The 143,051-nt window shown below is 47.9% G+C and overlaps 5 protein-coding genes and 1 long non-coding RNA gene across 11 annotated transcripts in view; 4 read left to right on the top strand and 2 right to left on the bottom strand.

Moving 5' to 3' along the window:
- LOC144159364 (uncharacterized) overlaps nucleotides 1–24,384 on the top strand; it is a 149,421-nt gene extending 125,037 nt beyond the window's left edge. For 2 of the 3 annotated variants that reach the window (XR_013320282.1, XR_013320281.1), the window contains exons 2-3: nucleotides 1–393; nucleotides 22,186–24,384. The exon at nucleotides 1–393 is cut by the window's left edge and continues 1,076 nt beyond it. This is a non-coding gene — a long non-coding RNA (uncharacterized LOC144159364). The remainder of the gene's footprint in view (nucleotides 394–22,185) is intronic. The other variant, XR_013320280.1, reaches the window with a different exon arrangement.
- Nucleotides 1–44,557, bottom strand: part of LOC144159361 (adenosylhomocysteinase-like 1) — a 267,623-nt gene extending 223,066 nt beyond the window's left edge. Inside the window, exons 1-2 of one of the 2 annotated variants that reach the window (XM_077690785.1) lie at nucleotides 44,221–44,557; nucleotides 17,476–17,598 (exon numbers count right to left, since the gene is read on the bottom strand). In XM_077690785.1, coding sequence (XP_077546911.1) covers nucleotides 17,476–17,598; nucleotides 44,221–44,349 — 252 coding nt within the window. In that variant the 5' untranslated portion in view covers nucleotides 44,350–44,557. The remainder of the gene's footprint in view (nucleotides 1–17,475; nucleotides 17,599–44,220) is intronic. The other variant, XM_077690788.1, reaches the window with a different exon arrangement.
- A 428-nt stretch (nucleotides 44,558–44,985) lies between these two features.
- On the top strand, nucleotides 44,986–51,796 carry LOC144159360 (uncharacterized). The gene is made up of 2 exons (XM_077690784.1): nucleotides 44,986–47,432; nucleotides 48,031–51,796. The coding sequence occupies exons 1-2, from the start codon at nucleotides 46,379–46,381 to the stop codon at nucleotides 49,437–49,439; spliced, it is 2,463 nt and encodes an 820-aa protein (XP_077546910.1). The 5' UTR covers nucleotides 44,986–46,378; the 3' UTR covers nucleotides 49,440–51,796.
- An 8,658-nt stretch (nucleotides 51,797–60,454) lies between these two features.
- Nucleotides 60,455–110,173, bottom strand: LOC144159357 (protein tudor-like). 2 transcript variants are annotated; one of them, XM_077690779.1, is made up of 11 exons: nucleotides 107,590–110,173; nucleotides 102,469–102,791; nucleotides 97,491–97,760; nucleotides 95,242–95,355; nucleotides 94,615–94,821; nucleotides 92,016–92,204; nucleotides 89,871–90,254; nucleotides 78,964–79,251; nucleotides 74,106–74,234; nucleotides 65,264–65,543; nucleotides 60,455–64,336 (listed from the first exon to the last, which is right to left on the bottom strand). In XM_077690779.1, exons 1-11 carry the CDS (start codon nucleotides 109,826–109,828, stop codon nucleotides 60,954–60,956), a joined length of 7,806 nt encoding a protein of 2,601 aa, XP_077546905.1. In that variant the 5' UTR covers nucleotides 109,829–110,173; the 3' UTR covers nucleotides 60,455–60,953. The 2 variants fall into 2 exon arrangements, with proteins under 2 accessions (XP_077546905.1, XP_077546906.1); XM_077690780.1 differs by having other exon boundaries at nucleotides 102,469–102,788.
- Nucleotides 110,174–110,312: 139 nt separating this feature from the next.
- On the top strand, nucleotides 110,313–111,294 carry Nd-30 (NADH:ubiquinone oxidoreductase core subunit S3). Its single transcript, XM_077690783.1, has one exon. The coding sequence runs from the start codon at nucleotides 110,413–110,415 to the stop codon at nucleotides 111,214–111,216; it is 804 nt and encodes a 267-aa protein (XP_077546909.1). The 5' UTR covers nucleotides 110,313–110,412; the 3' UTR covers nucleotides 111,217–111,294.
- A 762-nt stretch (nucleotides 111,295–112,056) lies between these two features.
- Nucleotides 112,057–141,795, top strand: LOC144159358 (uncharacterized). Of its 2 annotated transcripts, none has more exons than XM_077690781.1 (20): nucleotides 112,057–112,289; nucleotides 112,714–112,873; nucleotides 113,112–113,164; nucleotides 113,249–113,326; nucleotides 113,404–113,498; nucleotides 118,153–118,245; nucleotides 119,464–119,560; nucleotides 121,383–121,450; nucleotides 123,397–123,472; nucleotides 124,868–124,973; nucleotides 127,020–127,122; nucleotides 129,500–129,644; nucleotides 130,552–130,614; nucleotides 132,395–132,577; nucleotides 135,584–135,649; nucleotides 136,062–136,139; nucleotides 137,632–137,706; nucleotides 138,485–138,550; nucleotides 140,198–140,371; nucleotides 141,267–141,795. In XM_077690781.1, exons 2-20 carry the CDS (start codon nucleotides 112,753–112,755, stop codon nucleotides 141,450–141,452), a joined length of 1,926 nt encoding a protein of 641 aa, XP_077546907.1. In that variant the 5' UTR covers nucleotides 112,057–112,289; nucleotides 112,714–112,752; the 3' UTR covers nucleotides 141,453–141,795. The 2 variants fall into 2 exon arrangements, with proteins under 2 accessions (XP_077546907.1, XP_077546908.1); XM_077690782.1 differs by lacking the exon at nucleotides 112,057–112,289 and adding an exon at nucleotides 112,296–112,480.
- The last annotated feature ends 1,256 nt before the right edge of the window (nucleotides 141,796–143,051 follow it).

Raw genomic sequence — 143,051 nt, 5'->3', positions numbered from 1 at the left:
GGAACAAGAATCTTGCTGTCGTATTTTTGCCTTTATGTCGTCCGCTAAAAGACGTGCAACTCGGCAAACCGTTTCGACTACACATTATACGCCATGCACACAGAACGATGGCACAAGTGCGTACGGGTAGCAAGCAGTTCGTCATCTATCGGTTGCAACACACAGCTTTCCGCGCACGAAAAACGCACAGTCAAAAGCCAACAAGCGCAGGACTACCACGCGTCGGTGACCGCGCATCGGAAACACCGTCCCTCCAACCAACGGCAAGCTGTCCTAGTCGGAAAACAACCCGGCAACGACTCATCAGAGCGACGAACCACTCAGCGAGACTTGCTCCGGCCCTCACCTGCTCAACGCGGACACGAAGACGTTTCGGCTACCAACGCCGCTCAGGTACGTACAAGTTGCAAGTTTGCGAAATAGACGCAACGGCTCGCGCACTAATGACGTGGCACACTTCCGCCCATACGTATATGCGCAGAGACGCAGGAGCACTTGTAAGCAGGCGTTGCATGACAGGCGTGGTCGCATTGCGCCTCGTCTTAGCAATTGACGCAACAAGAAGCGCTTCGTCGCAAGGCAGTCGCATTCCGATTTCCAAAGGTCAAGACGACACGCCGCAGCCAGTAAACAAGCACGCTTTGCTTTAGCTCCTCTTTCGCGTCTTGTTTTTTCCTCGAGCGCATGACTAAACTCCGGGAATGCGCGTTCAGTGAGACAAACACGCAACGAGGCCGCAATGGCCCGATGCACTTTTATATCTGTTAATTTATAATAAGATCAGGATATGTTCTGGGCTGTGTTGCGCATGCGTAGTTACATTTTTCTGTCGACTGCGCCCATCATAGAGAGCCCCTAGCACAGCCCACGGATAAAATGGCAGCTTCCAGGACGAAGAAGTTAAAAAGGTCTATAAAAAGCGACTAAAATACGAAGCGCAAAAACTCAGTGGCAAGCCTTCTTCACACCTCGCATATCTCACCAGTTTGCAACGTCGTTTTACAGTAAAAGCTCGTTAATTCGAACTCGAAGGGTACTATAAAATTGTTCGAGTTAAGCAGAGTTCGAATTAGAGGGCGGGCGCTCGGATGAATGGACATGGCGCCACACTGTGCGGAAAGAACACAAAGAAGCCACCTCTGAACTCGTTATCGCGAATTAGGCGCTACTACACGTTTGTGGCAGGTGATTTTGTAAATACTGTTCTGGGAGCTTGAACAGCGAACGAAATTAATTGATACGCCAGTAAAAGGCACCAAAATGCAGCGTAGCGCATGCGCTACGCTGTTTTTTTTTTTTTTTTTTTTTATTTCGTTGTTTTGCATCTCTAGTAAATTTCATTTGGTTTGGATTCGCAACACATTGTAATCACTCTGGGCCGACTTCTTCTGCGACGAACTACGGAAACCAGAGGATCCCAGTTCGAATTAACCGTTCGGGAAACCGGCGTGTTCGAATGATGGGAAGTTTTCTCCCATTGGAATACACAAGGCTGTGCAGGGACGAGGCCGTCAGTTCGACTTAACCGAGTTCGAATTAACGAGCTTTTACTGTATTAACACCGCCGATTTTTTTCGTTTTCCTGCCCCCGAGTGGTTCCCAGATCCGTTTGCTTAAACGTACAACTTGTAGAAGTCGTATTTTTGGCTGCGTTGCAGACTGACCCGTGTGTTTTCTTATTATTAAATGCTTAATTAGGGGGACTCGTGTACCGATAAGCGTCGTGTATCGATAAAAAAGGTTTTACAAATTCATGGAAATGTTCCTAACGGCCTGGTTTGCTTCATTTATAAATCTAGCACTTCTTTACTCAGATAAAAAATAAACAAGGAACACATTTTGGTTCCTACAGTTTTCTAGAGATACCGCTAGCTGTCTAGCCAGCAAGCATTTTTTTTTCTTTCCAGAACAGAAGTGACGTATATCTAAAATAAGCAGGCCGTTGTGAACACTGATATGTATTTGTAAGGCTTTCCGTATTGGTGCACGATGGTTTTTAAGTCCTTGGGTCATGAAGTAAGTCGTCCCCCTTAAGCATTTCTATGTGAACTCAGCAAGAAAACCCGTCTGTCCGGCTTTAATGCATGATTTTCAACACTTCGCCGCATGCAAAAATGCTATTAAAAAGGCGCTAGGGCCTTCGCACTTCCGTACGACTCCTTGCATTGCCTCTAGGAAATGGCTTGTCAGCGATGCATCCGCACAAAATAGTGAAGCCAATTTTAAATGGGCTCGCTGTACAGCATTTCACAGGGATGCGTAGGGTCTAGTGGAGGTAATTGTTACAAGGCTGTAGGGCCTTCTTACTTCGATGGCAAGCTGTTTATATATCACACAAGATTGCGTTTTCACCAATGCGTCCCTGCATGGCAGTGAAACCGACTACAAAGAAGCTCTGTGTACGACGCTTACAGGGATACATGAAGTTTTGTGGATGTAGTTATTGTGAGGCCTCTCTTACTGTCCCTCAAAGAATGTCTTCCAGGCAAAGCATTTCGGTATAGTGGCGAAGTTTACTTTAAAGGGCCTTAGTATGTGGCACTTTATAGGTGCAGATGGGATCTTGTGAAAGTATTTATCAGAAGGCACAAGTGCCTTCCTATTTTTGTAACAGCTTACACATTTGGCGCCCGAAAAGATGCCTTCCCAGGAATGCACAAGCGTAGTAGGGAAGCCGACCTAACAGAACAGCAGCTGTAAAACAGAGCGGCTTCAGCCTTCAACATTTATTCGACTTCCCACTCCAGAGCTTCTGCAACCGTTTTAAAGCGAAGCTTTATACAACGAAGCGAAATGATAATCTGGCGGTCCCGTGTACGCAGAAAACTCGTCGGACGACGACTATGCGCATGCGCAAAAAAAAAAAAAGAGAAAATTCCAGGTTGGAGAGGAGATGTAAGTAAGGGGAGAGATTGGTTGGGTTTATCGCAGCAGAGGGCACGCGCAGCGAGCTAATGCGTGATGCAGGGCTCAAGCGACAACGGTAGGCAGGGGGTGCGGTGGTGCAAGCCGAGCCGCGTCAACGTAGCAATGCAAACACCGGCCGCGCACCACTTCGAAATGGGTGAGCCACACGTCATACGTAAAACACCGGCCACACACACGTTACAGGTTCGCTTGTTAACTATCTGTACGGAGTGCTTATGCGCATTTTAGGGGCGAAGCCCCTTAGGGGCTGGGGCTGTTGGCGTCTCCAGTCGTCGTCGTAATCGCTGTCTCATGTAATCACGGTACTAAAACACCGAGAAACTCGTTTATGCCTCGCGCTAGAACATAACGCGTACTAATGAAACACCGGGACACTCTTTTACGCCTTGTGTTAGAGAGAGGGCTTCGTGCTTCAAATACAAGGGACTTTTACAGCAAAGCTGTATACCTGTACTCCCAACGGTTTCATCTCCGTTGGCAAGAACGACAAGGCGCCATGAATACACTTATAGTACACTGCATGCTTGACCCCTCCCCCAGGCTTCACGTTAGTGTAGATGGCCAGGGATTTTTTTTTATTATTTCTCGGCAATAGAGTTTTAATCTTATGATGCGCAGACGATATAGAAAACACCAAGCGCTCTTAGAAGCTACCTCGCGGACTAACGAAGTGACGTCACACCGGTTTGCAGATTACTTTGTTGCAAATCATATCCCAAGATAGTGAAAGGATTGACTAATTGAAACTTAGTAGTAGGATAGTTTTATCCTGACAGATATACGTAGCGCTGTTATAACACGTTTCACTAGAGTTTCAGGGTGCTAGAACGGCTTCGGAAGCGGCAGCTGCGTGTTATTTGTATTAAAACAGCCACTGGTAATTATCTGTGACAGCAACTGAGATAGATCTCCTCCCGGTATCGCACTCGTCCGAGTAGTCAAACGGTGCACACGTTCAGTGATGTTCCGCACTGGAAAGAAAAATTCCCATTTCTAGGCTCGAAAATTCCCTACTTTGTAGCATTTTTCCCTGCAAGTTTCTCTAGAATTCCCTCCATTCTCGTTCTGCAGCTGATAGATCTTTACGCAGATAACTGTTCGGCTTTGGGGTGTTAGCCAGCGCCACGTATGCCTACTTTACGTAGCCTTCCTCACGCAGACGCCGTTCAGAAACATCAGGAGTTTCGGCGTGAACTAAATTCCGCTACATCTTCCGCTACGCAGCATTTGACTATGCATTTCACGTCTTCCAAGCAGCATGCTTATGTTGTTGGGTAATTGAGGTAATTTTGACTCAGCACCGGAACTGCGGGCGGCATCACTTCTTGACAGCACGCGGACTAATGCGCACCCGAAATGCTTTTTTGTATATTGTGCAGGAATACACGCGAACAGGCTTCAGCCCTCAAGCCACCACCGCTTCACCCTTTACTAGATCTCTCTCATGGAGTATTGTTTCCTATATGCTCCCTTCTGTTTATGAACTGGATTGGAAAAGACCTGGGATGCTTGTGGCTTGCGCGACTACGTACGACTATGGAAATTTGAACATAAATCCGACGAAGCGTAAGATTACTTTTCAAACAACAACAGAGATAAATGACGCGAGGTCGGGTTGACTGACATTATTTTTTTTACTCCAAGACTCCAAATATTCCCTGAATCTATTAAAGATTCCCTTTTTTCCCTTTTGCCCAAAATTACAGCTGAAAATTCCCCGCGCGGGACATCACTGCACACGTTGTCTTAGTGCGGTTGTAGAAGACCGCGAGTTGCAGTCGTTTTCTAGCACCATATTTATTCCGAAGAAATCCACGCGGAGACTGTAAAGGGGAATTCCCAGAACGCTGACAACTCCACTTTGAACTACCTAGTGATACGAAATAAGTTACAACCAACACAGCGATTCAGTCTTCTTAGCGGTCAATTTCGCTGATGTTTTCCTGTATATTTACATTCGATCACACAGCTTTCGCAGACTACCAGCTTTAGCAAGAAAGTTGGCTTTGCCGCAAAGCGTGTTCTGTTTAGGACGACGACGCTCGCAAAATCAGCGAAAACGACGCTAAAAGTTTCGCTGGAACGACAAACTTTTTGTAAATGAATCTGGTCTAAATTTTCTAATTGGGGTTGTGGAGGGTAAAAGAAATAAAAAATTCTGACGACACCTAAGCACTCTAAAAGCGAAAGCATTAACGTCCACTTGAATGCTGCTAAGGATCCCATTGAAGTCCGCAGGCATTCTGCGCCTAGTGATGCATGTTTGGTGGCGTGTTTCAATAAAAACATGAGATAAAAAAGTTCCCTGCTGTAAGATGCAAAGACAACACCTATATGTATTAAAGCGAGAGCGTTGATTGAGCACGATCAAAGCGCGCTATTTTAGTAACACGTTGGGCCATTTAAGACCAATGTGGTCCCGTCATGCGAGGAGCAGCACACGCTATAACGCTTCCGTGTGGGTGGTTTCCCTCTCTCATCACGCGTTTCGCAACGCGCACGCGCCTAGACACGTTGACACGCGGACGCAGGCGCGCGCGTGTGGTGACCGCTCGAAACGTTGGCTTCGCCGCAGAGCGCGCACGTTCTCGCTTCTCCGCACAACGCTTGCGCTCGGTTGGCTTTCCGGCATGACGTTGATGCTACGCGAGAAAGCGTCGCACGGAAGACTTTCAGTGGGGAAACGTGGGAGCAAGTTATTTAGAAGTAGGGCAAAATACCGGCTCAATTCACTTTGTCGCGCGTAATCATCCTCCCCTTCACATTCGCACTTTCACAGTTTCTGGCGACATTCTCGCCTCCTCCACACGGGATCTCGACACATGCACGATTTAGAACCGCTAGTGCGGACTAACAGGGTAAAGCTTAGTGAGCGTCCGAAGTAAATTTTACGAAAATTCCGAGTGGAAAATTTTCTTTTGTGGCCAAACTGGCAGTAATTGTTGGTTGGAGTTCCGCCTCGCACGCCAACTGGAGGTTGGGGTGGCTTTGCGGTCTTCCGGGTAGCCGATCTCCTCATTGCAGACAAATGGGGCCTCGAAGACGAAGTTGAAGTAACGCAAGGAATATTTATGTACACTTATTTACATTTGTACATTACAGTCAAAAGCGGAAAACATTGGGACTGACTTCCTCGGCAAAGCCGATGGTGCACGCACCGCACCGTAAATCAGAACGGCCGGCCGGACTCTCGCGCTCCGTTTTTAGAACACGGAGAGTCCAGCCCACATGCAGAAAACATCCAATCATGACACACCACCAATATGATGGACACGTACACTCGCTCCCTCTATGTGGCAAGAGCGCACAGAAATATACAAGACGAAAATACCCCTCTCCCCCCGTGGGGTACTCTTTGACCTGTCCCCCTCGCATTCCCCACCAGGCCGTCGCCCTCATCGGCTGCGTGTTTCTCGGAAAATGAAGGGTGCGGACAGGCCGGCGGGACGTGGTCCCTTGGCCTCCTGAACGGGTTGCCGCGGGCAGCCGACACCACTGCCTGCGATGAGTCACGCATTCCCACGTGCGAGCGGCTCACGCGTGTCCCTCCCGGTTTCCGTGCGCCGCGAGAAATTCCCGGGGGTCTGGTTGCCGTCCTGCCCGGGTGAACGGCCTTCCCGATTCTGTGCGGAACCGTCGACATCTTTACACGCCCCCCCTAAAATTCTCCAAGGGGTCCCACGACTTCCTTTGAGAATAAACCCAACCAAAGAATCGACGGTTGACCGTACATGCCCTGGGGAGGGATAACGCGTACTGGGGCGCGCTTGCCTAATTACGGCGCGCCGGCGCTGAAAACACTTTGTAGCGAGAACAAAACAAAAACAAATACGCCATGCTACATAGGCGCCTTATTACTGCGTGCAGACGCGCAACAACACTCGTGTAGCGCGAACAAAACGCGCCAAACACGCACTTGAGGGAAACACTGTAACTTCAGTTCTACACATGCATACACCCTACACTGTTGCACTCCTACGCGCACCGTGCACATGTTGAGTCTGCTGCAGTTGCGTCCCATGGAAGTGTCACTGCACTTGTCTTCTAGGAATCGTGTCCTCTCCACCCTTCTCCCCGTCGCGACCACCGCTGTCTGTTTCCCAGTTCTGGTTCGGCAACCTAGACAGTGCGTCGGCGTTACCGTGTGCGTTCCCTTTTCGGTGCTGAACCACCACATTGTATCGCTGCAAAGCGAGCGCCCAGCGCGTTAGCTTTGCTCCCTGTGGCACGTTCAGGGTGAGAAAGGAGAGGGGGTTGTGGTCCGACACCACCGTAACCTGGGCGCCAAACAGCCAGAGGTCGAACTTTCCCAGCCCCCAGATCACCGCGAATGCTTCTCTCTCGATGGTTGACCATCGCGCCTGCGTTGGAGAGAATCTGTGACTCGCGAACGCGATCGGTCGCTCGGAGCCATCCGCAGCACGCTGTGAGAGACAGGCTCCCGCCGCAACCGCTGAGGCGTCCGTGTGCAGCCAAAACGGCTTGTCGATATCTGGCGTACCGAGCGCTGTGGCTTCGCAGAGTGCCGCCTTGAGTCTCTGAAAGGCTCTTTCAGCTTCGGCTGGCCACGGAATTTTGCTAGGAATCTTTTTCCCTGTCAGCTCCGTCAACGGCGCTGCCACCTCCGCGTAGTTAGGCACGTATCCTCGGTAATAACCGCACAGCCCGAGCACACTACGGAGCTCTTTCTTGGTTTCTGGTGCTTTCAGCCCCCTAATTGCGGACAATTTGTCAGGGTCGGGCGCGTGGTTCCCCGAGCCTACTACGTGTCCCAAGTACCGGATGGACCCTCTTGCCACTTGGCACTTCTCGAGCTTTACTTTCAAGTTCGCTCTCTGCAACGTCGCGAAGACGGCATGCAAGTGTCGCACGTGATCGGTCAGCGTTTCGCTGAACACCGCAATGTCGTCAAGGTACGCGCACGCGTAGGCAGAGTGCGGGAGTAGGAGCTCGTTCATGGCTCGTTGAAATGTCTGAGCTGCGTTTTTCAGCCCAAACGGCATCACTCTCCACGCAAACTGCCCCCGGTGGCAGACAAAAGCGGTGAGGAGCTGAGCTGATCGCGCTAGCGGCACCTGCCAATACCCTCTCCTAAGGTCGAGTAGAGTGATGTAATTCGCACTTCCTACGCTCATGACGAGCTCTTGCTGCAATGCCATTGGGTAAGCGTCAGCCACTGTCCCTGCATTGAGCTTCCTGAAGTCTACACACATTCTTATCGACCCGTCCTTTTTGGTGACGCATACAACCGGGTGAGCATGGGGGCTTTCGCAGGGGTATATAAGATCCATATCGAGCAGCTCGTCCACCTGCTTGCCCACTTCGCCTTTCAAGCTTGCGGGTGTTCGGTACGGGTAGCCCGACTTCGGGGTGAAGCCCTCCTCCAGGAGAATCCTGTGCTCCGCTACTTTAGCTACCCCTAGCCTGTCATGGAATAGGCCTCGGTGTTCTCTGAACACTTTGCGAATTAGGCTGCGCTCTTCCGGCTTCAGGTGAGCCGTCATGTCCTCTGGGAGGATCGATACCGCCTCTCGTGTCGGCCTAGGTCTAGGTACATATTCTATTTCCCCGAACGCCCGGTCCTCATCGAAGATCACCCCGACCGTCATTGCTCGCCTCTGATACGACCGCAGCTTGCTGGCGTGAACCAGCTTCCTACCTCCTTCTGGTATCTCCACGTAGTATGAGTGTTCGCGAAACTTTCCGACAACACTTCCCGGCCCCTTCCACTGTGGAAACATCTTTCCTGGGCGCTGATCGTCAAACACCAGTACACTGTCGCCTATCTCAAAGGCTTTGCTCTTCGCCCTTCGGTTGTGCTGGGTCGCGTACGCGTTCTGCTGCTTTGAGCTTATCAACTCTGCTACCTCCGCCGCATGCTCCAAACGCGCCTTCAGCTCTTGCATATACTGTGATGGGGACGGTCCCAGTGTCGCTGGTACACTCATCTGCCCTTCCCAGCCGCGCTTTAACACGGCTAACGGGCCGGTTGGCTCACGCCCATACAACATTTGGAACGGCGCTATTCCTGTCGTGTCGTGCGGCACTTCGCGGTACGCCCATAAAAGGAACGGTACAAATTTGTCCCATTCTCTTCCTTCGTCCTGGATTATATGGTACAGCATGTTTTTGAACGTTCTGTTCCAGCGCTCTACAGCTCCATTGCTCTCGGGGTGACCCGGAGTAGAAAACCTCGGGGAGCAGCCTAACCTCTTCAAAAATTCCTTTGTGAGTTCAGCCGTGAAGTTCGTCCCGCAGTCGGAAGCGACGACCTCGGGTATCCCTGTTCGGCTGAACACCGTCAGGAGGGCGTCACAGGTAGATTTTGCGCTGAGGGAGCGCAAGCACACCACCTCGGGCCAGCGTGTGCACAAGTCGATGATGCACAATGCGTACCGATGCCCCCTCCCTGAGGGTGGATCCAGTGGGCCGATAACGTCGACGTTAACCTGCTCAAACGGATATCGCGGCCTCGCTAAGGGTTCTATCGGCACCCTGTCCGTCTGGCGGCGATCGGACCTCGTCTGACACCCATGGCAGCTGTCGCAATATCTCCGCACATCTCCCTCAATCCCTGGCCAATAAAAGCTGTACTTGATTCGTGCCTTGGTTTTTCTCAACCCAAGGTGGCCTCCCCAGTTTGACTCATGGGCTAACTTAAGGACCTCCTCCCGCCGGGACTCGGGGAGCACCAACTGCATTACTGGTTTCCCCAGCAATTTATCCTTGTGGTAGAGTAGCCGATCTACCTCCGTCATGCCTGCTTTCCCGACCCTGGCGTTTTCCCAGCATTCTCGCAAAGTAACATCACTCCGTTGCTCCTTTTTGAAAACTGCCGTAGCACTGCTTTCCCCTGTTACGCTGCCATCTGTTTTCTCCGTGTCATGCAAATCGCTTTCACTCTCTTTCCCGGTGACGATGTGCACTCCAGCGTGGGGCGTTGCGATCTCTTTGACTGGCTCTACGTCCGGTTCGACCGACGCTTGCTCTGCCTGTTCGACCCCCCTGTAGTCTCTGACCTGGCGGTTATCTGTTGCTCCCACGCCTTTCACGTCCCACTCTTCCCTCAGGGACTCCCAGGCTTCTTCTGACAGCAAGCAGTCTGTCTTCGACACTAGTTTGTCGGTCAGGGCGCATACTACTGGCACCGCCTCTCGTATGTCCGAGAAAATGCCCAAGTCACGGTTTATTATAAGGGGCACGACTGCGAGTTTAGCCTGCACTTTCTCGCCAAAAGCTGACACTAACTCAATGGATCCATACGGTTTAATCAAATCCGGAGGAACCATGCTCTCTCGCACGACCGTTATTTCGGCACCTGTGTCCAAAATTGCGTTAATACGCCTATCCTGACACGCCAGCGTTACCGGTCTTAGTTCGCTTTGTGCGGCGACCCCTTCCTGTGTTGCCACACGTGCGGAGAGGCTGTCCCCTTTGGCGTTGGGTGCCGCTCCCCTCGAGTTGTGTGGGCAGTCGGCCTTCTTGTGTCCCATTGAGCCGCACGAGAAGCACCCTCTATACCATTGCCTTGTGTCTGTCCGCTGCGTGCCTCCCGAATCGCGTGTGAGTCGGTCTGGGTCTCTCTTTCCCTCTCGTGTATGCGAGCTCTCCTCCGTTCTCTGCTCGGGCTTTTTCACCGCGCTGTCTTTGCCCCGCGCCTCCTCGAACGTTTGCAGCAGCGCCGCCAATGTTGGCGTTTTCTTCCACCCCTCACCCTCCTGCAAAGTTACGTATCGGAGAGCCTCTTCAGATAGCGTGTTCTTAAGCTGGTCTGCTACTAGCAACTCAACTAGCCCTTCAAACGTGTTGACACCCCTTTCTTCGACGTAGCAATTAAAATAACTCTGCAGGCGAGTTGCGAACGCCCTCCAGCCTTCACTAGGTAGCTTCTTCGAGGTTAGGAACCTCCTTCGATATTCCCCTGCCGAGAGCTTCAACTCCTCTAGCACCACTTTTTTCAGCACTTCATACTCCCTGTGCTGCGATGGTGTCAAGCGCGTTGAAAGGAACCGCACCTTCTCCGCAATCAGAGGGAATACAATTTGGCCCCAGTGTTCCTTCGGCACAGCGTACGCTTCCAGAGTGTGTTCTACTGCCTCGAACCAGACAGGCACTTCTGCTTCTGCCGGAAACTTCGGTAGCGCTCCTGACAACCATTTTGAGTACCGACACAACTCCGCCCGCGCGTCACTTCTCTCCAACACTGCGGCGTTTTGCGCCGCATTTTCTTCTCTCCTACTCGCTCGTAATTTTTCCAGCTCGAGCTCGAGTTCGAGGGCCCGGCGCCTCTCCTCGGCTGCGTGTTTCTCGGAAAATGAAGGGTGCGGACAGGCCGGCGGGACGTGGTCCCTTGGCCTCCTGAACGGGTTGCCGCGGGCAGCCGACACCACTGCCTGCGATGAGTCACGCATTCCCACGTGCGAGCGGCTCACGCGTGTCCCTCCCGGTTTCCGTGCGCCGCGAGAAATTCCCGGGGGTCTGGTTGCCGTCCTGCCCGGGTGAACGGCCTTCCCGATTCTGTGCGGAACCGTCGACATCTTTACACTGGCGTTATAGGTGTTTGTGACACCTTATGCGGCAGAAAAAAAATGCGCTTCTGAAGCGCGCGCTTCACTATTCGACGCGGTTATTTCTGAATTTTTAGCACGCTAAACCTGATCCGAAATACCTCTAGGACTCTCGAAAGATCGAAAACAATATAAGCGAAGCAGAAGCGCATACTGACTGGACGTCACAGACGAGGGACATTACATTGCCTGACACGGCGCGCGCTTGATTTTCTCAGATAGTGAATACCCTGAAACAACTGAAAGGAGGGAATCTCATAAACGCAACAAAAACAAATCGGGTAAAATTTAGTCTCGCGTTATACCTTGATATGCTCACACGAACGTTTCTTATCAACCGGAACTAGCAGCTACTAAGCCATAATTATCGGGGTGACGGGGTTTGCTTTCTTGTACACCAGCCACAAACACGGAAGGCTCATTCTGTTGGCTGCACGAGAAGAACCGTTTAATACCCCTGCTACACTGGGGTCTAAATGTCATTTGAACCAAATGTCATTTGGCTCAAATTCCAAGTTGTGCTGCTACACTAGGTTTTTAAATGCCATTTGGCTCAAATGACATTTGAGCCAAATGAGCACCGAGAGAGACATCTAAGATTTCAAATGCCATTTCCAGCAGTCTCGGAAGCAGCGTCTTCGATCGGCAATAAAAAATATAATACTTCCGTACGTAAAACAAACAAAATATTGTTGTTTGTGAAACTTTGTTCACTGTTTATTTACTTAAAATACGAAGTCAACATATTTAATTTTCATATTCTCAAAACCAGTGGGTCAGTTGCAAAAAACACAAACAAAAACAACGCAAGACAGCCATATTTAGAGTCAAAACTGGTGTCCCTACTAATTTGATATCATTTTACTGCCTCGGAATGCTCCTAAGTTTGATTGTTGCATTAGTGTACGAAAACGGAATGGGCAACAACAGTGCCACTACAGCACAGCGAACAGTTGTGAAAGCTTTCAAATGCCATCGAAATTGCAGTGTAGCGCGGCGGATTCTGAATGGCATTTGAAGCAACCCATTTGAGTCAAATGACATTTGGTTCAAATGACATTTGGACCCCAGTGTAGCAGGGGTATAAGGGACAGACAACCGATTTTTGCGGAGTGCATATCCTCTAGCTAACATGAACGTCAGCGTTTTATGTACCGGAGCAACAGCAAGGAATTTCTAAATAAACATGCGGAAATAATTATAATTTTGCACTAAAATTTCTGAAGTCTGAAAGGTGGCGACACCTATAGTGTCTAAACGTGACACTACGTACGTGTCTAAACGTACAGTCTTTGTCAAAATTTTGTGGGCCAAGCCGGAAATGCGCAGGCTGCAAAAAATTCAATGTACAAGCTTACGCGCCCCGAGCGAGGCGGAAACCTTTTATGCAGGAAAGCTAGAGAAAACACCTTTCTTTCTTACTGCCTTAAAATATTTCCGTCACATTTAAAGGTAAACCCGATTCTTTGAATTCTTTGTGGTCGAGAAGGCTTAGGATTGGCCCACAAAATTTTGACAAAGGGTGTATACGTGTCCGAACAACGCCGTCGGTTCGAACGCGTGATTCAACAACCGCATGACGGAATAGGAAAGGTTGCACATTATTGTTTTAGCATTGGTCAAGTTTTAAATATTCCTTTTAATCTCACGTGCCGTTAGAAGTGTGTTTCCGCACGGCCAACTGTCATGGTTGCCTGCGTTCCTTTTGGCGGGATATATGGCCGGTAGATCTAAAAATCCAGATTTCAAAACTTCGAGGGTGCTATCGGCATAATTGTTTCGGGTTAAAACGTTCTAAGTGATGCCCTTTCATTTGGAATAAAGAAAGATAGGTTGTCTGCCCCTTTAAGCCGCTAGCACAACTTGGAGAACGACATGGCTGTGACGATCCCGATAAAATTTATTGCGAAGCGGGCTTTTTCCACGCGATTGAAAAATTCCTTGTATTCAACGCAGTAAAAGTAGGCCTTTGCAGCAGCACGCAGCTCATGCCAAGTGGAATGATTTAGTCCAATTGTCGCAGCAATGTAAAGCCCGTAAAGCGGTGTAAAGATGTAAAGCCCGAACAATGAATCATCCAATGACCACCCTACGATCCTTTCGGCCAATGATGCTTAAAAACAGTGCGACTCCGAAGCTAGAAGCCTTCACCGATTAGTGGACGAATGTAGCCACGGAGCATTTGTACGAGGAAATTGCGCAAAGTACAGTAGAGTCACCTCAGCACCACGGAAAGCCATAGAAAAAGGAAATGGAAACGATCGCGTTGGCGCCAAACCAAGTGTTCGACGCGGCCGCAGAACTGCGTAGTTCCGTCCAGTCCAGCGTCTCTAGACTTCCGGACTATTTTTGTAGTATTTTTTTTTCTAGCCAAGACGGCACAGGAAATGAAGCAGAAGTTTATCGACGTTTGCTAAACCTCACTCTCAGAGCAAGGCAACGACGACCGGTTGTTTTGCCGGACATCCCGTCTATGCGTTCTTGTGCGCAACCTGACGCCGCCTAAATAACACCTCCTGATGGGTTCTCCCTTCCTTATGCAATTTCAAGTGGCCACGAAGACAAAATACAGCTTCCTTCATTTAAAAAAAAAACTAGCCTTCGGTAACCCGCTCAGCTCCATTAAAGCCGCCGAACGTAAGAAATTCTGCAAAATTTTCAAATTTCCCGCTGAAGTGACGTATTATGGGCAGGAGTGACGAAATAGAGATGAGCACTAAATACGTGGTTATTATATCTGCATACGTGGTTATTATATCTGCACGTTAGCGCTCCAGTGATACTGTCAAAGGGAGCTATACACACCACTACACTATACCATACACTATACCATGCTATACTACACTATACTGCACTAATACTACACTATACTACACTACATTACACTACACTATACCATACCATACCACACTATACCATACTATACTACATTATACTGCACTAATACTACACTATACTACACTACATTACACTACACTATACCATACCACACTACACTATACCATACTATACTACACTATACTGCACTATACTACACTACATTACGCTACACTAAACTATACCATGCCATACCATACCATACCACACTGCACTATACTGTACTATAATATACAATACTATACTACACTACACTACCCTATCCTATACTACGCTATACTATACGGTGGCTTTGGTGGACAGCCACCGATAGCACCAACAAGATCCTGTGACGTCATAGAGACGTCACCGGAAAGTGGCTGGGGAGTCATCACTGCTCCATCGGTTTTGTTTAACATCTCAATTATTTGTTTGAAGTTTGCGATAAAACTGTTCCAGTACCATCGGGACAAAGCACCCTTTGTAAGGAACCAAATCTGTGTTTTGTTTTCATGGCCCCTTTAAGTAGATGGCTGTCAGGGAACCGCAATTTGTGAAGTCAATAGACAGTCAAAGCAGAGCGGAGAACCGTTCCCAGTACACAGTACTTGGTAGGCGACCGGCCGGCGCTACTGCGCATGCGCAGAGGCGGAAGAACTGGTTGTGGGCGTGCGCAAATATATCGGGTACCCTACAGGGACCAGCTCTGCCATGACTCTCTTTACTGAGCCTCGGCTACACAGACAAGCGTTCCGGAGAATCGGATACCACCGTGCCGAGGATCGCTGGCCGCCTCCATGTGTCGTCAACCGAGAATTCTAAGCCGGAAAAACAAACAGCCAGGGGCATGACACGTACACTGCAGGACAAGTACGTCACTCGGCGGTCAGGTGACGTCACGATGACGCACGGAGGCCAGGGTAACGGAAGACGATTCCGGCGAGCGCTCGCGAACACCGACACCGCGCCAGGTGCGGCGCTTGGCATGCATTGTAACCCTGGCTGCATTTCCTGCCACTGCCTCGCAGCTAGCCCTTTTGAAACTACGCAGGAGTTTTAAAGCGGAAGCTCTCTTAGTGGGACCGGTGGCGTTCTGTAAAAAAACTAATGCATTTCCCCATAGACCGGTTGGTCGACCGGAAAGCTCTGATAAGACCTCTGGACACACGACGCGCTCGTGAAACCCAACTTCCATTGTGTCAAAATGGTCACTTAAAAATCGCGAAAAAGGAACGGTCCCATAAATAATACAACGCACGCATCGATCATGGAGAGGAAGTAGAATAGTATACTCATTTACCGTTTATTTACATTTATTTACGTTTATTCATTTACCGTTCATTTACTCATTTACGTGGTTCATTAGCGACTTCACATGTCTATTGAGATTGACGTCCGGCTAATTGCTCCCAACCAGTCTTAAACAACACTTAACGGTAAAAATACAACAAAAGGCATATTTTTAGATAAATGACATGTTCCCAAACCAGTACCGGCGACACACCTGCGCACCCTCAGTCGCCACTGGCACTGCACGTAGTGCTGTCGAGAGTTCTTACCTTCCGCAGTCAATCTTGTCCAACTGCAACGAGGTAAGCTTGCTTCGGACGAAATGTGACGTTTGACAGCAAAATGCTGCCATCACAACCCGAACACTCAAGGTTGCTTTCTTGAAACCAAAAAGAAAGTGGTTCCTAACAACCACATTAAACCCCTGTTAAAAAGAATTCGCTTTATGTGAAGCGCTTTACGATACCTCCAACAGTGCACTGAGAACAGATCATACCCGCTTTAACGCAGTATCGCTTATAACGAAGCCAGTTCCCTGTCGCAAATACTTCATTATAGCGAGGGTAAAAGGTTTATTTCTGGCAAGTCATTTACACCAGACTCGTGCAGCGTAAGAAAAAATGACAGCATGGCCAATCCCGCCAAACAGTACAGGCAAGGCTGCGTCGCTGGAATCACTAAAAAGAATAAGGTGGCTCTACTTACGAACGAGTGCTCAATGTTATACCAACCTCAGAGTGTTTGTACAGACGCTCTGAACCCGTACGTGAATCACGTGCAAAGTAGCATTCCCATTGCGCGAGTGGACTGGTCCCAGCAACTGTTTTCATAAGTGATCGAATGTTCATCCAACATCGGAAGGCGTGCTGTGCCGATGATGTGCGATCAACAACATGGCGATTCGCGCCCAAGTGCAGGTGCAGACGTTTACGTGTTGACGACAACGTAGACATGAACCACATCCGGGTGTTCTAATGTTTACTGGTCGATGATGCTACTCTTGGTGATCGCTGCGAATTCCTCAAACAATGCAGTGCAGTGCAATGTATCGGTGCGTAATCCGTTTTCATTTGTCCAACAATGCCAGTGGCGCGTTACAGAGAGGGATCTGTCTAACTGTTCGAACAACGCCAGTGCGATGTTCCAAGTGAGTGATCAGTACCATCTGGCCTACCAGTGCCAGTGTGACCCTCCAGAGAGTGATCAATACCGACTGACCGACCACTACCGGTGTTTCAGTGAGTGATCAGTGCCGACTAGCCGAACCGTACCAGTGTGATGATCCAGTGGGTAGGCAATATGGCCGACCAGTGCGAGTGTGACGTTCCAGTTAGTGAGTAATACAAACTGGCCGACCAGTGAGTTCCAGTGAGTGATCCGTCCCAGCTGACCAAACGATGTCAGTGCGGTGTTCAGTGAGTGAGCAATACCGGTTGGATGACCAATATCGGTGTGATGTTCCAGTGAGTGATAAGTTCCAACTAACCTTTCAATATCCGTGCGACATTCCAGCGAGTGAGCAGAACGAACTGGCCGACCAGTACCACTGCGATGTTCCAGCCAGGGACCCGTCTCAACGGGTTGAGTAATGCCAGTGTGATTTACCAATGTGTGATCCTGTCCCACTTTGTCGGAAAACCCCGGTGCGTTGTACGAGCCAGTGACCAGCCGGAACTCCTTCACGGTGCAGTGCGAATGTCCCAGAGGGTGGTCAGTGCTGATCGCGCGAGCAATGCCGTAGTGACTGCGCCCACAAACCGAGCAGCGCGGTGAAGTGAGCGAGCGTGTCGTTTCGTATGCGTTGAAGTGTGCGTCGCAAAGCGCGTATACGTACGCGGTCGTTTCTGGGCGTCCACTCGTCAGCAGATGTGGAAGGCGGGCTAGTGTGTGTGTTTGTGTGGTGTCCACTTAGCCCCGTTGTGGCTTGCCCCTGCGTCAGGCTGTTTTCCTGGTCCTCCTATAGGTAGACAAGGAACAGTATAAATACTTTTGCAAGAGACTGGGTGATATATCAGTCGGTCGGGAAATTATATCAGCAAGGGATGAAACATGTGCCCAAAGCGGTAGATATAGACGTACAAATATTATTTATAAAAAATGCTCCTGCAATATATATATATATATACCAAGAGCGGTGATATATAGGAGGGCGGGAGGGAGATGAAACCACTATGGAGTCGGACCTCGTTATAACGAACACTGATATGGCGAATTATTGGCTATAGCGAACTAAATATGAACTTTAGTTGGTCACCCTTTATTTCAGTGAGACTTGTTCTTTTTCTAACGAAACGCAAAGCGCCGTAGCCTCGCGCGATATCGGCTATAAGGAAGAAATATTTTGTTCACGCGAAGCTTTAAACTGGATAGCTAGTTTAAAAAAATCAAAATATAAAATATAGAAGATAACAGTTTGCAAGAACTACGAAAGTAGAAAAGGCCCTTTCGTGCGTGGACACTGTGAAAGACTTCATCCGGCAGTGCTGGGGACAGCCACCAGGCGAAGGTCACATATCCTTCTTCAAATAAATTAGAATTGCCAGACGTACGTACTTTGTTCTCTTGTAATTTCACCTTGCCATGTTCCTGTCCATTCAGTTTCAAATGCCAAAAGGATGACAGCTAAGGATTACCTAGCAGGTTCGAAGTCTCCAATAATGCGTTTATTATACTATAGGATTTTCGCGCGAGCCCGATTGTCGATTTCTAACAGACGATTTTTACCTCTACTGTTACAACGAATATCGGATATAACGAACTAAATTACTGCCCCAATACTACTTCGTTAAAACGAGGTTCCACTACTGTAGTAAGGAGCACCTTGTTTTTTTTTTTTTTAGTTTAAACAAATGGTTGGAACAAGAGCCAATTTTGACTAATGATAACTTTAACGAAGTCCCGCTTAAAAGCTGCAACACCGAGTTGTGAAAAGCTAATGATTTAATCCGATTATGTTCGGCATTTAAACTAAAGTCATTGTTCATTAGACAATACAACATCGTTGAGCATGCGTAGCAGGTATTGTTATTGCCGAATCTTCCACATTTATTCAAAAATACATGTGCTTAACTTAAGATCTACACTCACCGTATACACTGGATTTCACACTTCTATTTCGAAATAAGCGATTTTTTTCCAGTTGTTTTCAGTGGCCAACAATAAATTCACTTATACCGCGCAGTTTTTTTTTCAGGTAAGCGTGAATATACTGCTCAATCAGGTGACAAAACGGCCGCTTTAAAGCATCAGAATTTAAAATAACCCGTATAAATATGGTGTGATTAACGGCCAAGGAAATGTTCCGAAAAGGTCATTTGCAACACTTAACTCCCAGTGGGAGCAGAAGCTTTAAACCTTCTGCGTGGGACGGTTAGAAGAAGAAAGTCAGGAAAGCTGCAGCAGTAGGAAAATTCCTGATGACAACCTAATAGCAAAGCAGTCAATTTCTACAGTCGACAGTTTACAGATTTAAACCGCCAGAATTCAGATTAAACAGGCTGCGCCATTTAGGCTCGCTGCTTTTCACTTTAATCCTCAAAATTTCCAATTTCTGAAAGCAAGAACGACAAAAACTGCAACGGACTCTTTTTTTTGTATTTAAACTACGCGCGCCTATCAGTGCCGCTCGATGATGGTGGTGATGCCCGTGGCTCCATCTTGCGTGGATGAAAGAAACCAGACGGCAGAATCGCGACCTTGGCATTTGTCAGTTGCCCAGCGATGTGTGTCCTAGAATATCCCGTTAAGCCGAACTTGGCAGAATTCTCGGATAATCCTGAAAAGCGGATTACTTCCTTGGTGAGAAGAAGCCGTTTGGTCGTTCTTTCATGGACGCCGTTGCACAGAAAGATCGCCTCACGCATGCGATTGGCGCGCAGATTCCGGTTCGCTCGAATCGCTCCGATTCCCGGCCAATTTCGTTCAACGGCCGTACATTGTGAAATCGTGAAGTGAGCATACGCAAAATTTTGAAGCACCGGTCGGCCCGATTATGACGACAGTGAACTCTCGCGGTGTGTGTGTGCGTGTGCGTGTGTGTGTGTATCAGGAGTAATACATTTTGCATCAAACAAAACAAACGTTTTCAATGACATACAATATATTAAAGACGATAGTCTTTCTTGGGCTCCTTAAACCCAGAAATTTTGGTCTGTCTGTATGTCTGTATGTCTGTCCGTCTGTCTGTCTGTGACCCAATTCAGCCACCCGGCCAAAGCAAAAGAACGCCTGCGTAATAGTCTTATATTGTCACAGCTAAATCTACCTGTCTATGTCCGGTGTAATGTTCATACTTCTCAACATTGTTAAAGAAGAACAAGACATTACGCAAATATGAGACAACAAATCAATGCAGAAGTGATATTTGCAGCGTTCCTTTATAAAAATTCAAACATGCTTGACTTTTGCGAAGTTAAATACTTCATCAATTGCAGAAAAAGAATTCACTCCGCCGTCGCCTGCTGTCGCCCGCGCCACTATAGCTTCTGGCGCCATTTTAAGAAAGCAACCGGCAACAGCTACGCAAGGTTCCACTATATAGGTTCCACGTTCTGCTTGCAACGCACGTGGAGTAGGGAAACGCGGTTCTATAAACGTTGAAGTAGGGCGCATCGATTAACGCGCGTCTTCGCCGTACGGCAGCGTTCGCATCGACACGCCCGGTTTGGAGCAGTGGAACGCGGGAAATTTAGAATGATTTAAGCAAACATTTGGCGTCTTCACCTTAGGAGGAGCGCGACGCAAGAGGAACAACATGAGAGGTGAGCGGGAAAGCGAAGGGAGGCATTTACTTCGCAAAAGCCGATAAAGACTATCGTCTTTTGACGGCATTTGCAACGAAAGGAGCAGATACGCGGCCAATTTTTCTAAAACTGTTGTATTCTTTATTACTTTTGCTTACTCACCACCGCTTGGATATAGTTCTTCCTCCATGGACATAGCCTCCGAAACAACTAATCGATAGACGAACTTCAAATAAGCCGAATGGATATACAACAACTACTTCGACTTTAACTTAGACGTAATGTTTCAGTACACCGCTGTACCGATGACTATCATCTCCATCATCTATCATCTATCATCTCCAATCGCAGCTTGAAACAGCGAAGAGAGACCGATGCGTTACTGTGCCACGCCGGCAAGATAGCTTGAAACAGCGCATGCGCACAGGGGTCCCGGCGGTATCGTGTATCACGGTTAGTATACTCGGTTACAACTCAAGAACGGCACCACCTCATGTAGTGTATCACTCCGCCAAAGCGCCGGACCCGTGACGTCGGTGCGCGCGCGTTTTGAAAGGGGTTTGTTATGAATGCGTGATATCGTCTGCCTTGTCTCACGCAGTTTGTTTGTCGTCACTGGAGTCGTTTATAAGCATATTAAGTCCAAAAAATCACGGAAACGGCTCACGCCGTGTTCAAAATATTCCCATTTAGCGCCCTACTTGCGCCGCGCGGAGAAACATCCGGCTACGGTGATAAGGCACAGCGGCAACTTCCGGTGCCGTTCTTAAGTTGTCACCGAGTATAGTACCGATTAGTACAGATACATAAAAAACGCTATAAAACTCGGGGAGAACAGCCCACGACGCTATTTCAGATGGCGACTACGGTAAAAAAAGAAAAAAAAATTGGCCGCGTATCTGCTCACTTATTCGCACGAAATGTCGTCGAAAGACGGCAGTCTTCTGCTGTCCTTGCGACGTACACGCTTCCTCTTCTTTTTCCTGCCCTCCTCTCACGCTCTTCCCCTTCCGTCTCGCTCCTCTCACTCACAATAAACACGGTGTAGGTTTACTCGAATTAATTTTCCCGCGCTCGCACAGCTTGCGCGCCATCTATTGGCACATTTCGTTACTGTTAGATTTGGAATGCCGCCTCGAAGAACGACGCCTGCCCACCGCTCCATACGAAACTTCCTCGATACATCTGGCCACCACCATTTCCTTCAGTTTCGTACCCCGTGGATGAATCATATTTTCCCCCAACTCCCATTACCTAATCCCTCTACCCCAGACAAAAAAAAATTGCTAAAACTTAACATGGCGTCTTTGTATCCCTTGTACATAAAATAAATGCGTGTTACCACCACCGAGGTCTAGGTTGGGGCGCGAGACATGCTAGCAGTTTACGTCACAACAGTTTTCAACGCGTTATCTTTTAACATACTAACGCAAAAATCGAGCACACATCACTTTTTTGTTAAAGGAGCACTACTAGCACCGGTTATGAACTATTGTTTTGTCTCAAATATGCCCAATGGTTCCTTTTTGCTCAACAATGTTGACAAGAATGATGGTACCAGATTTGGTAGTTTGGCTTGAGAATTCCATTATATCTTTGTCCGGATGGCTGAATCGATGGACGTACGGACAGACAGACAGAACAGAGGAAAGACTAGTCTTCAAAATGGCGACAATCGACGAGTGAAAGCGCACGCGCATTATGCATATCTGACTGTGCGCCCAAACACTGGCCCTTAAACGCTCACAGCAACGCGAAACTCTTTTACCAATGCGGGCATGTCTCTTTTCCTGTCTTCGCAGGAGTCGCCGCCGGAACCGCCTGACACGTGACCAGGAAAGACCGGAGAGAGAGCGCCGTAATGGGGTGAACTCTGAACTCGGCTACCGAAAGGAGTGTACACGCCTCCAGGAAGCGAGCAGCGGCTGTGACAGCGTCCAGACGTCGACGTCTTCGTCGGCCACGCATCCAGTGCGGGCCGCGTGGTAAAAGACCGAGCGAAACTAGGTTCACAGGCCTTCCTAGTAGCGCAACTTCGATCGCGTAACCCACATTCTATAAATACGTTGAAGCGGTGTGGGGCCTCGAGACCTTGTTACAGGTGACGCGTGATGGACAATCGTGACTGCACTTTTGGAGTAACGACTGGGCAGAGACAGTGATTTAGAGGCGAATCTGGGGCGCCCATTGGATGATTACAAACCACGGTCATTGTTCATGCGTGCGACGATCGGCCTGTATTGCCGGTACAGCATTATCTTCTTAAGCGTGCCCACTTACGAACTGCGTCAATAAACGGTCCCCATAATGGTCTGCACCAAGTTAGGACACTATCTGATTTCATGACTGTGCTCGTTTCAGTCGACGGATATGGCGCTCTTAACCCTGCCCGTACTTCGAGTGTGTCTTGGCACTGCGTCAACCCTTCGAAGAGACCGCTTAACGCGTTCTGGTTCTTGGCATCGATATTGATATTGGAGTCACGTTACGGCTCCTACCCTCAATGTCTACCATGTTTAAGAAGCTGCATGCAGATAACAGATAACAAGAGTAGCAAATTTTATTTATGCCGAGCTTCGTTACCACCACAAAGTTTCTTTGCGCGAACGCCAGACATTTTGGGACGAAAACAAATCCGTAGAAGAGATTCGAAGTCGCTGCCGGATAATGCTGCGAAGAGGAGGTCAAATTTTTTAAAGGCTGCGTTTAATACCACGGCAGCCGTGATAATTACCTCCAGGAAATTGTCACGGCAGTTTCCATAAAAGCTGACTGGCCTAAAATTTGCTGAATAATATTACGTCCCAACGTAACCAAACGTAACATAACCTCACCGAACCTAACGGAACCTAACCGAACGCGTAATAACCTACCCAAATCCAGCCAAACTGCAACAATCCTAATCTAACCCAGCCCAACGACGCAGAACAAAACCTATATTAAACGTAATTCAACCCATTCTAGAAGTCCTGTGCGTCGATCTCTTGATATAGTAAAAACCAGAGTAAAAAAACAGCATTAACAAAACCACGATGACCGAAAAATTCCGAAAGCTAAAAAAAGCAATGTCGGACTCGAACCTGGACCTTCTGGTTTAAAACGAAGTACTATACCACAGCGCTACAGGAGGAGCTGCAAACACCGCTTCTTAGGGAATATTAGAGAGTTTTAGTATAGCGGAAAGCACCACTTTAGCGCGCCCATAGCGTTATTGGGAACGCTAACCGTTGCGTAACGAGGCGCTATCCGTTTGCGACTGCGGCGCACAAACGTTAACGCCACAGGTAAAACGCTATACTAAAACTCTCTATTTATCCCATAGTACCTCCGGGTAGCGTTCTTAGCCAATGAGAGGCGACTGCCGGGAGAAATTTCCGACGGTAATTTTCACGGTTGCCGTAATAATAAACACTGCCTTTTTTTAAATACTCCACTTATTGAAAACGATAGTCTTTCTTGGGCTACTTAAACGCATAAATTTTGGTCTGTCTGTTCGTCTGTCTGTCTGTCTGTCTGTCTGTCTGTGACTCGATTCAGCCACCCGGCCAATGTGAAACAAAAGCTACGCAATAGTCTAATATAGTCACAGCCAAATCTAAACGTCTAAGCCCGGTGTTAATGTTCACGCTTGTCAACATGTTAAACAAGAACAAAACATTACGGAAATATAAGGCAGAAAATCAATACAAAAGTGATGTTTACAGTGTTCCTTTATAAAAATATTCATGGATGCTTAGTTTTTGCGGAATGAAATACTACATCCACTGCATAAAAAAAATATTCACTCCGTCGCCTGCTGTCGCCTGCGCAACTATAGCTTCTGGTGGCATTTTAAGAAATCAAACGGCAACAGTTACAAAAGGTTTCACTAGATAGGTTCCACGTTCTGCTTGGAACGCACGTGGAGCAGGAGAGCGTGGTTTTATTAACGTTGAAGTATGGCGCCTCGATTCACGTTGAAGTATGGCGCCTTGATTAAAGCGCGTCTCCGCCGTACGGCAGCGCTGAAATCAAGGCACCCGACTTGGAGCAGTGGAACGCGGTAAATTTAAATTGACTTGAGCAAACATCTACCGCGTCATCTTGGGAGGAATGAGACGGAAGAAGAACAGCATGAGAGGTGAGCAGGAAAGCGAAGGGAGGCATTTACTCGGCAAATGTCGAGGAAAGGCTATCGTCTTTTGTCGACATTTGCAACGTAAGGAGCAGATACGGGGCCAATTTTTCCACAGGCCACAGCTGCACTTCCAATTTTCATCTCAATACATAACGCGCAATATATAATAAAAACTGACATTGATCTACGACGAAGTTATTGTACCGCGAAGCTGTCAGTTGGGTTAGTGACAACGACAGAGACGAATGGTTTCGAAAATTTATTTTAGTGGAGAGCATTGATCTTTATACATATACTATGCAGCCACAGCCCTTTCAATACGTGAAAAAGTAAATGCCTACCGGCGCCAGCCAAGCGCACTATAGCTCTTATCCAGTTGGCCTCACGCCATATCGTTCCTCATGCGGTTTGGGACTTACAGTAATATGTGATAAGAAGACTCGGAATGTGCTTAAGGTGTTAGAAGCCGCCTTGTCCTCGTTCTTTATCAAAACAAAGTCTCTATTTAGTATCGGCCTGGCTGCAGACGAGATACGAAATTTTTACAGCAACGCTGCACGGCCACCCCACCCTGAACTGAAAGGCCACTGAGAGGGAATCACTTATCGTACTAAATCTGCTGGCAGTGCATGCGAGGACTCCACTTATCACCCAGGGCCTTACGCACCGTGCAAGCGTGTTGAGAGGCCAGAACTAGTGTGTCGCATCACAGGACAAGGCGAGATTGAGTTAATAAAATCAACGTTTGTTTCATAAAAAAAAAAAAGACTGTAGCTTGGACATGCTCCGTGCGAGTACGAGGTGTTAGAGAATGAGTAATTATAAAGGACGCATCGTTGCCTCCTTTCGTTATTTTTAATTTTAGTTTCACGATAATTGCTGGCAACAAAATTATTATTAGCCACTGACGCCTTGTGATCTTCACCACTTATATTTTTTTCGCGGCTTTGGTTAGCACGCCTGTTACACCAGACGCCGTCTTTTTGTTGGATGCGGTGGCTTGAGGAATGGTAAAAGTGGCGCTGATGACTCAGGCGTGGCTTACGTAGATTGAACTAAATGAACACGGGCAGTGACGATCGAGGCACGCAATCTTTCCACAGAAAATTTCGCCCCACACAACCACGATGCGTAAAACGGCACTGCAGCTCGTGCAGCAAATATCAGTGCGACGTGCCTACATTGCTCAGACCCCGAGATCTTTCGTGTCCGTGGGCAGACAACGTATGTAGGACGAGCGCCGAACGAGAACAAGCCATAGTACAGTGGAGAAAAAAAAAAAAAAGAGCACCGAACAGAGGTCACGTGACTTCAGCACCCACCGCTCGTAGTTGGAATCAGGCTTGCAGCATTATACAACAGCCCTACGGTCTGTTTGTTTCTAAATAATCGTAGCAACGCATCCCTCTGTTAACAAGTAACGACCACAAAAAAACGTGATTCCGTCCGAAGCTTTAAGTGCTGCTTCTCATAACTTCTCTTTTAACAGCGGAGCTGTTTAAGGTTGAGTTTGGTCCGGTGGCGTTAGCAAAAAAAAAAACACCATGAAAAAAACTCCTGCGCGAGGCGCCCAGCACGACCTTGGCGCAGCTGCGTAGGGGAAGCCAAGCCTCGCCTTGCTATGACGTCGCTGCGCCGACGCGGCGACTTCGTGACTCACGAGGGGGGACAGCGCCTCGTGACTCCGCTACGAGAGAGAGAGAGAGAGAGAGAGAGAGAGAGAGAGAGAGAGAGAGAGAGAGAGAGAGAGAGAGAGAGAGAGAGAGAGAGAGAGAGAGAGCTTTATTTAACTGAGGGTTAGCGCAGCTTGGTGGCCGAAGACCGTAGAGCTTCGCCGACTGTGGCTGCCCGACCCGTGAGCGACTTCTGGATATCCACGTTCGAGCAATTCGGCGCTGCTCCCCACTGGTCGAGGGAGGTGATGAGAGGGTAAGGGTCAGATTTGCAGGCACATCGTTCACACTCCCGCAAAACGTGGGTCGGCCGAAGAAGTATGTCACTCCCTCGGAAGATGAAGCCCAGCGCGAACGCCGCCGTGCTCGAGGATATATATGAGAGAGGTATACGATCCAAACCCGAGAACCGCGCCCTATTCGCCGCGTCTAAACGACAGCGAAAAGCGGAAGATCCCGAAAATACCGCAAAACCTAAGAAAATGTGACAAAGCCTAGAAAGACCTAGTAACACTTAGCAAAACTGTAAGAAGCAAGGTCGACCCCCAAGTCCGCTGTTTCTCCGCCCTGCACCACTGGTGCAAGCTGCGCCATTTTTAAAGACGATAGTCTTTCTTGGGCTACTTAAACCGAGAAATTTTGGTCTGTCTGTCTGTCTGTCTGTCTGCCTGTGACTCACAGCCAAATGTAAACGTCTAAGCCCGGTTTATATGTTCACACTTGTCAACTTTAATGAACAAGAACAAGACATTACGCAAATATAAGACAGGAAATTAGTACACAAGGGATATTTACAGTGTTTATTAAAAATTCATGTATGCTTGGTTTTTCGAAAGCAAATGATATTCTACATCTACTGCGGAAAACCGCCGCCTGCTGTTGCCCACGCCACCTCCTGGCAGCACATGAAAAATCACGCGGCAACAGCAACGAAAGGTTTGGAACGCACGTAAGCACGGCCACGCGATTCTATAAACCTTTCAGTCGGCCGCCTCGATTCACGCGCGTCTCCGCCGTATTGCAGCGTTGGCATCGAGGAACCCGGTCTGTAGCAGTAGAAAGCGGCAAATTCAAATCGCCTTGAGTAAACCTTAGTGTATTTACTTTTGGAAGAGCGCGACGATACAGGAACAGCATGAGAGGTGAGCGGGAAAGCAAAGAGGGGCATTTCCTTGGCAAATGTCTACAAAGACTATCGTCTTTTGACGACATTTGCACTGAAAGGAGCAGATACGCCGACATTTTTTTTTTTTCTCCAGAGTTCATGACTGGGCATTACACATATGTGAGCAGCGCGGAATGAAATCGAGAAGTAGAGGAAGCCCTGAAAGGGGTCTGATAACAAGCCGCAGCACTTTGTTATCGCCGCGCGCTCTGCAGAGTCCCGAGAAAAGCCCCACCGTCACAGGCAAAACTCTGCGAATGGTGCCCTGAGACATACATGTATACGGCTTGGATGCACTGCTATTCCTTTGTCGCTGTGTTCTTCATAGCGGTGATAAAACATTTTTATTACATCTGCAACTGAAACAAAGCCGCCGAATACGAGCGGCGCGTCATCTGCGACTCTATTCAGGGCAAAATGACGCCTTCGAGACGTCAAAACAGAAACGCGCTGGTTTTGCCGTAACCGCAGCAAACACGGAACATCTTACACGACGGTTTCGAAACCTATCTACGTTCTCTGCTAAGTGAGATTATTTCTGCGCGTATGAAGGAGAAGGTGAGTTTGGGGGGGGGGGGAGGGGGGGGGGAGGGTCCGGATAGGTCAGTGGCTATTCTGCGGTTTATTTTAAAGACGGTTCACGTCTAAGGAACGAGGTAGCAAGCACCGGTCAAGAACACACCGCGAAACGATTTACCAACCTGAAAGTTAAAAAAATTACACCATCTTCCCGTGTGATGAAGATGCGAAGCATCATGGGGGTTCCGTGTGGTTCCATTGTGTTGCCGTTATGTTGAGTGATCTGGTGTTTAGTAGCGCCAGAGGGAATTCCGCGTCCGGGTCCACACCGGTGGCAAAGGCACGCAAGTACTGTTGTGTTACGGTGGTTCTCGAGGCGCCGAAACTCGTCCATGTTGTCGTCTCTGTGGTAGAATCGGTAGTCGCCGTCAGCGTTGGTGAGGTAAAGGTTGTTGACGTTGGTGCACCGGCTGAGAGCAACGTACACGTCCTCCTCTTCGCAGCTTTGTCTTCTCGTTCTTCTTCTTCTTCGGCGGTTGTCCTACGGGAAGATGACGACGGTGGTTGAACGCGAAGCTATCTCGTAATGGATTCTTTGGTTGGCCAATCCCTAGGGGCATCCTGCCACAATCATCATCAGAGGCGCTGCGGACGGGGCACGGACGCGAGACATCCCCCCGAGCAAGAGATGCTTCGCATCTAAAAAAAATTGCCGCAGCTTGCACTAGTGGTGCAAGGCTGGAGAAACAGCAGAGCTGGCCTTCGTCGGATACCCGGCTGTTGCACCTCACATGGAATTCCGAACTTGCCGCTCAAAATTCTCCATGACTGCCCCGGATCGTTTTTTCCGCAGCCTTTCACGTTTCTCCCCAAGTGAACTGCGCTAGCACGCGCTAGAACCCGCGACAACCGGCTTCGCGAACTTGGCGTCTGTGCTCCCCACAAGGGCGGCTAAAATGTCCCCACTTCAGGCGCGAACGCACGTGCACTGGCGAATAGAAGAGCACGCCAGAGATCACGCCACGAACTCTGGGCAGAGTGTTCTCGAAGCTCGAGCTGGCCGACGCCGGGCGCTCCTCACGAGGAAGACGCTCATCGTGAGGAGCGAGCTCCTCACGTAACGAGCTCCTCACGTGGCGCAAGCCCATGCCGGGCGCTTTTCACGACGCGCATGCTCACGTGCGCTCGCTCCTATCTCTTGGTATTTCTTTTCTTGTAACGCAATACGGCGGAACCAAAAGCTTAAACAGCCCCGTTGTTAAAAATAAAATATACGGGAGAAGACACGAAACTAAACATGCGCCTCGCGCACACGGCGCCAGAGAAGGAGTTGCGCCGAAGCGCAGCGTACACATGCATTCGCATATCCGGTCCACGCAAGCGGCTTCTCTCAGCGCCCGTCCTCATTTTTATTACCTGCAGACCTGCCGCCAAAGAGAGATTATAGCTTTCGTCGCGCGATCCGCAAACCCCACCGTTCTCCGGCGGCAACGGCGACCACCGCGGTGTCGTGCGCCGGCGAGGGAGCTGCCGTACGTGCATCCGTACAAATGCAACTACGTCTCGCCAGCATGTCGTTGAAGCAACGGTAGGCACGTTGCCGTATTTGCGTCATCGTAATGGTCGACGTACAAAACACAAAACATGCATTTTAACTTCCCAGAGCGCGAATGTGCAGCAGACGATGAAGCAACGCACGTAGAGAGATAGATGAAACAACCCTCCTCCCCCCCCCCCCCTCGTAACAGCAGCATTTGTCAGCTGAGGCTGGCAAGCGTTTCTGTTTACGTTCGACCTGTGCATTGTGGAAAAGTTTGCATTTGCAGCCGATGTTAAAAGGAAGAAGCCAAGGAAGCGATCCCGTGTACGGACATACATTTTTTCCCGCTGTTTTTATAGCGAAAGCTCTACTACGCCATGTCCCGTACAGCCATTCATCGCGTCGCAATGACCTTCAGCTGTCGGTGTTCAAATGTGCACGCTTAACAGAAAGTCTAGTAAAAAGGTAGTTGTATTTACGAACTCCTTACGAACTTTACTCTATACCCCGCAGAACGGTTCGTTGGTCCTGCACTAAGTGTGGACCCTAAATGCTATCGTTACTATAGTCTAGACCCTCCACTTAGTAACTGCTGCTTGTTTGATACTAACATTTATTTATAGTAACAAAAAAAATGAGTTATTGAGCGTAATGGCTACAGCACTTCTCCCACTCCACCTCCAAATTAAAATGCGTAATTCTAAAATTTTCGCTAAAATATTTTTTTTGTGGCAAGCCCACCGACTCTATCAGATGACTCTCTGCTACTGGGTATATGTATTTTTAAGGTAACTAAGTTGTACTCGCTCTCCCCGGAGTGTTGAACGTGCTATGTCGTTTTACCACCAGAGACATTTGTCGCGCAAAGTGTTGACTGCCCGGAGTACTTGGAAACTGATTTTTTTTTTTCGGTTTCTAGGGCAGCGCTGTTACCACTAGTCGCTGCGCGCAGATATGTGGTTTATAATAAATTATCTTTATACGTGCTTCGGTCCTTCTGCTGAGCAGCCACCGCCATTTTACGCGTATGTTATAAAAACATTGCGAAATCTCCAGTCTTCCTTGTCAAGACTAAGTTTTAGGGAAAGTACGGCAAGTGAACCGGGCGAAAAATTGGCAATAACCCAATTAGACAACCAACAGATGGGAAGGTCACGCGGCGTCCGTTGTCATCAGCTGACTTCGGGCGGCACCTCCGGCTAATGTTCGGGATTTCGGGTGGTTACGTGGCTGGGAAGTTCTCCCGACGTGTGACCGTCTGGCGAGATTCGGTGTTGTGCGTTCCGCACGGCGTCCGCACTGCGGCCACACTGAAACGTTAGAACATGCCTCGTTTCACTGTCGTGTAGCGGCAACGTTCTGGACTGTATTAAGCAGGATGTTCGGACTCGCATTTCGAACGAACACTCGTTCAAATGATGTGTTAGTGAACTTTCTGATGTGCGCTGGTGCTTTTGTTTTGCGGAGAAATCGTGGTGCTGCATGTCTTCGAGTCTGACCTCAACGGGCAATGTTCCCGCTGCTGTGGCGTGTCCGGTCGATTCTCATGAGTCACTTGGAGCACGAGTTGGCAACTCTAGGGGAAGAAGCCTTTCTTTTGCGTTGGTCTACACGCTTTATAGTGGTCAGGAGCAACATCCTGAGCGTTTCTCTAGTGCCGTACTGAGTTCAGTATAGTTTAGGAACTGTTTCTTTGAACACTGGTGAACTTTGTGTGACTTGATTTGCAGTAGCTTGTTGACCACACCAAAAATTTTGTGCAGTGTGTAGAGTGACCATGTTACATGAAAACTGGTTGGATAATTTTGTTTTTAGGGCAGCGCTGTTATCAGTAATCACTGCGCCCTAATATGTTGTTTATAACAAATTCTCTTTACCCCCCTGCTTCGCGCTCAGTCGATCCACATTGAGACGCCCAGCTTTTTACTAGGTTAGGCATGACCAGTTAAGTACCTAGCGGATGTTGTGACAAGTAACTGGTTAGTGTTCTGTACCACTGATGCACCACCCTTTTTTTTAAGACTGGCAGATGTGACGTCACGCCACGTGACCCGCTGAGGGAAGGCACAGTAGCTGCGCTCGCTCCGAACCACGCCGCTGCCGTACCACGTGACTAGGCGAGGCTTAAACGGCTGCTTCGTGGGCGCTTGACCGCTCAGTCTCGCCACGCTCTGGCTGGGCCCGGCCGTCCATGCGTGCGCTTCAATTTTCGTCCGTGATCCTTGGTTAGCAAGCGTTAAACCTGAGCCATATTTGAAGACGATAGTCTTTCTTGGGCTACTTAAATGCAGAAATTTTGGTCTGTCTGCCTGTCTGTCTGTATGTCTGTCTGTGACTCGATTCAGCCACCCGGCTAAAATAAAACAGATGCTGCGCAATAGTCTTGTATACCCACAGCCAAATCTAAACGCCTAAGTCCAATGTCAATGTTCATACTTGTCAACATTGTTGAACAAGACATTACGCAAACATAAGGCAGCGCGAATATAAGGCAGCAAACGATTACATAAGTGATATTTGCAGTGTTCCTTTATTAATAAAAATTATGAATGCTTGGTTTTTGCGATAGCAAATGAAATACTACATCAACTACAGGAAACCGTCACCTGCTGTTTCCCGCGCTACTATAGCTCCTGGCGGCGTTTAAGAAATCAAACGCCAACAGCAACGAAGGTTCTACTAAACCACGTTCCGCTTGATGATGATGAAAAAAAGTTTTATTTAGTATCAATGGGTTTTTTTTAAAACCCGTGATAGGAGTCGGCCAGTATCCCTTGGGACCTGGCGGCTGCCTGAGCTTCATTGATGATTTTCCGTTGGGCTTCTAGGTCTGAGCTGAGCATCAGAGCCTCCCATGTGTCTATGGTGTGTGTGCCGTCGGATATCTGTGGGCACGTCCATATCATGTGGACCATGCTTGCCATGCTTTCGCAATGTTTGCATTTTGGTTCAAATGGACCTGGGTAGAGTTTACTAAGCAGTAGCGGATTTGGGGAGGTTCCAACCTGTAATTTTCGCCAGATTGCCTCTTCCTTCTTGCTGAGTTTGCGGTCTGAGTCCGGGTATTCTTTTCTTGTTAACCTGTAGTATTGAGTTATTTATCGGTAGGTGAACATCCTGTCTTTTTCAGACAATATGTGTCTTATGGAAGGGGCGCCTGAGCCTGCCCGGAAAGTGAGTTGCAATCAATAAGCTAAAAACGGGATAGGCGGCTGGACCAGATAGAGTTACCAACAAGATACTCAGGAACCTAGATGATGGATCGGTGAGAAATCTCGCAACATATATGCAGAAATGCTGGAACACAGACAGAGTTCCTCAAGAATGGAAACTGGCTCGGATCATCATAATCCCAAAACCGGGTAAGAAATTATGCCTTGAGAATCCGAGACCTATCTCGCTCACATCATGCGTAGGAAAGCTGATGGAGCATGTGGTGCAAACAAGACTGACAAACTACATGGATGATCACGATCTCTATCCGAGCACCATGATAGGCTTCCGTCCACACTTGTCAACGTGTGACATTATGCTCCAACTAAAACATGATATTTTGGAAAACAAGACAAGGGATACCAGAGTGATCGTTGCACTTGACGTTGCGAAGCCCTTTGACAACCTTAAACACGCTGCTATACTGAACAACCTCTAATGCCTTAACGTGGGGAAGAAGATGTAAAACTACATCAGGAATTTTCTCACTGACAGGAAAGCAAATATCTCGATTGGACAAAGCTCACTTAATGGTATAAGCCTTGGTAATAGAGGTACTCCTCAAGGGTCGGTTCCGTCACCCATTCTTTTTAACATCGCCATGATTGGACTCCCTGAACGTCTCGAGAAAATAGAAAATCTTAATCACAGCATATATGCGGACGACGTGACCATCTGGATAGCAAAAGGCAACGACGGCCAAATAGAGGAAACTTTGCAAACGGCAGTGGACGAAATTGACGACTATCTCTCGGGGAAGGGCAATGCTCAGCGGAAAAGTCTGAATTGTTCGTCCTTCACACGCCAGGGTCAAGGATTAGTGACCGGAATACGACTATACAGGTAAAAGCAGATGGAAAGGAAATACTGAGACGTTCCGCTTGAAACGCTTGTGGAGCAGGGCAACGTGGTTCTATAGAGGTTGAAGTCGGGTGCCCCGATTCACGCGCGTCTCCGCCGTACGGCAGCGCTGGCATCGAGGCACCCGACTTGTAACAGCGGAACGCGGTAAATTTAAATTCCCTTGAGCGAACCTCCAGCGTGTTTATCTTGGGAGGAACGAGACGGGAGAGTAACAGCAAGAGAGGTGAGCGGGAAAGAGAAGGGAGGCGTTTACTTGACAGGAGCGCCAGTCGACTCTCGTCTTTCATCGACATTTGCAACGAAAGGAGCAGATACGCGGCCATTTTTTTCTTCCTTTTCGTTAAGTAATTCGCCTTCCTACGATGTATTATGACCAGACACCTGCTGCAGGCATCGTGGCTATAGTCCCCAGAAGATTTTAGTCCTTTCAGTCCCTTATCCCTATTCCAATCCTTAGAGCATGCACAGCGTTACTCCCGCCTTACATAATCCGTGACGTCACACAGTACACGCACGCTGCGCTAAACACGCAGACGTTCCCAGCGCGCGGAGGCGCCCAAGCTCGTCTCGCCGCAGGAACGACGTCGTCATTCCTGCAACCGCACATTGCGGCGCGAGAAGCCTCGACAAATGCGCATTTTGATTGGAAGCACGCGCGCGTCTGTGTTTGAAATGCGCGGCGTAGCGTGCCGAGTGCTCAAGGAGAAACCACCACAACCGGCTTTTCCGAAGCGAGAGAAAAAAAATGAACGGAAAGAGGAGGGGGGGGGGGGGGGTGGGGGGGAGGAAACTAAGGAAAAATGAAGATGTCCTCCTCCAAAGAGAGAGCACAGCATCCGTTTTGGCGAAGAAGAATACGCGAGAAACGGAGAGCAAGAAAGACAAAAAATACGGCGCAATAGTCACTTGGCGGGCCGGGATATTGGCGCCTGCCTGGCACGCGGGACTGCTGATATCAGCCTCGATGCCGGGCCGAGATTGGGAAGGGGATCGAAAGGTCGCCGCTGTTTCGTACCGTCTTCCTCGGGGGAGAAAACGGCCGTATATATACGCCAAGCAGCGGACGGAGAGGAAAGGCTTGATATATGGTTTTGTGCGCGAGCTTCAAGGAGAGACGCGGAACTGCCTTCCGTGTACCGTGTCTACTCCGATATAAGTGTACACAGAGGCGTCGAAGTATGTAAACGTTGCGCGTCGTCGTGACAAAAGAAAAACGGGCCTTGATTGCACTCGAACAATACTGCCTACAAAAGGGCGGTGGAATATGCCCACTTTTCAAGGTTGCGGGTTGTAAGGTCGTTGGTTCCACAACGGCGCAGATTAGAAAAAAAAAAAAAAAACTGTCCAGAGTGCCGTCCGACAGCACTCCGTGGCTAAAGTGCCGTCCGACCACAATCGAATAAAATTCGTTTTACGAAACAGGCGTACATTCTTATTTCGGACTTGTCAAATGCGCTGTTGCGCCGGATGACCGAAATTTCGGCGACGTTAAACGAATAAAAGAAGGGTTGTGTTGTCCTTCAACTTATTTTGCTTTTTTATGCTAGCTGTGGAGTTTTGAGCCTCACGCGGACCAAGTATTTCTTCGTTACAGCCGATATCGCGCGGCTCTCGCGGCTTCGGTTTCGTTATAAAAAGATTAAATGTCACTGAAATAAAGCGTGGCCAACCTAAGTTCGTACTTAGTCCGCTATACTCAATAATTCGCTATATCAGCCGTGTTCGCTATAAAGAGGTTCAACTGTATTCAAGACAGGGCTGGCACAAGCCAGAGCATTATCTTGCCTTTTCGAGATGCTACTGGAGTGCCCTATGATATATTTGTTGCGATGGGATTGTATAGCTTGTGGAAGTGCCGCATTACTGACAGGCACGCGGAACCCCCTCGACCAACGAAGTCTATTTTTTCGGAAGCAGGCTGCGTTGGTGCGGAGCATTTCTGCAGCGCTAAGTGACCCAGCAGAATTGCTGCATCTGTTGGACGAGTGAGACTGCTTGCCGGAGTTTTGACGGACGGCTTATTTCAGCTGCAGTGAAGTGCGTCTTTTTAGAATGTAGGCTGTAATAATTGCAGTTTTCCACGCAGTAAAGAAAAAAAAAAGTGCCGGTGTGGTGTAGAGGTTCCGTCTTAGCATCCTGTTATACTCTGGGCGGTGGTTCAAGTCCGGCTGTTGCCTTTTTTTTAATTTTACATTTTAAGTTTTAGTCATATTTTCCATGTCTTGGCTAAGTTCTCGGTGTTTTAATTTTTTTGTTCGTTCGGTTATGTTAGGTTAGCTTACATTACCTTACGTAATGGAGGGTGAAGGAGTTCGGACGCGGCATTTTCTTTATCGAAACGCTGATGGACGACCCTTTTGTGGAGTGCTTATATGTACCGTCGGACGGCACTCTACACACCATAGAGTTTCATACTATATTAGTATGAAACTCTATGCTACATACAGTCTAGCAAAACGCGCGAAAAGATTGTAATCTACACACGTTACGTAACAGTCACCCACCGATGAACTGTGAACAAGATAATGCGAGCCTAAGCGCACGCCACGAAATTTCGTGATTCCATTCGAAGGAAATTAAATTTAGCGTGCCAAGCCTCAGCTATCTTAACGATGTTTAATCATTACATTTCTTAAAGGTATCCGAATGAATTGACATTATTCGATTGTCCTTTGTCATTATAGAATACAGTGAACCCTCGTTATAAGGACGACACCCTCGACGTTTCGACGGAAAAAGTGCGCCTAACAGCAGTGTCACAGCCGGTGAGTCGCGGAATGTCTTTACATAGCAGAAACGTATCGATCCAGTAGCCTACGCAAGCCTTTAGAGTCATCAAATATGTGCGTGATTTACAATGTGACCCTGGGCAGGCGTCGGCAGTGTTTGCAAGAAACGTTCGGCATACTGTTTTGGTTCTTTTCACGCAACGTTCATATTTGCACAGAATAAGCAAATAAACGAATTACCCGGTCTGCATCCTAACGAAAGATTCAGAACGGATGGGAAGTTAAGCGCAGTAAACTCCCGCCAAGCCCAACTCGGAGGTACAGTGAAAATTTTTCCTATCAGAAATTCGTTTTACCATTTTTTTTATTGTGCACGTTTGCGCTGATAAGCACGAGGTCGCGGGTTCGATTCCCGGCCGCGGCGGCCGCTTTTCTGATGGAGGCGAAAAGCAAAAACGCCCGTGGGTGCTGGATTTCGGCGCACGTTAAAGATCCCCAGGTGAACAAAATTAATCCGGAGCCCTCTACTATACGGCGCACCTCATCGCCTGCGTTGCGTCGGCGCGTTAAACCCTACAATCAATCAATCATTGTGCACGTTACAATAGTGCAGAATAGTTATTCGTCTTAACTCTTAACACTACAATTCGTCTTAACCGAATTCGTCTTGACAAGAGTCTACGTTTAATCCTACAGCAAGCATCGTGTTACTGCACCGATAGTGCTTCATTTGGTTGCTTCATTATTACATAATTCTTCGTAAACATGCGTCACTGACTTTTCCTATAATACTGTGCTTAGTTTTGCGTAATTTCGCATAATTGTGCGTAATTTTGTGCGTAATAAGCCACCACCGCTCATTGAAGAACTGAGGGGTGGTTGGTGGGGCAAGCTTCATCCCTCCTCTCGCCTCCCAGCAGCCGCCTCGGACAGCTTGGCTACTCGTACACCGTTCGGGCACGGGGATTGCGCCAACAACGCGCCAGAAATCCTGGCAAAGAGTACCTGCCGGTGACATACCGGATTCGGAGACCTCGCAACGCTCGTTGTCCCTTTCACATGTACGAAAGCGTGACCGTGTGCGTGCGGGCACATAAACAGGCGGGCGATTCGCCCAGTTGATCTTTGTTATAGGGCTCTTGAAATACCTATAAATCACCTTTCTATTTCTTCAAGAAGCGTGATACGCGCACGCGACGTTGTTTGCCGTTGCGTGCAACACTGGTGGGTGCTGTGGCTGCGTCAGGCTATACAAAAGTATAGCCACCTTTGCTAGTCGCCAGCCTTGATCGTCTGCTAACTAAAACGAAACACGAGTGTGACGCTCATGATCGTCTGCCAAGTACATCGCTAAACATGTGAAGCCCATAATCGTCCGTTAGCTACAGTGTAAGAAAAGAGTGACGCTCATAATCGTCTGCTAAGTGCAAACTAAAACAAGTGTGAGGCTCATGATCGTCTGCTAAGTACGGCCCTCCTCTGCTAGTCGTCAGCCTTGATCGTCTGCTAATGAAAACTTAACACACGTGTGACGCTCATGGTCGTCTGCCAAGTATATCGCTAAACAAGTGACGCCCCAGAGCTCTTCGATGTAGCATCAAGTAACTCTGGTGACGCCCACTGTCGTCCGCTGGCTACAGTGTAAGAAAAGCGTGACGCTCATAATCGTCTGCTAAATGCAAACTAAAACACGTGTGAGGCTCATGATCGTCTGCTAAATACAATGTGAAACAAGTGAAGTCCATAATCGTCCGCTAGGGTAAGAAAAGTGTGACGCTCATGATAGTCTGCTAAGTACGAACTAAAACAAGTGCGACGCTCACGGTCGTCTGCTAAGCACAGCGTAAGACAAGAGCGACGCTCATAATCGTCTGCTAAGTACAAATTCACTAAAACAAGTGTGACGCTCACGATAGTCTGCTAGGTACAGCGTAAAATAACTGACGCATAGTGTCTGCCTGGTAACCAGAGTCTTTGTCTTCGAAAGCGACTGATTGTGTCGACGGGCGTGCTTTTTTTTTTTTTTTTGCTATAGCGACATTTTTTGTTTGAATAGTATTCGAACGAAGCACTCGCAAGCTTAAAGATTCTGATGTCGTAAGATGACGGTCCCAATAAAGCCAGGTGTTAACGCTTGTTAGTGTGTGAGACGACGTCCAACTGAGCCAAGTATGAAAAAGATCCGATAGAGCGGAATAACCAGCGCTCCACAACCTCAACTTTGCTCTTGTTCGGCTATTGGGCGCGTCAGCCGAAGTTAGTTTACGTTTGTCTGAACCTAACCAACCCAAGAATACCGGTAACATTGTCGATGACCTGGAGTCAACCTTCCTTTAGACTGCCCTGCAAAAAGGCGAGGGGTGGCGCTGCTGAGCGTAACGTGTAACTCCTCTTTCACCCTCAAAGAAAACCACAAGTTCACTGCATTTTTAATTAAAAGACTGTACTGACCCAATTATAACGGCGTCAATTTCAATGCAAACTTCATGCAATTGGTCCGGATCGTAGTGAAGAGAGATGAGGTATATTGGCAACTGGTGGCAACCCACCAGCTAGTTCCTCGCAGGGTCCTTATGACGTCACAGGGACTAACAAGATTGTGCTATTGGCAGCCACCGCCCAAAGCCACTGCTAAACATGACTGATTGCAGTGGTGCCTTCAGTTCCGTTAAATCATACGACTTGTACGTCAACATGCAGTTAGCACACTCGTAACTACAGTAGCCGACCGCTTTTTTGGACTCTGAAAATTCGGAATGGCTGGATATTCCGGACTTCCCCAAGGTACCGCTAGTTGTCCTATAGGAGTAATGACTCACGGATTTTTTCGGACTGCTCTTTTATTCTGACTATTTTTCGTTCCCCTCCAGGTCCGAAAACTCGGTCGGCTACTGTATTGTTTTTAGTAGTTGCCTCTATTGCGTCACTGCTGACGTAGTTGTAGCGCTAAATTTGAACTTGTTTGAACATTTGCGCTCTTGTTGTATTTTGTCTTCACTATCAGCCGCAACATAGCTAGTCGGCTATGAAAACGCGGTCTTTATCGAACCAAGAAAATATTCCTTCCCACCACCTTCATTCCCGTCATTAGCTAACTTCATGTACACGGTTGTGAAAGAGTCTCGCCGACGACAAACAGGCTAGTAATCTGGCAAAGCCGCCAGTTTCTTTGAATTTCAGATAAATATATTATGCGAGCTGCCACTCATATATCCATGTGAAATGCGCAGAAACTCTTGACCTTGCCAGATTACTAGCCTGTTTGTCGTCTGCAAGACTATTTCACAACAGTACACGAAATTCACCGGTTAGCGCCTTCCCCCCAGGTATTTCTTGGGCGCGAAACGAGCCACGTGTGATTTGTATTTTCAAGGGTGCGTCGTGCTGACTGTTGATATCATAGGTAACGAGCCCGGGTTAGCGCCAAGCAACCCGGTAATTCCCCAGCATGGAAAGTGGGACACAAAAAAGAAACGCCTAGTAGCCTTCCCAGACTGCTCGTTCGGTGGTCGTCTGCTGGACTGCAAATAAGTCAGCCAGCAATTAATTACACTGAGCTGTAGATAACGTGCTTTTTGCGTGTGTGGAATTCGTCGGACAGCAAATGACTAAAATTCTAATGTAATGGCGTTTAAATGTGTTCACGGATATTTAAGTTTCGGCGTATATTGAATATGTCAAATTAAGACCCATCAGTAAGCGAAAGTAAACGAGGATGTGTAGGAGGAAACAAAATACAAGTGTTTTTACGCCTTTCTAGCTTCTTTGCTCCGAGAGCAGCCATTTTATAATTGCGTTGCGCTAGCACCGATCCAAATGGCGCAGTCGACAGTATCACCCAAATGCGCATGCGTAGCGCAGTCCAGAACATGCCAGTATGTAATCAGGGCTTAAAGAATGAAAAGACTAGCCTGAACCAGCCGAGATTTCAGTACCATGCGGCCATTTCCCGCGTGGCCTGTTTGAAATTGGCGCCTAGGGAGATGACAGTTTGAAGACAGCCGGCGCCGTCACGCGCGTCGTCTTTGCAGCTGCTCAGACTCGTACAGTTGATTAAGTTTGTGGGGCCATAACCGGCACTAGGAGGGCGCGTCCGTTTTGTATACGCGGCCGTAGTTCAATATCCCCGCCCAAACTGCCCGGCATGTGGCGCTCGAGACACCACGCCACCAGAGCCTTCTATACAACTGTAGTTGTATAGAAGGCTCTGCACGCCACACGCCATTTGGGAATGCCCCTCTTTACCCAACCCTTCGTTTACCCAACCCTCCCACTACCTGGCTGGAGGTGACCGGGAGCTCCTCGCCCGAGCTACAGCTCCTGACCGCCACTAGGGCTCAGGATTACCTGGCGCGCCTCCCTCCCCTGAGGGACTCTCGCTATGACTGAGCCTCGTCAGAAATAAAGTTATTCTCTCTCTCTCTCTCTCACGAAGGAGATCCGTGTGAGAAGCTTAGGGGCGCATTCAAAACACTCAAAAACTCACGGTAACGCATCTGGGATTCGCTACAGTGCTCTTTACATATTCTTCTTCACTACATGAATAAGGAGCAGCTTTATGTCACCTAATTTGTTATTAACTTAAGACCACGCCCTTTTATTATTGACCTACCATTTTAAAAATTCAACGTGACGCCATTTTATGTCGTACCAACCTCTACTGCCTTTTATATTTATAATCATTTATTTTACATCCAAGGCTCGGGCTTTCCCCTTACTGTGTTCCCATATCGCAATGCACAGCAGTCTGCTCTCTTATTTTATTTTCGTGGCGCAATCGGGAGCTCGAAGGGCTCACCCATTACGCCGCGGGGTCAGATAAATGTTGCAAGATTCGCGACAACGCCCGGCACTTGACACTCCCATGGTGGCGGTAGTTCTCAAGATTGACTTACGGCCGACCTTATCGTTCTCGTAATGGCCACGGCAATTAGCTCAGTAGGGTATGCGGTCATGACAGCCAACAGGCTCCGTGCTAGAGGAGTGAAAACCACTGCTAAGCAAAATAAAATAAAAAAAAAGGAGAGGGGGGATTGGACCAGGCCGTCGACTCCGCCTACCGTCAAAAAGCGGATAGCAATGCAGTGAAATCTAGCTAAACCGTACCCGCATAAGCCGTAGTTTCTTTTTATACGTAGTTAACCCGAATCCCCGTCTCGGTTTCCCTTTAACATAATGCACTCGGATAGACCGTAGTGCCGGTTAGTACGTACTTTCTTCGCGTCCCCGTCAGGTACGGTTTAACAAGGTTTCACTGTAATTATTTTTCGGTTGGAAGGGATGCACCACGCTTCCGCAACATCTGTTCTCAACGCAACTATTGGCATTTTTGCAACGCTCAGAAACATAAAGTCAATAAAGAATATAATGTTGTGTAGAGTACGCCACCTGTACCGTCAAGGTTTTTTTGAACTGATTTATTGGTTTGTTTTTCTTTTGAGCCCCCCCCCCCCCTCCCCCCCAACTTCGCCCAGTGGTGCCCTGCGCACGCAGTTTAAAAAATAAATAAATTTTGTAACCCAAACAGAAATTGTGTCAATCCTTCAATTGTGTCTTATTCCCTACAGTAAACGCTCGGTATAACGAAATCGCTTTATTCGAAGTTTTTCCAGGACCGAACTAGTGTGGGGAGAAAGCAAATCGTTCCTGATTTTAAAGAAACACCGCATATAACCAAGTCGGTTTCCTTTCCGCTGTAGGTCTCTTTCAAGCCGCTGCGAAATACATCTGCTACCGTACGTTCTCTTGCACGCGTGCTTTTGGTTCATCTGCACATTTCAACAAGGATTTAAAATCAATGACAGTCAGTAGTTTCCCAGTTCTTGAACTCCTCAAATCACTCCAATTCATTCATGTGAGTAATATAGTTCCACCCATGCCGCCTGCATTGGTTAAGCTAGTGACACTAGGTTAAGCTATGAGCTGTGGTGCCATTTACACCGGGTACGTCGATATATCGTCGTGATTTCAAATCCCTGCACCCTTTAACCCAGACTGCAATGGCTATTCATGTGGATACTTTACAAGACCGTTCAATGCTGATGACTAGCCAATTTGAATTTTGACCCGCCGCGGTGGCTCAGTGGCTAAGGCGTTGCGCTGCTGAGCACGAGGTCGCGGGTTCGATTCCCGGCCGCGGCGGCCGCTTTTCTGATGGAGGCGAAAAGCAAAAACGCCCGTGTGTTCGAGATTTCGGCGCACGTTAAAGATCCCCAGGTGGTCAAAATTAATCCGGAGCCCTCCACTACGGCGCGCCTCATCGCCTGCGTTGCGTCGGCGCGTTAAACCCCACAATCAATCAATCAATCAATTTGAATTTTGATTAAATGGCCTTCTGATTGTTTAGCCTAGCAGGCGACATTCCGCTCCCAGGGGCTTAGGGCCACTGGCGTGAAAAGAAAAGGGAGGGAAAGGGCTACCCAAATTTTTCTAGCTCGGGAGGTCACTAACCCTAGCCTCTCAATAGAGTACTGACAATTTTTTTTTTCCTGCTGCTAGCTACGCTGATTCGCACGACGATAATCACCTCTTTCGCAGCCCGTTGAATAAAAACAAATAAAAACGAAGGTCATGTATAGTGTTTTGCTTTTCTTTATTTTGAGTTGACAATTAGCGTTTTTTTTTTTTCTTTTCGCGCTTTTTTTTTTTTTCGTTCGTGCTCTCTCTCTTGGAGTCTGGTTCTTCCCGAAATGAAACCTTGCATACGCCATTGCTCGGGACATCAGGGCAACCCATCCGAAACCTATTTCAACAACAATGCAAACGCTGTCACCAAGCGATCTATTTAAACATTGCCCGCGCACATGTCCAGAAAAAGAAATTCGTGTTGCTACTCGGTTTCAACTCACGTGTGCAGCTACCTGAACATGCGCAAAAGCCTCGCGGCTGCGAACGTTTATTTATTTATTTATTTATTTTGTCGCAGATCTGCCGCGCAGAAAAAGCGCTCTGGGGTAAAATAGTGCATGCCTATTGGTAAAGCGAGACGCGTTTTAGGCGCTAAAAACTATTCACACAGAAAATAAAACGCACCTGCTACAACAACGTACCGCATACGCATACATCACGAAACTTCCAGCCACACCAACAAAAAAACATGACCCACCCGTACTTTTATATGACGAACGAACACTTCCCGCTCAAAATAAACATCGAAAACGGAAAATAAAAACGAGAAGCACAGGAAGGGGGGGAACATTTTTGCACGTTACACTTTGAAGCGCGCACTGGTACGACGGCAAGGTTAAAATTTAAAACAAAAAAAAAACTTACAGTTGCCGCACCGCAGTGTAGAAATAGAAAGCGTAGAAGCGTGCAGTTTCAGCAACCTTTATTGTGTCTGTCGCTTTGTGTCGCAACTCGGGCGAAATACCCAACAGTCACCGCTATTGCGCAGAAACCGGGGAGATCTCCAGTGTCCCCCACTTGGTTACGCTTCAACGCTGGACTATTTCCCGTTTCTCTTTTCGTTTAAAACCAGCACCTTTAGCACAGCCTTCACCGCAATGCTCGTGCTATCTACAGCGTGGCTCGCCGCCGCTCACACGGTCGTACTCGGTTTCAAAGCGGCCGCGTCGCCGCAATCAGTAGGTCATGCAAGGCAATTCAGAAGCCGCGGCTACAGGGCGGATACACGTCCTACAGACGGGGACCCGGAATGACGTTTTTCGACCGCCAGACGGGCGCTTGGGCACACGTTGTGACGGCCGTGAGCGACACGTTAACGGGGTTGTCATTCATACCACCCGACGGGTTGGCGCGCCGCTACGTAGCACGCGTTGATCAAAGCCGATCGCTAGAAAAGGGCACTGCTGTCAAGAGAACGCGTGTCCCCGGGGTGTGACCACTCCCGAGTCGCCCAGCACAACTCAGCGGCAAAGATAAACACACACGGCACACGCACACTTCCCTGGTAAACCGCAAGCGGCGTGCAAATGGGAGGCTCTCGTTCACGGCGCACGTTGAGTTTTCAACCCCTCGGCCGACTCAGCTCCGTCGGGGCCCAACAGTTGCTTACCCTGGGTTTGCTTGAGCCGTCCATAGCCTTACGGTCCCTGACGTACGGCGAGCCAGCCTGCTTCGAGAGCAGGCCGGGCGAATCTTGTAGTTCCACATCGAAGCGACTCGACTCCACAACGTCGGCCATGTTGCGTCGGTAGCGCCTGCAGTCAGTCCGGTTAGCCGGCCAATACGGGTGATCTAGCGCGCACGGAGCTGCGGTCACACGCGGCGAAGGCGCGAGTTTCGGCCGGTAAGGTTAATGACCGCTTCTAGGGTCCTCAGTGGCTTGGTCAAACCTCGGGACGTCCACCATCGCACTCCGACAGCGACCGGTGCTCCGCAAATGCGCTCCCCTCCGACACCGAGAAAAAGAAAGGTTAGTTTCTCTCTCCCTTACTCATTTCGCTCTTTCTCTCAACGCGTATCCTCTCCACCTGCCTTCCTCCTTAACCTCCTCGCTCGCCTCGCTACTTTCTCTTCCCCTCGACCGCCGTCGCCTCTCGTGCTGCGCTTGTTTCCTGGCGAGCTTTAAAATTATTGCGCAGTCGGAGAAATAAAAAACAAAGCCTAAGCGAAACCGCGGGGCTAATCTGGCTTGTCAGGCGTTCGCTGCTTGCACCTTGCAGCCTCTTGGAAGTGTTAACCGCCGCCGGGTGTGTCCGAAGTGGTTTTCAAACTTGGGTGAGCCTCGATAATGCCCTTTGTTCGAGCTTGAGCGTCGCTTCAACGTCTGCAACGGTTCGGATGTGTTGGTCCCGGAGGTGTCAGCGGTATGTACCTGGCGCGCTGCTCTGTTGTTGCTTAGCGCATTGTTTTTGTGAATTACGAGCGAGATATTTGACTGCAATTATGTTGTATCGGTGCTGAAAATTGAGAATCGCTCAGCGCCGGCTTCGTATGAACCGCCATTAACATCCCTGTCGTTGTCAAACTGTTGTTACTGTTGCCGCATTCGCGCTTTTGTAGTGACATCGGCTACTTCAGCGGGTTGTAACAAAAAGTTGAGCGTTTGTGAGAGTAGGTACGTTGTCGTTGTTTCGATCCGTTGCTACAAAATGTGTGATTCGAAGACAATCTTGAACAGTTGTGCGGGCGAATTTTGGTCGCCGAGTGCATGCGAAGGCAACAACATTTTGCTCCATCGGAGGCAACCGAGAACGGAACGACTATGAAACATGATTACACCTAAAACGGAGTGTCCAGAAGCACGCGAGATGTCACGATATGCCTCCAAAGGAAAATATAAAAAAAAGGCAAGTCTTACGGCGATCTGCGGGTGAAAGGCAGACAACGACACACCATGTATCAAATACAGTGTGCTTCACTTTTTAGGCTTTTCAAGGCAATGTTCGGGATGCTTTTCTTCACTGCCAAGTCGCCTATTCCCGGCATTCACCAAACTAGTTTCCTGACGATCCGAACAAGGGATGCACCCTGCGTCCCACGCTTTCGCTCTCGTAACCATGGCAACTATCCATCACCTGCTTGGCTTCCCCGTACAACGCTTGGCGGAGTCGGGCGTTGCGAATCCCGAAGTACTGCAGCGTCGTCTCGTCGGGTGTGCCGCAAGGCTCTGTTTTAGCCCCTTTTATGTTTACTCTTGCGCGGTTCTTTTTTTCCTACAGCCAGAATTAATTGTAAACGGTTGCACCCCGTCAGATGTCGCGCAACCAGCTCCAGACTCGTTAATTGTTTGTAAGCCTAACGGTCCCGCTTACGAGCGGCCTCTCGTTATCTCCGAATGTATCGCGTTGATCGGCACCTCCGACCGTTTAGATTTTGTTTGGTTCTGTCGGTAAGGTACCCAGCCAGGACCGTGTTACTTCATTCTTTGTTTTTAGCCGCTCGCTGTAGCGTTGTCCTTGTTACGGTGCAGAAGGCACTGGCCCGCTAGGTTTGCCCGCTATCTCTCGCCCATGGTGTCGGCAACTAGAACCGTGAGTCGTTTGCCATCGTTCACGCTACTTATGCAAAACACGGTCGTTTCACAGTTAAAAATGTTTCATTTGACAGCCGGTGCGTTTGTTGTTACCCCAACGTCCGAGTCGTGCCGGCGTTGATTGCGTTGTTTTGGTTTCACTGTTCAGAGCGCGCAATTAATTGTGTTCAGATTGTGCGTGATCTAGCCGACCTAGAGTAATCGCGCTAGTTCTTTCGAGGAACCGGAAGGTATAATGGCGCCGCGGTCAGGTTTTGCCAGCGGCAGCGTCATGAACTTCGCCGAAAACGCGCACTGCGGCCACGTTCTGAGCAGCCTGCGGCAGCAGCAGGAGAAGGGACGCTTCTGCGACATCGTGCTTCACGTCGAGGGCCGCCAGTACCGGGCGCACCGCAGCGTGCTGGCCTCGTGCAGCCCCTACTTCGACTCCATCCTGCGCATGCGCAAAGTGGCGGTCGAGCAGCTCAGCGTGTCGTGCCGCAACCACGCGGCCTTCCAGTCGCTGCTGCGGTACATGTACTCGGGCTGCATCAGCATCCACCGCGGAAACGTGGCCGAGCTTCTTCAGCTCTCGAACCACTTTCTCATCTTCAAGCTCAAGAACTACTGCGCCGAGTACTTGGAGCACAACTTGAACCTCGCCAACTGTCTGGCGTTAAAGGAACTGGCCGAAGCGTACAACGTGCCCACCCTGCTCAAGGCGGTGGCAGGCTTTGTCAGCGAGAACGTGGAGGAGGTGCTCGGCGACCCGAGGCTGCTGCGGCTTGACCGGGAGCGCTTCGTGGCCTTCATCTCGGACCGCAAGCTTTGTCTGCCACAGGGGGCGCCGATGCTGAACCTGGTCACACGGTGGGTCGCCCATGATCTGGAAGAACGGGAGGGCTGGCTACGCTTCCTGCTGACGTTCATCGACTGGCCGTCGGTCGACAGGGACACGTTGGCGCAGTGCCTGAGCGGCGACCCGGTGTTTAAGCTGAGCAGGCGGTGTCTCCACTTTCTCTTCGAGACGTTAGAGAGCCACATGATAGAGGCACCGCGGTGCCCTAGGGCAGACGATCGGGAGCGTCTGAGGAAGGAGTTTGCTGCGCCCGAGAATACTGACCTGGAGGGATTCATGAACCTTGCCGTCTCCGCAGCCATCGAAGCTCTGTGCGCGGAGATGTCGGGGGAGGCGCGGGACTCCTCACCTGGCGCCGCGAGGTCGGCGGACGAGGACGACGAAGACACGCTCTCGTCGGATGACTGTGGCGAGCTCCTGGGCAGAGATGACGACGGCATCCTCGGGCTGGGTGAGTCCTTGCTGCGCTGCTTGTTGTCGCTACGGTTGCGCCAGGAAGGGCACACGACTTGACTTAACCACACTTTATATCGTACATTATGGATTATGCCTGGCCGTGAGCTACAGTTTGTGTTTGTGCATCACATTGTCCTTATCACTGTCATTGTAACCCACCTTATTACTAATGAGAGACCAGGTGGATAAGTAGTGAGTAGAGTAGAATCGGACGACATTGTTGCTCTTGGGGAGTCATATCGAGTTCCCGCGTGAGTTGCCGTCTAGTAGGAGCAGAGTCGTGATAGCCGTCGAAAAGGACAGCGTGTGGCGTTCAGGATTCAGGAGGAGTGTGTGTTTGTGTGCGTACGAATGCACCCCTCAGCTGTCATTATAGCGCATGACTTTAACCAACTCATTTGAAAGGACAATGGACTTCCTTGCAGTACCAGTTAGCATGTTGGCCATCTTGGCAAACCAAGAACTCATGCATGCCTTTGGTATTTTTCCCATCTGGAAATAGCTCAAGTACTGGTGATCATGTTGCCCTGCTGCACTTGTTTTATTACACTTTACTTGCTTTTGTTGCATCCCCCCCGCCCCCTCGACTCCAGATGACACAGTGCACCACTTGCACCAGCAATCACCGCCCGTGGACGACAACAGCACAGAAGGGGAGGCTGAGGAGAAGCACCACATCCTTCGAAACCTGTTGGTGGGGAAGTCTGACGACGTCGCCAAGGTCTCGGAGACGGATGGCACCACTGACGACTCGTGCAACGGACCTACGACAAAGACCTCCTCCTCTGTCTGGAAGGAGGGCGTCAAGTGTGAGCACTGCAGCTACGTCGGCTACGGTGCCGCGCGGCTCGAGCAGCACGTGATGCGGGTGCACGCGAACGACAACACCTACAAGTGCAGCCTCTGCTCATTCAGCTGCAAGTGGAACCGCGAGTACTACACCCACATGAAGCGGCACTTCAGCGTCGACGGCCAGGCCCCCTACCAGTGCGAATCCTGCCCGTACAAGTGCGAGCGAATCCAGCTGCTGCTCCTACACCGGATGCGGCACACGGACGAGCGGCCGTTCCACTGTGGCGCGTGCGACTACCGCTGCCGCCAGAAGACCAACCTGGTCGTGCACATGCGCAGCCACACGGGCGAGCGGCCGTTCGCGTGCGACCTGTGCGGGCGCGCGTTTGCGCTCAAGTGCACCTTGGAACAACACCTCCAGAGTCATCGAGACGACCGGCCGTATCTCTGCGACGTCTGCGGCTTCACCGCAAAGTACCAATCGCACCTCATCTCGCACCGCCGACTCCACACGGGCAACGTCTTCAGGTGCCAATTTGCGGGCTGCGCGTACGTGTCCCCGAAGCGGAGCCAGCTGGAGGCGCACACGCGCACGCACACGGCGGTGCGCTCGCACGTCTGCGCAGTGTGCGGCCGCGCATTCATCGAGCGCAGCCACTTGGTGCGCCACGAGCGCATTCACCTGGACGACAAGCCGTTCAAGTGCCGCGAGTGCGACTACAGCAGCTCACGCCGGGACAAGCTCAAAGAGCACCACGAGAAACACCACGGTGAGAACGCGACAGCGAAGGTTCCGTACCGGCCACGAGGGAAAGGCGGCGGCGCGTCCGGCAACAGCAGCGCCAGCACGGCGCAGATGCTGATGGACTCGGCGCACCTGAACTTTGACGACACGTACGCGTCGGCGGACTCTCAGCTCGACCCCAACGACCCCGAGAACCGGTTCCTGGTGGTACAGATGCAGGCGTCTGGGCTATCAATGTCCCAGATTCAGGCACTTCAGTCGCAGTCGAGCTTGGACGATTCGTCAGGGATGATGTTTGCAGACCAACAGAGTCCGTTGCTGGACGCGCAGCTAGGCGATTTGGGTGTGGACACTCCAGATGAAGTTCTCTCTGTGACGCTGAACGAACCGCTGAACTCTTCGGCGGAGATCGGCTCCGGAGCTGCAGAACTGAATAACCTCAATTCGTTCATGGCATTTTTTTAGTGGCTCAATCTGTGTGCGTGTGCGTCTCAACTGTTAAGAGGGAAATAGTGTTAACTGCTTTTTGTGTTTGGGCTTCGACGTGCGTTTGTGACAGTGGTTTTTGAAGGTGTGTTTCGATAGCCTGCTGGCCTGCCAATATTTTTTCTCTGACCGTAGGGGATGAAATCGACGTGCATATAATGCTGTGGTACCTGTAAACGCTGTCGTGATCGGAGACTGCAAATGTTCTAGAGTGACCTGTGCCCAGTTTTGCATTTTCCGAACACGTCTGTGTGTTGCTTAAGGGGGATTCACACGACGGACATGTCCGGATCCAGACTGGTGACGTCGGATGACGTCAACAGACGGTCCGGCTCAAGGAAGCATTCACACGAAGGATAAAGCGAGCAGACGACAGCGCGGATGTACAAAGCCTGCTCTTGACGCGTGGACCGTCTGCGAACGGGAAAAAACGCAACAGGTGCGAGCGGTTGAGGGTAATAGCAAAGATGGACATCGACCGAAAGCATTGTTGCACAAGGATGGCCGTAGCATTGGCCACATGAATGAGCAGCATAAGATCGACCACGTATCTCAATACGCCTGCTGCTCCGAGCAGAGACGCATAGTCGCTAGACTATGCAGCCTTGTGTGCGCCAAAGCACAGTATTTTGCTGTACTCCCCCGCCAAAATCGCGAACAGAAATGAAGCCTTGCATTGTCAGCCCGCAACGTCCACGGTCCGCTCGCTAGAGTCACGAATCGGTGACGTCGTATCAAATGGTGTGCATTTCGCGGTCCGTATCAGTGATATCGTCCGCCGTGTGAATCGGTCTTTACGTAACCACACCCAGCGTGGGATAAATCGACGTGCTTCATGTGTTTTAGCTGCCGTATGTTTGTCAGCTAGATGCCTAGGGCATCCAAACAGTCACAAGCTAGTTTCACTCGTCAGACGGGTTGAAAGTTTTTTTTTTTTGCTTCAAAAGTGCTTTTTTTCTTCTTATTTTGCTTCAAAAGTGCTTGTATCCAAAGACTGTGTTGATTCATAGCACACGGAGGATATAGTTGCCACGACTCTGCTGAAAAAGGGAACGGTATATTTTTTCTTGAACAAGCAGCATTCGTGGGGCAGAAACATTCCACAAGTGAGCAGTACATGCTGTTGTTAGGTTCGCGCCGCATGAAATGCTTATGTGCGTATGGCTAACGCGTCACAGAGGTCGGATTTGATAAGAGTTTTCAAAACAACAGTTTGTTTTAGCTCAAGTTTATGGACATGCCAGTTTATCACAACGTAGTTTACACTTCCAGAAGGTTCACAATGGCTATTTATCTGTGTACTTGTTTAAAGCGGCTTCTACGAACTTCCTCTTTTGGCCGTCTTCGCGTTATCTGTGGCTACTAGAGTCACACTGAATGTGCGCATTACAAGTCGCGTAAGTTTCAACAGGTTGCGGACTTGGCGTTTCAATTTCATCACATCACAGTGCTGTAGTGTCATTTTAGTCGTGCTCGTGCTTACAATTTTGTTCCAGATTTTGTCAACAAGAAGTGACCTAGTGATGTGCGTTCCTACAATCATCATCGTAGTTTCACACGCCTGTCGTCGTCTCGTGTTCATCCTTGAAAAAGTGTGTTCATTATGAGGTTTCATGCAGCTGATACCAAAGTACCATCTATCTCAGGTGTTGTGGTCGCAGACGAAGCAGCTCGCGTCTCTCGCTGCAAGGGCCAACGTAAATCCTCCCACAGTTGCGGGTACATTCTCAATGTGTGCCTTCTCATGTGAAATGTGCAGAAACATTGTCTGGCGTCATTTACAATTGCAGCGGCGGTGTCCAAGCGCAGGTAACATTTGCCCTGTGACACCACCAGAATCAGCTGCAAGTGCTCTACACATTTTAATTGAATAGTGTTAAATTGGTAATTGAGAAGAAAAAATTTCAGAGACACTCTGGGTATGCTTGCGTGTTGAAATGTGAAAGCATTGTTTTATTTCAAACTCCGCAATCGTCTATGTCTAAATCGTCTATGTCTAAAAGCCAGACTGTCATGAATACACCATCATCTGTTGCAGTGATGTCTGCATCACAAGGATGACTAGTCTTTGTGACCTTCCGTCAAGGCTAAGGCGTTGTGCTGCTGAGCCTAAGGATGTGGGTTCGATCCTGGCCGCCGCGGCAGCTTTTCTGATGAAGGCGGAAAGCCGAGATACCTGTGTGTTGGAGATTTCAATATTCCCCGGTGATCAAAATTAATCCAGAGCCCTCCACTATGGCACTCCTCATAACCCGGGTTAAACCCTCCCCACCCCCTTCCTCCCTATTTTTTTGTAATCGCGTCGTAACAACCACATTTTCAGCTCCTGCTGAGGTAGTGGCTTCAGAGACTTTTGAAGTACAGGCAGCACCAATAGCAGATTCAGGGGTGCGATTGTGTCCTCGATACCAATCGGCATAATTCTTTTCTTGTTGCGTCGCTTCCTTCTTTTGTCTGTTAACCACGAGTGAGAGGCTTGGCCAGTCGCCCTTGTTAGCCCTACCCACATGCTATCGACGTAAGCATGCTCTGCTACTTCTGTAATCATGCTCAAATCGCTTGTGAAGGTATAAGTGCATGTCTCTCACACGTTTCTCAGTTGAACGCCACAATACATCTCCTAGGCCCGCCTTTAATTAGCTAGGGCCAAGGATCAGGTGTGTTGTGGGTGATCTGCGCTGCTAGAATTGCATTCCATAGGCCGAGAATGAAAGTCATCTAATCTCTTAAGTGCAGAGCACTTAAGGGGCTTGCCTTATCATCGTAGCTCACTTGCTGGACCCAAGTAGAGCCGCGCGGCGTTCCGTCGTAGCGGCTGTCGCCGGGGCGCAACCCAGAGGCTTCGAAAGCCAAGCGGTTTATATAGTCATAAGCGTTCGAAACTCGTGAACTGCTGGCGCTTGTCATACATTTCCCCGTTGTTTAGTGCAAAGAACACTGCAGGTACATGTGAGGCAAGATATATGTAATTAACCGGCATTTAGTTAGGAACGCTCGTTGGGTCGGCTTTTACGATAGTAAGCGAAAAAAAAGTGGAAGTGCAATGCCAGCACGTGCGGGAGAAAAAGCAAGCACAAAAAGAACAGAACTCCCGCTGGCGCAGTTTCAAGCAGGGGGCATGCGCGAGCACTGCGAAGGCGGGAAATTTGATTTGCATTGGGTGGTAGCAGTGAGCGGATAACGGCGCTACTGCCCATTATGACGAATCTGCACTTCCGACAGCTTTCACATTAAGTGGAACGGCTTTAATTTTTTTTCCCTTAGTTTTAATCTCTGCGTCGTCGCCAATTTCTGGGACCATCCTCCTCGGTCACGCCAGTCCTGGATTTTTCTGTGCCGCATTGAAGCAAATAAAATAAATTCGAGCATGCAATTTTAGGAACGAAAATTTCAGCACGCAATCTTGGCACCACCACAACTCGTGGCTCTAGCCTTACTAAAAGGTGGACTCAGTGCATGTGTTGCGGCCTTTGACTTGAAAAACGTCGACAATTAAAGCATTCAGTTGAATCTACCGTAGGTTAGTTTGACGTTGCTTGGCTAGTCAGTTGGCCCAACGTCAATGTAACAAGGCTGAACGTACATGTAGCTACAGCCAGTGGCAATGACAGCTGCTGTCAGAAGCTTAAGGCTGAAACCCCACTTCCCATTTGGTTGCGGTGTCAACAGGCTCACCCACAATTCTCACTTACCCATTCGGGGGATTGGCCGATGACATTGAAAGCTGTAACCACAAGTTCGCAGCCAGTCGACCAAATCTGATTTGGAGGCAGCATCACCGTAGAGAACCAAAATTCTCACACACACACTTGGCAGGATTGGCAAGTAACAATGACAGCTGCCGCCGAAAAGCTCATGGGTGGATCACCCATTCCTTTTGGCAGTGGCGTCAACATAACCACTCAATGGAGAATGGCGCTCAATTGGACATGAATGCTTTCGCATTTTCAACTAAAAAAAGTGCTTGGGTGACCTTGGAGTCTTTTTTTTTAAATTAAGTGCAGAGCACTTTAAGGGTTCACCCTGTCGTCGTAGCTCGCTGTAACGGTTGATGTCAAACAACTGCCAGAATCGGGCGGTGCTGCGAGATAATGGACCCAAGTAGAGCCCAGCGTTCTGTCATAGGGCACCCAGCAGAGGCTTCGAAAATCAAGCGGTTTATACAGTCGTAAGCGTTCGAAACTCATGAACCACTGGCGCTTGTCATACATCTCCCTGTTGTTAAGCGAAGAAAAAACTGCAGGTATTTTTATGTAACTAACCGGCAGCACCCGCGTTCATTTAGTTAGGAACACTCGTTGGGTCGGTTTTTGCGATAGCAAAAAAAAGGTGACAGTGCAACACTGGCTCGTGCAGGAGGAATAGCACGCACAAAAAGAAAACTCCCGCTGGCATTGTTTCAGGGGGGGGGGGGGGCTGGCACTATGGAGGCGGGAAATTTGAATTGCAATGGGTGGTAGCAGTGAGTGGATAACGGCGCTACAGCCCATTATGGTGAATCACTTTCTCTGCACTTCCATCAGCTTTCACGTTGAGTGGAACGGCTTTAATTTTTTGCTTTCAAGTGTCTAATCTCTGGTGAAAGCGTCTAGCACACAAAGATGAATGCTTTCAAAGAGGTCCTTCATTGAAAGTTCTACCCAAATGTGCAGGGTCTTTACATCGTCCATTCTCAGGAACTCGTGTGATCTCCAGGGTGCACCAGTGAACGCTGCCAACCTTGCAGACTCAGACTTGCTAGTTTCATGACCCTGTTGGTGTGCCACTGTCGCCAGGGTTACCATTTTTGTGTGCACGTAAATGGTGTCAACTGTGTTCTCATCCTGTCGTGATGTGTCGTCTGCCATTTGAAGCATCCACATGCGTTTTAGCATGAGGAATGCCTGTCATGTTTGCAAGTGCCATTGGATAACTTATTTCACAGAGAGGCTCGCTGTAGCAGCCTTTTCGCAAAGCAGTCACTTTGCCGTCTTTTGGTGAGCTTCGGGGAGAAAACGAGAATAAAAAGTTGAGATAAGTGATGGGAAACATCTGTTTTTTATTCTTTTTTTCTTCAAACACACTCTCCCCAGTCCATGCCTGCCAAGTTGACATTGAGTACACGTTTACTGAGTATATTGAATGTCTATACGTTTAAATGTTTCAGGGCAACCTGGCGTGGTGGCTCTGTGGCTAAGGCGTTGTGCTGCTGAGCACGAGGACGCAGGGTTCGCTTCCCGGCCATGGCTGCCGCTTTTCTGATGGAGGCGAAAAACAAAAACACGTGTACGAAATTTCAAAGCTGGGGTAACTGTGTAAATTGCTTCCTTTTTATCAGGAGATCTCTCTCAGCAAGTTTCAACAGTAACTATTCAGTACAACACATTTTAAATCTATTATAATCTCTGCCCACAAGAGAAAGCCCAGAGCGGGCCAGCATGACATCATCTGCTCCTTGCCCCAAACTGCTGACGTCGGGGCTCCCGTGACTAGGCCGATGCGCTGGCTGCGGTTAGCGCGCACCGCTACGCCGTGTGTATCACGTCGTGGTTTTGCGACTGACATCATGCTGCTCGGGTGCGTGGGGATGGTGAAGGCTTCGGCCAGTCTGGGCGCACGTGCATCCAGAGTGGCAGCGGTGCGGCAACAATGGTGACGTAAGGTACGTCCTCCTGTCGTGGTGGCCGCTCAGCGTGGGTTTTATCGAAACCGAAACGGACACGAATAAATGACGCCGTAAATGAATGTTTATGCTGCACTCGATCGTCTAACGTGTCATTCTTTGATTAGTGGGCTGGTAGGCATGCATAGCAGCAGGGAAAAAAATGCAACACGAAAATTTTGTGTCAGTACTCCTTTAAAGATCCCCAGGTGGTCAAAATTAATCCAGAGGCCTCCACTACGGCGCGCCTCATCGCCTGCGTTGCGTCGGCGCGTTAAACCCTACAATCAATCAACTCTTTCAGGGCAGAACCAGGAGGAAGAGTAGAGGGCAGGGTGGATGAGGTGCTTGAAGACTGGGTGGGAAATGTGCGGGTCTGGACATAATGCGGGGATGCTGCAGACGGCTCCCTCCTAAATCCCTTCGAATAACTGTTCGAGTAGTGGAAGGCTGCCATGCACAGCTCAACGCCTAAACCCAGGACAAAGTCTTGGACTGAGCCGAGAAGGTGGCAATGGCATACGACGTATAGGCTGTTTCCACCCTTCCCCCGCTGCTTTTTGTCTACCTGACAATAAAGATGTTCGTACCACCACCACCTATGCGTTTAATGCATGAAATGCTTTTCGTAGCATTCAACACATCTTAGAATTTCTGCACGCACCTTTCACACTGTCCTCAAAAAATACGCGCTAGGCAGCTTGTCAGTTCTAGGAATTTAAACGCGGCTTCAGAAATGAAAAACGTGACCATTTAATGACCATTTAAACGTGACCAGTGGTTAATTTTGAAGTGACGAATTTGCTGCGCTGATTATCCCTTGTTTTTGGCAAACTTCGCAAATGGCAAACTTCGCCCATGTCACAAAGTACTGTGCTTTTTCAGTGTCAGTTCCGTGTCGGTTAAGTGCTAGCTAGGCCTGCCTGTCATCCTGTAGTCTTGAGTCTCCACATGCCATCTCCGGTGTCCGTTCGTCGGTGATTAGTTCTGCTGCCAGAAAACGAAAACTTTCGTATTTTCAAGACAAGCTGGCAATCTGGAATGTTGTCCCCGCCGGCGAGAACAAAGAACGACGGTGCTTGATACAGTAACCCAGCTAGCTCCTTTTCAGCAATTTTGAGTGCGGCAAAGAGAACCAAGTTCGCTAAAAGGCGCCCGCCCTTTCAGCATAGGCTTGGCCCTTGGAACGGCTTAAAGGAGCCATGAAAACAAAATACAAGTTGGGTTTATTAGAAAGACTGCATAGTCCTGATAACAATGATACCAATATCATCGCAATCTTCGAACAAATAACCGAGATATTAAAGAAAACGTGTGAAGCAGTCGCGACCCCCTAGCCAATTTCCCGCAACTTTTCTATGACGTCACGGAACCTTGTTTGTGCGATTGGCGGCCGCCTAACTGACCTGTCGCGACGACACATGACTGGACGTCTGTAATGGGGACTCTAGTTCCATTTGACCGCATCACTTGAATGCTAACGTGCAGTTAACGCACTGAAAATTATGTTTTTTTGTTGGCCCGTATCACGTCATTCTTGCTCATAACACGTCACTGTGGCGCAAAATTTCAAACTTTTTAAATACTTCTTGCGTTTTTTTCGTTAAAAAACATCTTTTGTGGCTCTAATGAAGCTGAGTGAGATACTGAATCCTAGTTCTTTCAAATTAAACGAAGTTGTATTTTCTCTTCATGGCTCCTTTAAGGCGCTGAAAAGTGCCAAAAGGCAAGAGTTGTACTTAAGATACGTTGGTGAATACAGGGGTAAGTGAACTTGCTTTTTTGGAGTGCAGTGTAGTGACTGAGCTTGTGGGAAAGCAGCCGGCGCAAGTCGCGCAGTTTTTTTACGGTGAAATAAATTCCTGAAGGGTTAGTTCACCATCACTGATGCCTAACATTTTGGTTTCGTTTCTGCTTCATTCACGCGAGTATGAACTCAAAACTTTCATGTAACGAAAACCCGTATGTAACGAAAACTTGCGAATTTTTGTCAACTTCGTCATATCCAGGTTTAACTGTACACCTCTCGCGATCACGTGTTCCCGGATGGTTTGCATAGTCGCTCAGCTTCATTATGGGCTCGGGTTGTGAATGGTACCTCACCGTCTCACAAAAACTTTAAGAAGCGCGCAGCGAGCCTGGGCGGCATTGTGACCACATCTTCTCGTCTCACAAGACACTAACACCAAGTAACTTGCAGCAGGTGGCCAAATGGGCAGTGAATATTAGGGGTGGGCGATTGATCAATTAACCTTTCGATCAATCGATCAGTGCTTCAGTCGCAACTAAGTATTTTTAACCGGTTAATCCGTTGAAGGCATGTGAACAAAATGAAACAAGAGTGCCACGTTAAAACTACGCAAGTGTGTCAGCAATCACATTCGTGTCTTAATAACCCGCCTTTTGTCGGAACAGAAAACGATGCAAATGTGCTCAGAGATAAAAGTGATTCAAACCACAAGGTGATAACCAAGACAGACTGAAAAGTGGCTACTATTAATACAAATATACACAATCAAAAACAGGGAGCGGGCAGTCACATTGCTTTATCGTTGTGAAAAATAACTATGGCGCAAGTAAACCCCAATAAATTGGTGCCCCCCCGCAATTATATAATACACAGCACATGCCTATCTTCCCGATTCTAGAAATAGTGCAAGTGGTGAACGCTGTGGTGCTTACATCAGCGCCATGATCTCCTTACCTTATCTGGAATGTCTGTGAAAATGCTGCGGAGCATATTGGTATAATTCATTATATATTACTATGATTATTATCAAAATATTACTAACCATTTTTCTTTATAAACCAATGCAACTGATTAATCGATCAGAGAGAGAGAGCGATCTTTAATGAAGTCTGACGATGTTAGCTGGGCTAAAATGCCTAACTTGCTAACTTGCTACGCCAGTTGATGACAGGATGAAGATGATGGCGATGATGTTCAAGAAGTTGATGCGTACAGATACGGCTAGTTATTTACAGCGACTGGTCTAGACCTGTGTGTTGCAGGTAACCAATTAAAGCGTTCCGATTAATCGGGATAAATTTTTAACCGATGCCCAGCCCTAGTGCATATACCTAGGGTTGTTCGTTTTCAAGCAAAACTTGATTTTACACCATGAACATGTTTCAGGAGAATCAGGTTAACCCCAATACTACCCCGAATGGACCTTCTCAAAACAACGATTTGCACAGTCGTGCGCTGATGGTCCACGGTTCTCAACCAGTATGTGCTGGAAGCAAGCCTACAAACACAGCTTCTGAATTCATTGAGCATTGGCCTGACTACTGCTCACTACCTCAGGCTAGCAAACGCTGCACTGACATTGTTGTGCCAAGCTAATGGAGGCCGTGCTGTGTAGGGAACTTCTTCCCACTTGAGATACGTTCAGCGATCAGACAGGTCTTGAATGAAGAGCAACACGTTGCACAAGCAGATTATGTTTATTGTAAACAAGGATGAGTGAAAAATGGTGACCAGCTTTTTGTGAACAAAATGTTTCATTTCTTAGAAGTTAATCAATTTTCTTTATTGTCATCATTACCGATTTATTTCCAAACAATTGGCAAATTTTGGACAGCCTTTTCTCGAAAACCGTGACGTTCCCTGGATTGCCAGCTTGAAATAAACACAAATTTTAGCACGTTAATATCGTGACACCAACTAAAATAAATGTCTGTATTACTTGGTACATCTGTAGATTTAACCCGAAAAAACCCCAATTTCGGAATGGTTTCGCAAGACAAAAAACAAAAAATTTCTCCTCGACTGTTAAGAAAAATAGCACCCATTTTTATCCCCGCCCCTTTTCTTTTAATTATAAAATCCGAAAACAGACAACCCTACATATACCCTAACAGCAAAAGCTCGTTACAAGATATACTCAATAGACCCAGAACACACTTCTCGTAACCAAGGTATCTCATATGTGATGGCAAACATAGGAAAACCAACCACCAACCAAACTGTTTTCGTTCAAATGTCTCATAACTGTTTCTTGCAATGAAGTTTTACTGTACCAGTTTTACGGGTTGGCGTAAGGTCCAGGAAGCAATATTTTGTCATGGTATGTAGGACTTAAAGGCTCATTAAAAGTAAAAAAAATTGACCACATATCTTTAGTGCATATGTCGTTGACAGACAATACAGTGCCTCCTCTCACGCTCTCCCTTTTTCCAATCGTGCCTCTTCTGCCACAAGAAATGCTCAAGATTTGCCAAAGCCAATTCAATTTTAAAGTTCTGTGGCTAAGCGCGCCTTCTATGGAACGTTTCGTTACTGTTGGAATGCCGCCACAAGGCCTAGCCTTGGGAGTGAGCTTTTTGTATTCCGAGGTCAAAATGTTGTTCTCAACGCGTACTTTACTTGCTTTTGCAAATATCAGACCCAGTTATGCTTTGATGTTTTGCCTCAAATATGTGTAATGTTTTCTTCTTGCTGAACAATTAAGACAAATATGGAGCACGTTTCAAGATTTAGCAATTTGGAAAGGTTCTGCCCATATAACCTTCCCGAAGAATTTTATCTTTTGGCCGGGTGACTGATTTGAGGGACATACCAGAATCTTCTAGTTAAAGTAGCTCAAGACTAGTCTTTAGAACTGCGCCAGGCCTGCACCGCCATACTTGGGCGTGCAATACAACTATGTGGGATTGGCGAAAAATGCATGGGCCAACAAAAGTGCCGTGGAAAGAAAAACATTTTTCCTTCTTTGAGTATTCCTTCACAAGTGCGTCGCACTGATCAGCATGTTCCCGTTCTGTCAATGGCTCAAACACTGACATTTTTGCGCCTCCTAGTAACGTATGCAGTCTTCGCAGCATCTCTTCAATGTTCTTAATGGTGGTGTGTAGCAACTTTAAAAACCAACCAAACCACTGCACTTCAGTCTCCAAGGATGGCATTTCACTGCCACGGCTGAAGGTTTCTGAACCTTCCTTTAGGAATTGTACGTGGAGATCAGTGACAGAGCTAGAAAATAGTTTCCAAAGTAAAGGCACATTTTCACTTTCATACAGCCTACCTTGTAAATGCAGTAGCTTAACTAAGCTTTTCTTCGTGGCCTCCTAATAAGTTTCAGTTCACAACTAGCTGTGCGCTCAGAAACTGCAATTTGTAGCCAACTTCTAAGAAATCGGCTGAATCAAGTTCACCGCAACGTTCACTGCATAAAAAATGGCCATAGCAGCCCAAATTGTCCACAATTGGGCCAACTCAGCAGAGTATGATGAACAAATCCACAAGGGCAGCTGCATTCTAGACTGCAAAAATGCGACAGGACAGTTCCATTTTCTTCACAGGCCTTGAAGGTGCTCCACTCAGCCAATTGAAACGACGGACACCGCAACGGTCCATCAAAAAATAACTTTATTCTCTCCAACCATGATACAGGTACTCATATAGTAATCATTCTCACAATCTCAAGTAAACTGAACACAAACCAAGACGAACAGTCATCCTGAGTGAAGGAAAATAAAACGATCAAAGTGAACAAATGAAAGAACACAGATGAACAGCAGTGAACGGGATCGAAAAAAAGATCTATGAAAAAGGAACAACTTGGGGCGCGATGCGGCACGTGAGACTGTCCTTGGGCTACAGTGCTTCGCAGACAAAAAAATGAGAAAGATTTAAACCCAAACAGAGAGAAAGAAACAGATCTACACTGCCCTCAAAGATGCAGAGCAATGGGGCGAACCTAGAGGAGGAGGGGGGAAGAAAACCGCAACAAGAGGGTAGGCAAGGTGGCACCACGGAAGAACAAGTCCTCGTCGACACAGGCACTTTCCGCCGACTTGCCACAATTGCACAGAGTGTGCCAACCTTCCACAAATCCCTCCAGCCTTCCTTAGTCTCCCTCATCGCTTGGAGACGCAAACAGCTCTGGGTTGGTGCAGACACCCGGAACGACGCACTCATCCGGCATCCTCCTGCGGGAAGGATACGGCGACACGGTGGCTTCGGCTTTGAAGCCGGCCGCATCTCCGCCCGCGCCGATGGCACTGGATACGACGGGTGTGACTGCGCCTGCCGCAGCGCTGTCGTTTGCTCCCACTCGCTGTAGTGACGAAGGCCCTTCTCCTTTCTCCGAAAGTGCAACAGGCCTGTCTTCCGGGGTTGGACCACAAGCCTCCCGAGGGCTTCCTTCATCCGGCTTCTCAAGTGCGAGTGCAGATTCAACTTCCGTCGTGGCAGTATCACTTTCTTGTTCGGGCTTTGCTTCAGGCTCTGTTTTATCACCGTGTTCTTTGCCAAGTTCCAGAGGCACCTCTGCACAGGCCGGAGCTTCATCCACTGGTACCGAGCCAACAGTAGCCGACTCGGAGGCCACAGGCGACTTGTCGAGCTCCCCCTTAGACTGCGAACCATCCGCTGGCACTTCTTCAGCCACAACCAGCGAAGCATCTCCCGTCACTTCTGTCTGGGACTCGACTTCTGGCAAGGGTGCCTCGAGAGGTGTTGCTTCAGGTACGCTGTTTGGGGCAGACACTCCGGCAAGCACTGCATCCTCCAGAGCTAGTTCCGACGTCAGACCTCCAACGGACGGTGCTCCGGCAGAAGCAAGATCGGCGGCATCAGCAGTCTCCTCTGGCACAGTGCCGTCGGCAGATGTTGGCCCGCTCTCGTCTTCATGACGCGTCGGCGCTGCGCTCTCAAGGACAGCCGTCTCAACCTTGACTTCTGACTCCTGTTCCTCAAAAGATGCTGCTCCAGCCGGAAGCTCCAGCACTGGCTCTTCGGTGCGGATCACCACAGCCACGTCCTCGTCGCAAGAGTCCTCTTCGAAAGTGGCCGGCTCTTCCCTAAGCGGTGCTGCTGCTCCTGGCGGAGCGGCCAGGCACGGCTCTTCGATAGGAAGCTTCGCAGTCGCATCGTCTTTGCTGGAATCATCCTCAACAGTTGTCAGAACTTCCAAAGTGGTCCGTTCTTCCTCAAGAGGTGCTGCTGCTGCTGCTGGAGCCTCCGGCAGCGGTTCTTCGATGGGAACCATCGCAGGCTCACCATCTGCCCTAGAGTCCTGAGCCGCAGTTCTCGTCTCTTCGAAAGCGGTCGCTTCTTTCACTTCTTCGGGAGCGAGGTCTCCGGCAGTGGTCGTCCCAGCTTGATCTTCGGACGGTGTGTCCTCTTCAACCACTGACGGCAACAGCTCCTCAGTTACACCTCCCTGACCATTGAGATTGGCGTCGGTTCCCTCTTCCAGCAGATCGGCATCCGCAGCAGGCTCTCCAGAGTTTTCCTTTTCATCCAACTTGTCTCCGCGGGCTTCAAACTCTGCCTCCTCAACTGCTTCGTCTTGGAGTTCACCGTCCTTGGCCTCTGGTATGTCAGATCCCCCAGCGATAGCCGTTTCGACGCCATCACTGCCTCCAGGCTCAACACCCGAGCTTGTGACGGCCTCGGATACGTCGGAGTCTTGGGCCTCCACAACTGTCGGAGCTGCGGCGTCGCCTTCATCTCCAGTTCCGGAGGTTGGAGCAGCCTCTGGAGTTTCCTGGGAGGCAGAGCCCTGCGCAGCATCGCTGGGGCTCACGTCACCCCCGCTGTCCTGGCCTTTGAGCAGCTTCCCCAGGACGTCGATGCCCATGTCCAACAGCCTCACGACGTAGCGGCCGTTCCGCTCCCCCAGAAATTCCGCCAGGAGCGAAGAGGCGGGTTCTGACTCGGCAAGGCGCTGGAGTTCTTCCGTCGCCTCTTCACCGAGCTTTCCCTCGGGGACGTCCAGCGTGCAGTGAACGGCGAACAGGGGAACTTTTACCAGAGAGCTCGGCAGAAGGCGGATTCCGGACACCTCCACGGTGTCGCAGTTGCCATAATCGACAAAGTGCACCAGGGCGGCGGCCGAGTCCGAGGTCTCCAGGACGGTGGCCCGGTAAGGGGTCTCGTCCGACCAGAAGACCATGCAGGGCTGGGACATGTCCACCGTCGCGCCGTCGCCAGGGGGCAGCTCGAACAGCTGCGCCGTGAGGGTCTCCAGAGCGTCCAGCTGCTCGACAAGCTGCACAAAGAAGTCGGTCGGCGACTCCACATGGCTGACCTGGACTTGCACCTTCTGGTGGAGCGGGACTTCGCAAACGGTATAGCCACTCCGAAGCGGAAGCTGGGTGAGGAGCTCGGTTCCATCTGCAGTGAAAAGACGAACCGCCGGCTTGATGCCGGGTGCCACCGTTTCAACTTGCAGCTCTGCATCCAAGACAAGCTCCTTGAACTTCTCCAATGCACTCGGTCCAGCAGCGCCCTTCAACCCGGCAAGCTGGCACTCCATGCAGAATGGCTCCAAGCGAAACTCTTCCGAGTCGAGAGTCACAACCGACTGCACAGACTCCACATTGCCGTAGTCCACGAAACGAACCTTCAAACCGCCCTCGGCGGCAGCCCCTTCGACCCTAGCCCTGTACCAGAGGCCATCCGCAGAGTAGAGGGCGCCGTACAGGGTCTCGCCATCGGGATTGTCTACAACCGCAGCGCTGCCCACGCCCAACACCTCCTGTAGCTTGTCTCCCAATGCCTCGAGATCGGCTTGGCGGGCCAGGGGCAACACGTAGAATGAGTCGAGCCCGTCGACGTGGGTCACGGTACAGCCCTCACGGGTCGGTGCCTCAGTCACAGCGTCTGCAGAAACAGGGGCGGGTACGGCTTGCTCCTCAGTGTGGGATGTGGGCGCCGCTTGCGGCTCTGTGCTGGGCGCTGCAAGCTTCTCCTTGAGCAGTGCGGTGATGTCTGCCCCGTCCTTGAACAGCCTCACAGTGACCTCCATGCCCCACGTCAGCACCTGAAGCTCCAGCTCCGCATCGGCCACGAGTTCCGTGAACGCGGCGTCGGCGCCCGCAACACCGGCGAGCTCCTTGGCCCCGTCGAGCTTGCACTTGTAGCAAAACGGCGGGATTTCCAGAAACTCCGGCGCGATCTCCCGAATCTCGGGCACGGTGTCCACGTTGCCGTAGTCGATGAACTGGACGTTCATGTCCCTGACGACCTTGGCGCGGTACCAAGCGCCGTCCTTGGGGTAGAAAGCCACGCAGGGAAGCTTGGCGCACGGCGCCACGATGGGCAGGGGAGCGTTGACGTAGCACTCCTCGAGACGCGTGGCCATCTCTTCCAGCGCAGACTCCTGCTCTTTGAGCATGACGTAGAAGCCCGAGAGGCTCTCCGTGTGCATCACATAGGCCGCCAGCTTGCCAGAGATTTTCGACAGCGGCGGGTAACAGGGCAAGATTTTGTGGATGCTTTGCGCTGTGCCGAGCAGGGGGGTAGGGCATCCCATAGAGAGAGAAACGGGGGGGAGGGAGAGAGAAAAGCACATTCAGCGGTTGACCGACCACAGCAAGCCTGCAGCCAAGCCACAGCCAAGCCACCACAAGCAAGGGCACCTCTCCCAAAAGGCACGACACCATGCAGCAAGCAAGGGCAACATGCAATAGTATCCAGGGCTAATGGTCCTCAACCAGAAGCTGTCACAACTTAGGCAAGCACTTTCTCCCTTCCGAACAAGTCTCAACTTGCTGTGCACAAGTTGTTACGAGCCAAGAGTCGCGTTACACAGGCACACGTGCAGTATGACGCAGACCATCAGAGGCAACTGGCATTTCAAACAGGCCATTAAATGTCCACCAGGAGGAAAGAAGAGTGAACCGATGAGTGACAGGCCTTAGCCCCGTGTGCCAACACGTCATGAGATGTGAATGAAGAAGACCCCTGATGCACCGGCAATAGAGGACGTGCAGTCTGAAAGCACTCGAGTGAGCCCCGATAGCAGGTTCCTTCGGAATGGAAACCACATGATTTCACCGCCCGTCGCAGAGTGTCTGCAAAACGACTCTCGCGGCTAGAATACAGAGTTGGCAAACAACGGCACTCTTCACTCCTCTCGGGGACTGTTGTCCTGACTGTCGGCACAGTTATCATCCCGATTCTCGTCGCCGTTGCCATCACCGCTCTCTTTCTCTTTCTCCTCTGCGCTGCCACTGCCACCATCGTTGGCACCGGCGCTGCCCTCGCTACCACCCTCGACGTTTTCAACGTCGTCACCGGCTTCACTAGCCTCACAACTAGCCTCGTCGCCGCCCTCAACGTCAACTGCTGCCTCCTCAGGACTACCAGCATTGGCGGCACCATCATTACCACCATTCCCGTCATCACCGTCATGATCATCAGGCTCACCACGATGTAGGGCCCGTGGCTGCGTGGGTGCAGCAGGTGGTGCTGCCACTCCATTGGTTTCTGGAGCGCGTTCTGCTTGGACCAGAGGAGCTTTCTCAACCGCTGGAGGCGATGTCTCTACCACCGGAGGAGCTTCTTTCTCGGCCACCGGAGGAGCTTCTTCCTCGACCGGCGGAGGAGCGGGGGGCGGAGCGAAGGAATCCAAGACATTCACCTCGTCGTCCCCGGAGGTGTCAAACAGGGAGCCGGCCACTTTGGCCGCATCAAGCTGCCGATCAACCTGCACACAGGAATGGGGAAGTCAAGCATGCATCTAGCCAAGCCAAATCGGTTGAACCCTGCAAGCAAAGCACAGGAACGTACAAGGTTCTGCAGAACGGCGAAACTGGTGAGGAAAGTGAGCTGCAACGTTAACTTTTGCTGTTGAACCACTAAATTGCGCCGCCACGAGAGATGACACATTTCATGTCCGGAAACGAATGTGATAGGCAAGTGAAAGGTCAGATGTCTCAAATTTCCTTGAAACACTCCTTCAGTCTTTGCAAAAGCGCCATTTGGGCAGAATCGGAATGAAGAAGGCATAGTACACCCTCTGTAGAGTTAGTTTAGATCAATTTTTTGGGCCATGGTGAGTTTGGGGGCAGGGGAAGGTGCACGAAAACAACGGGACCCTCCATGTTTACATCCTCCACTGCAGTTTCGCAGAAACACCTTGCCAACAGAAACTCTTAGCATGCAAGGTGACGCAAACACAATGAGCCGCAGTGACATGATACATTAAGGGGGGACGCGGGTCTTAGAATGGTCAAAAATGGCCAAAATATCGATTTTGAGAAAATCCAATTTTTGGAATTATTGTACCTTCAAGCACCTGCCTTCAAAATATCAACACGAAATTCCACCAGGAAATACTCTAAAATCATGTTTTGAAACGCCTCGAGGGCCACGAAATGCCCCGAATTGGGCAAAAGTTGCTTCAAATTCCCGCGCGCCCCGCGGGCGAAGCAGCCGACCGATCGCCGCCATTTTGGTCTTGTTTTGACGCTTGTTTCTTTGTGCGCATTTTGCGATATCTCAAAATGGCGTCGCTTGGGTAGAACGACCGCCCTTGCCAGTTTTCCGAAGGCACCTTCTCGGCCGCCGATTGGCTAGAGCGGGCGCGCGCGTTTTGAGTTCGCCATACGACCCCTCCCATTGGTCGGCGCGACTGCTGTCATGGCGGTCGCCATCATGGCGTCTGCTACGCGCGTCTGACGGAGTCCGCTCTTCTGGCGCGGCGCTCGCTTAGAGCAGTTTTTTTTAGTTTCTTCTAATTCTTCCATCGCGTACTTTCGTGAATGATGCCAGGAGACGTACGTTTGAAGAAGACGACCCGTCATGCGCACGGGAAGCGAAAGCGTCATCCGCCTATCCCAAGGTCGCGGTGCGACTTCGGGCCGCTCGACTCCGCCGGATGAGAATCGTTTGCCGCCTCGTATTGCCTCGCCTGCCCCTTCGCCTGACCTCCGGAATCCATACCTGGTCCAAGCACGTCCTGCCGGCTTGACACGAGGTATTACACAGCGAAGGAGATCGCCGCGCGTACGGAACATGCGGACGAGGTCAAGCGCGGAATGGAGACCAAGTCAGCAACGCAGCGGAAATTCGACCTCCTTGAAGTGGATTTGGCGCACTCAGAGGAAGAATCCGGCACAGATTTTGTCTTAGTGGATTTTGCAATGCTGAAGGACCTTTTTGCGCACGTCAGGTGCGGCAAGTGCGGGCTGGCGGCGCCGGATTTGAGGAAGCCTGACCGGCAGTACGGCCTCGCCGTGAAGCTCCAGGTGACGTGCTCGGTTTGTGAACACCGTGTGGAACGTTTTTCCTCGCCAAGGACCGAAGGATCTGGCAATATCACTCTTTTTGAAGTTAATATGGGGGCTTTCAAAAGTATTCAAAGCATCGGAAAGGGGGTGACTGCTCTGTCAGATTTTTGTGCTGGTATGAACTTGTCCCACAGCGGCCTGCACCACAAGACATTCCAAGCGCACTTGAGGAAAGTGGTTCAGGTTTGCGAGGACACTGCAGCAGCCTCTAAAGCTGATAGTGTGCGTGCCATCAAGGACTTGTACTCGGACCTTGGTCAGCCGCCAAACAACATAGATGTGATGTTTGATGGCACGTGGATGACAAGGGGACGGTTGTCACACATTGGAGTGGGCTGCATCATTGAAGTGTACACCGGCTTGGTGATTGATCATGTAGTCCTCTCCAACTTTTGCTTAGGTTGCGCCATCGGACCCAAAGCTTCAGATGAGGGCTACGAAGATTGGCTGGCAGACCATGAGTGTCAGCGAAACATTGACTGTGGTGCAGGATGCATGGAGGTAGAGGCAGCCCTGATAATGTTCAAGCGCTCGCTCTCCAAGAATGGGCTGCAGTACACAACCGTGATGTCCGATGGAGATAGCCGCACCATGCACGGCTTGAAGGAAAAAGGCGTCTATGGGTTTATCCCCATAGGCCAAGAAAGTTTGCCTTTCGGCTACATTTATTTTCCCCAAAAGACTCTTTTGAGGGCCAACAACATGATGCATTTGCGGAAAACGCACTGCGCAGTGTCCCACCCCTGTATCCTCTCAAACTTCCAGCATAAAAACCGCGAATGAAATAGCCTCACCAAAGAACAAAAAAAGGGGGGCACCTAAAGCAAGTTTCACCCTCACACTTTTGCCGTACACAATTTTCTGGGTACCACAGTGCACTGTAATAGATGATGGCACTTCACGAAGGACTGTTGCAGTTTTCACGACGCCAGCAAGACACCACCAGATTTCACAACGCTAACAAAATGCCAACCGATTCGAAGTCGATAAATTTTGCTAAATTCCTGATGGGGTCCGTTACTTGGCCTTTTGTATCTCCAGTTCTAGTTGACATTTTTGGAATCCAAAGACAGATTTGAAAATGGGAAGAACATGTCTTTGTTACTGGGAAATTTTGAAGCTACACTACTGACGGTTCATCTCGTAACACATGGCCAAACTTCAAATGCAGTTTTCTCAGTTTCATATTTTTGGTCCCTTCCCTCAGCCTTTTGCAGCTTTTTGGAAACTTCTTTTTGCTTCATAAGGTCAATCTTGGTACCATTTTTTTCAGTACAGCCTGAGGCAGCCGATGACATTCTTAGTTTTTCTGTTTAGGCTATGCATAAATAATGACTTGCAGTTATTTTGATGAGCCAAAATATCCAATACTGCCATTTTTTGTACTTGACATATGTTTTTATGATGCCGTGACTTTAGAGAAAAACGAAGAATGTCATCGGGTATGGGAACTCTCTGGTTATCCATTCATGTAATTAAAAGCGACAAAATGCAATGCGAAAGTTCATTAAAGCTGCGTAAGAAATTACCTAATTGCGGTTTAGACTTTGTATGATAACTTTTGAACTAACAGCACCAGCTCAAATATAATTGCATATTTGAAATCTACAGAGAAAAGCACATCCGTGTGCAAATTTTCATAAGTTTCTACCCATAAATAAAAAAGTTAGTTTTAAGACCCTCGTCCCCCCTTAAGGGGACGTGCTCCTCCAAACAACTTTTTTTTTAATAATGAAGTTAGGAGGCTGAAATTTTCACAGCTTGTAGAGATTGAGCTCCTCTGGTCATATATGCAATCAGATTTTGAATAGCTGCTCCGGATAAAATGTTACGCAGCATGACTTGCAGAAAAATGGCTTTTTTGTGCACTTTTTTTTATAGTAAAAATTTTTTCTGAAACTTTTAAAATAGCCTAGGTGGTTCCTTATGAACTGCAGAGTGCACAAATCTACCTGAAAAAGCCTCATCATCATTTTCCTCACCACGAAAAAAAAATGACTGGTGTGTGCCTTTTTTTGTTCTGTATATTTTTGTTTTATGACCCTCAGAAATATCTAAGGACACAAATTGCATAATGAACAAGATTTGTGCACTCTACGTGTTATAATTAACATCTGTGCAAAATTTCATCCTGATACGACAACTTTAAGTGGGAAAATAAGTGTGCACAAACTCAGAAAACTGACAAAAACAACAAGCTGAGAAAAACGCAATTGAAAGTTTATTTCTTTGGCAGATTCAGAAATTCTTGCTTGAACAACATGAAATTTGGTGGGGATACAGTCTGAAATGTCCCCATTGAGGTACTAAAACTAGAATGCTCCTGCTGCATAAGTTGCACCGTCACGGTTTTTGCTGGGGTAGTCCTTGGTATGGGACCGTTTCACCAGGCTGCGGCAATGGGGCTAGCCTTAGCAGTCAGCTTGGCACACATCTGCCTGATCCTCCGCTGGTCACTTGCATTGCTTAGTCTGACCAGTTCTTCTGAAGGGAAGATTCCCAGTTCTTGGAGAACTTGCTCAAAGCTAGTGTGGCCCCTGTTGAACCACAACCCTGCGAGGGCAGTGGCAGTCTCCACTACAGTGAACTGCAGGTTGTACGATAGTGTCCTGTGCCAGATGCGCAGTGCTGCTTCCGTCTCCATGGCATGGGATGAGCAGTCGACATTTTTTTTCACACACAAGAAGCATGAAAGGCTTGCCACACTTCCTCCTCTTGCTCATCAAGCTTTTGGTGGCGGCTACAAGTACAAGTAGTTTGACAGCACCTCAAAATCCAGGCAGGGACCAGTGTCAAGAGAAATGGCAGTGCCAACACTGTTGTGGCTCGTGTCTTTGCTTCTGCCAAGTACCATCAAAAATCACACTGAGGTCAGTCAGACCAGCTTGCAACGCAGTTACTTGCCTTGCTTCAGCAAGGTTGTCAGAGACGCCTTTTGTGGCCGCAACATGAACTTTCTTGGCAGTGTTGTAGAACGTCTTTTGATGCTGTGGTTTGGGTAGACCAAGAATGGCACAAAACCTGCACAGCTGATCGTGTCCGATGCCAACCGCGCGTGCAGCGAGTACCGCTTTCACATTGACGGCGAAACTATCACGGGGACTTCCCCTGCAGAGTCGACCGACGGCGGCAGCGCGCTGCGACGAGTAAACAGAAGAAATCACTCCCGCAGTCACTCCCGCAGGGCACTTCTCGTTCTTGCACTTCAGTTCCAGTACCGATGCGAGGCCCTTCCGCTTGTTCGCAACCTCAACTACGACGAGTTCGCACTTCCCGCACGTCGCGCACACGGCGGCACTCAAGGTCAGTCAGAGCGCCGACTTCACAGATAACTGCACCGCTCCCGTGGCTGGCTGTCTCCTCACCTTGGAAGGCTGCCGACTTCTCCGATGCGCCTATAATGCCGATATCTTCGCTGATAAAATCAGCCCCGCCTGGTAGAGCCGCGCTTGCAACGCTTGAAGGCCCGGCGTCGTTAGGCCTCACGGTGCCGGTCGTGCCGGCATTGGCCGTGGTCGTCACAATGCTGCACCGCTTGCGCTTTCCTTTGTACCGGCATGAAGTACGCTGCTTCCGGCGACAAAAGTCACGCTTCTCCTCACCGTTCACGATTAAAAACACACGATAAGGAAATAGAAAAGATAGCGCGAAGTAGCGAACGGAACGATGCGGGCGATGGCGGCTCACAAGCGGCAAGAGCCAATGGCGGCCCCGCTTTCGCGTCACGTGATTTAAATGCCCAGTGGGAGCTCGCAAAACAAGCGGGAAGAAACATTTTTTTAATTTTTTTTACGCGGAGATACGAAGCTGGCGAGCGGCTCAGTCGAGAGAAGAAGGCTTGATCTACCTCTCTCCAGTGACCGAAATGGCGGCGAGCCACGCTGCCGTGCGGAATAAATTCTCAAACCTGGCCGAAATTTGGCTTGATTGCGCGATTTCTTGGGTCACCGCGAGTCATTCAGACACATTTTTCACTAAGTTCTCGTTCGTATTTCGTTTTCATTTTTTTACCCATGAAAGAAGGATAGTCAAAGATGCTAATGCAAGGGAAAACAAAAAATCGGTATATTTCGAAAAAATCGCGTTTTTTCGACCCGCGTGTCCCCTTAAGGGGGCAGACTGGTCTTAGAGCTATTTTTTTTTTATTTACCCACCAATTTTAATGAAAGTGCACTGCATTATAGTTATTTGTGCTGATTTCACATCTGCCATTAGATTTTTTGTAAGTTGATTATATTTTGAGTTAATTGATGATTAATTGCCATTATTTTGGGTCACAGTTACAAAATAACCACTCCATACAGAATGGCAATTACCACGTGGCTAGGCAGACAAATAACTAAAGAATACAACATAGGAAGAACTTTTTTGATTCAGTTATTTTTGGTCGTTTTACAACACAGTGAACTTCGCTTCTCCCACGCTTTGCCAGAAATGGATCGCAGGTGGTGCCAATTGAACGCAATAATAATTTTCCAAAGCCTCCATTTGAAAAATTTGTTTCCAACATTGTATTCTCCACACATTTCGGTATCAGGAGCAAAAAGAGTTACAGTTGTACCTGCTCTGGGTGCCGAGATATCCGAGGACGAAATGCTAGCTTTGCATTGCAAGAAAAGAGCCGTTTCACCATCGAATTCTGCGCTAACTGAGCTGTAGAGTGCACTTTAAAATTCAATTATAATATAATAACAAAATATGGGGCCTTTTGATGAGGATATTTACAGACTAATAGAAAAATGGCCGTGGAGGCTGAAAATTTCTGAAAACGCTTTTTTTGACCGTTTTTTGGCCCCAAAGACCCAACTGCCCCCTTAACTCTTTCACGACGGCGCCATAGGCCATCGGAAGCCAGCGTCCGATGATTTTAAATCTCCCGCAAAATCTGAAACCCGCGCTCCACAGACAACTATCGCCATCTGGTGTGTTCATTGGCAACTTCTCTTTCAATTTCGGTTTCGTTTGTTTATGTTTCTCGTGTGGTGGTGGCGTAGCAAGAGAAATTTGAACCGAAGGGGGAGGGGAGGAGGAGGAAAAATGGCGTCGGATTCGCGCCGCGCTCCGCACAGTCGGACTGCTGTAGCAAGCACTTCGGGAGCTCCTGCTGTCGATTTTTCTGATTCCAGCAGCAGTGAGGGGTCAAGCAATGATGTGGGATCTTCAGATTTTAGTTAGGACGACGAAGCTCCGGTTCAGGTGCCTCGCACTTCAACAAGCGCTGGCAGGTAATTTCGTTGTAACTCCGCGCTGTATTTATAAACAAAACGTGCTTCTTATCTGACGACTGCGGTTTTGATTTTGTGTTTAGGGTCTCGACAACGTACGGCCAGGATATTTTGCCAAATGCACCGCGCCATATCGCGCTATCACCTTCAAGATAACCTGGCGCTCGTGTCAGATTAGCGCTGCAGCGTTCAGGTGCGACGCTTGTCGAGAGCGCTGGATTTTTTTTTCTTGTTTTTTACCACCGAACTGATAAAGACTTTGTGCGAGGACACAAAAGAGTATACCGTAATTATCCGATTCTAACGCGCACCAGATTTTCCTGACAAAAAGCCGAAAAAACTTGCACCTCCGATTGTAACGCGCTCGCAACTATGTGAGCAAGAAAAACGAATGCGAGAGAAACGGGTGATTTATACCCCCAATTAATCTCATTCATCTCTCTCCTCGTCGCTCTGCGCTGACCGGAACATCACGCCCTCGGTGCCGCCAAGCACGTTCGCGATGCCACACTTCTGAACTAATGTTCAACCATGGTCGATGGGATCGTGGCCCACGCCTCACACGCCCATCCCGCGAGCTTCTCCAGAGGCGCACGCTTCAGCCGACCGCTCGTTTTGAACGCCTGAGAGCCGCTGCTGCCATTGCTGTTATCAAGCGCGCAAGTGGAACGATTTGACGATTTGCGTGAACGCCGATAGAAAAGCCTAGGCGCCTATGATTCCTGCGTCCGAAAAATCGTTGCTAAAAGCTTGAGCGCCATCTTGACATGGTGATGGCGATGGGTGGGACGAAATTTCCGCTGTTTCGGTTTCGGTTTCGTATCCGATTTTAACGCGCATGCAATTTTTCGACCTATTTTTCCCATAAAAAAATTGCGCGTTAGAATCGGGTAAGTACGGTACTTGGATGCGCATTTTACAGAGACTCACTCACCCTTGAGTGCCCTCGCAGCGTGGTACAGCCGTCAGTTGTGCTAGGTTGACGGGCCCTCAAAACTCCAAACCTTGGTGTACACTGTTGATTTATATATTGAATCATAGCCAAGGAACGTAGGAACAATTTGTATATCTTAAAATACCTGAAATAATTTTTATTCTGGGTAAAAGTGCCGATTTGTGTTTTTCGTATACTTTTCTGGGTGGCTTTTTTCTGATTACTTGACGAATAAACGGTAAGTAATTGTACCTTTAACAAAACTGCTGCTTTGTGTTTGGAAGAGCAATCTATAAGCTACAAAATAATGCATAGCAAGGCTACGTGTGTCCAGTAGCTCAAGAGAAAAAAAACATTTTTGTGGAAGCACCTAAAATCGGCCGTTTTTCCGCCGTAACGAAAGAGTTAAGACCAACGAGTCCGTACAAAATCTCAAACCAATTCTTGTCACTCCAGTGCAGAGGTCTGCTACCAGTAGGTGCAATCAAACTTAGCGATCGGCTTGGCTTGGTACGATTTGCAGAAAAACCAGCCTTGTCTTGGTATTGGAACCCCAAGAAAGGAAAGAAAAATACACAGCAGCGACTACTAGTGAGGACTAGGAAAAAATGAAGCCCACGCTCATAGAAAAAAAAGAAAAAAAGGAAAAAAAAAATTGCCACTTAGGATCTCACTTTCTGTGCGGGTACCTAGAAGAATAGTCACACCATTTTCACGCGATCCAATGGTGGTCGATCAAGAATGAGCCGATTAAAAGAAACGGCGCACGACCCGTCAACCCACATCCACAGAGTCGCAGAGTGAGCGCTGGACCTCACCTGCAAGACCAGCTCCTTGTACAAGATCTTGGAGGACAGCTCCTTGGCGTCCACGGGGAAACTGGCCGACAGGACACACTGGAACGCTTGGCCCGGCTGAGTTGTCAGCTCTTGCGGGATTTGCTTCACCTAGAAGAGAGAAGGAGACAAAAAATAAAGCCATTCCACTCAACTTGAAAGCTGTCGGAAGTGCAGAGCAGTGATTCGCCATAATGGGCTGTAGCGCCGTTATCCGCCCACTGCTGCCACCCAATGCAATTCCAATTTCCCGCCTTCACAGCGCTCGCGCGCCCCCTGCCTGAAAGTGTACCAGGGGGAGTTCTGTTCTTTTTGTGCTTGCTTTTCCACCCGCACAAGCCAGCGTTGCACTGCCACTTGTTTTCGCTTACTATAGTAAAAACCAACCCAACGAGCATTCCTAACTAAATGAACGCAGGCACTGTCGATTAATTACGTACCTAGTTTCGTTTGCACTAAGCAACGGGGAGATGTATGACAAGGGCCAGCGGTTCACGAGTTTCGATATAAACGAGTTTCGATATAGAGGCTTTCGAAGCCTCTAGGTTACACCGCGACGATGGAACGCTGTGTGGCTCTACTTGGGCCCAGCAAGCGAGCTACGACAACAAGGCAAGCCCCTAAAGTGCTCTGCACTTAAAAGAGGGCCAACACACAAACTACAAGCGTCCTAGCCACCCACGCCCTCTGTTCCCACCCTCTACAATCGACCAAGTAGCAAACTCACAACTGCTGTTTTTTGCACCAACTGCTAGGAGCACATTACAAACGACGGATGTATTCACACAAATGCCAACAGACACTCGAAAAGTAGACTGCACATAACTGCTGGGGACAGGGACCATAACAGAGCTCCTCATCTGCCACGAGGGCAGTGGGGCAGGATTTGCGCTAATTTATGGAACAAATTCAAGGGTTTTCAAGGACCTTCAAAGCTCTGCGTGTGAGCTTTCCAGGACGTTTTCTGCTAGAAATCCAAGTAAGACCGACGTTCAGGGGACGATGGAGACTTGAAATTATGAGAAATCGCCAAAAAGGGGGAATGTTTCCCGAGCCAACATTTCAACAAGGGAACCTGGCTTCGAAAAAGTCCTCTGATGAAACAAAATGTCCAGCGACGCTCACTTTTTCGACAATTTCTCATCACAGACGGGTACACAGATAACCAGTGTTACAAAATGCAAACTTTTATTCCCTAAAAATCAATCAAGCCACAACACCCACTCAGTCTTTACATAGCTTTTGAATTTTTGCATCAATGTGCTGTTTGTTCTTGGCAGTCTTCTTAGCCTGTCTGACTTCATGATACAAGTAAAAGCACTCTACCTCCGTTTTTTTCTGCATATGAGTCAGCCAAAGACGTTAATTCTGCAACACCGGCTTCTACTCCCTTTTCTTCTTTTCAAGAGTTTCAACCACTTCATCAATGCACCGTTTGTTGTTCCGGTTTGCATCTTCCAGCTTCTGCCCTTGCTGGGTTTCCAAGAAGGCATGGTATTGGTTCCACATACAGGCCACACATGCTCTCAATCCTTTTGTGATAGGCACAATCAAAAATGCCACTTGCTGCGTCTACAGCATAACAGACAATGCATTGTGAAATGTGAGAAATTTTATGTTTTCTACTAAAACCTGGCGATTCCCGTTGAATCCTCTCTCTACGCTTGCTTGGCCATGACAAGCATATACAGCAGCCTTACAACCTTCCAAAGCTCAACATAAGCTGGGCCGACGTCCAGAAAGTCAAGAAAAACTTGTCAAGTGCATGAGAGCTTCTTTTAAACAGCTGCACCTCATGTTTGTGCTCCTGAAGCAGCTCAATAAACTGTGCAATCACAGTATTGCTTGAATGCTCGTGGATTCTCTCTGCTGCAATAAGTGCACGCAGAACTTTCTTGAAGACTTCCAGGCACTCACCCGGCTTAGACGACATCTGCCTGGGGTTTCGTGAAGAGAGGCCTCCCACAACGGGATATTGTAGGTGGATTTTCTCCAAGATCCTTTTTGTGACACTCAAAAGAAATTGCTTGCACTGCATGCGAAATTCAAATGCATCTTTTGCCCTTCCTTTGTGGCTTTCAAAAATCAGCTTTGCTGTGTGTCTGACATCCATCTTCTCAAGTGGCATATGGTTGTTTAAATCTTCAGTCAATTTTCAACAGGCCGGTGATTCCCGCTGATGATACAAGTACAGAAAGCTTGAGAAATTTTGTTAGCAGCCTTCGGACATTATTCTCAAGGTCTCTTGCCAGGAAAAACAAAGGAAAAAGAAAATACGAGTGCCTTGTCTGTCTGAAAATGTGTTGGAAATGGCTGGAGGGCCATGGCAATGACAACTGAGCTTTGCTACCAGAAGCGGGTCACAGCAAAAGTCACAGACACTCTGAAAGGAAGCCCACTTGGGAAGCTTCACTTCCTCTCTTCTTGCCACTTCCACCTGCTATTCGACATCAGGCTAAAGGAGCAGAATCCGCTCTATCACCGGCACATTCTCAATCCACTGATGTGCACAAAACTGGAGAGGAAACAGAGCTTGTCCGGTGACAGCCAGGAAGTCTTCCCTCCTGGCAGGTGCATCAAAAAACAACCTGCTCACACTCGAGAGCAAAATGTCCAACCTCCATTTGCTTGCTGTAAGAACTTCCTCGTAGGCATTATGTACGGTGTGCAAGCTACAGCTGCCCAAGTTTAAGCACCTCACCTGACAGTGCTTCCCAAGGTACTCCTTTAGACTTCTGAACGCCTTAAGATTCACATTGGGCCCATCCATAGATATTTGCACTACTTTATGTAATACCCCTGTTGCACGGGCACTTTCAACCGCAACCGAGTTGATCCGGATTGAGCTCAATCCAATCCGGATCGGGCGCTGCTACACAGCAGTTTGTATCACGATTGAGCGTGATCCCGCTCGAACTCAATCCCGGTTCCCCAAGAGCGTTTGAGGTTTCCAAGCACGATCGGACAAAAGCGGTGATACTCTCGTCCCCGCTGAGTAATGGCACAGAAGTTGGCAGCTTCAACTAACACCACAAATTGTATCAAATAACTTGACCCAAATAAGCATGAAATAACATTTATATAGTTACATATGCCTACGACTGAGCAAGGTTACCAGACACCGGCCATGCAATACATTTTTGGCACCATCTGGTGAATGTGAGTGCAACCGGTGCAACTTCTCCATTGGGATTGAAACATGCCGTGTAGCAGTAGCGGTGCGTCGAGTGCGCTCGAAATGTCAATAGCACCAACTAGCCCAACTTGAGGTATTGAAAGTGCCCTTGTGACAGCGGTATAAAGGGAAGTGGTTACAAGGCATTAAGGAGCTTTCTTTGTAGGTCTTCAGCCCTGACATGGCCCGCCCATAAACATAGATGTGAAGTAGTGTGCGGTGACCGACTGTGATACATGCCAGTACAGCAGGTGACCGTCCATTTGCTTTTGCTGGCAATGCTCATTCAGAGACTCGTCGAACAACACAACGTAACAGTCGCTGTTACCTATCTCATGCCGCAGAGAGGACAGGAAGAATGGCCTCAGACCATGGCACGCGATATACGAGTACTTCTGCTCTCCACAGGTAAAAGCTAGCGCTACCTCACTGTCCGGAAACATCCTTTTAAACAATTCATTCACCCGTGATGAGAAATGATATGAATAGTCAAAGTTACAACCTTCAATGTCCACAGGACTTCTGCATCCATCACAAGTTCGTGCTTCTTGCACGTATCCATCAAATGCGACCCCTACGATGGCTCTGGGTGCCGTTCATTTGGTCGACATTCTGAGATCGCCGAGATGCTTCTCATCACGCCATTACTCCCGGCTGCTTGCATGTACTCGCTATGTTTTGCACTTTTTTGGTGACTTTTCAGAGCAGACTCCCCCATGGCAGTGATGTCAAGGGACTTGAAGCAAACTGAATTTTGCCTCGTGCGACTTTGACGCGTTTGGCGCAAGCCAGGGTCGTTATTTGTCGTTCAGCAACGACTACTGAAATTTGCATTTTTCAGGCGTCGGTTGCCCGCACGTTCACAGACACACACGACGCTACATCTGCACAAAATGTCACGATACAGTCGTACACGCAAGCCGAGCAGACAAAGCAGCAGTTATCGCTGTTCTCAACTGGAAGCTGGAAGTAACAGCAAATGGTGGACACGCCAATCAATGTGGCCGCAAGACTCATGTTTACCTGTCTCAATTTCAACAAACTTGCAGCGGAAATTAGGAGGGTTAACATTTTTTCAAACATAATCACTGGATCTTCACTAAAAATTAAAAAGTTGAGAAATTCAAGGATCTTCAAGGGTCCGTTAAAAATTCCAGGACTCTCACGGCCGTGAAAACGGGATTTTCCAATATAAGGGTTCTCAAAGGTTTCAAGGGCCCGCACGAATTCTGGGGTGGTGACCGCATCCCTCAAAGACTGACAACAGAATTGCATTCTGCTTCACCAACTATTCACCCCTCGCCAAAGTCTATCGCGAAAGGTGGAACACTGCTCCCCACTATGCTGAGCAGTGGGACCTCAAGTGCTTCCATCTGTGAAAGGAAGCGGCGGCGCATCTGACGGGAAGAGAAGTAGACAAGCGCTTCTCTTCCCGTCCTGTCATGATGCAACGTCGCTTTCTTTCAAAGTTACGTACCGACCAGCCCAAGTTGAAACTCTTCTGGGCTTCCATCTGGTGAACGACACATAAGCTTCACACGAATGCATTCAGTCCGGCACACTCAGGACGAGAAACTGTTCCGTTCGGATTACCACTGCCCGTCCGACACACTTTCACCGGTTAGCAGACACCTGGAACTAAGTGAAGGGAAAGAAGGAACGCACCTCGGTGTGATGCACCACCCGGGTGCCGCCCAGGTCGACAAAGAAGAGCTCGAGCTTGGAAGGGGACGGCCGCGACCGGACCACGGCGCGAGCCCACGGGGTGCTCAGGGGCTCCCCCGCCGACCCCTGCTCGTTGCCGCCGGGCAGTCGCGCCACGCAGCCTTCTCCCGGCACGGGGTTGCGCAGCTGGGGCGCCGCCTCGCCAGCCTTCTGCAGCGCCTCGGTCAGCGGCTCCACCCCTTCCACCAGGCAGCACCACACCTCTGACAGCGACACCACCGCCGTCACCTGCGAGAGAGGCGAGAAGAGGGCTGCCATCACAGCTTCCACTTCTTCTCAAAACTAGAAAGGAAAAATGCGGAAGCTTTAAAGCGGGCACTGTCGAATAAAAGAACAAGCACCATTAAAGGGGGACGTGGGTCTTGAACAATTTCGTTGAATTTTGAACTTAATTCAGCACAGTCTTGCTGCTTTTTTTCCACTGGTTTGAAATATGCCATCATTTTTTGAGTGAGTCAATTGGTTCCCAAGATAATTAGAGGTAATTAGCCATTTTGGGAGAAACAATAGACAAAACAGTGCTAACCACAAAACTGTAATTTTAATATTTTCTAATACTATGAACACTGGTAAATGCACTACAGGAAGCAGTTTCTAGATGTATGGCTTGGAACTAATTTTACAGCTCAATAAACTTCGGTGTTTGAAATAAGCATTCAAAGTGGTTCCTTGCCACTGGTGCCATCAAACTTCATTGAGCTACAAAATTAGTTTCAAGCTATGCATAAAAAAACTGCTCCCTATAGTGCATTCACCAGTGTATTTCATAGTATTAGAGAAATATGAAGACTACAGTTTTGTAATTAACAGTTTTGTCTATTGTTCCCCCCAAAATGGCTAATTACCTCTATTCATCTTAACTAGTTGACTTACTCAAAGAATAATGGCATCAGTGGGAAAAAGCAGCGGCGAGCTTTGTAGAGTTTACTTATGTAAAAAAAGTTGCTTTAGGACCCATGTCCCCTCTTAAAGCCGGCCTCACCCCCATGCACAAACGCATTTCTGAAAGGACATTTGTCCAGGGAGAAAATCTGGCAATCACATGAAAGTGTGAAGGACCTAGGGAAACTTGCCATCAATTTCTTATGCGGGGAAAGCGTGACTCGTCGAGCATTACGCTCCAACAGACTAGTTTCCTCGCTTGATTCCAAAAGAAATGCTTATACATTGAGAAAGGATGACAAGTTTCAATGCACAATAAGGCAGCGATGCACAACTTGAAACCACCCCTACTAAATCGATCCGCACTACAGTACACATCGCCATACCTGCCAACCTGGGGACCCCAAAAATCGGGAGACAAAAAAAGGGGGAGGGGGGTTTGCAGCATACGTGACCTGTCTAGCCTACAAAATCAGCCTCAATTTCAAGACCAAAATCTGCAAACCAAGCAAATTCAAAAGGACATTGCTGTTGACCAAGGAATCGTCCACACTCTCCCGCTTATCAGCGCCACCAACAAAGCTCTGGTACTCGGTCATTGCCAAATGCAGTTTTATATCGTTTTTCCCAACGTGCACCACGCTCACATTGCACACACGAATCATACAAAATTCGAGGTGCTCGCATTCCCGGGGTGGCACAAGACACAAAAATCGTTAATAAAAACTGCAAATACCCGTTCGGCTTCGACAACGCCATGTTAAAAAGGGCCTACACGCTCGTTGAACCAAAATGGCTTCTATGCCACTTTCGCCAATTTCGGCTGGATACCCAACACATGATGGTAATTACGATGCGGCGGTGCTGCCTGATGTGCTTCCGTTTTTTCGAGGCACTGTTGTGGCACTTTTTCAGGAGATTAATGGTCGTTCTCATACAATCGGGAGTACAGGTGAAATTTCGGGAGTCTCCCGGGCGAATCGGGAGAGTTGGCAGGTATGCATCGCCATATCTAGGCAGTGCCTCTGCATTGTTGCCGAGACCATAATTGCTACAGTGCAACTGCATGCCGGGAAATGAGCGCGTGATTTGATTGGATTGAGAACTAGCTTGGATTGGACATCGCGAGAGACAAACTTATTAACAGTAACCCACGTGTCATTGTGATTGAGCTGAGTTTCATACACTTTACGTGCACTACACAACAGCAATTTAAAGTTCCAGTGGAAGTTTGCCCAAATTTGTTCATAGCATCAGCTGTAAGTTCGGCAATTGCTCTATTCAAGGTATGCAGAAACCACACACATGCACTTTTGACCTAGTAGGGGGGAAAAAAAACCATAAGGTCACTCTTCGAACATTCCAGCAGATTGGCACATGCCCACAAAGGGGGATTGCCCAAGGTTTAATACAAGGGTAACCAGATAGGCAGAACAGTAATGATGATGGCAATGTGGTCATCATTATCATCATCAGCCTATCTACACCCACTGCAGGGCAAAGGCCTCTTCCATAGATCTCTATCCCATTGTTACTGTGGTCCCGTGGACAAAAGCAAAGTGGGAGTGGGATTTCTAGTTAATAAAAGCATCGCTGGCAACCTTGACAAACACTATAGCATTAACGAAAGCGCAGCCAGGCTTGTAATTAGGCTTAATGTGATGGTCACTGACCTTCAATCCCATAGCATAAGCTATTAGCATCAGCAGCAAAATGGCACTTTACTCAGGGGATTGGCCAAGAAGCTAGAAATTGGTCATTTGTGACGTGTACCGGCACGGGGAATTGGCCAATGAGTTGTTTTATATGGGTCTCCTCACAAGAGATTGACCAAGGTGAAAAGAATGGCTATAAGAATGCAAACATAACACTGCGTTCTTCACTGAGCTCGAGCACATTCTGGGCTTCACAGCCCCTCTTGAAGCTTGCCTCAAACCTTGCCTTCGAAATTTTTATTCATAAGCCTTTAATTTGCGTTGTGTTTGAATAAGTGTTGCAAATGCACGCTAGTTCATGCGGGATACTCATGTCACACTTTTTACATCCAAAAATGATGTTTGGCTTCTAAGTCACATTCACGAAGCAACTAGTGACTGAACTAGCCCAAATGTGACTCAGCAAATTCAAACCCAAGTGGAACAACACCATATGTTTAATTCAAAACAGCCAGTTCTTGGCCCTTCCATGGCCATACAAACAAAACAAAAACTGATATAATTAGTAACACGAGTCCAAAACAAATGCTTCATGTCAAACGCTACACCCACAAACACACGAAACAGTCCAACAGTGTTGAGAGATCACTCCACATTCCAAGACCCCACTGCGTGCAACACACGGATATGTGGAGACTGTCCCGACGCCCAATCTGAGTTCGTTCCCCGTGTTCTGTGCAGACTCCTTAAAGCTGAAAGCACAGGGCAGATTGAGCTCGAACGCACACGACTCGATGCGTCACTGCCCCTTGATTGACGGCAAGAACCACTGAGGCATCTGCAGTGAAAAGAAAGCGACTTCTCACAAATATGCTTCACCACACCACTGCTTCTAGACCGCCTAATGAATAGGCAACGTCTTATCAGGCCGTGACAGAAGATGGAAAGTGGATATAGTAAGCTGACCTGTTTCTGTCACGCGTTACAGGCAGGCAACCAAAGGCAACCAATGTAATGCCCTGGTGAGGGCAATGTTTTCCTTATTACCATTCTTCAGCAACAAGATAATGCCCCCCGTGAACACCGCTTGGGCGGCGTAGAGGGGCCGGATCTGCAGCCAATAGGAAAACGGCTAGGTGAACGTCACGGCATCACCATCTGCACGCTTCTCAACCAGATGGTGTCGCGCAAAAAAAAAAAAAAAAGCACGCACGTGCATTCACAACACGATATCACGCACCGTTTTCATCGAATGCTTAATCGGTATCCACGCAAGTGGCAGACATCACAGCAGGGAACAATTACAGAAGAACACAAGAAGAACCGGCCGAAGTAAACCGAGGTGCGCCAGGCGCGCACAACAAGCGAACCCTGGGTTGCTTGCTATGTTTGTCTTCTCCGCTATGTGTGCGTTTATTGATAAATAATAGGCGATTGTTGGGTGAAACCGCAGATAAAATCAAATTTATTGCAAAACAGTCTGAAACAACTTGCCCAGAAAGTAAAATAAAACCTTTTTTTTTAAATCACAGAAAGCTTTGCTCGTGACGGACTTAATCTGCAAACAATGTGCCTCTGAAATGCGAAGATTACGACCTTTGCAGGCCATGTAGACTACATTTCCAGGCATTGCGAACTTCGCAAGTGCGAATGTTCGTTCCACCAAATTCGCAGACGAAAAACGCACCATGTAGAACTTAAGCAGGCTGTTTTTTTCCTACCGGCTCTATTCCTCTAATGGACACCTAGCTTTGAGAAACGCCTCAGTTTTGAGGAGCCCTCCAGGGAAGAGATGGGATGCAATGATGCTTTACCAATCTCATATAAGCTCCGACATAAGTCATTGGTCGACTCCTTCAAATGATGCAGTCCTACTCAAGTACTGCATACTACAGGCCTTCTTGCTCCCCATGCGTTAACTCTTTCGCTACCGCGCCTATTCAAATCGATCAACTTGATCGATACTTTGGGAGCGCCTTTTCATAGCGTTCCAGGGGTTGCTCGAACAAGTAAAGCTGTTCAGTTAGATCAGAAAATGGCCTTTCAAAATCAGTTTTGCTTTTATTTTTGCAACGGAAACATGATTTCTGACACACTTTTGATTTACCTGGGTGTGCAAAAGGGGCGTGGTCATCGCGCATCACTGCTACCTACGAAGAATGCGTGCCATTCGTAATTACTCTGCACCAGCATTTGTTTTTTGCTATCAGGGCGTGAATGGGGAACTAGCAAACGATTTTCAATCGTCAGGTTTACGCTCTGACAGTAATAATCCCAGAAATCGGCTGAAAATATCAAGCAGTGCCTGGTTGCAAAGCTACTTCATGATTTTAGGCAGTTTTATTGCCTTTGCGCAAGTTGTTCTAAGTTCTGTGGTAGTTCTACTTACCCCAGGACCATTCGCGAACAGTTTACAACAGTTTCGGTTTCGTTTCTGCATCGCGAAATTCATATTTAGCGCTACTACGCAGTTACCCAACTTCAAGGCTACCTGCCATGGGCCTGGATCGTCCACGACTGATCCTCGAAGAAAGCACGCCACTCCTGATTTCCCCCCATGCTAACCCGATTTCTGCAATAAGAACTTCAGAAGCAAGTCAAAAGATCACACCCAGTCGCCAGATATCTGTTCTGCCGAGGACAGTGCTTCAAACCGGCCTTACACAGCCAGCTGTTCGCCTTCCAGTTTCGTTTCCATGTGTGGGTATATCCGAGTGTCTAATGTTGCTGCTTATTTGAACTGTCTATTCGGACGGAGTCTCCGATAAGTTTCTGTACTGTTTCATTTGAAAACTGTTAGGTGGCGGTGCAGTAGAGGAGGCTTGTGCTGATCTTTTGATCTTTTTCATCGCGCAACTGCTACTCGGCCAAGGATCGCAGGGCACGATGCTAGCGCATCGTACCTCATTTTTGCGAGCAAGGCTACAATTGCGAGTAAGAAGATGATAATAAAGCTCAGCTTTATGTTTTGAGAGATAACTGACCGTGAACGTCATAAAGCATCAACCACGGCGTTCCGTTTATAACTTCAAGCATGTTTTTTTCCGCATCGCGTGCTTATCCCAAATATTGTGCTCACTGTAAATGCAGAGTCAGCCATTGACAAAATGTTTTTACATTATGTGGGGGCAAATTGGTGCCTCTGATAATGTCAAACTGCCAGATTTATTCCAGGGAACCACCCGAAATTGCACTTTGAACTGGAGGTTGGGCTTCACCGCATGACACGAGCGCCGTTCGTGCTAACTTATTTTATTTATATCTGACAACTGACAAACTGTTCCACGCAAGTTGACATTTTTTCTATGGCGTGTTTTTGAAATGTTTCCCTACAAAATGTATATTCTAATTTTTTTCTACTACCGGTGGTTTGATATGCACAACTCCTTTTTTATCACTTTTTTCCGACAACTTGACAAAAATTTTGATTGATATTTTTTTCACAACTATGATACATAAAACATTTAAAAAAGTGGTGTTATTGAAAAGGCCATTAAATAATCTGCTTTGTGTTCCTGTAATTAGTACCCAACCAATTTTTCTAGCAGGAAAAAGATGTTTTCTTAGACCATAAAAATTGGTCAATTTTCCGGTGGTAGCGAAAGAGTTAAGGGGGGACGTGGCTTTCAAAATCAACTTTTTTATTTCTTTGTGGATTTTGATGAAAATTGGCACAGCAACTGGAAATGCTTCCGTGATAACACCATAAAAATTTCAAGCTAATATTCTGAAAACTTTTTTATGTATTAAATTTTCTTTCTGTTCCGCTTGTACCGAGCTTGAGCGGCTTATAAAACATGATAGAAAATTTGTTCGAAGTGCTTTGCATTCTCAAATGAATGGACGAGGTCGTGACAGTTTTAGAATTTTTTTTTTACAACACAATGTTTTTTAGTTTTCATTTTTTTAGAGGTTAATGTGCAATAGGCATGTTGACTGTGAACGATTATGTGAATAAAAAAATCACAAAAAACAAATCTGGAAAACCAAGAGTGTCACGACCTGAACTGTTCATCAAGGAATGTAATGCAAGAAACGGAATCAAAATAGACCCAGCGGTCACAAAGAAATCCCTGGTACAAGCGACACAGGTGGCAAAAAAAACTGTTTTGAGAAAACGGCTTCCAAAGTTGCAACATAGGTTTCACTTATCAAAAGTCGTCACGGTTGTAGCCTTTCATGTCCTTTTGAACATGGGGCTTCTGGAATGCCTTGCCTTGAAATTGGAGTGCCTTTCACAGCCTTTCTCTTTCCAGAAAATATCATTTTCAGCTCCTCTGTGAAGAGTACATACCCCACTTTGCAGATCAAATGAAGGGGGAGATAGGTTTCAATGGGCTTTCAATGCAAAGTAGGTTAGCTGGTTGGCTGTATCGCACTGAACAGCCTCCTTTTGCAGTGTTGTCACCATGGCAACAAGTTAAGCATTTTTTTTACTTAAATTTGAACATTTTTGGCTTTTTTTAATGTTTTATCATCTTGCCTGGCACAGCAACTTAGTACTCATACGTGCAGGTGTTCATTGCCAAAAGTTTGCATAACACAAGGATGAAAATGAGCTACTTTAAAGCTTGGTAGAGTATTCTGCATAACTCCCAACTTCAATGCAAGAGCATATTTTTTTACTACTTTTGACATTCAAGGCATCCAATATTTCTCGCAGCAAAGCCAGTATGCCCTGAGCAATGGAATCAATAATTTCACTAAAAAATCACTGTTAAATGCTGCGACAAACGTACATTTTTAATGCAGAGAACATATTTTTATTCCTATATTACTAACTCAAACCTGTTTGCATGAAAATTACAAGTGCAAGGGAAACGTTGCGCAAGAAAGGCGATATGGCTCGCGCGCATCTTAGCGCACGCTTACCGCGACATATCGAACTTTGATTACAGCTGATATGGCTGGTCAGGTCGCTTTTAAGATTAAATCTAACGACGCAGGCATTAATTACAACTACTGGCGTTCAATCGTAACCGGTTGCCCAGTCATGTGCTGCCCCAATGCGCGTCGGCTATGCCGTGCGCGCCGCAGCGTTTGACGCGTCGACCGTTTCTTTCTCAAGGCTAGCGAGCCCACAGTCAAAACACAGCAATAACTAAGCGTGTAAACATCGCAAACCCGACCAAAAGTTCACTTCACGAACCGCTATTGCAAGCGCGCACACCGCGTCACCCTCCGGGGTCTGGCGACGGTAGAGTCACGCGCACCACGAAGCGTTCGATGACCTCCTCCTTTCGAGCCACACAACTTCCCGTAATCTGGCTCGTTATCTCCGGCATTCCCACCTCGATAACGTCCGTGTTGAATGCCATAGATTGAACAGAAACTCGGCCGAGCGAAGCTGCGAAAATGAACTCAACCCGCTCGCTACGCAGCTCAGGCGGCCGCCATCTTGCATTGCGCCCGTGACATCCAATCAGGAGGGTCGGCGTTCCGCGCCCCGACCGAGGACCAATAGCGCTTCAGCATCTATTTCTAGCTTTGTTTGTGCGTCGTTTCTTTTCTGCCGTTTGTGCGTTTGTGAATGAACGAAGATAAAAGAGACGAGCAGAACCGGAAAGACGATCGCTCGGCCGATCTAACCATATCAAAATGGCCGCGCCCGGTGGCACCGGTGCGGAGATAGAGCGCTCCGAAAATTGCCGTTTTTTCGCCCTTTTGCGCTGATAGTTTGTCACCGCGCCTGACAAAAGTATTTTTTTATGCCACTTTGCGACACTTTTCAGCCTAAAAACTTTGCAGACGCATAGAATAGGAAACATAGAAGCCGAATATGTGGGTTTCAAAAAAACGATGTTTTGGTCATTTTTCCGAAGTTGAAAGCCGCGTCCCCCCTTAAGATCACTCGTACTCAAAAACTGTGATTATGTAGAGTTGGTCGAACGCACAAATTATAGCCATCCTTCATATATTTGGTACTACAGTCTAGTCCACTTATAACAATATTATAGTGCCCAGGAAATTCCATTGCTATAGCCGACGATTGTTATAAACAGGTTATGAGAACAGAAAGAACAGAGATCAAAACATTTTATTCGTACGCAGGCAAGGCCGTACTACTACCGTATTCATTTGAATACAGTCAAACCTCACTATAGCGAAATCCCACCAGCACGAAATTCTCACGGCAACAAAACATTTTCGGATCCCTGGTGAATGCCCATAGAAGCCCATGTATTTCATATCTCGCGGCAACGGAATGTTTTTGGAAAGCAATCTCGCGTTAACAAAATCCGCTACAAGTCTTGTTGGCAATTTATCTACCCACGTGAGGCTTCCAGTGTCCAAACAGTGCTCAAATGCATTTTTCAGACTCAAAGTGTTTACTGTAAATGTTTGCCACAGCGCGCTTAGATGGCCGCCGCCGTATTTGTCTACATAAAAAAGCGTACAACAGGTGACTGTGGAGGCAGCCTCGCCGCAACACCACCAGGAGCCGACACATGGTGGCTCAAGGCACGTCTTTGGCTTGGGCTATGCCCGCTACCCAGCTATCGCTGAACAGCATGCGTTCGTTCGTTGTGGGTGCGGCAATCGGCTTGTTCACTTTCAATCAAAAGCAGAACTTTTTACCGCTACAAGATAAGGCAGCCATCATTGTTCAAGTCAGTGGTCCAAGTGGAAAAAGGGAGGATAGTGCTGACTAGCGTTAAACAGCCTGCAGCTCGCTGTACTACCAATGACGGCTGTGGCGTTTCCAGTCGTCAACAAAGTTGTGCTCACTTGGTTTCATGAACAGCGCTGGAACAACGAGGAGCTACTGGCTGGCGATGTTCGTCAACAGAAGCAGCTGGACTTCGCTTGCATGCTCAGACATACCCGGTGCAAAGCACCAGCAAGAAAAACATGCAGAGAAGGCAAATTTGTGGGATGTTATGGATGTGTTTGACACGATTTGGTCGTTATTAGGCACGCACAACTAGCTATGAAGAACTTCTTGCAGTGTAAGAGCTGAGTTGCGAAAGTTACTGCTAGGTAAGGCTCACAAAGTAATATAACCGACTTTTGCAAATAAATTTTCGGTTTGTGGGCGATTTTCCTGTTAATGTTTCATTCTCATGGCAACGAAATTCCTGTACAAGCGAATTTTTTGGCTTTCCCTGGCGGATTCATTATTGCAGGATTCGACTGTATAAGGCGAGGTTTTTTTTTTCCAAAATTCAGTTTCAGTCATACACGCCTTATATTCGAATCTCGGTATAGCAATACGGCAGTTTTGGTTTGACAGTTTTGGTTTTCGCCTTTCAAAATGGCTGGAAATACAACAATGAGATTATGGAACGCAACTCGTAAAACTGCAAATGCAGGTTTCAGATGGTAATTACCGAGTTTCTGCAGCTGTAAGTGTAGTGAATAGCTCGCAATACAGCAGACACCTTTGACCAAGTCAACGAGCTGAGCCAGCAGTAGCTGCTTCAAGCTAATAGTAGCCGCAAAGCTTGCAAACAAGTCAGGACGCCATTTTGCATTTTTTGTTGGAGTGCTGGGGTCCCTGCAGCAAGATTTACTTTCTCAGTGCTTGTTTCTTATTTCCGCGACCAGCGCAATGGAGAGTCATCGTTGCCACTGTAACGCAGCCCTCAAGAGAGAAGAGTCACAGCAGAGCCACAAGTCACTGGAAACTGTGCAACGGGTGGAAAGTTTGCCCGTCTGAAGAACAATGTGTGTCGTTGGCGCAAACAGAAGACATCGCTCTCAGCCTGCGCAGCGACGAGGACAGCTTTCCATGGCCCACAAAAAGGGGTGTTTACCGAAAAAGAACAAGCGCCGACGGACTTCGTTAAAAAGAGAAGAGGCCACGGTTTTGCTGCTGTTGCCCCCCTTCATCATCCTGATCGGAAAGACTGCGCCAAGGAACGAAGCAGTACCGCCCTATAACCATGACCACATTATAACCGAATAAATACCGGTATGTGGCAGCGATGGCACCAGCAGTAACTGCTATCAAATTGGTAGCAGCTGCCAGAGAGAGAAAGAAGTGAGAAAAATACTTTACTTCCGGTCAGACTAAGACCTATTTGGTATTCTTGGAATAGACTGTGATCCCAGAAGCGACCACTGCCACCACCACCAGCTGAGGTGAAACTACAGGCATTAAGAAAAAGATGAAAATTTTGAACTTTTATGCACCAAAGCAATACCTGGCCAATGAGGTGTGCTGCACTGGGTGGGGAGATGGCGGCTTCAATTTTTTTTTTTTTTTTTAACCACTTGGGGATCTTTACTTGCGTTGGAATCTTGACACACCGGTGCTTTGGCATTTCACCTAATCCCAATGCCCGCTGCCCCCCTGATGAGCCTCACCTTCACATCGACGTACTGCTGCGCCTGGAAGGAGAACTCGCCGGGGGCCAGCACGGCGCGCAGCTTGGGAGACGGCCCCTGGCTCGCCTCCGATCCGGCGAATCCCCGGGGCGCAGCGGTCACGTCCCTAGCCAGTCCGACGGCCACCAGGGCCTCCACGATGGACGGCCCGCTGCCCATCCGCTCCAGGTCCACGAGGTGGATGCCGTCCCGGTAGCCCGCGGGCACGCACCGGAACTGGCCCTCAAACACGGCCTGCAGGCGCTCCGACAGGGGCGAGTTGGGGTCGATCGGGGGCCACGTGTCCCCGCCGCCGGGGGCGGCCACCGTGCGGATCCGGCAGCGGATCGCCTGAGCCGGCAGGGCGACAAACTTCGGCAGGATCTGCGGCGGAGACGAAGTTGCACCCGGCGTGAAACGCTCCTCCAAACACGCATTCATCACAGGTGGAAGACATCTTTCTCCCCCTCACACACACACACGCACTCACGAGATCATGCATGTGAAAGACTGTCACCAATCAGCAGGGACAACAGTGGGTCCTTTATTTTCAAGCAACCTAACGCTACTAATTTTGACAGCAAGATCGTGCATCCCCTCCCATGTTAGCAAGTATTGAGGTGACTGTGTGTAATGACTATGTGGAGCAGATTGTGATATCACTCATCACTCTACTGAGTACCGTATTTACCCGGGTAATGAACCCACTCGCATAATGAACCCTACCCCCACTTTTCTTGAGAATTGACATTTTTGTCACTTCGAAAAAAAAAAAAAAAAAATGCAGCGGGAGTGTTTTTACTCAGCATGATTGCTGATGCTGCAGACCATCGCAGCAACTTGATATCACGCCACAGTTCGCACAGACATGCCAAAAACGCATTCCAACAAAAAGAAATCTCAACAGTAGCGGGACACGCGAGCCCAAATGCCGTGGCTCACAATGTAAAAATTGCGCGCTTGTGGAGCGCCACCTGCTGAACACAAAACAAACCTGGAGCCATGACAAAGTTTCAGCGCGCAAACAAAGCACTAAACGTACTCCGCACTCCTCTGCTGTTGCTCTTCCATGAATTGGCAATTACGCTGCGTGGTTTTGTTGTTCAGCTGGGTTCAGACTCTTTTTGTGCTCCTGGAGCACGTACGAGGGGCCAGTACACGGGCTACACAGTCGGTTTTAAACTGAAAGTGGTGCAGCATGCGTTGACGCACATGGAAACCGCGTGGCTGGGCGGCACTGCACTGTTGACCCAGTGAGTGTATGCCACAGACGAAAACAAGAGGTTTTTGGGCCATGAACAGGGACTGCCGTGTTTCATGGACCCAAAGAAAGGAAGCTTCTCGGTGTGGGAAAAGTTTTGAAGTGCTTTGACTGCACGAAGACGGTGCACTGTAAGCCGACAACGAATGTGAAGCTGCAAGCGACTTCAGTGAGGAGGACAGCTCCATGGCGAGGAGGGGACCACCAGCATGTCGCAAATAAAGTTCGATTACATACTACCTACGTGTTTTCACAAAAATGGTAAGGCTCTGACAACGCCTCTCTTAGCAACTTTTATTGCATGAAATTTCAACTTTAAAAAATCTACTGCAATTTTTTCCACACAGTGAGCCTTCCCCCAAATTCATGCCGAATTTTCTGGAAAAAAAAAAGTGGGTTCATTACGCGAGGAAATACGGTAATTACTATGTGGAGCACATTGAGACATCACTCATCCCTCCACTAATATGAGTAGTAAGTCATGATGCTGGTGCACCCCGCCACATGTTCATTTCAACCAGCCACGGTGTTGGCCCATATGAGAGGCACGAGCCCCTGCATTGAACACTTCTCTCCCGCTTGTTATTCCTACACCACACCAGGAGAGCTACTAACACCAAGCTCTGCTAACAATTAGAAGGCAGAACATGTTCCTGCGTACAAAATGCGGCAAAGCTTGGGAACTGCCCCCTTCTTCAATAAAAACAGAAAGTCTCAGCTAACAAATGAGAGTCACATAACACGAGCCTCTTGCTCTGAATGCTCTGGAAGTTGAGAAGTGCAAGGCAACGCCGCAGAGTAACCCGGCAAAGGCAAAACACAATGCACAACACAATGCAACGCAAACCGAGACAAGACCAAAAAAAAAAGAAAACGTCGCGTACCTGGCGCACGCTGCTTTCAGGCACCTCTTCGCAGTTGCCGTAGTCAACGTACTGGACGCCCAGCCGGCCCCCCTTGGCGTGCGTCACGCGAGCGCGGTACCACCGGCCGTCCTCCGCATACTTGGCCACGCAGGGCTGACCCGGCCGCACCCCGCCAGTGACCATCTCGCCGCCTCCACTGTAATGCGCCTGCACCACAACACGGAAGAGGATAGTGATGCGGATGAAGATGACGCTGAGGAGAGATGATGATAAGGAGCGGTATTCCATTCCGAGATGGGTACAAGACGGGCACTGTGGTGCAAGGCAGAGAGTTAGGAGGGGACACGACTCTTGAAATAATTTCTTTTCATTTTTACGTAAACTCTGTGAAACTTGTCAGCCTGGCTGGTTTTTTCCCACTGATTTCAAATATGCCATTACTTTTTGAGTAAGCCAATTAATTACCAAGAGGTAATTAGTCATTTCTGGAGGAACAATAACCAAAACAGTGTTGCTCATAAAACTGTAGCCGTTATATTTTTGAATACTATATAAGCCCTGGTGAGTGCAATAAGAGGATCAATGTTTTTATGCACCGCTTGGAGCTAATTTTACAGCTCATTGAACTTTGGTGTTTAAAATGGGCATTCGAAATGGTTCCTTGCCACTGGTGCCACCACAGTGTAATGAGCAGTAAAATAAGTTCCAGGCAGTGAATCAAGAAACTGATTCTCTTATTGCACTCACTAGGATTCATAGTATTGGAATATAAAGATTACTGTTTTATGACTAACACTGTTTTGTCTATGGCGTGGCAAGGAACTTGAGTGCCCCTTTAAAAAAAAAAAAAACTGGCATAGTAGAAAATCGGAACCATCACAGGAAATGGTATGGTAACAAATCGTGACATAAGAAAATCGTGACTTGAGGCAATAATCACACGCACATAAACTCCTGTCCTAGTGCTGTTAACTAAAAAAAAAAAAACCTCCGAAGGTTGAAGAGGCAGAAGTAACACAAAGAAGTGGGCAACAAGTCCTTTTCCCTGTCGAGGCTAAGAAAAAGCAAGTCTTCGTGTAATTCTACCGTGTAGCATACTGCACACTGTCCACCCACAAACAAGGGACCTGAAGTTCAGCTCCTGAAGAGGCCCAAAGGCGCTTCTCCATACAGTCTACAATATGCACACCTGCAACTTTCCTAAAGAATTAACCACAGCACCCCTCATTCCATCGACGAGTACTGGGTCATCCCTTACTTGACGAGCAGTGGGCCACGATAATCCCAAAGAAAATGTGTAAGCGGTTAAACTTCACAACCCCGCAATCGTTCCCTAAAACCAACCACCGACACTTCGCTTTTCCAATTCCCTGCTTCATTGAGACTAAGAGCTGGGCCGACAAAATGATCAGATGCCCCAATAAACATGTTCCTTTGCCCTATTCAGGCCCACATCACCTGTTACCACTTGGAAGGAGCAGTGCCTTTAGTAACAGTAGGAATCCTTGATTTACCAGTTCTGGACGGTCCACGGGCCAGACCGAAAGCTGCGCTCGGACCGGACGTTTGATAAGAGTACATGGGAAAATCGAGTGCCAGATCGCATCCCGGGCGGTCCGCAAACGATCCAAGGCTTTGATAATCAAGGAGGCCCAATGTCACACAAAAAACTTGCCAACTAAGACTTCAAAACGCGTACCCCGCAAAATGCCACCCCCCCCCCCCCAACATTAGGAATAGGGGTGATGATGAACAAACCTTAGACCCCTGTCACACGGGCACTTTCAATCACGATTGAAGTGAATCGCAATCGAGTTTTCAAGCGCGCTCAATGCACTGCCGCTGCTACACGGCACGTTTCAATCGCGATCAAGAAGTTGCACCGGTTGCACTCGTTTACGCCAGATGGCGCTCACAATGTACTTGCAGCCGGAATCTGGTAACTTCGTGTGGTCGTAGGTATACCTAACTATGTAGATGTTACCACGCGCTTATTTGGGTCAAGTTATTTCACACAATTTGTGGCATTAGTTGAAGTTGTCACCTTCTGTGCTTTTACTGCGCTGGGACAAAAGTATCGCCGCTTCCGTTCAATCGCGCTCGAGAAACCAGGATTTAGTTCGAGCGGGATCAAGCTCAATCGCGATTGAAACTGCCGTGGCAGCGCCCGATCCGGATTGAGCTCAATCCAGATCGACTCAACCACGATTGAAAGTGCCCATGTGACAGGGTTCGATTTGGGTTGCCTTGGATCGGGCTTGCCATCTGTCCCCTTTCCAGGCCCCAGTCGGAAGATGATGAATAAACTTTATTTGAGACCAGGTGTTGATGTTAGGACACCCGCCCGGTGGGAGGCTTCCTTAGTCCGGGATACCTTGGGCTACGCTGGCCATCCGTGCCCTCTCCACCAATCGTCGTTGGTGTAGAAGGTCGGAGCTGGTCAGCAGCTCCACCCACTGCTCATAGGTAGGGTTGGGGTTAGGAGTGAGGGAAGGGGATTGCTGGCACTCCCATACGATGTGGTACAGGTTGCCTGGTTGGGAGCAGGATTTGCATGTAGCAGGGTGTTATGTGAAAAGAAAAAGAATAAAAAAAGGGGGGGGGGGGCAAAACTAACCTGCATTTGCGCCATGAGGTCTTCGAGGGCGTCGATGAGAGCCACCTGCTGGACGTACACCTCACCAGGGTTGAGCACCCAGGAGACCTCACAGGGTAGGCCCACCCCCTGGTCCAGGATCGGGTAGTTGTAGCCGGAAACCTGCTGTGGCTGTGGCTGCGGCTGCATCTGCTGCTGCTGGGGAACAGCCAGGGGGGGGCTGCTGGCCTGGTGATGACGACGGCGAAACAAGAGTTAAGGCGGCCATGAAGACAGACACAAGTTTGCTTCATCGGAAACACTGCTTTGCTCCGAAAACAATGATACCAGTATTGTGTGGCAAACTTCGAACAGATAACCGAGCTATCAGAGAAAACAGACGAAGCGGTGGCGACTTTCCAAACAGATTCCAGCAACGTGAATCTCGTTTGTGCAATTGGTGGCCGCCGACACAAAGGCCCTCCCAAGAAACCCGACAGGGCAATTGTAGCTGTATTTTGTCTCCATGGCCCCTTTGAGCGTCAACCACAGACGCTCGGAGCAAAATCAAGCAACCAGAGGGAGCACAAATGGCTAGCCTTTCCATGACAAAACCAGTTACCTCACTTTCAGAGAGAGAGAAAAAAAAAAAGCTACCGCAACGCTCACCTGTACAAGACCCTCCTGGACAAGCAGTTCCCTAATGTTCGTCCCGTCAGAGAGCACGATGTCCACGTCGTGGAAGTTGTCGGGGCCGTTAGCAACCACCTTCAGCGTGAACTCCTGCAAAAAAGCAACGACAAATGAATTACAGCGAACCTTAATTTTGGGCCTTAAAAGGAGACAAAAGGCGAACTGTTTATATAAAAAAGCACTAATTAAAGCTCTGGACAGAGTTCACTCGGTGAGTGAGCTCAAATCAGCAAGCCCACCCAGCTATTCCCAAAAAGCAGCCCAAACACCACTGCTTCCTCCAATGTGTCATCGACTCCAAACATCTCGGGCCACTTTAATTGCCTCCAACAAATCAGTCACCAGAAGAAGCCTTTTTAGAAGCGCAAGTGTCACGGCTCGAAAATGTTTGAAAATGTCTAGTCACAACGACTGACCTTTCACTCATTTTTTTTTTTTTTTGTATTTCGTGTGACTAAGATGCAATGTTTATCCGTTTGTGGGAGCATCCTTGCCTTTGAAATCAACAGTGCGAACAAGCAAGGCAACAACAATTATTCCAGCTACTGAGCGACGTAAATATCAACCGCCCGGATTTAAAACACGCTGTCCATTAAAGGACAACAAATAAAAGTATACTTTCGAGCATTCTTTTTAAAAACTCCCCAGAGTCAAACCCTAGTTGAAAAGCGCGCGCACTCAGGCCAATCAGCGGCTCGTAAACGTCCTTATCTCCTTATGCGACGATGCCATTTTGAGATCACGCAATAGGCATGCAACAAAGAAAGCAGCTTTTCAAAATGGGCTTTCCAAGATGGCCGCTTTCCAGCTTTCCAAGATGGCCACCGCTGGCACACTAAGTTCAAGCTTCCATGCAAAGAAAGCAGCTTTTCAAAATGAGCCCAAGATGGCTGCCACTGGCACACTAAGTTCAAGCTTCCTTAGCCCAATTTTCGATATTTCGCTGCTCCCACTGCGCTTTTAAAGCCAATTTCGAGATACTTTACGACCAAATTCTGCATTGGAACACCTCGTCGAACATCGTGTTTGAAAGCGTCAAGACTTCAAAAATGAATTTTTTTCAACAATATTGTTTTTTTTTTTCACAATTTGACAATTTTAAGACCCGCCTCCCCACTTAAACATCTTTAAATAAATATATTCAGACTAGAAAAAAGACGACAAGGAATACTACTGCCAGAAAAAGCTGTCAAAATACAGTTCAGCCTATTTATGAGACGCATCAGGAAGCGGTTTCTGTCCCTTATACGAGAGGTCTCTTATAACCTGGGTACCATATTTTCACCAAATGATCAACCCCTAGTTTAATGTGGGCACCGTTGCGACTAAAATAAGCTAAATAGTGCTCCAGCATGTTGCAAAAGGTTCATTCTAATTTATGTTTCGCCACCAGTATTTATGAAATAGTTCTCAATCTTTGATTGCTTCATCAATATCTTTACACTTTCTGACAACAGCTTCAGCACGCTTTCTTTTCTATCACTGTCGGCAGAAGATTAAGAATCGTAGACGTCAACTTCACAAGATGAATAGCCAGAGCGCACGGCTGCTTCTGCTGTGTGCCCTGGCTATTCATCAGGCTTGCAGGATTCAACATCTACGATGCTTCTTGATAGGGAGCTACGCGATTGCGCAGACTCCCGCATTCATGGTAGTGCTCGTACGCATGGCGGTAAGCCTTAACATTTTCTGCACAGTTTCGTATCTGAATGAGCAACTGCGTGTGTTGTGTTTGCTGAAGTTATCATAAATAGCGACTGCAGGCGGCTGTCGTCCCCTTTGATTTTACAATGGAAGCAACAGCAGTTAGTGACTGGTGGCACCACATCTAATGTTAAAATGTCTGCTACAAACGAGACAGTTGGCCAAAATTGAAGGATAACTTGCCCTTTATAACCAACTATCTCCTACATCCAATGTCCGTCATAAAAAACGTCAATTTAATGGGAACGATAGGGCACCTACCCATGTGGGTGAATAGTCTCTCTCATACCAGATTGTCTCTTACATTCATGCCTCTAATAACGAGGTTCCACTGTAGCAATTCTGTGTTTACAAAAACGTCTCGGTAGCAAAAAGGGCCAGTACATTGACAGTGAGCTACAGAGCAACAGTCGACCAGGGTGCTGTCTGCTAGAGGCTTTAATCACAAAAAAGACCCTCCTGAAGGCCTCAGAACACTAGCCAAATTTCTAAGGACTCCAGCGGTGGAGTATATACACCACCTGTTCGAGGATGAACTCGTCCAATCGGCCGGCGGCAATGTCCGGAGAGCAGCCAGCGGGGACCACAGCTCCCGCCAGGCGGCACCACACCGCCTGACCGGGGATGGACGCCAGGGTGGGCGGCAGCTGCCGGATTTGCGCGTCGTCCACGCTCTCCACGTTGCCGTAGTCGACAAAGAGCACGGTGGCACCGCCGGGGCGCTGCTCGACGATCGACGCGCGGTACCACAACGAGTCCTCCGAGAAGAGCGCGCAGCACGCGCTGCCCACCTGGAAGAAGCACGGAGGTGACTGTGCGGTAAGCAACCACCCACACGAAGCCCAAAAATATTCAAATTTTGGGCGTTTTACTCGCCAAAGCTACACCCAGGCTATGAAGCGAGCCGTAGTGGAGGGCCCCGAATCAAGTTTGACCAACTGGGGATCTTCGACTTTCCACCTCTTGTTCTCTTTTTTTCTGTTGTCGTTGATCTCTTTTTTGTTCCACATTCAAACTCGATATGACAAAAGCTCCCAGTTGAGTTTATTATATAAACTTGTGAATGAGTCATCATCAGCAGCAGCCTATCTACTCCCACTGCAGGGCAAAGGCCTCCCCCATGGATCTCGAATTATCCCGGTCCTGTGTTAACTGCGACCAATTTATCCCCACAAACTTTTTGAGCTCATCTGCCCATCTAACCTTCTGCCGCCCCCTGCCTTATCTAGGGATCCACTCTGTTGCCCTTAATGACCAACGGTAATCTTGCATTACATGCCCTGCCCACGCCCATTTCTTCTTAGTTTCTACTACTATGTCCTAACACGAGTTTGTTCCCTGACCCACAACGCTCTGTTCTTGACCCTCGACGCTACACCCATCATCCTCCACTCCACTGCTCGCTGAGTTGTCCTCAATTTAAGCTGAGCCCTCTTAGTGAGCCTCCAAGTTTCTGCCCCGTAGGAGAGTGCCAGTAAGATGCAGCTGTCGTACATTTTCCTCTTCAGGGACAGTGGTAGGCTGCCATTCATTATCTGAGAATGCCTGCCGAATGCACTCCACCCCATTCTTATCCTTCTAATTATCTCTGCCTCATGGTTGGAATCCATGGTCACTACTTGGCCTAAGTAGATGTATTCGCTTACCACTTCCACTGCCTCGCCACCTATAGCGAGATCGATATAGGTGGTGAATGAGCATTGCTTAATTATTTTTCATGCACATTTAACCACTTCCGGTGTAAATTGCATGCCAAAGCCAGCGGCGGCAATACCTGTCTTCACATTTTCGCAATTTCCCACCTTATTTGAGAAAAGCTGCGCGTAAGAGTGGTACATTTGTGTTCTCAGTGAGCTAATCTATCAACCTAGAGCAACTTGTATTTTGCCTTCAGTATCTCTTTAACATGCGTCGAAATGTCGGCGCACGGGATTATTGGTTTCCACCTCCATCAGAACAGTGGCCACCGCATCTGGGAATGAACTCCCGTCCTTGGGCTCAGCAGTTCAACACCTTGGCCACTGAGCCACCGCGGCACCCTCATGAAGCCGCGCAAACTGAAACACATTAGAAGAGACATTATTAGCCTTGTCACACTGCAAATCTAATGCCATTCAAAGAAATCATTACCTATAAATGACATCCCACCTAACTGTGCTGGTCTACACGGCGAAGTTAATGTCATATGATGATAGCAGGAACGATTAAGAAAACAGGAGAATTTTCAGATAATAATGCAAACGCAGCCATAATGTTTTTAAAGCTTTTCTTTTTTAAAAACAAAATGAATTTAAAATAAAAAAGGTTTAGCTCTGTTTAGATGACATTCACATCGCAAGTTGAGACAATTTAAGTAACAAAAACATCTCCGAGTAGCCGCAAACGTGGTGGAGCTCTGCAAATGTGTGTACTTTTTCTGTAGGAAACAACACGCAGGGAAAAATACTGATTTACTGGCGGCAGTTATCAGACACAGTGCTCACCGGACTATTATTAAACCGGAAACCTTCGAATAACGAAAGAAAGCCGACATTTGCCCATGAAGTTGCAAAAAGTCAGATTTTGAAGGCCGAACTGGCACTGGAATGGTGGTTTGCAAGTTGGTCGTGAAACGCACACGGTGCTTTCAGGTCTTTTACAAATTACCAGTGAACTATGCCTATAAACTTCTCCACCCATGTGCCTCCGCACAGCAGTACCAAGACCAAGAGAACGAGGATGGGGAATACAGAAAGGAGAGCCAGCAGTTCAGAATGCCAGGGTAAGGAGAGGGGAACAGTTCCGACTTTCTTTTACTATTATTACAATTAATGAACTTAAAGGGGCCATGCAGCCAAAACACAAGTTTGGTTAATTCGAAAGATTGCCTCGTTAGAATTGTACTGACCCCACTTTTAATGCACACTTTGCTCAAATAAGCTATATAATTAGGAAAAAAAGGGAATGGCCACGCGACCCACTAGCCGAGTTCCCGCAACAGAACCTATGATGTCATATGCCCAGCTGTGTGATTGGCTGAGGCTGGCAAAAGCAAACGCAAATTAGGCAGGGCTTATAAGCTTGCCGAACGAGTTATTTGCACTTAAATGTAATGCACATTCACCTTACAGAAGTAAAAATGGTGGGGTAAACAACGGAAGTTATGAAAATACACATAAACATAGAAGTACCGATGCGCACTGATGTTGGTATTGGGTGCACTATGCTTCTTTTAGCTGCATAGCAGCCCACCACTTGGCCTAACTCTTTCGTTACCACGCCTATTCAAATCGATCACCGGTGATCAATGATTTATATTGCCTATTTTGACATGTTGTAGTCGTTTCTCGTACACCTAATGCAGCCAGTGATTAGTCTAGGCATTGCCCTTTTAGAATCAGTTTAAATTTTCCCGCTCCGGCGACATTGAGATTTTTGGCGGCGTTTTTTGCGAGCTGAGGTGCGCGTGTTTTTGACGAAGGGGGCGTGGTTGCTGCACTTGAGAAAAAAGGATGCAGGTCGTGGTTAGGCTGCATTACCGTAATATTTTTTTTGTCAAAAGGCTCCTGGCAAGTCAAATACCAAATAATGGGGTCAGCTTTGTAATCCGACAGCGTTGAGAGGTGATAATTACTTGAAAATGGCGCCAGCTATTCACTAATGATTTTTGGCTCGAACAAAGGGCAGCTTTATTCTCCCAAAGCTTATTTCTGATGGTCCCCCGCATGTCTAGCAAGTGTGCTTGACATTTTCAACCAGTTTCCAGCAGTTTCGGTTTCGTTTTCGCATTGCGAAATTCATATTTGGCGCTACTACGCAGTTACCCAACTACAAGCTCATTTGCCATGGCGCCTCCGTTGCCCGCTACTGCTCCTCAAAACAAGCATGCCGCTCGCGCTTCCACTTTATCTACGCCTTGCTTCTGCGATAAGAGCTTCCGCTGAAAGTCAAACGATAACACCAAGTCGTCGGGTATCAATTCAGACGAGGAGAACGCTTCCAATTGGCCTTGAACACCGCCAGCTGTTCACCGGCCAGTTTCGGTTTCATACGAGGGTATTTCCGGTAGTCTAGTGTCGCTTCTTAGTAGTACTGTTTATTCTGACAAAGTCTCCAACAGCCTTGTATTTGTTTCTTTTCGAAATTGTTAGGTGGCGCTGCAATGTAGTAGGCTCGTAGTGCTGAACTCGCTTCAAAGCCCGACGGCGGCTTGGTGAAAGCTTGCTGGGCATGATTCTAGCGCATCGTACCTTATTCCTGCAAGCAGGGCTACCATAGTGAGTCAGAACATGATAATAAAACGCAAATGAAAGTTCTGACTGATGAGCGATCATCAGAACGTCAACAAGCATCCACCAAAGTGTTTGGTTCTCAACTCCAAGCGGATTTTTTCACATCGCTTGCTTGCCTTCAATATTGTGCCGGTCATAATCATTGACAAGGTGTTTTTACATCACGTGGAGGCTAATTTAGGCCTTTAATAATGCCAAACCACCAGATTTCTTCTAGAGAACTATCCAAAATAGCAAAACTTGAAATAGAGGTTAGGCTTCACCACATGGCATGGGCACCACGTGGGCTAACATTTTCTTTTATATCTGACAAATTGTACTGCGCAACTCAATTTTTTTTTCTAGGACGGGTTTTTGAAATGTCTACCTACAAAATGTATATTCTAAATTTTTTCTACTACACGTGGTTTATTATACACAACTTACTTTTTTCTTTTTTCTTCGACGCGCGGACAAAAATTTCGAATTCGATAATTTTTTTTGGAATCATTATTTAGGAAAACATTAATAAAACTGGTGTCGTTGGAAAGCGCGTGGAATAATCTGCATTGTATGTCACTGCAATGTGTGCCTAACCAATATGTATAGCACAAAAAAATGTTTTGTTAGACCCTTCAAAATTGGTCAATTTCCCGCGGTAACGAAAGAGCTAAGCGATGTTGTCTTGCGTGAATCTGTATGTCGACCATACCCCATGTTTCACGAAGCGATTACTTTCTACCATAACAAAAACAAGCAGGGAGCAAATACAATCAAAAATAACGCAACAGCGGACAACGGCCCGGGCGTAGCACCATCTGGGAGGACTGACGGTAAGCAACGCTGCAGAGCCTAATGACGCACTGGAAGTTCTTTCGAATAACCGCCCTCATGATACCATGGCAGACATCCCGAAAACACTCGATTTGGCGGGAGCATAAAAATTTTAACCTGAATTAATTATTTTTCTCAGTGAATACGCCATCTTTTGCTGATGGACAAGCGCTGCAGCACTATAAAACACGAAATCCTTCCAATAAAACTTGCATTTTGTCTGCACGGCCCCTTTAAACACCCTTTTCTGTCTTAACAGCGGAGAAAGAGCACACGTTCAGAGTGGGGACGGAACCCGTCTCACCCGGTTACACGTCGGGGTTCCTTACCACTTTGGCTATCTGGTCCAACAGAGAGGGAGGGAGGGAGGGAGGGAGGGAGGGAGGGAGGTAGAGAGAGAGAGAGAGAGACCTGCCTTGCGCATGGCGGGGCCCAGGCACGGCTGTGAGGCCGCCACCCTGGCCAGGTCATCTGTGATCTGGTTCAGCAGTTGGTCGTTCTGAACCAGTTGGCAGTAGAAGTCGTCCACGAGCTTGACAAAGACGCCCTTGGCCGCCACCGCCGTACGGGGCTCCAGTTTCAGCACGGGAAGGCCGGCAGCGGCAACGGGGGCTCCAAAGGCACTCATGCTGGCAGAAGGTGGAGGAACCGCGGCCGGCGCGGCTACAGGGGGCTTGCTGGGGGGTGGAACGGCGGCAGCGACAGGCCTCGCTGCCTCGACCGGAGCAGAACCTGCTGCTGAGAGAGGGCGAAGCGACGAGACAGCGCAGTCAACGGCAAGACTCCAGGAGCCAAAACGACCCAAGCTAGTTGGCCAAAAGTGCTCCGCAGTGACAGGGAAGGACTGCTAAACCAGCCAATCAGCCCTCACCCACCTCCCATCCGCCAGCCTCAAACCTGACCACTTATCTTCAGACACATACTGGATCGCTTCGATTTGGCCTCCGAGTAGACCGCGGACAGACCGCAGGTAATCTATAGTTCATACCACAAGCTACGTGCAGCACTGTGGAGGCTACATTGTTGTCAACAGTCCGCCCACTGAGGGCACCTAACTCACTGTGAAGGAAGCGACAAAAGGCGCCGGGGCCTAGTGGTTCCACCTATTGAGAGGGGCGAAGGAAATGTCCTTTCAAGGCCCCCTTCCCGGTGGTTTGGGCATGCTCAGTGGGCGGACTGTTGACAACAATGTAGCTTCCACAGTGCTGCACGTAGCTTGCGGAATGAATTATAGGGATCCCCCACACAGTAAGGATAAACTTGAAGCTCCCCGCGAACAGCGATAAATTGGTGCGGCAAAAAAAAAAAAAAAAATCACTCTGTGACGGCCTCCCACTACTGCTACTAATCAATTACAACAAATTAGCCCCTCCACCCGGCTCCCCCAGTACTTTTTCACATTTAAAGGCAAGCATCAACCTTAACTAGCACGAAGAATGTGAACACAGCATGACAAACTCGCATGATTGGTGCAGTGTGCTCCAGTCACTATTACAAGCTCAGATGGCCCCTTCATAAATACTACCTGCGGTCCTCATCCCTGGTGCTACAATCACCAGATTGTGTCATTCTTAAAGCACCATTCTGCGGGGAAAAAAAACAACAAAAAAACAAGCACCACGAAATTGGCCCCGCTGTAATGCCAACATTGGTGCTGTGGGTATCGTGATAAATAAATAAATAAATAAATATTGGCTTTTATTGGCTTTCAGAAACAGGTCTCCCATCATGAAGGTCAGAGCACTTGTGAAGCTACAGTTAGATGTTTGAACAAAACAAGCACTTTCAATATTTGGCAGTCTTTTTTAAGTATCTCATGCCATTAGACAGTTTTAGTTTGGCGTTTTTACGCTCCGCTCCGGGTTGCCCCGCTAAGCTGCAGCGGAGCGGCGAGTGATTTTCTCGTTTTAGTTACGCGTAATGCGCAGCAGACCGGACCTTTCGGATTAGCAGCGCCGTCTGGCCAAGTTTGGCATAATGAAACAGAACCGAAAACCATTTCACCACTTTAAAAAAGTAATACCAGTACGTATAGCTTATTGTTTTATTAAGTATTGACACGTGCAATCGTACTGTGCTACTGGTCAATTACAATGAATGAAAATACATTTTCGACTCGATGATAGCCACGCAATAGCCAACAAAGTTGCGTCCCAGATCCATTCGAATCCTTTTCGACGGCAACGATCCAACTCGGCGTTTTGTCGCAGTGAACGAATAGTTCTGTGTAGTGAAAATGGGTTCGCAGTCGCCACGTCTCGCAGCAAGCACAAGCCCTCGTCGATGCAGAACCGCTTTCGCGGTTTGCGTGTCAAACAAGAGCCTGAAGCCGCGGCGCTCGTCGCAGATGTAGCAGCCATCTTAGAATAAGCAGAGTCGCCGCAGGCGCGCGAGAGGGCGCCCGCATCGCCCCGCTGCACTAGCGGAGACGGCCGCGACGGTCCGCTCAGGCTGCGTTTTAGCGGACCGTGTTGCTCGCTCCGCTAGCCCGCTTAGCCACCAAGCCGAGTACGCATGCACAGTCGCACTCCCGCTCCCAGGGGTGAGACAGCTGAATCAGATTTGGGCGCAGTTTTTGGAGCAGCGAAATCTAGATTTTGGAGCAGAAGAACCTTGATTTGGAGCAGAATGATGACATTTATTACGTCACCTTAGGAGCCTAAAAATCAAATTTTTGGCAACTCGGGGGGAAGGGGGGGAGTGCACTTTTTAATGGGTTTTGAACGTACATAACACTGAAACAGCCTTTCAATGAAATTTTTTCTACTAGAGTATCGCAAGGCACGAACTGCACTACCCTTTTACAAGCCATTTATAAATTCTTAGGCTCTATGCATATATAGCATGGAGTGCCGTTGAAAACATCGAATCGAAAAACTAAGCAATCGTAAGGCATTTTCATTATCATGATGAATGCTGAAATTATTATTTTTGTAATCCCAGACTCGGCTTTACACACGAGTGTAGAGGCACGGCAAAAGTTGCGCAAAGCGAGGTGACAGTCCTCGCACCCCACCAGCCCTCCCATTTCAATCACCAAGGTGCGCATTCACTGCGATCGCAATTTGGATAACGCTGGTATGTTTAGCCACCTCCCTCTTGGCATTAAATTTCACTTCAGATAGATAAACCATTATTACAAGCGTGCAATAATAGCCCGTCCCGCTATCGGACACAGCTTGAACATTTTACGGCAGAGTAGCCTGCACCGTTACTTCTGCAGTGTCGATCGTCTCATTTCCGCCACTCACAAGCTTGCTGTCAAAGGCAGCAATAACTCAGCGTTTTATTATAACACCGCAATGAGTCCGAAATTTCACTTCAAGCACGCACCGCGCCTCTCACCCGAGGCCGAAACACGGCGAATTCACGGGACCCACGTTGTTTTTGATGAACTCCCATTCTTCGAGTCACGCAACTTCCCTCAACAGATCAAACGACTAAATGAAAACCCAGCCACCCCCATAACCAAAACCGCGGTAGAAATCGGCGAAGAGCACTCTGCCTGAACCACAAGCAACTGCTTCGCCCGACGGCCATGTTTTCCAATATTCACCACACCAAGATGGCGGCGCCCAGTAATGTCGTTCTGGAGATACGGCGCTCCGAAAATTGCCGTCTTTTCATCAATTTTCACCAGTAATTTGTCGCCTGAGTACACATACGTATTTTTTTTTTACAGGACTTTGCAATTGTTTTCCATGGGAAAACTTTAAAAAACTCACAGAATATAACATGTGCAAAAAACTATCTTGGGGATAATTTTATGCGGATTTGTTATTGTATGATCAATCAATTAAACCTTTACAAACAGGATCCACCTTGGGGGTGCTGGAAAATTATGCCGTCAGTAAGCATTTTTCCCCGCTGACACTGGCGGGAGCGTTAAAATCCTTGGCTCTCAGACTGTTTTGGAGTAGTTTGGCGCAATTTTTGCAATTTTCAAGCTTTGGAGCAGCCTGGCGCAAGAAAGCAGATTTGTATCAAAAGTGCGCAATATGCGCAGCTGTCTCACCCCTGCGCTCCACTTAGCTGCTGAGCGGAGCGTAAAAACTCCAAACTAAAATTCTCTATTTATAGTAACTAAAAATCCCGCAGACCACAACTTGTTTCCTTGATCCAAAAATTGGAATTTGGTTTCATAACTTCTGAAGAGTGAAGAACAAACTTTAAACAAGACAAAAGTGTGCCATTAGGCTTGCATTTGGCTCTTTGGTAAGTGGCTTGGTTAAGAGCCATCCAACATGCCGTTGGTTAGCTCTTAGCTTCAGCTCATCCCAGTGCCTGTCTAGATCTCGTGTCCTGTTTCTGCACGCCACACCTGCCCCGAGAGCACCGCAGATGGAACTAAGGCCCACAGGCGCTCACATACACAAGACCACATCACTATGTCGACTATAAAGCGCTAACCACATGGAGCGATTTTTCCAGCGACGCGACGAGCGACGCGACTAGGATCCGCAGTCGCCGAACCGAAGTCGCTCGCCGAGGCAACCACATGACAGCGACTGCTCGAGCGACTGAGGATGGCGATTTCAATGTTGCCGCACACACGCGCTTGGTACGCTGGTTGTTTGCAAACATTTTTTTTGTTCATTTGTCATAAAAAGCATATAGTATTACGCCTTTCTACCTTGCTTTTTGCACTTCATTGCATCTCTAAAACTGGGTTGGGTTAGCGATAGCGCACGCTCTTCCTTCTGCGCCTCGTCTCTCGGCTCCAACGTGAACGCCGTGAAGAATTCGCTTTTTTGACGTCGTTTTTCCCACACGGGTCTCACCCAGTGTGTGCGGGAGCCTTCTTGCTCCTGCTTCAGCGTGTACACAAGCTTTGCCACGCGAAGCTTTCTTTTCCACTGCACCGCAAACGCCGTCTGCGTGGATTTGCAAAGTCTTCCCCCCGTTCTCTTCCAAAACCGGAGGTTGCGTGCTTACGTAGGGGCTCTCCTATTGGCTAGTCGCTGAGGCCACTTCCGGGAGGCGAGCGACTGTTTCTGGCGACCCAGAACCGAGCGATTCGATGAGAGACTTGGTCCGCGGCGAAAAGTAGTTCGTCGCTAGTCGCGTCGCTCCCCAAGTCGCTTGCAAAATCGCTCCATGTGGTTGGGGCTTAACAAGTCTAGCCATTACCACTTTGCAACACTTTCTTTGGTGCCAGTCTATGGCGAAGACCCTAAGCAGACACCAAAGAAAAGATTAAGCTCGTGGCCTGACATTATACGCCAGCAAGTAGGCATATTAAAAAAATTCACCAACTGGTTTTTCCCCAACAGCTCTGTGCATTTATGTTCAGTATTATCCTGAACGAAGTATTGATGGAGCATATTTAACTATTATAGACATGTAGTATTTTCTGCTATTATTATCATTAATATTATTATTATTAAGAGTGAGATGCTATCTTCCCTATCCCTTCAAATTGGCATTTCGAAGACACACGTTAAGAAAAATTAAAGAAACCTGAAAAAACTGTGGCGGCTTCTCACCCCAGCTGCCAAAATTGATCCCAACCAGTTAGCCCCAGCCGAGCACGAACCTCTTAGGCCAGAATTGAGGAAGTCCACAACGTTGACGCCATCGCGGCAAGCGCAGCAGCGCACTTCAACCTCCGTTTCCAGCATGGCGTCGGACACTTCTCCAGACTTCAGCTCGCAGATCATGCCGCACGCGGGGGGCATGCCAAACTGCGGCGCCAGTGGCCGGATGTCTTGCGGCGACACTGTCTCCTCGTTGCCGTAGTCCAGATAGGCGACATCAAACCCGCCCTCCACCACCTTCTTAACCTCCGCCCTGTAGAAAGCGCCGTCCTCGGAAAACCGGCAGGCAACGTGGTCCCCGGGCTGCGGCCGGAACGTGGGGTCTGGGGCGGAGGCGGCATACTGCTCGCCGAGCTTTGCCTGCAGTTCGTCCAACTGACCTTCAGGGACCTTCAGAAACTGCCCGAAGAACCTTTGCGGCGGCACGACGGTCATAACCAGGAGCTTCTCGACAGGGCTCACGGATGGCGTGTGCACCTTAGTTGTCCGAACTTCCTCAACGTTCGCCAGGGCAATCTGCAGCGCCTTGACGACGGACTTCGGAGGGTCCCCGACGAAGATCTGCACGGAGTGTGTTCCATCGGGGAGGACGTTCACGATCGAGACACTCGCCTCCGCGTCGAGGACGAGTGTCTCCAGGTTCTCCATGACTAGTTCGGTGGCCATCGGCGAGCAGGTGAAGCCGTCCAGAGTCAGTTTGGTCGCGTAGGCCGGCTGGAGGGTGTACTTCGGGTCGAGGGGCCGAAGATCCGAGAGGTCCACGGTGGCCGTGTCTCCGTAGTCGGCGATCCAAACCTCGACCTGAGGTCCCACCTTGAGCACCTCGGCCCGGTACCAAATGCCATCATACTTGCAGGCCACCGCAGCGCCGGGCACGACGTCCACTGGAGCGAGCAGCGGAAGCGACGGGGACTCCATTTCGAGCTGCCTCGACATCTGCTCAATGTCATTCACCATCTCCCTGAGCTGCGCATACATGACCTGCACGGACTCTATGAACGTGACCTGCATGGCATGGCGACACCCCGACTCGAGCGTCAGCCGCTGGATCTGAATCTGGGGCCGGCCCGGCGGCAGCCCATTGGTCAACGCAGCAGGCCTGTTCGAGGTCAGGCCCACAAACTCGACATTGTACAAGTTCGGAGGATCGGCCGGGGAGAACTGGCACGTAAGCTCCTGTTCTGTGGTGAGCTTCACGAACGTGTCTTTGTCCAAGCCGGTGCTCGTCGCGTTGCAGCGAATCGTGAAGATCTCTTCCTTCAGCAGCTCGGGCGGAATGACTAGCAATTCGTTCGGTGCCTTCAGCTCGCAATTTCCATAGTCCACAAAGAGCACCTTGCAGATACCCTGCTTGTACTCGTACACAAAGGAGCGGTAGAGGAGCCCGTCTTCGGTGAAGCGCGCGAGGCAGGCGGTTCCTTCCTTGACCAGCGACGGGTCGAGGGGGCTGGGGTTCACGCAGTGCGCCTGAATCATGTCGGTAAACGGCGCGGGGTCCCGCGCCGCGAGGTGGAGGAAGACGCGGGCCATGTCTTCGACGTGCGCGACATAAACTTGGTAGGGGGTGTTCATATGTACGGCGTGGTAATGGAACGACGGAGCATTGACGATGGCCGGTGCCGCCACCGTGCAGACCGCGAAAAGCGGCGATTGCATGATGATGTCCGTGAGACTGGCGCCGTCGGGCATCGTCACGGCGACAATGGGCCGCACGCAGGCCACCTGAACCTGCTCCAGCCTGCGAACCGTTATGCCAACCTCCACGTACTGAAGCTGGCCTTTCAGGAAATCCACCAGGGCCTCGGCTCCCTGCGGTGCCACGAGCTGCAAGTCGACATCGTCGAGGAAGCACTCAATGGCAACCGGCGACGTGTGGAAGATGGGGTCGGTTCCGAGACGAACGTCGGTGACGCTCACTATCTCCGGGTTGCCGTAGTCAATGAACGTGACCTCGACCTGGGTGTTGTCGCCCCTAGGCCACGCGGAGGCCACGGCGCGGTACCACTTGCCGTCCGTGAAGCGCGCGAAACACGGCGTTCCCAGCGGTATCTGGCTCTGGTGCATAAATCCCGGCAACTCGCTCAGTTTGGGCTCGAGGCCTTCCAAGTAAGTCTCGATGTGTTCCGTCATTTCGTAGTCCCTCTGCACGTACATTTTAACCCAGCGGTACTCCGAGGCCACGTGGGTGACGGTCGCCTTGAAGGTGTCCCCCGTAATTGTCGGGACGACGTTCGTCATGGTGTCAGTTTTTGACCTCGAACCACCGTATTTGCCTGCGTAGTTTTCGGAAAGATGCCGCCTCTAGCCGCTCATTGTGACGCGGTTTGAAGGACGCCGCCGGCTTACTCGCAGGTAGACGCCGAATCCCGAACTAAGCGCTGCCGGCAACTGTCAAGTTGGGGTCCTCCACGAACGGAGCCCGACGCCGCTGGCCGCGATGTGAGAGTCAGTCCAGTCGTTGCAGCGACGCGCCAGGACGAACGCGACGCAGGAATCAGAATAAACGCGCTTACTGTGCGCCGAAAAGGAACCCCAACCGCCCGAAGCCGCAAAGAACGTAGAACAACAAAAGTGTAAAGCCTAAACGCCTTGCGTAACAAAACCGACAAAACAACCTCCTTGTCACCAGAAGGCGCGCCAAAGAACAAAAAAATGGCGCCGGCCCCAAACCTACGCTAGGCTGCGCTAGTAGTAAGGACGAAATATCAGCTATCATCATCACCAAACCTTCCATCGCTGTCTGTTGTGGAGTTGTGGAGGTCGTCCGACGAGAACGACGGTCGACCAGAAAATTTAGTTTTCGGACGCTCCTTCTTCGCGAAATGTCTCTGCTGCTGGGAAGGGCCCGCTGCCTCGCGCGACTTGGAAGCATCCTAAGGCAGACCACGCCGGCCATAGCACGCCGTCGCGAGAGCACCGAGTCCGCAACACCGCCGACTCAAGAAACCAGACCGACGGTGCGCAAGCCACAGTACGTTCAGCGTTCCAAGCTTGAAGACTTCGGAAGGTACGTGGCAGAGTGTCTGCCCAAATACGTCCAGAAGGTGCAGATAACGCCCGGCGACGAGCTCGAAGTGCTCATCGCCCCCGAAGGCGTCGTGCCCGTCCTCAGCTTCCTCAAGGATCACCACAACGCTCAGTACACCAACATCGTCGACATCTGCGGCGTCGACGTCCCGACGAGGCAGTACCGCTTCGAAGTTGTCTACAACCTCCTTTCGGTGCACTTCAACTCCAGGATCCGCGTCAAGACGTACACCGACGAACTGACTCCTCTCGACTCTGCTACGGCCGTGTACAAGGGCGCAAACTGGTATGAACGCGAGGTGTGGGACATGTTCGGCGTCTTCTTCGGCAACCACCCCGACCTGAGGAGGATACTGACGGACTATGGGTTCGAGGGCCACCCATTCCGCAAGGACTTCCCGCTGTCGGGCTACGTCGAAGTCCGCTACGACGACGAGGTTCAGAGGGTTGTCGTCGAGCCTCTCGAACTGACGCAGGAGTTTCGGAAGTTCGACTTGTCTACGCCGTGGGAGACGTTCCCCAAGTTCCGTTCTGGAGACAACACCGCGCAAGAAGTCGCCCTGCCCAGCGGCCAGGAAGAACCGAAGACTAGCAAATAACGGCTTCAGGGCGCTGTGCTAAAGAAAAGGAGAAACTACAAAACCGACCTAGTAGTCAATAAAGGAGTCTAAACGGTGTCGCGCTTTTTGTTTTAGGCTGCGAGACGCGTGGTAAAATTCTTTGCAACGCCACGCAAAAAAAAAAAAAAAAGGCCTGGCAAATGCAAAAAGAAAAAAAAAACCACGCCGGCACGAATGAATGCCGAAACGCGTTCCACTTACCTGTACAACGACCCCGTAACTTGAATAATAAACAGCACGTGAAAGTAGAATTATAACATGTATTATAACACGTAGGTGATGAGCTTTAAGGTGAAAAACAATTGGTATGATATGATTTGTTAAAAAAGCCAGAACGCTGACCTGTTGAGACTCTCTATCGATGGCCACGCGTTTACCTGTCAAAACTTAAACTATACACGCAGCGTTGCTAAGCGCACCCCGGTATTGTCAGTGGTGGCGCATTAACCAACGGTAAACAGTTAAAATGTGAATACGCACAGCATTTGACAAAGGCGCGTTTGCTTGCTGACCACGCTAAAATATCTCTGCCTGCGACACTTGCACCTGCAACTCGCACACGCACATTGAATAGCGGCGTGCAGTTTTTGATGACATACGGGTTTCCAAACACGCGTAAAACAAATGCTTAGAAATCATGACATTAAAATTAGCTTACTTACCGTGCCAAATCGAAAACTGCACTTGAAAATTGCACTTGGCCGCACCTCGCACAACGGCGAGCGAAGTCAGAAATTTCCCTAGTAGAGTTTTTTTGTGCATAAAGAAAACAATAGCCACAATAGTTTCGTAGCCGGCGGCAACCCATTAGATACGCACGCGCGTTCTCCGTAGAGCTGCATTCTCCCTAGCCCGTTCCCTAGGCGAAGGTCCACGCCGGATTGAAGCGTGCAAAAGCCTCCTAAAAATATTCATATCTATTTATAAGCACATTTTGCCTTTCTTGGGGGACATGGAAGTGATGAACTTGATTACGGAACTTTTCACTTCTGCGCGCGCGGCTAATACGGCTTAGAAACAGAAACCAGCCTTTGGGCGTCTGCGTACTGTGGGTGAGAAAGACCTCAAGCCCTCCAACTACTGAAGTTCGTAGGCTGTATATCAGCAGCTCTACAATGATATCAGTAGCGAGGTTTCGCTCACGTTGATACTGACCATTTTGAGGGAGCTTTATTGCTCAGCGTGACAGTGAATACGACCGTCCTTGCCTGAATGACGATACTATTGTCCTGCGCTCTTTAAGGTGAACGGATGGTATCAATCACTCGAGCCTGACAAATTAATTATACCGTAGACAGTCAGTTGATCGCATCTCGTTCTTGCATTGGCTCCAGCGCATGCTGTCGAAACTCTGAGCTGATCGATAGCTATAGCCACGCCTTCTTCGCGGCTTTAATCGAGCAGGCACGGTTTGAATTGTCGGCGATTAGGATTAGGATTAGGTTTTATTTGTTGAACCCGTTTTTCTTCTCGCAGCTTTGAATTTTCCCGCCTGCGACGCAAGATTGTATAAAAATGCCTGCTGACAGCCAAGACAACATGAGGTCGGGGATGTGGTTTCTAGTCAGCATCCCGAAGGAGGAGACCGAAAAAGCTGATCGCTCTCGAGCGGACAGCCGTGCAACTCTGTCGGAAGGTATAACCTAAGGTTTACTTCGTACTTCTGCTGCTTGTCAACGCACGTTTTAACAGTATTTACAAGCTTGTCGCGCTCGTATCGTGGCTGACTTTCTCACGTGCGCCGCCCCTCCCAAAATGTTAAGAACGAAAAGCTAGAACGTAGTTCGTTTGAAGTTTGAAAAAATACTTACCTGTGAAACACCGTATACGTAGAGCTTAGTTTTTTCTCTTATTATTTCTCTGGATCCACGTAGATGACGACCGAGAGAACTTTTGTGATAGCAAGGAGCACCTTACTTTGAAGCAGGTGTGTGTGTGTGTACAAGCATACATGCATTTTTTTTTTTCTTTCAGACTATTCTCGGTTTAATGTATTACTTGTGCTTTCTAGGCCCTGGAAGACTGCTTACAGTCATATGGAGTCCGAAATGCCATTTGGAATGCGACTACTAAAGACCAGTTTTATCAGGTAAGGTGTGTAACTATGCAGCACTATTCAGTGACTATCCAGTAACAGTTGGTCACTTGATTCCATTTCTCATTCAGGTGTCCTTCCCATATGAAAGCGGCAAAGCCACAGACTGCCTTCTTCAGGATCTGACCTCGAGGGGGATTGGCTCGAGACACGACTCTACTATCGGGTGGGATTCGTTCTTTGGCCGTACGCTCGTCAGTCGAAGGACTACCGCACTACTATGAAGTCTCTGATCAAACTGCTTTAGTCCCCAATGTTTTCTTGAAATGTTTGTCTCAAGATTTGTCACATGGGATCAACTGAAGTAGAACTCGCAATTATAGACAAGTGTGTTAACTGCTGTTCTCTAGAGGAACTTGACATGCGGCAAGCTTGGGTGATATTAGATTTTAACGGAGTTGAAAGCTGTACATTTTTTGCCGAAACTGCAGATTTGTGCAATCTCATACTTGACGCAAAGTTCATGCCTTATGGTTACGTTTGTCTGGTACCTGGTGTGGCAAAAGTGCAGCTGCTTTGCATCTGCAAAGAAATTTTCAAATGTCATCGTTTCTGCTGCGTGCACTGCTCCTTTGGTCACGTTATCTTTGGCACACCAGGGGTGAAGACTGTCTTGCTTTGAATTAACCTTGGAATGGAATACAATGCCTGGGAGATAGATTGGGACCTACTTTCTTCAATGGGCCTTGCAACTGGTTGTGAAATGGACAGTCAGCTGTATGGTGACCCAAAAATATAGCAGGCAAACATTGTTTTTTGGACAGACTGGCTCCCACATGACTGGGTCAGCTGGTAAAATGCATGTGCTCTGTAAATGCAGTGCATAGTTTGAGGGCACTAGCATGGGGCAAAGTTGTAGACGTTGGCTGACTAGGGAGCTCTGAGAGGCTTATTCTGTGGTATCAGGGAACACATAAGTGTGCCGTTCATCTTGGTAACTGGTACACACTCACGTTTTGTCGAGTGGTCTTTCTTTACGAAGACAAGGACAGATAAGAATGCGTTGGCGCTGGATCGGAGTTGTAAAGAAAGGAGGGTCACTGTAGCCTACTTTTTGATTTGCAGCTTCTCGGCCAATCCCCTGAATGGGTGTCGTTTCTCCAAGCCAACTGACCAAGTTTGCTTGGCATTTTCCTTATGCCATGGAGGAAAGACTGTGCACATTGTGATGCGCTTGTCTACATCACGAAATGAATCCGAGGGAAATAAGTGGGGAAAAATATCAGCTTTATAGAATTAGAAACAAAAGTGAGCATTGTTCATTGTTGAGCAGGAATCCAAAAGTTACAAAATGTGTTGTCTTCCAGATAAAACACTGTAAAGTAGTATGGCTTCCGGTGTTCTTTTGTAAGAATGCTCTGCATGCAGCAGCTCAGACCAAACTGTGGTCCACCGTTAAGCCATGATTTTGTTTAAGGCTGTGGCTAGCGTTCTGTCCAGACGGAACGATATACAAGTGCTTAAGTTCCGTCCAGACGGAACGGAGCGCTGCGGGTTATCCTTTCGTCCAGACGGAATACAGTTGAGAGCTTAGCGTTCCGTTCAGACGGAGCCGGTGTGAAATTTGCACAGTTACGTCCAGATGGAAGCAAAACCGGCTGATTAGACACTATGCTCAGTCTTCAGATTTGGTGTTGAGAGTGCGCCTCGGATAATGGCCCTCTTGTAACGGGTTCGATTCCCCTCGGGCATGCTTTTTTTTTTGCGTGGTTGTGCCAGCATTTTGTAACAGCTAACTTCGTGCCCACTTTACAATTGACACGGTGAGAGCAGTCAGTCTTGATTTTGCACTCAACCGGCCGCTCCGCTACCGCTCACTATACGCCTCGAGCTTTGCGATCGCTGCGCCGCCTGCCGCCGCTTCTCCGTGGAGTTGACGGGATTTGCGCTGCGCGGCCCATAGGGGTTCATGCAGTGTTTTGGTTTTCTTTCGCTTCTTTTTGCCCTTCCAAGCGCTAAAAACCCTTGTTATGGTGACGTCTGTAAGTAAAGAGTACGTTTAGGTCACTTCAAAAGCCGCTGCGTCTTGGTAGGGTGCTCAAACACCAACCATAGCTATCCGGGAACGCGGCTCTGCGTCCTTCTCGGCCGCTGTTACGCGTGTCGGCGACGACAGCAGCATACCACCACTGTCACCTCCGAATACGTCCGGCACAAGTGAATTTTATTGTCGCCTCGTTTAAACCTGATACTGGCACAGTGAGGGGTGTGTTTTGTTTTGTAGAGCGGACAACGAATGCGGCCTCATTACGAATATTTGCGTCGTAGAAAAATATATTTCGGGGGTGCGATTACCCAATACCTGATAAAAACTTGTGCCTTTTATAAGAATATAAGCCACGCGAAAATGTTAAGTATCTTCCAAGGCTCTGCGTCGTGAAATATGTACACTCATGCCTTATACCAAGAACCAAGAAAAGTGATTTAAACCACTGAAAAATTAATGGTCTGCGAGTCCGGAATAAAACAAAATAGCTCGTACAGAAATGAAAAAAAAAAAAAAAACTCAGTGAAGCTTCTGAAATGCTAAAGACGTTCGTATAAACTTAAGCCGGGTAGTACTTGCGAGACCAACTAGTGTGCGAAATGCACTGCTATTTCGCGAGACATGGGGAGGGGGAGGAGGGAGGGGGACGCTTACGTATCGTTTTGTACGATTGCGGAGCGAAATCAAGGAAAGAACGTTTTAGTAATCACACACACACGCTACTCGTTCACGTCACTATAGTTTTTAGACTTCAACTAACAGCTGCTCCCTCGGCGAACGCATCTTTTGAGGTATACAAGTTCAAAACTGATTAAAGGTGTCGTTAGAAGAGTGGGATATCTGATAAGTTCTTCTGATTTCCGTTTGTGCTAGATTCTGCGGGCTCCCTGCATCATGTATACTATGCTTCGAAGAAACGTTTATAGTCGCGAATGGGCATTACTGTAGAAGCCCTTCTCCGGCCTGCTCGCGGAGGGCATATGTAACATGAATGTTTGCGGGCGCTCAGCTCACGACAAGACGCCCCAGCATCCAGCATTATTTGTTTTTGGTTGTGCGCTGATCCCGGGTATAATTTTGGATTATTCATCATACTTATTTCGTAGAATGTTCATGAAAAATAATTTCCAGGGTAGTAACCAATATCTGAGATATGATATTGCCAAGCATAACTGGCGTGCTGTCTGGTATGAGCGCTCCACTAGGTTATATAAATGCACAAAACTGGTGTATAGCCATAGCATGACCATCCGGGGAAATTATGCTTACGGAGACACTGTTAGTAAATTTCAGGGCAGTGGAATAACAATCATCTCCATATGCATATCCCAGTTTCGCGACGCCAACCTGTGATGCACACCTGGCGCTTGTACAGACCGAATGTACTAGACTAAGATCGCGTCACACACATTCACACTCTCGTAAACACACCACATTTGCTAACAGAGTGACTACTCCACATACATACGTATTTCCAACGCCTACAAACGGTAAATCTCAGTCGTGAACGGGCCCCGAAAGCAACGGTGACAGTGGGGAGCGGGCCGGCGACTCCCACGGCTGCTTTCGAAACGGGCCGCTAGGGGGATTTCAGTGGCGCCCCTACAGGCCACGCTCGAGGCGTATAGCCAAGGCCGACGTGTCCATCGCCAGAGTTCCGATCATCCGTAGTTTGTAGTGATGACTAATTAACGATTGTTCTGGCTAGTCATTGAGCGGAAGCGGTTCGTTGATTGATTGATTGTTGGGTTTAACGCGCCGACGCAACACAGGTGATTAGGCGCGCCGTAGTGGAGGGCTCCAGATTAATTTTGACCACCTGGGAATCTTTATCGTGCGCTGAAATCTCGTACACACGGGCGTTTTTGCTTTTCGCCTCCATCAGAAAAGCGACCGCCGCGGCCGGGAATCGAACCTGCGACCTCGTGCTCAGCAGCACAACGAAGTGGTTCGTTCGGCTGGGTAAGTATCAAGAAAGACTGCTCTCGCTGCTTGTTGTGAAGCGGGCGTGGTCGAGGTTGTGAAGCGGGTGTGGTCGAGCTTGGCGGTTCGTTTGACGGCCCATCATGTGTAATCATTGAGAGTGATTATTAATAAAATGTGACTCTGGCTAGTCAATGATCGGCAGCGGTTTGACCAGTTGGGTAAAAATGAACTAAACTCAAGAAAAGCAATCGGACTAACTCTCCATCAAACGGAACTCCAAGCCGCTACCTCGACCACGCCCTTCACAACAAGCAGCGAGAGCAGTCCAGCCGAATGAACTGCTTCTGCTCATTGACTAGCCAGAATAACCGTTAATTAGTAATCTCTACGAACTACAGATGATCGGAACTGTGGCGATGGATACGTCGGCCTTGGTTCCGGTAGCGGAGCAGCCGGTTGAGTGCAAAATCAAGACCGACTGCTCTCACCGCGTCAATTGCCAAATGGGCTCGAAGTTAGCTGTTACAAAATGCTGGCACAACCACGCAAAAAAAATAAATAAAAATAAAGTATGCCCGGGGGCATCGAACCCGGTACAAGGGTGCCATTATCCGAGGCGCACCCTCTACACCAAATCTGAAGACTGAGCATGGCGCCTAATCAGCCGGTTTTGCTATCGTCAGGACGAAACTGTACAAATTTCACACCGGCTCTGTCTGGACGGAAGGATAATCCACAGCGCTCCGTTCCGTCTGGACGGAACTTTAGCACTTGTACATCGTTCCGTCTGGACGGAACGCTAGCCACAGACTTTGTTTAAGCATTGGAGGGTGTTTTTATGTGAATGCTTCAGGCATAAACAGTGCCACATGATTGCTTACTTTCTTTTTTTGTTCTCCTCTCACAGGGTATTTCCATGTCCAATATTCTTCCGAGCAGTGGAAGCCGAAAGTGATGACGACGAGAGCAAAGTGGCTGCGGAGATTAACCAAGAATCTTGGTGAGTGTCGGCAAGAAATACGAGAGCGTACACAGGTAACCGCTCTAGCTAACCCAGAAATGCCACTTTAATTGTCTGTTTTTATGAATAACAGTACAAAAACGTCTCTCAACAAATGCAGAAAAACGAAAGCTATGGAAGCTTTATTGTACTACTTGGAACTGCAGCTGAGCTGCATTTAGTATCCCTTTAAATCATAACTACAGATTGATTTTTAAGAGCAGAGCACTTTAGGGGCTCGCCTTGTCGTCGTAGCTCGCTGTAACGCTCGATGTCAAGCGGCTGCCAGAATCAGAGCGGCGCAGCAAGGTAACGGACCCAAGTAGAGCCCGGATTACCCGTCGTAGGGCATCCCGCGGAGCCTTTGAAAACCAAGCGGTTTAAATAGTCATAAGCGTTCAAAACTCGCGAACCACTGGCGCTTGTCATACATCTCCCCGTTGTTTAGCGCAGAGGAAATCGCAGGTACATTTGAAGCAAAATATACGTAATTAACCCGCAGCGCCTGCGTTCATTTAGCTCGGAACGCTGGTTGGGTTGGTTTTTACGATAGTAAGCGAAAAAAAGTGGCAGTGCAACTCTGGCACGTGTGGGAGGAAAAGCAAGCACAAAAAGAACAGAACTCCCGCTGGCGCAGTTTCAGGCAGGTGGCGCGCGAGCACTGCGAAGGCGGGAAATGTGAAATGCGTTGGGTTGGTAGCAGTGAGCAGATAACGGCGCTGCAGCCCATTATGATGAATCACTGCTCTGCATTTCTGACAGCTTTCACATTGAGTGGAACACCTTTTATTTATTTTTCTTGTGTTCTACTGGCATTTCAACCTTCTACGCTGCAACAGGAAAGAAACAAAAAGGAGCATATAGTTGTACATTTGTAGTGTGCACTTATGACACTAATCTCTTTACAGATTCCAGCTTCAGTTGAAAGCAAGATTTGGGTTAACAAATCACAGTCCATAACCAGTTTATTACTTGTCCATCTTCAAGTTGCTGAACTTGTAATGTTGAGCACCTTGCACTCTGCCTCTTTGGGTCACTTCTTGCCTTTAGCAGTGTACTGTGGAGAAAGGATCAACTTTTTTGATTGCTGGGTTAGCTGAAACAAGGTCTTCGTAAAAGTGTCGCGGCAATTCGTGGCTGTTCTGCTGAGATGTAGTGACATTTGTGAGCACACACAATTCACATCATGACTGCCCTTTTGCACTCGTTTCATTACAGCGATGAAGCAAAAAAGGAGAAGGAAAAGGAGAGTGGGTTTCGATCGATGCAGAAAAAGTTCTTGAAGTCGGTGAAGGCACGTTTAACGGTAGCCCAGGTGTGTAGCTTGCCAAAACTGGTCCTTTTAATTTCTCTACGCCCCCCCCCCCCCCCGCTTCTTTTTTTTTTCTTGAGTATGCTGGTTTGCTCAGCAGTGATCTTTGTTCAGAAGTGTCCCTGCACAAAGCCCTCCTTACAGTCTTTCTCTATCTTTCTCTTTCACTATTTCTCCCGTCCTCCTAATCGCCCACCATGGTGGCTCAGTGGCTAAGGCATTGTGCTGCTGAGCACAAGGACGCGGATTCGATTCCCAGCCTCGGAAGCTGCTCGTCTGATGGAGGCAAAAAGCAAAAATGCCCCCGTGATTTCAGCGCACATTAAAGATCCTCAGGTGGTCAAAATTAATCCGGAGCCCTTCACTGTGGCATGCCTCATTGCTTGCGTTGTGTCGGTGTGTTAAAGGCCAACTGCACTAAAATTTCACCTCGACCAAATTTATTTTGAATGTGTAGTAGGTACCACCCAATCATCTGGAACATGAGTGGTAGCCTCTGGAGAAACGCCACGTTAATCAGTCAAAAGCAATTAAAAAAGCTCTGCCACTGACCACGCTGTACCTGCCGGCAGATCACGTACATAGCCATGACGCGCCTGTGATGCTCCAGCCGACAGAGGCTTCTTCCTCTGGCCAGCCACGCAACTGGAGAACCGGTCGAGCTGTGCTGCGCACGCTTCACCCATTTGCTGCCCCGTGCACGCATAGAGCTAGCGCGCAGGCTTTCTCCCGAGCTGCTGACCGTCCGGCCGCTCGCTGGCCAACTGCACGTCACTTCAACGGCCGCGCTCTCCTCGGTTTCGGTTTCAAAATCACCTATTTTTGCTGACCGCTCGCGGTGTTCATGCACGTATTTCAGCTGTTGTATTCTGCATCTTGCTTTCTTTTTAGGCAGACAATACGGAAATAGTGTTTTCAAGAGGTCGAAATTTTCAGTGCAGTTGGCCTTTAAAAACTACAATCAATCAATCGACCTTCTTCTTAATCTTCTAACTTGCTGCCTTAGTAGCTTAGGAGGCCCGTGGAAAAGCGCAAGAAATGGGTGACTGCTCAGCTGATTGGTGCACCAGAAAATGGCGCAGTTGATGGTGTTGTCAGGCAAATGTCTTCTTTCTGGCACCCGCTCAGCACACTTGCTTTCCTGTCTGCCACTTTGGGAGCTGCGCCATGCCACAAAAAATTAAGCCCCTTCAGCTCCTTAGCTACAGTAAAACCTCGTTTACAAGAGACACTCAAGGGAGCCAAGAATCGTGTCTTTTGTAACCAAGGTCTCTTGTATGTAATGTTGCTAACGTGACAAACATAGGAAAACCAACCAAACCCTCTTCATTCAAATGTCTCTTGTAACCAAGTGTCTCTTGTAACAGTGTCTTTGTAACGAGATTTTACTGTAGTTGTAGAGACTGTTGTCTCTCAAATAAGGGATGAAGTCGGGATAGTTGATACACAACTATAAAACAATACAGTACGCTGTGTTGTATTTTTCATTCACTTAACCCAAGACTGTAGGCAATTTGCTAAAACCAAATTAGGATCGCATGTTCATTACATAATTTTAAAACTGACTTTAAGGTTGTGCAATCGCAGAGACACTGTGCCATCGTTGTTGTCAGTTCTTCTGTTGAGGAAACAACAATTGGTCGATCATGATTCCTAATTAATCCTGAGATAGTGCAGAGCGTTTCAGTAGTAGCGAAGTAGTGCCACCCCAAATACCCTGACGGCCGGGTCTAGTTTGCAGGAAAGGCTCCACCACATTTTTTGCGCCTTTGTACGAACACACCATTTTGTTACATTTGTCTGCTTCTTTCGTTGCCCTTTCAAGGTTGTTGCAGGGGTGAAGGCTCAGGGAGAGCTGACGTTTGACTTCGTCGCATTTATAATTCTTGCTGGGTAAGTGTCTTCGGGCATATACTTTAATATCCGACCAGATTTAGGGGAAGTCCCCAAGGTGGAGTAAGTTTCCGCGAAGGCATATTTGACATGCATCTCAATGCAGCCATACGGCTACAAAGGAAAGCTGTACAGCTTCCTCAGAAACTTCGCAGTTGAAGAAAAATTCTTTCTGGTTCAGAATTCGAACCTGGGATCACCGACTATCTGGGGCAGTTGCCAATTAGGCGGTGAGGGCCATGCTGGGTGGCCAATTTTTCTTCGCAGAATCTGCCTTCGCAGAAACTTGCTCCACCTTGAGGATTTCCCCTAAATCCGGTCGATTAACACCTTTCCATTACTTATGAGTTGATCAATTCGCTCTCTCGCTACAAACGGCTAGACTTGTGGTTAGCTCAGTTGGTAGAGCGACCGCCCTGGTCCCGGGTTCGAATCCTAGACCAGGACGAATTTTTCTTCAACTGCGAAGTTTCTGAGCAAGCTGTACAGATTTCCTTTGTAGCCATATGGCTACAATTTTCCTTCGCACTTAGTCAAAATTTGCAGTACAAGCTGTGAAACATTAAAAAAAAAGTTACTAATGCCCTCGTACAAGGGTTGCAACCTTTGCGAGCATATTAAACACAACAATAAAGCTTAAAAAGCTTAGTGTTCATTTTCAAATTTCAAATGTATGGCCATACCTATCTGAAACAATCTAAGCAAAAGCATGCCTAGGTTGAATGCTTTTAGCATATGTGAATGAGACCACGTCATTAGGCCTAATGCTAGCCCTAACATAATGTTTAGTTGAGCAACCATGCTTTGCATTTTAGCCGCGAGTGCTCGGTTATAGCTTTCAACTCCGGCTTGTTCCGACTTTGCCCTTTCATGGGAATCCAGATTAATGCTGCTCTCATATATATTTCACAAGATTTATGCAGCTTGGGACTCCACGATCAGCTCTCGGCTTTGGCTCATTCCGGCTTTGCCTCAGAGAATCCGGATTAATAAATTCCCGGCCACGGCGGCCGCATTTCTGATGGTGGTGAAAAGCAAAAACGCCCATGTGTACGAGATTTCGGCGCACGTTAAAGATCTCCAGGTGGTCAAAATTAATCCGGAACCCTCCACTACGGTGCGCCTCAAAGCCTGCGTTGCGTCGGCGCGTTAAACCCTGCAATCAATTCGGATTAATATTGCTCTTGTAGAGCCATTGTTCTCACAAAAAACTGCATGGCTTAATTGGGGCTACAGTGGACTCTTCCTTATTTCTTGAAAATAGCAATGTACCCCCTTCTCCCCCCCCCCCCCTCCCCCTAAAAAAAATGCGAAGCAAAAGTGTTGCGTCAAGTGCATTGAAGTCTACATAGCTTGGCATCTAATGCAGGACTTTTCTAACAAAAAATATCAATGCAAAATTTGTATGAAGTTAGTTTTAGAATTTATGGAGCCTTGTTCCATCATTTGTTGTTGTTCCAACTGTGTTGTTGTTGTTCCAACTATGCATTATCAACGCCGTGTGAAAAGTGCCAAGACAGGTGGCAGCACACGCTGTCATTTTAGACACTTGGTTTAGCTGAGGAGAGTGAACAACAATGCATGTTGAAAAAGCAGATTACGCAGTATTCCCAATATGAATAACAAGATAATAAATACACTGTTTCAACTGATGCAATTGGGGATAATCACATTTGCATACTTCTGTTGTGTGCGTATGTCAAGAAATCACATTGTAGGGTAAAATGAGCTAATAATTTATTTATTTATTTATTTATTTATTTATTTATTTATTTATTTATTTATTGTGTGCACATCTTTCGGAATTGTTTCTATGCTTAGCTATGCTTTGTTTTTTTCAGCCCCATAAAAGTATCAGTAAATCAAAAGTCAAATGAGGCAGCTAGCTGCATGCATCGAATTTGCAAACAGCTGTCGCTCTACTTATTTCTTCATTCATTTTTCAGCATGATTGCCGCTCTTGGCCTGATGGACAATAATGTGGTATCGATCATCGCTGCCATGCTGGTGTCACCTCTGATGGTAATTTGCTGTATGATTCATCATTTAACAAAACTCGTTGCTGAGCTGGTTTGTACATACTTAAACAAAGATTGAAACGTGGCGCAAACTAGACGTGGACAAAGAAGACAAGATATGACAGATACAGGCGCCTGTATCTGTCGTATTTTGTCTCCTTCGTCCACGTCTAGTTAGCACCACGATTTCTTCTTCCTTTAAATACTCATCATTTCCTCGTGCATTTTTATTGCAAAACACTGTGTTGTGCATCAATACCCGTTTTTTATTTCCATTCTTTCGCTGCCTGTCCCCTTCACCCTCCTTCTTGAGCACTGACAAGCTTCAAGCAAGCTCTTGTTTGATAAACGTTTTTTTTTTTTATTTTTGCTTCAAAAATACTGCTTGGATGCATCACGCGTTTGCACAGATATGATTGGAACATTCTTTAGCTGATCTGTGGTCGACTTATCATGACCTCATGCAAAACCGCTCAGTTGGCCATGTATGAAAATTTTAATGGCGCATAGCAAAGTGAGTAGACAGCATACACAAGAATAGAGTAATGTGTGGGAGATAACGCTCGCTGGTTGGTCGCTATAATTCATGCCGTCCTGTTGCACGTTTCCTTTGTCATAAATACAATAATGCCACATATTTGTCAGGCGAACTTGGGTACGTTTTGGTGCTGTTCGAAGAACCGCGTGCATTGATGGGATAGTCATTCTGTAAAATATGCTGTTGGGCTAGTTGGTGCATATTGCTTCAAGAAAAAGAGCACTACGTACGACGACAGAAAAAAAAAGGAAGAACGACGAGACAGGTGCGCTACTAACAACTGATTTATTCCAAGGAAAGGCAGGGGTATAAGCAGCTTGTCTACAAACACAGGGACACACACGCCTAAAAAAAAAAATACCAGCTCTGAAAAGATACGATAAAACAAAGTAGCCACTGCTGAAGACAACAATCACATCTTTTTACCGAATGTTGTCTAGGATCCTGTACTCACCTGAAAACAGTGATAGCGATGTTCGCTGATACAGCCTGCACTGTTTTTTTTTTGTTGTTGTTGTTTTTTTGGATAAAGTACGTTTCACGCAGTTCTCTCGCCACAGTGTCATGCCTCTTTCCTATAATGATTTTTTCATTCAGTCGTGGAAGGAATCTATTGCCATACTCGAGGCAGTAATGGGGCAAGTGCTACCCAGTGCCATTTTCCCTTTTTTCTGTCGTGGTTTGTAGCGCTATTTTTCTTGAAGCAATAGTCATTCTGGTTTGCTGCTTATGTCTGGGGGTGATTTTGGTTATCATTGTTTCCTTGTTTTGGAATGGTCGTCACTGTTAGTTCCTTCCCCGGTTTAGACAACCCATCCCGGTCCCCTCTTATCTCTCTTGCATGTCTCTCTTCTCTCCAAGGGCCCCATAATGGCAATAACGTTTGGCATCATAGTCCGCGACACAGCCCTTACTAAGCTGGGCTTAAAGACGGAACTGATAGGCCTCTTCATCTGTCTACTCTTTGGTGAGTCTCCTTCTGAAGGCGCTGGAATGTCTCTAGTTTGCTTTTAAAGCATGGCTGACTGAACTTTCTGTTGTCATGGGTTCACCTGGAATGCTCATCTTCCAATTGTATAACAACTGAACCTCCTCTCCCAAATTTCTCTTGTGTTGCTGGTCTCCCAGTTTCTTTAGGTTTCACAATTTTCATTATACAGTGGAATCTCATTAAACCGTACCTGCATTTCTTTTTATACGCAGTTATTAAGCGAAATCCCCGACTCGGTTTCTTTTTAACCTAATGCATTCGGATAGTAGTGCCGGTTAGTACGTACTTTCTTCGTGTCCCCATCAGGCACGGTTTAACGAGGTTTCGATGTATATTTTTGCATCCACTTTGTCTTAACACGAAGCCAAGTGCTTTTGTGAGTTATTAGGTGTGCTAAAGCCCTCACCAATATGTATTGGTGATCCTTTTGGTGTATTAACAATTTTAAAAGTCTGTAGCTCGGCTGGTACTGTGCCAATTTTTTTAAATAATTCACTTCAATCTTGTAATCTTTGTGTAGAAGGCGAGGTTATGTTGCAGGCAGATTTCTTTTTGTTGGGCCCTTAATTTTCTGTAAATTTCTTCAAAAATACCTTAAAATGAACAAAAAGCTTGTACTAACCTGTGAAGGTAAAGCTTGCGTTGGGGCTAGTTTGGTGGCCATTGCTAAGGTGGTGGGATACTTGTAGACCAGAAGATGATGCAGAAATATTAGACAGCATTTACATTTCAGTGAGACCATCATTTTATTCCTGATTCGCATCATCAGACTTGTGTATGTTTAAACAAGAGCATGGAAAAAAAAGGTACATATAAATACACGACTGGAAGTGTCCCGCTGCATGAGTTGCAAACAGACGAGGCCGGTGAAGAATAGGCAACTGGTAATGGTTGCACATGAGATACTGTAAATCTGAAAAATAATGGTTTGGTCTAAAATTTCTTTGCTACAATTTCTTGTTTTAACAAGCTGGCAAATTCACCACAAACTTTCCACCCCACCCTCATCAATAAAAAAAATAAAATTTAGGGCAAGTTAAGTTTTTCAGGTACAGCTGAATTCTTTTAAAGGGGCCATGCAGACAAAACTTTAGTTTGTTTCATTCTAAATATTGCCACATTAATGAAATGATACTCACGGCACTTTTAACACAAACGTCGCTCAAATAAGCTACATAATTAAGAAAAAAAGGGATGGCCATTCGACTCGCAAGCTCATTTCCCGCTCTAGGACCTATTAGGCACTATGCACAGCTGTGCGACTGGCTGAGGCAGGCGAAACCAAACGCAAGTTTTGCAGAGTAAGCTATTTTCACTGAAATTTATAGCAGTAAGAATGGTGGGGTAAATAGAAGCAGCAGTGCATATTGCTGTTAATACTGTTCGGACTATTTGTTATAACTGCAGAGGAGTCCGGCGTTGTGGGGTTTTCTCGCACAACACTGGTTGATTGATGTAAGTGACATTGTCTTACGTGACCCTGTTTGTCGAACAAACCCTTTGTTTTATGAAACGATTACTGCCTACCATAACAAAAACAAGACAGGTGCAAATACGGTCAAAATAAAGCAAAGGCGGACAGCAGTCAGGCTCATTATGGTGGATCCATCTAGGAGGACTGACGGTAAACAAGGCATTCTGTGTTCCGCTGGAGACTAAACAGCCCACTAACGTTCGCTGCAAGACCTGTACTGGTTACGTAATCACAGACGTCACGAAACACAAAATTTGGCGGGAGAATCAAAATTTTAACTTAAATTGATGAATGTCTCAGGGAATAAAGCATTGTTTACTGCTGAACAAACGCAAGGGGCACTATAAAACTCTGAATCTTTTAAATAAAACAAACTTGTATTTTGTCTTTATGGCCCCTTTAATTAAGGTTTAGTCTTTCCACAAAGCTGAGTGACCAATTATGCGTAAAATATGTTATTGCCGTTACCTTGGCCTTTGTAAGCCATAGCTCAAAATGGCAGGTCAGCATTCACATGGCATCAATTACTCCCTCGTGTGTTGATGCAGGATTCTTCTTTGGTCTCCTCAACGCCTTCTGGGGCGACATCCCACCATACGAGGGTACCAGCTGGAGTCCGTCACGCTGGCCCAATCCCGAGATGAGCTCCAGGTGGGTTTGTACTCGTACTCATCCTCTTACTCCTGCTAATTCATTAACTTGCTAACCACCAGGCTGAACTAAAACTCTCAGCGCCCATTTTTGCCAAGAGAGGACTCCCGTGGTAAATGGTGTAATTAAACATAATTGTTTGCCCAATCAATCAATCAGTTACAGAGTGCAGTGAACTGTACATTGATCACACATGTAAGGGGCAATTTAATGCCTGACCAAGTGCAGTAACCTGTCCCAGTCAATAAAGTGCACAAAGAGCATGTTTGAAACGCAAAAGCAGCCACAGTTACTTTTTTTTTTTTTTTCCTGTAACAGTTTTAAAATATCGTCTGAAAAACATTCGTACCTCGAGACCCGTCTGCAAGGCTCAGTTTATAACAATAGTGTACTGTAGCATTCTTTTTTTCATTGACACAAATCAAGGAATATGTGCAAATACCCAGACTCATTCAATAGCGGATCATGCTATTTCTACTCGCTAAAACAAATTGAAATCATCTGACTTTTCTACTCACTAATAGTGACACACATCCATACAAGTCAATTTTTAAAGACAACCTGAGTGATGCCACCTAAAAAAAAAATTACTTTTGAGGCATAGTAGATATTTGCGTATCTTCGTTTTAAATGAAATTACTGAGTGGCTTTCTTGCACTGTGGGGGTAATTGCTGGACGTGCGTTCAATACTTGAGGGACCATGTTCGTTAGCTTTTGTGTACCGTAGTTCGTCCGTGTTCTTTCACTGCAATATGTTAGGCATCTAAAGCTGTATGTATGCTGCCTTCGAGAATATGCATTGCGAAATGCGACCATCCTAATCAGTTGCGTGCTTATGAGGGCTGATTTAATGACAAGTAAAGCAAACAAAATTCACAAGTGACTGAGCAAGCAAACGGACAGAACAGTGGCGTCTGTGGAGTTAGCGGACAGGGCACTGACTGTACCTGTCATTCAATAGCAGTTACTCGTTGCTATATTTCTCTCGAAATTGATGCATGAACCAGGGCTACACGGCTATGGTCATTAGAGAAAAAAGAATTTTTTCGCTACAGCATCCACTTTCATCACAATGACCAGCCATTTTGCAAAAGGAAAACAAGTTTTATTAAGCAATGTAATGGTAACTGAGAACATGCCAAATGTGTCCAGAAATATAAAGTGCTTTTAATTAGTAATTTGTTTCTTGTTCTTGTTTTCTTTTTGTCCGTTTACTTTTCCTTTTGTGTTTTCCCTCATTTTCCACACGGTGTTCCCCTTTTCTATGATAGAATCCTGGGTATGCCGCTGGCTCAGAACCATATATTAACTTGCAATTGAAAGTCAGTGTGCCATTTTTTAAATTTATCGTATTTGCCTTCATTCATTGGCACAAATGAAAAAGAAAGCAATCAGTTTCTTTTTTGGAAGCACATGTATACATAGACAGGCTAAACTGAGGCCGGCTCCCTGCGTTTCCTCATCCTCAGGATTTGAAGCATTAGCAAAGTGCATCCTTTAAAGTACAAGACATTGTCAATCAAGTTCAGCGCCTTTCAGTACTCGTGTGATTACAGCGGCCATTTGCGGTGGGATAAAAATCTCTCTGGATGTTGGATTTCGCAACCTTCAGGGCATGTAGGTGGGGCCGCAATTTTCGCAGTACTATATGGTTCTCTCAAGGGTTAGAACGGGCTCAGCGAAGACCACAGTATGGCTATTCGAGGTGGGCCTCGTGCGATCGTCTCTGTGTTCGTCATCTGCAATGATAGGGGATGTACACCACTGCGTAATGTGTTGCCCAGAGCATGATGTCGAGCGGACTGCAATGCTCTCAGCGATTCGAAAGCTGGCAGCCCCACACAGCACTCTGGACCACATCGTCTTTCCAAGGGGACATTGGATGCTGCGAAGAGACGTGTCACGCCTTCTCCTGAGCTTCATTGAGGAGACGGAGCTGGCAAACTTGTGGTAAAAGGACACTATTTTTGGCTAATTAGAAGGAGCTTGGGCGGAGCAATTGCCGGCACATCCAGCCAGGCTAACGCCGCCTGATCCCACAACAACCACCACCACCACCACCACCAGGCACCCCTTGTGCTGTGTCTCTGTAGCCTCATGTTTTGCTGGTGTCGAGATTTCGGTGCAAGTTGAAGATCCCCTGGTGGCCAAAAATAAATTCAGTAGAGCCCTCCACTACGGTGCACATCATAGCCCAGTGTGGCTTCGGCGCATTGAACCTCATAAAAAAAAAAAAAGTGTAATATTTTTTATTGTTTTTCTGGTTTTGTGTTCTTGCTTTGTTGAACTAGGCGAAGTTCAGCCTGCCTCTTGTTGCTCTAGTTCAGTGTTCTGGGTAATCTTCTCTCCGTTCTTTTTCTCCATCGCTGACCACAGGGGCCATTGGCGGAGCCTGTGGGTGGGTTCCCTGGTGGCCCTGCCCTCGGGTGGCGGGGTGGCCATGGCCATCCTGGGTGGCAACTCGGCCTGCCTGGTCGGGGTGGCCATCTCCGCTTCCCTGCTGCCACCCATCATCAACAGCGTCAGTTGTCACCTTTCTCACCACCTGTGTTGTTACTTGTTGTGAGGTGGGGGTTAACACTATGAGTCAAGCTTCTAATGCGGAACTGGGTGCATCAAATCTGGCAGAATGCATGAAGTGTTTAATATTATGTTTCAGTTGCAGATGTTGGTCAAGTATAAAATGTGGCAGTGTGGTGCAGGAATACACATCCATGTGAAGTCACCATTTCAGCTGTGATTTGAGTTCTGTTGTCAGTTAGGCAGCAAATTATTCCACAATATAACAAACTTGCCTCAAAAAGATGTCAATTATGGCTTTTTTCCTGAATGCATTACAATATGGGTTGCGTATGCTCTCTTGCTACTATATAAAGACCTTGTCAACTGTTAAGGTTGTGAATAGTTTCATTGGGCATGCCTCTTACAGGGCCTGTTTTTTGGCACATGCTTTTTATTACATTTGAGACATTTTCATCGGAATAAACGTTAGGAAACCTCTATATAAGGAAAGTGAGAGAAGGAAAATTGCAGTAAATCATAAGTGAAGGGACCAGCACAGTTTGTTCCACTTTTTGAAAGTTCTTCTTACTTAACCGAGGTGTTTTCAACATCAAGCCTGGCTGACGTTTCGTCCAAGCAGATTTTGTTTGATGACATTGCTTTGTAATGCATTTCTAATCAATTAGAGCTGGTGACGTGGTTAAACACTGTTAGGTGAATGTCTGTTAACCCGATGAAGAAATTACCACCGTGCTTATTATCACTCAGCATATGTCTCTCTTTTTGTAATGTCCAGTCTTCACTGACCAATTTTCTTCTTGTCTTGTTTTCTATGTCCAAGCTTCACTTACTCTTTTTTCTTTTTTTGTCCTGTTTTCTGGCATACGAATGTCATATGGGCCGCATAATTTTCTTCCTCTCTGCAGGGCATCCTGTGGTCACTATCCTTGGTGAAGGTGTTCAAGTCTTTGTCGCAAGATTTGATCGAGGTAAAAAAAGTCAGTTTTTATATCCTTTTGGGCTGTCTCGTGATTACTTGAGTGAACGTTCTTGTCAGGGTGATGGAAAGCTACATTTCAAAATAGACTTTGCATTACAAACGCACGCAGAGCGGATTCATTGCAGTAATTTTGTATCGATGCAAGTAATGAGACATCTGTAAGGTATTACTGGCTAAAGGAGTGGTTATAACCATATCGCACTGTGCCTGTAGGTGTTGTGGGGTGCTAGCAGCAATGAAACTCTCAACCGGTAAGCGAGAGCAAATGTCATTGTGGTTTTCTAAAGGAACTTGAATGAAAAAAAGAAGAAGCCAGGGACAGTATTTTGCTGTGCGAAGCATGATGTGATTTTACTTACGACAGCACCAAACAAGCCTGCAGGGAGCATTTCAACACCAACAGCACAAAAAGCCAACTTCTTCTGCATTCATCTTCCATTTTTACTTGACCATGTGGCTGACTATTTCGGTTTATTTTTTGTGCCTGCTAAAAAGGTACAGACAGTCTTGCATAGGTGCTGAAGATTGGTATCAAGGTATCAAACATGGCTTATCTCTGTTACAGTGACATCACCAGCAAAGTTAGACTTGTTGTTACAGGGTTGGTGTCAGCCCCCATGGGTACCGAACACTATTGTAAAACTTTGGAAATATCCTACTGTGCGAGAAGGCATGCACTGTTGCGGGAAAGTTATATTGACATGTAACAGGTCTCTCTCGTTGGACTGCTGTGAGGACTTTTTCTAAACACTGGTCTCAAAACTCGGCATGCATCGTTTACCATTGCTCTAAAAGAGCCTTTGTTGTGGAACAAGCTAGCTGTGAGCTTGTGCTCAAATTAGGCATAAAGTAGATTTAGCAAGAAGCAAACCATCTTAAATTTTTGTGTATGTGCGTGTGAACACACTGCAGACCTGAAAAACGTAACCCACTTGTCGGTACTAGCGATCGAACCCATTCCCTATGGGATTTTCAGACGGAAACCACAGCCACTTGGCCGTAGCTCAATTTTTAATAAAAAAAATTGGCCGCGTATCTGCTCTTTTTGTTGCAAATGTCGACGAAAGACGATAGTTGACTGGTGCCCCTGCGAAGTAAAGGCCTCCCTTCTCTTTCCTGCTCACCTCTCATGCTGTTCCTTTCTCATCTCGTTCCTCCCAAGTTAACACACTAAAGGTTTCTTCAAGTCAATTTAAATTTACCGCGTTCCACTGCTCCAAGTCGGGTGCCTCGATGCCAGCGCTGCCATGCTGCGGAGACGAGCGTGAATCAAGGCACCCGACTACAGCGTTTATAGAACCACATTGCCCTATTCCACAAGCGTTTCAAGCGGAACGTGGAGCCTATCTAGTGAAACCTTTCGTGGCTGTTGTGGTTTGGTTTCTTAAATGCCACCAGGAGCTATAGTGGCGCAGGAAACAGCAGGAGACGGTTTTCTGTAGTTGATGTAGTATTTCATTTGCTATCGCAAAAACCAAGTATCCATGAATTTTTTTTTAAATAAAGGTACACTACGAATATCACTTCCGTATTGATTTAATTCCTTATATTTGCGTAATGTCTTGTTCTTGTTCAGCAATGTTGACAAGTATGAACATTAACACCAGACTAGTTTAGATTTGGCTGTGGGTATATAAGACTATTGCGGAGCTTCGGTTTCACCTTGGCCGGCTGGCTGAATCGAGTCACAGAGAGACAGACAGACCGGCAGACCAAAATTTCTGTTAAGTCGCCCAAGGAAGACTATCATCTTTAAAAACCTGGTGCAGGTGAACGTGACGGGCCGCCCAGTGCTGGTGGCGCCGGCCTTTGTGGCACCCAGTAACTACCAGCCGTACTACTTTGACGAGTACAGCATGCACAAGGAGTGCGCTCTGCTGGGGGTCATCTCTTTCTGCCTGACCGTCGTCAACATCCTCTGCATCATTCTCGCCGGCACCCTGGTCCTCAAGGTATACCAGTCACTACCACTACCACCACTGTAGTAAAACTTCGTTACAAGAGACACTCAAGGGACCTGGGAGACACGTCTCTTGTAACTTAAGTCTCTCTTGTAACAGAAAATTCTAAAAACAGTGTAGAGTTGAACATGACCACTTTATTATGCATCGGTATTGAAGTGTATTCCGAGAGGTCGGCAAAAAAATTCTCGCTACGGCTTAATTTAATAAGTCATTCATAGTAGTTTTTGGGACTGCAAATTGTATTTGTTTCCTTCCCAATTTTTGTAGGTAAAGCGCTTCACTTTTCAACCGTTCCTATCTTCACAATACAGTTAAACCTCGTTATAACGAGACGGGCTATAACGAAATAATGGATATAACGAGCAAATCGTAATTCCCCTTGAAAGTCCCCATAGAAACCAATGTATTTAAAACCTCGTTTTAACGAGGTAAAATTTCCCCGTTATGGTATATAACGAACAAATTTCGTTGAGAAATCAAGTTTTGAACTAATTTTACAACAGTGCGCAACGCGGATTTGAGACAGTGCGTGACGCGGCAACTGTATTAGCAGTTCAAAACTCCCGCCACGCGCGAAGAGCTGGCTGGCGCGCCGGGCGTACGCTGCGCCCGCGAAGCCCCCACCCTCCTCTCGCTGCGCACGGCATGCAGACAATGGGGCCCTTCGATTTACAGTGTCGGACTCACCGCGGGCTCACCGAGAAGCAGTCCGACGTTCGATTTTCCCGCGTATCCCTATGGCTTCGGGGAACCCGCGGAGTATCTGCGGTGAGCCCGAGAAGAACCCCAATGCACACGGCGCGCGCGGTACACACGGTTGCGTCGCCTTCCTCCTCCCCCCTCCCCCCCTCCCCTGTTCGTATCGCCGACGTCGTGCGTAGTTGTGTGTGCGTGGGTTCCGGCAGTCTTCAGCCTTATCTTTTATCGTATTGCTGGCGTAATTCCAATAACGCCAGTGCGACAGGAGGGAAGCGAAAGCGAAAGACTATCACGCTTGAACAGAAGACGGCTATGATAAAAGCCGTCGCATCGAGCGCGAAGGAAGGTGCACTCTGTGGTAAGGTGGCAAGAGACTTTGACGTGTGGACGAGTACGCTGTCTACCATCGTGAGCAACCGAGAGTCCATCGTCAGTGCTGTTGCACATGGCTTGAAAAGAAGCGTTAAGGACGGCGTCGGAGGCACTAGATGCGGTGGCAAAGATGGCGTGAACGTAGCGGCCGCAGCTGAGGGAGCCATCGCTTGCATCAGGAAGGTGCATCAATGTTCAATTCTCAATGTCCAATTACGGACTTCTTCGTAGCCAAGTCTGTTTGAAATACGAGTTTTGAACTGCAATAAAGTAGGTTCGTGACTTTTTCTTTTTACCTCCGGAATGTGTTTATTTTACTGACTATTGCCGTGCAGCAAGATGCTATTTCGCCCACTTTATGTTTTAGGTAACTACAATGCATAATATTTGCAGTAAATGTCGGCTACGTCTATAACGAAATATTGGCTATAACGAACAAATTGCGGCGCCCCTTCAATTTCGTTATAACGAGGTTTAACTGTATTGTTGCAGTGCTTTTAGGCAATAGTCAGCCTCAACTGGTGACACTTTCTGTCCTACAATCGTTTCATCATGCTACTCCTCTGGTTTATCCTCTAGGGCACCATTTACTCGCGCGAAGATCACATGATCTGTAGGCTCCTCGAACACACAAGTTCCACATCTGAGGCACAAACTCCTCAAAAGTTTCTGGAACCTCTGCAGTCTCTTGGATGCAGACCCAAGCTTCATTGTCAGGGCAGTTTTCCACAGGGTCCATCATATAAGGCCCCCCTTTTATCGTGTCTCTTCTAAATAGTGAAGAATTTACTCTGGGGACCCAAAAATGTTGGGACCCAAAAAAGTTGCCCTCGTAACAGAGTGTCTCTTGTACCCATGTCTCTTGTATGCAATGTTGCTAACATGGTGAACATAAGAAAACCAACCAAACCATTTACAGATTGCTCTTATAACCAAGTCTCGTGTAACAGTGTCTCTTGTAACAATTTTCTACTGTACTGCACAGGTGTACGGTCCAGTACATAAGAATTCTGGTTCAGAGGCAAATTTCTGTGTACAATGCAGCAGAGGTCTCTGAACAATGGTCTCTCTTTTTGAGGGTGTCAGTGCCATAGTATCTGAGGGCCAGTGTGTGCATGTGACCCCGGCCAAGTTGTGACCCCGGATGCCAACCATGAGCCAGAGATAATTAGAAAGATAAGAATGGGGGGGGGGGGGGGGAGTGCATTCAGCAGACATTCTCGGATAATGAATGGCAGCCCACCACTGTCCCTGAAGAAGAAAGTGTAGGACAGCTGCATCATACCGGTACTCACCTGCGGGGCAGAAACTTGGAGGCTCACTAAGAAGGTTCAACTTAATTAAATTGAGGACGACTCAGCGAGAAATGGAACGGAAGATGATAGGTGTAACATTAAGGGATAACAAGAGAGCGGAGTGGGTGTTAGGGAACAAACAAGTGTTAAGGACATATTAGTAGAAATTAAGAAGAAGAAATGTGTGTGGGCAGGGCATGTAATGCAAAGGCGAGATAACCGTTGGTCATTAAGGGTAACAGAGTGGATTCGTAGAGAAGGCAAGTGCTGCAGGGGGCGACAGAAAGTTAGGTGGGCAGATGAGATCAAGAAGTTTGCGGGGACAAATTGGTTGAAGTTAGCACAGGACCGGGGTATTAGAGATCTATGGGAGAGGCCTTTGCCCTGCAGTGGGCGTGCATGTGTGTTTGTATGTGTATGAATGCACCCATCATCTGTCACCATAATTCACGTTCTTACTGATTCCTTCGTAAGGGATGGGTTGTAAGTCTGTGGAAGAGGCCTTTATCCTGAAGTGGACATTAATAGGCTGGTGGTGATGATGATTGTGGTGGTGGTGGTGATGATGATGATGATTATGATAGTGACAACTATTATGATTTCTTAAGGAATGCGTTGTCTTTGGCAGATCAAAGAAATTGCCCCTGCCAAGAGCCTGCAAGGCACTCGGAGATTCTGGAAGCACGATATCAAGGTAAGCAAAACCACAGCTTGTCATTGGAGTGTGAGGATGGTGCTGCCTAACTTGGAACAGAGAAGAACAGCGGAGATTACTGAGACAAAGATAAGGTCATGTTAGACAACTTTAATCATTAGGTAAACTTTTTCGCCACTTTGTTAGCTTTTACACAAGCTTAAACTTTTTGTACTTTGAGCAAGCTGTCGGCAAGGAATCAGTGCCGGAGCACTGATTAAAAATTAAAATGTTGTTTCTAGAGGAGTGTACAGTCTACCAAATAGTATACTCATTTAAGAAATTCTTTCCTAATGACTTCAGTTTGGTGAAGTTTGCAGTCCCAACAACTTAAAAGCAATTAGCTGACCCGGTTGGGCCTTGAAGCTAAGTAATGTTCCTCTGCTGACCTGTTTTCATTGCTCTCCACTAGGTGGTGAGAGACTACAACAAGACACTTGGTGGAGCGGCAGCAAGTTCTATGGGCAAAAAGCTCCTTGAAGAGTGGAAGGTAAGTCAAAAGAGCCCAAAAATCCGATCTTCTTTTTTGAAACTGGAACAGGCTTTCCCTCCGTCTAAGGCGATTTGATTGCCGCCCTGCAAAATTTCAAAAAAAAACCTCCCTTCTTTTTATTTAAACTTGAATAGGCCTCCTATCTGTCCAGTGCCGTCCGATTGGTGCCCTGCAAACTTTTGTCCACAGTTCGATACTATGAGTTATGCATGACTGCTGTGTGTGGGCAGTGGCCTGGCAGCTTGTGTGTTGGTTCTTGTTACGTACTCCTGGCGCTTTTTTATTTGGTTATAGTGGCTGTGAAATGAGATCGCAGCAACCTTTCAAGCTACCCCTGCAGCATGTCTTACCTCGCTTGGCATGTAAATGCTTCAGAGGGCAACGTTAAGCCATGTGATATTTGCATGATATACAGGAACTGTTTCGTGAAAGTTTCCACAACGAAAGGAGTAAAGAAACGAGAAAAAAACAAAGAGGAAAAAAATAAGTTAATTGTTTGCTCCTATAAACGTTATTCTCTCTCTCTCGCTCTCTCTGTTTGCTAGACATGCCAATACTGATCTTATTTTGCGCAAGCTATCCATCTTGTTTTGAGTGGTTTATTCCCACATTGTCTATTGTTCATTTGGTTGGATAGATTGCCTTTGGAGTGAAACAGTGAAGTGTGGCCATTAACTACACACAAATGTAGCTTACACGCAGCTGGTTTGCACTAGTATCACAAATAAATGCTGAAATGCTGAAGGGCCCTTTTAACAAGACAGCAATGAAGCTTCGTGGGGCTTCTAGTTGCACAAAGAGCATTGCATGTTGAGATGCACATAGACAGGGCCTCTTATGGCATCTCTTTTTAAGTTCAAGAGACAGCGTTTTTGCATCGGATCTTTTAAGTGAAGCTTATATGTCTTGGGTTCTGTGTATTTTTAATGTCCCAGAGCAAAACCTTTTGAAGCCCTGCGTATCTTTTAAGCACGAGGCATTTGAAAATGATTGTCCCATTGTGTGTGCTATCAGCATGGAGTCACCATCAAAGTCACACACCATTAAAAACATTGATTTGGACCTCAAGCTTATACATCTCATCACTTGGATATGCAATTCCAGATTACTTGTGCATAGGCACCATTTTCAGGATCCGTACAGTCAAAATGAAAGTGCACGCATGTATACATATGTATGAGTCTTTCTAAGAGATGGCCACCATCAACGCACAAGAAAAATGAAATTCTCCCATGTACCTTTTATATGAATTCTGTATCACCTCTACGTCATGTACTAAAAAGCTTCACTGTTCACACAGTGGAGTGGCTTAGGATTATTATTTTTTCGTGTTCCCTCTGGCCTTCAAAGAAAATGTTTCTCGTGTGCCATTGTACCATGTGATAGTGGAATTAAATTTACACCTAGCTTTTGAGAATTTCAATTTCTCATTTGCCATGGCCGTGAAGTTCCAAGCAGCGAGCCCCAATTTGCATTGCACACATTGCAGAAACTGGACGCCACGAAGAGTGGAGATCCTGCCACAACAGCCAATGGTCTTCAGGAGCTTCAGAACATCATAGAGGTATCGACTGCATATCGTGCAACTATTCATGTCTGCGCTTCTCCTGTTGTCTCATTTTTGCTGCGGTTTTACGAGGTTTGAGGAACTGGACACTGGTCGACCTATGATATACTAGAATCAAAGCAGAGTGTGCTTTTCTTTGTGTAGTCGAATTCCACTATGTGTGAATCCTCTTATGTGGGAGATTGTGTCTTTTGAAAGATGATTCTATGGGGTTTGATCTTAGCAGTCATGTTGTCTTCCTGAGGTTGATTTCATTTGGTTACCGTATAGTACCAGCTTATTAAAATTGCACGTTGCAATGTACCCACGTTACTGAGATTGCTCACATGTTCACTGATGATGTGTATAGTCATCACCATTGCTTTTAATAGCATGCAGAACACTGATGATATCTGTAAATTTGTAAAAGCAATTGTTGTTGTTATGGCCCTTTGATAAGAAACACCCATTGGTGGTGACAAGAACAGACAGGGTTGTCAGTGGGTAGTCACCATTGCATTTCACTAAAACACAGGCATATAGAAAGCAGAATTGCTTTCTGCTGGGCCATAGTAGTATTGCAGGGAATTATTATGATGGCGGTTGTGTTGAGGATACTGACAGTGATGATAATTGTAATTATGATGGTTACTTGATCCTTTGGTTTATGGCAGCAGAGACAGCGATGCACTTGATGATGTCGGTGTTGAGGTTGTGCCATAAGTTGCCTGCGTTGCCACGATTGCTGTAACTTGTTGCTTCGGTTAATCATGTTTTTAATCGTTTGTGCTGACAGGAAGCTGAGGACGATGATGTGTACCAGACGGTTGTGCAGCAGCTGGCCAATCATCCGCCACCAATGGTACGGCGTGGCATGTTTGAACCTTCCTTTCTCTAAAATTACCCCCTCATTAACTTCGCTCCTGTCAATGAACCAACCCTGTTTGCTGTACACGCCTCCCCTTGTTATGCACTGTTATTTTGTTTGCCATGGGCTGTGCACGTTAGGTGCTACGGAAAGCAGCACCCAACAAGATGGATGCAGTGAAGAGATCATTAGGAAGTTAGTTTAAGCAGACAAAGACCGGTTAAAAATGTAAGCTGGGATGGGCTTAGAAAGGTGATCAGATTGCAAAGGCAGCGGGCTTTTTGAGTAAGAAAAAATTGATGCTTTTCTTCACTATCACTCGGCCCATTCTGCGACAAAGCTTGTTGACCACTTAGCAAATGCCAGATTTTAATTTCCACATAGTGATTCAGAACCCTCAGTGTAAAATCATAAATGGCGCATCATTGCATTCCTATATACTAATGTGTTTATTTCTATTGTAGCATTTTTGCACATGGAACTATAAAGCAGCAGAAACTTTCTCTTGGTGCGTGTCTGGGGAAGTCGGGCTCGCCTGAACTTGTATCGTCATTGCTAAATAGTTATCAGTGGTAAATAAGCATGAATATAATTTATAGTCACTCGGGTGTAGTAGTAATGGGGACTCTGTCTTTGAAGCCATTCCCCATACACAGCAAATAAACTGAAGTGTGGATGTGCGCTGCTGTATGCAGTCAGTCTACAAATGGTACGTCGATTTATTAACATGAATTCAGGTTATTGCTTGCTGCAGTAAGCTGTGGCGTGCCATTGTTCGGCTTGATCCTAGCCAAATACAAAGCTCTTTCAAAGGGTTATGAAGACAAAATAGTAATACAGATTTGTTCAATTTCAAAGTAGTTGCCTGTGGTAACTCCTTCAGCTCCATTCTAGCCATGTAAAACTTTTTTTCTTTTTTTGGCCAGAAAAGTGCAAAAAGTATTGAAAATTTTCAAATTTCGCACTACACAATGTCAGCAGGGCCGTAATGTAGAGCAACACTAAAAAATTAAAGCCGTTTCACTCAATGTGAAAGCTGTTGGAAGTGCAGAGCAGTGATTCGCCATATTGGGCTGTAGCGCCGTTACCCGCTCTCACCAACCACCCAATGCAATTCAAATTTCCCGCCTTCGCAGTGCTCGCGTGCCCCCTGCCTGAAACTGCGCCAGCAGGAGTTCTGCTCTTTTTGTGCTTGCTTTTCCCCTGCATGTGCCGGCGTTGCATTGCCACTTTTTTTTCGCTTGCTATCGGAAACACCAACCCAACGAGCGTTCCTAACTAAATGAACGCAGGCTCTGCCGGTTAGTTACGTATCTTTTGCCCCAAATATACCTGCAGTTTTCTTTCCAATAAACAGCTCAGAAAGATGTATGGCAACCGACAGCGGTTCACGAGTTTCAAACGCCTATGACTATATAAACCGCTTGGCTTTCGAAGCCTTTGGGTTACACCGCGACGACGGAACGCCGTGTGGTTCTACTTGGCTCCAGCAAGCGAGCTGCGATAACAAGGCGAGCCTCTGAAGTGCTCTGCACTTAAAACGAGAGTTGGGTTGTTGCAACCCCGCTGTCCAAATGTGCAGGCAGGGAAGCAGTTCGCATGCCCAATGGCGTGCATGTTTGTTTGTGCGTGTGTGTGCAGAACATGGTTCGCTACCTGTCGAGGGCGCTGTCCTCCCCCGAGCAGAAGGAACAGCCCCGGGAAGGCCGCATGAGTGTCTGGGAGCTGGAGAGCCTGCTAGGCGGCGAGCCCTCGTCGTCCCAGAACAAGCCCAGAGTCACCTTCAAGCTCAAGCGCAGCAAGTCTGAGACCATGGTACGCTCGCTGCCTGCCTATCTGACAAGCGGGGGTGTTGCATTCTGATTCTTGCTTTCATCATCAGCAGCAGCAGCAGCAGCCTATCTATGCCCACTGCAGGGCAAAGGCCTCTCCCATTATTCTCTAATTATCCCGGTCCTGTGCTAGCTGCGACCAATTTATTCCCACAAATTTCTTGAGCTCATCTGCCCACCTAACTTTCTGCCGCCCCCTGCAGCGCTTGCCTTCTCTAGGAGTCCACTCTGTTACACTTAATCATCAACATCATCACCAGCCTATCTACGCCCACAGCAGGGCAAAGGCCTCTCCCATTAATCTCCAACGCAGGAACTTGGAGGCTCACTAAAATGGTTGTACTTTAATTGAGGACGGCTCAGCGAGCAATGGAACGGAAGATGATGGGTGTAACATTAAGGGACAAGAAGAGAGCGGAGTGGGTCAGTCAGGGAACAAACGCGTGTTAAGGACATATTAGTAGAAATTAAGAAAAAGAAATGGGCGTGGGCAGGGCATGTAATGCGAAGGCAAGATAACCGTTGGTGATTAGGGGTAACAGAGTGGATCTCTAGGGAAGGCAAGTGTGGCAGGTGGCGGCAGAAAGTTAGGTGGGCAGATGAGATCAAGAAATTTGCGGGGATAAATTGGTCACAGTTAGCACAGGAGCAGGATAAATGGAGATCCATGGGAGAGGCCTTTGCCCTGCAGTGGGTGTAGATAGACTGCTGCTGCTGATGATGATGCTGCTGATGATGATATGGGAGAGACAAAATTTTGTCCAGCTTTGAACTTGATCATCAAGATGATAACGAAAATGATGAGAATGTGCTCAAATTGCGCTCCTGCACGCCGTATAATCGAGGCTATGCCTAATTAGTGTGCCTGGTTTGCGCAGGAACCAGATACCTCTTCAGGCCGTGGGAAGAATTCGAACTGGAGGAGGAGGCCGAACTTTTTCCAGTTCCGTCCCACGTCAAGGTTTCAGGTGTCCAGGGTGGACGAAGGGTCGGAGCGGCCCGAGCCCCTCCTGAGCAGGATGAGGAAGCTCTACCACAGCACCGGATCGCCGTCGACCTCGTGATCACGTGACCTCGCGCTGTGAGCAGCACAGACCTTCCCTACAACGTTGTGGATGCACACGCACGCGTGAGGTTGTAGATCGTCGAGGGGCTTACGCGTATGTCAACGCTGTGGTGTAAGAACTGTTTGGGCAGTGGCAATCTCCACTTAGACAGCAGAGGAGGGTGCATGGATGTTCGAAGCTAGTTGCTGCTTCGTATCTTGATTACATGGCGATGTCGTACGTAGAGTTTTATGTATATAGTTGTGTCAAACAAAGTAAAGCTGTAGACTGGGCTAGTTAGTAATTCATAGTGAACAAATGTAGCTCAACAGAAACACACGGGACGAAAGATTACACACAGACGAGCGCTCACTTCCAACTGATTCTTTATTCACAAGACGACAAATGTATATGCTTAGCCTAAGCAGAAACAAAAAAAGACGTAGGAAACAAAAACGAAACAACAAAAAATACTGACAAAGAAAGATCGAGTACACCCAACACGCGCCAAACATCTCCACAATCACAGTGGCCTGCCGCGTATGGCATCACATTGCAGAAAATGTAATTCGCGGTCAGATAACGCAACCGACGGTTTGCTAACACAGTCGTTTTTTTCCCGCGGAATCTGAGCTGCCTCACTGATTAAGCGCGCTTGCTTGTCCTTGATTATCTCAACAACTGTGGTGCTAGAGAACTGCGCAGTGCAATCCTTGCACGTGCTGACATGGCAAGGAAGGTTTTTTTGGCACAGCATGTCAGCACGTGCAGGGATTGCACTGCGTAGTTCTCTAGCACCACAGTTGTTGAGATAATCAAGGACAAGCAAGCGCGCTTAATCAGCGAGGCAGCTCAGATTCCGCGGGAAAAAAACGACTGTGTTAGCAAACCGTCGGTTGCGTTATCTGACCGCGAATTACATTTTCTGCAATGTGATGCCATACGTGGCAGGCCACTGTGATTGTGAAGATGTTTGGCGCGTGTTGGGTGTACTCGATCTTCCTTTGTCAGTATTTTTGTTGTTTCGTTTTTGTTTCCTACGTCTTTTTTTGTTTCTGCTTAGGCTAAGCATATATATTTGTCGTCTTGTGAATAAAGAATCAGTTGGAAGTGAGCGCTCGTCTGTGTGCAATCTTTCGTCCCTTGTGTTTCTGTTGCGCTTCATTTGTTCACTGTGTCGAACAGCCAAGCATCCAGAAAGCCATTTAGCAAAGGTGTGGTAGTACTGGAAGACGTAGATGAGTACAATTTCCCAATCGATGTAGTCAGCACAGATCTATATTGTGGGAAATAAGGTAGAGCTTTGCGTGGGCTTTCAGAAAGCATTTTCACAAAAAAAAAAGTAGAGTCAGTACTTAAAACTCCAGTGGTCACGCAAACACAGGAGGGTCAGGTGCTTCAAGGGCCATGGAAGAGAGAGAGAAAGAGGAGAGGTGTCACAATTAAGAATACAAAGAACTGTCAGGAATGTGATGGAATATTTCGCACTACAAGGTCGTGAAGGGCACTGCAGCATAAATTTAAAAATATGAAAAGGCAATGTGTTGGAGCATGATGTGGAAGACTGTTGGTGGGTAGGTAGGACACATAAGTAGCTGAAGTGCGACCACGAAATGG

The sequence above is a fragment of the Haemaphysalis longicornis genome, unplaced genomic scaffold (genome assembly GCF_048455015.1).
Source record: "Haemaphysalis longicornis isolate Haplotype H1 unplaced genomic scaffold, Haemaphysalis longicornis Haplotype H1 scaffold_10, whole genome shotgun sequence".
Taxonomy (NCBI): domain Eukaryota; kingdom Metazoa; phylum Arthropoda; class Arachnida; order Ixodida; family Ixodidae; genus Haemaphysalis; species Haemaphysalis longicornis.
This window is presented reverse-complemented; position numbering and strand designations above follow the sequence as displayed.

Coding starts and splice junctions, on each gene's coding strand:
- LOC144159357 (XM_077690779.1), bottom strand. CDS start 109,828: ATGACGAACGTCGTCCCGACAATTACGGGGGACACCTTCAAGGCGACC. Junction 92,205..94,614: donor ACCTCATGGCGCAAATGCAG/GTTAGTTTTGCC, acceptor GTTGTGGTGCAG/GCGCATTACAGTGGAGGCGG. Junction 74,235..78,963: donor GGGTGGTGCATCACACCGAG/GTGCGTTCCTTC, acceptor TCTCTCTTCTAG/GTGAAGCAAATCCCGCAAGA.
- LOC144159358 (XM_077690781.1), top strand. CDS start 112,753: ATGCCTGCTGACAGCCAAGACAACATGAGGTCGGGGATGTGGTTTCTA. Junction 135,650..136,061: donor TCTGGAAGCACGATATCAAG/GTAAGCAAAACC, acceptor GCTCTCCACTAG/GTGGTGAGAGACTACAACAA. Junction 140,372..141,266: donor GCAGCAAGTCTGAGACCATG/GTACGCTCGCTG, acceptor TGGTTTGCGCAG/GAACCAGATACCTCTTCAGG.
- Nd-30 (XM_077690783.1), top strand. CDS start 110,413: ATGTCTCTGCTGCTGGGAAGGGCCCGCTGCCTCGCGCGACTTGGAAGC.
- LOC144159360 (XM_077690784.1), top strand. CDS start 46,379: ATGGCGCCGCGGTCAGGTTTTGCCAGCGGCAGCGTCATGAACTTCGCC. Junction 47,433..48,030: donor CGACGGCATCCTCGGGCTGG/GTGAGTCCTTGC, acceptor CCTCGACTCCAG/ATGACACAGTGCACCACTTG.